Here is a 144,179-nt window from a genome sequence, read left to right as displayed (position 1 = left end):
CTTCATAATGTTTTGTAGTAAAATTTTTCATAGTATTTGTTCACCTTATTTAATCACCTCTTCACCTTATTGAATTTTATTGTGTCTGTACTGTTTTATCTCTTTTTATTTACATATTTTGAACGGCTTAATATTTATTGTGTTGTATTTAATACAAGCTGAAAATAGCTTATTCAAATAATGAATCAAGGAAATCAAAAAGATTAATCAGAGAGAGAAGACTTCAGGTAAGAGATAAAGACAGAAATATACAGATTCCACTTTTCCTTCTTCTCTATATGATATTCTTAGAATAAGTAAAAGGAATTAATAACCTTGACTCCCATCAGACAGTAGATAATAAACAAAAGCATTGGGCAGTAATTTAAAAGAGCTGCTATTTGAGAAATTTTAGATTTTCAGAAAGTATTCCAATTTCCTTACACACACACACATATATATATTTTTATAAAAAATGTTAGTAATTAAGAAGAGTGCTTTAGTTTAACTCAAGGTCTATAGATCTTAAAGAAAGAAGAAAATATTCACAATTATTTTATATAGCTATTATAATTTTGGGATCAAAATCTGAAAATATAACCTTTATTAGTCACCACTGTGAACAATTCCACCTTACTAATACAGGTTCAGAAATGTTACATAAAGGTTTTGAAAACGAATTCCATCTTTACCACAAAAACTTTTTCCCCCTAGATGTATATACTATTTAATATTAAGAAATCTACTAATGTGTTTTGTTATGGATATTAGTCATAAGAGAAAATAAAACATGTAACCATCTTAATATATGATTAAAAGGTATTTGGATTTTATTTCAACAGCCATTCTTTAGGTAAAGTATTTCCAACTTATCATAAAAGCTCAAAATATTGTCAATATTAAGTTTATTGATAAAAGAGACAGGGAAATCCCTGGTAAAGTGAATACAAGCCCAGAGGGCCTAGTATCAATACTATTATTTAACTGTGCTGGACAATAAATTCACAAAGGCAATAATCTGAGAGGTGGAAAGGCAATAGCAAGAGTATCATCAAATCCTAAATTATTTAACTGTCAAGCTACAAAACTCAGTAGAATCAACTCAGCAACTGCTGTTAATTAATAAAGACTGCATAGGTAGCTAAATAAAAAACACATATTTCGATCAATAGCTTTCCTTTTAGATTAATAGCCAGGTGGGTAATAGAATGAAAAATATGTTATGTATAATAGGAATAAAATATGTTAATTTGAATAATTTTAAGAAGTTATGTGATAAATCTACATACACAAAGTTTTCCCTGCACACACATCATGCTCACCAGTATAGAGGAACTTGAAAAGATAATTTGAGTAAATAGCAAATGATGACATGCCATATACATGTATTGGAAGACTCAGTTTTGTAAAGGTGGAAATTCTATCTATAGTTCTATATATTTAACACAGTTCTGAGAAACAACGTCCTTTTATGAAAAAAGGAACCATATAAATGTTATCCTAAAATTATACTACCACCCTAAATATATGAGATGAGCCATTAAATAGTTTAAAAAAATGAAGAAAAAAGGAATACATTTAACTAATCCAGTTGAAAATCATGTTTAAATCATTAACTGTAAAATATTATTGTAGTGATAAGAATAGACAGGCAAGTCAGTGGAAAATATTTTATATGCATAATAAATATGTGAGTATATATTTGTATATTTTATAACATACATGTGTATGTTTATACACACACATAAATTTTATACATAATTAAGTTAGTATTTTGATCTTTGGGACTAGATACATTGATTGTGTGTTAAGACAATTAACTATTCAAAGAAAAAATAGATGAAATTATTTCCCTTGATCACACTTAATTTCAAAATAAATTCTGGGAAGATTTCAGAATTGTCTAAAAGTGAATAAAAGCCTTAAGAAAATAATTAGTATTTATGTTAATTCTTACAATGATACCAACAGGAAACCAGAGATATTTAAACTTACAAATTTTAAAATTTCAGTTTATAAAAAATACAAGTCTCTGAAATTCAATTTGTTACTATTTAAAAAATAGCTTACTCTATTACTTAATCCAAAATTCCAAATCTAAGAATTTATAATAAGAAAATAAGCAGAGAGTTGTATAAGTATGTATGTGAAAGTATTTATTTGCAGCCTTATTAATAATGGTGGACAAATGGAGACAAATATGACAATATAAATAGGTAAGAAGAAAGCTATATCCACTTACAGCAAATAAAATGATGTGTATATTTATTTTAATGGAAACAGCTATTTTTAAATGAAAATACAGTTATAACAACATCATCCATTTTGTTTATAAGCTGATAGGAAACTTTTGTGAAAGATATATACAAAATATCAATGGTGGTTTTCCTTGATGGATAAAGTGATTTGTATTCATACAGTTTTTATTGAACTGCTATATTTCTTGTTTTCTACAAATAATTTTCACGACTGTTAATAGCAGAATAAAACTAATTATATGAGGGAAAAAAATCCTGCAAAAAAGAGCTATTTATTTAAATCCTGACCTTAAATATAGACCATTCAAGGTGAGGCTTAGAGCCACCTGGGGCCATATAAAGTTGCTGGAACTTCAGATGAACTAAAAAGGGGCATTAGGTAAAGCCATCCAAGGTAGCATTGCAAAATTTAAGTGCCAACATCAATGCAGAAGTAAATTTGTAGGTTTATAAATGGTTTGCTCTGCTATCCCCATTATTTTTGCTCATCTTTTACTGTTCAACATCACTGGCAAAGAAGAAAATTATTACTGACCACACTCTATCCATTATACAGTTTCCAATAAGTAACTACAATCCCTCAGCTTTGCTTTTTGTCATTTGTAGCATTTACCACAGTTTGCAATTTATTTATTAAAAAATTGAATGAAAAAAACAATTGAATGGATGTTAGTTGGAAAAAATGGATGAATACATGAATGAAGTCAAAATAGAGGGCAGTGGGAAGAATGGATAAAAAGGAAATAAAGAGAGAAATTTGTGTCTGAGACAAAGAGATATGAGAAACAGTTCAAGGTAAACTGTTCATTATTGAAAGTATAAAACAGTGAACATTGGGGCACTTTTCTTCTGTAGAATCCAGTGAATTTTACGTAAAAGTGTGGCAACTTAAAGGAATTCATGAAGCTGGAAAGAAAATCAAGCAACAGTATGTACTTCAAATTACTTGGTTAAATAGCAGGATAAGATCATGATAGAAATTGTTAGATGTATAAAAAGCTGTAATATAATTAATTGATATGTTTTTACTGATAACTATTGCCTCTGAAAGCTTAATATGTTTTTAAAAATGACCAAAGCTAAGACCAAGTATCTTCCAGAACACAAAGTAAATTTATTAGATTTACTAAGAAAGCAAAACTATTATTTCACTGTATGTTCGATGAAATATTTCTTTGTATTCCTAATTTGCTATATGATTCTTAAGAGTAGTATCACAAATTGTTGCTGAATATAATTGAAAGACTTAGCCATTTATTAGTTGATCATGATGTTTTTCTTCTTTAATTTAGTTTATATGTTGAATTGGCTAAGATGTAAATATGTAAATCTTACCTTGAATTCCTGGGATAACTCCAACTTTGTCTTTATGCTTGATCTTTTCTTTTTTTTTTTTTTTTGGTTGTTACTTCCTTTTAAAATGAGCTTAATTCTTAGTCTAATGTTATAAAACTGGTAGTATAAAACAACAAATTTAATATAACATATTACTTATAGAGACTTTCCTAGAAACTACCAATCATGTGTGAAGAACTACCCATCAATCAACTACTGATGAAAAAACAAGGAGTCGTGCAATTTTCATGAAGAACATCACAATCACTAAGCCAAATTTTGGAAGTGGCACTGACTACAAAAACTAGGTGATGTTTCATCATCCTACTGTTTTAAACAGAGAGTCAGATCCTCAAATACATAGCATATTGTAAATGGCTACTAATTTTTCAATTTTGTAAAACGTAGATGTGAAGTAACCTAAAAACTGGAAGGAAAAGGGTAAAAGAGATACTTATGCAACTCATACATAAGAAAATGACTGCCACCAGGAAAAACCCATTCATCATATTTTTGTATGAGTTTAAACAAAGTATATTAGGTTTTATATTTTAAGAAAATAACCCTTTAATGTGAGCATCAAAGACAAATTATTTTATTTGCTTGAAAATTTAACTTTTGTCCATTTGTAAAAAAGACAAAAATCTATGAATTTGTAGACACTAATATTTGTATAATTTTATAGGCATTCAATACTTTTCACTATTAAACTGTGAATTGATTTCAATAAAAATTAGTTAATGTATCAGCTCTGAAAATATATCCATTATTTGAAACATTCCTTTCCCCTAGTTCTTTCTTTTAAGTCTTAGGCCATTGGTATTGCCTTAGCTTAATTTAAAATCTGTGCTTGTTAGTCCTCTGAATATTGTACAACCAATTCCTAACCCCTTGGGTATTTTACCATTCTTCCCCCCAACCCTGAGCCTTCTATATTATTTTCTTCAGGAATGAATACATTGGTGGAAAGGCTTTCCTTTAATTATTGACCTTGAACTGTGGAATGCATTAGTAAATAAGAGAAAGGCTTATGCTTCTGAAATGTTGCACAGCTGTCAATTTCTTTAGCATAAATTAATGAACATTGCTGTTTAGACACCTGGGTTATAGTTCCTGCTCTGTAGCCAACTAGCTGAGTGACATTAATCCAAGCCCACATGGGATCCCTATGCCTTCATCTCTAACATTAAAGATTTGTACTAAATTACCTCTAAGATTTTAAGATTTTCAATGGTTTTAATTATCAACTTCATTCATTTTTTAAACTTCCTTCTTTTGTCTGCCTTGTGGATGTTGATACCTCCATTTCTGTATAAATATCTTACAGGATAATAAATAAAATTCAAATTTATAATTTTTGCTGCACAGGGAGCTATGGTAAATAGCACTGCATGTGGAGAATATTGAAATTAGTGGATAAAATAGCCTTTGTATTATTCGTGGGTTTCATTTATCAAAGCTAATTCCCTCTTGTAATGTCAGGTCTTGACTGTAAAATTATTTTACTATTTAGATACGTATAATGGCTCAGTTTATGATTAGCTCCATACCATAATAACTAAATTAGCAATACGATGACTGTGGTCTTTGTTTTTGATTTAGGTATTTATGAAAAAGAAAAATATAACCTTTATCTCACCTCCTCATGTAGGCATTGCCTTTGCATTTTGTGTACTTATATTTGCAATCACTACATTACATGGTAATTGTTCAATTCCTTCTTGTCTCCCTTGACTAAAATGAAATCCTTAATTGTAGGGACTATGTCTTATAAATCTTTGTTTCCTAAATGTCCAGGGGAAAGCCTAGCTGAAACTGGGAGCTTAAGAAATGCTTATTGTATGGATGAATGAAAATCAACTTCATAAAAATACTCAATTACACAACCTTAGTCTTGCTTCAAATATACATTGTGAAAATACAAGTGAATGCCAACTTGATTTATTTATGATTTGACATATTTGTGTAAATAAATACTCTTTACTAATAAATTAAATATTAATAATGATAGCATTAATCAAAATTAGAAAACGCTTACAAAGCCCTTAGTAGATACTAGGTTAGTAGGTACTAGTTACCTGACAATATAAGACAGTTATACTCCACATTCAATTTATTGCAATATGTTGGTTTTTTGAAGTATATGAAGAAAATCCAGCCAACACAAATATGCAATTGGAAAAGAGATGACTATTTCATAGTCTTTTTCAGATTATTGTGGGTACTCTTGTTTTGATGCTACACCAAAACTTGATGGTCACTTTTAAAGTTTAACTGAAATGTGGAATCTAAAGCCTCATCCATTAATTTTTTATTTATTTTGTTAAATTAAAATCAGTTGTTTATCTTGCATTTTGAATAGTTTTACCCATGCACGATTTTGTACCATCATGAACTGACCATTTTGCAAATATTGGTTCACTAAGATATATAAATTTTCCAAATGTTGACATATTTTGTTACACATTATCAGAATATCTCAACAGAGAAATATTTTAAGCATTCATTAGGAAGTATCAAGCTTATATGGTCATTACAAGTTTTCAGAAAACAATTTTTTTCTTGAAAAGTTGTTTGTTATCATTGCCAACAGAAAATATCAGTTTTCCTTGAAATGACAAACTCTCTTTTCATTAATTTTTGAGAAAATATCTGCTGTGAAAATATATGAGTATGAATAACCATAGTTTGTTGCTTGTCCTTTCAAGGAAAATAGTATTCTTTGAAAAAAAGCAGCTAGTTCAGCCCACAATGCAAACAGTTGTCCAAATAATTTTCCTCCAGCCAACCATGTACATTCAGGATGCAGAGGGCTTTAAACATACTTCCCCATTTCTTCACACAGAATGTTAGAACTATGTGTACTGATGTGTAGAGATTTAATCAAATCAGTAACTTTTCTGCTGCATCAATACTTAAGTGAAATATTATCGTTATTATTGTTATTATATAAGGATTATATAATTATATATTATAAGGAACTTTTTGGCCAACCCAATGTTATTAGTTCATCTGTAACAGTGGAAAATACAATGACTATTAGTTTAGATTTTGTTCTTCCATTTTGTTTTGTGATTAAGGTGCCAGAAGTTATACCCACCAATGTTTTTGCATGATTGGTGCAAATACCAATTCAATGAAATAGGGAAATAACACATAATATTGCTATGGAAGTGTTTTGATTTTGGACATATCTTGAGAAACTTCAGGGGTTTGAGAACTGCTCGTCAAGTGATTAATCAAAATCACATGCAGGGTAAAAATGCTGGTTAAGAATATAAACTTGGATTTAAATGCCAGCCCTATGTCTTAATAATTGTGTGAATGTGGGTAAATTTCCCTAAGATTCTGATTTGCAAATTAGATGAGTGTTAAAATCTATGTGTTATGGATGTAAATCATGTATTTGGCTTCTGACTTTTATTAATAGAGATATAATTGGCATATAACATTGCATTAGTTTCAGATATACAACATAATGATTGGCTATCTGAAGGCTGGAGGTATCCAGGAGCATATGGGTTTGTCTGATAGGTGGTGTGAGCCAGACTCCTTGCTGAGGAGTCTGGGATATAGGGGCACTCAGGCATGTCTCATTCCAGGACTCCCCTCCAGCATGTCGAGACCCCAAGATCCTGGGAGATCAGGCTTCCTCTGGGAAGAGTGGTTGGTGCACCACCCAGCACCTGGGACCTGATTCCGCTTTCCTCTGGGGCAACCTTGATGCTCACCACATCCCAGCCCATCCTCTCCTTGCCCTTCTCTCAGGACCCACACTAACTCCCCTCACACACACAAAATCACATAGTGCACCCTTGGGACCCCCAACTGGACTCTGTTTGCTTTTCTGCGGAACCCCACACTCCACCCACCTGGATCAGGCCTTAGCTCTATTCCCCAAGATTAAAAAAACAAAAACAAAAACAAAAACGACAACTGAAATCTTCACTTCTTCTTATGATGAAGAAATTCTCTGGTTATAGAAGTCTCTTTGGGGAGCAAAGACTGTCTTTCCATATAGTAGCTGGAAATGCTAGACTTTTGTTTTCCCACTCACTCAATCTCCTTTTCAGCTAGACCAGAGTCATCTAATTTATAATCTTCTGATCAATTTACCTATTCCAGATGTTGACTGTGCAGATAGTAGTGTGAAAGGGAATTGGAGAGCTCACTCTGGGATAGGACATGTGGTGCTGGTGAAACATAGGTAGAGTTCCTGGCACAGAAGGGAAGGACTTGTATGAAAATACGGGTAGCAGTTGCAAAAATACTGAAGTTGCTGATGTATAATTGTAGCTTCTAATGCTTGGCTACAACAGTTATTTCTTCATCAATGAGTTCTGCTTATGGTTTAGGCAACTATTCTTGAAAGCTTAGGCCCTTAGTCTGCTCTCCAGCTTTCCCAGTAATTCAGAAAACTGCTGGGTAACCTTAAATGGTGTCTGCAGCTATTGCTTGTAGTCAAAATCCTGGGGAATAAAGCGTCTCATAATGTTGTGAACTTAAATGAGATAAGCTATGTAACAAACTAGGGAAAATTCCTGATTCATAAATAAATGAATAAATAAATACATGTTAGATACCTAAAGATGGGCCCCATATTCCTTTGTTTCCCTATATATTTTTCCAATATACCACACTGCTTCTATCAAAGCAATTGGCAATGTGGGAAAAGATTGATGAATCCTTAATTCTGTCTGTATTTAGTGGCTATTACACAGAATAATTTCAAACAGTAGGCATTCATATAGTGGTGCTTAGACCCTTTTAACTTAAATTATCTGGAATAGGGATAAGACTAGAGGTTAAATATTACAGTAAATAATCTTGAAAATAATTAATGGCTCAAAAGCAGGAGAATAATTCCTTGTTCACTGATGGGAACATAAGTTCTCTTTTTTTGACCATGGATATAAATAAAAGTTTATCCATTGCTACTATAAAAACAAAGAAATGCAGGATAGTATAGCAAAGGTAGGAAAATATGGCCAAAAAATGAAAAAAAGATGAAAATAATGATTAAGGAAGAAAAGTGGAAAGAGCCAAAAAATGCAGAGATACTATTTCTCTGGTCTTAGTCCACCAGCCTATGTTTGAATCTTCTAGAGGTGCTGGCCATTGTCAGTGGGTATGTCTAGTTTCCCACATACAGGTGGCCCTTGAATTTTATACTTTTGACCTTCAAACGGCCTGAATGTTAAGATATTAAATATTGTCACTCAAACTGTTTTTAATATGCCTATTCAGACTATTTTGACTTATTCTTTGGGGACCTGCTCTAACAATTCATAGTTCCATTTAGGATTTCTGCCATCTTGGAATAGTGAGATTTCTGTAAGCCCATATTTCAATATTTCATTGCAGTAATTTCTTACAGGTTTCTCTGCAGCCTAGTGTTTCTGCAAAGTTCCTCAAAGACATCCAAGGGAGACACAGAGAGAAGATGACAGAGGTTCCATTTATATCCATAGTACATATTGTCTCTCCAGATCATGTCTGGATTGAAGAATGTATTCTACTAAAAAGTTGGAATATTGTTTTATCATATTCCCTTTATTATTTTATGAAAATCACAGAGTGATGAAACAATAAAAATTAAAAAGTGACTCACAAATTGATGTCTACTGAGAAAACTTAGGAATCATTTAACATGACAAAAACAGGGAGATTTTATTCTCAGCAAAATGATCGATAGATTTAAACTGCTGAACAGTTTTCAGTTGCTAAGGAAATATATCATATTAAAGAATATGTTCAAATACTGGAAATGTTTTGAAAATATTTGGACATAAATTTCAAGTGTGATTAGAGCCTTATAGTATTTTTACCTCTTTGAGAACCAAAATTATTTTTATAACTTTTTAGTATTTTTGGACTTTTAGACTTTGAAGTTAGTTCATATTTCCAGAAGAAGCCACGTAAGAAAATGGACAATACACCCTGACGAGTTTTCCTCCTGTGGTGTGTGCCATTGCCTACACCGCATAGTCTACTGTCCTGAGTTATAGGGGTAGTGCCTTTTTAATTTTTATATTCTATTTCAAAATCTAACAAATGCTTAGTCATAGATGGCATTCAATAAATATTCTTAAGGTGATATAAATTTAATGGTTAGATGGATCATCAGTATCATATATTAAATAAATAATTCAATAATGAAGTTGTCCCCAAAGTGTTAACCAAAAACTCTAAATAGGTGAGGTCACTGTGCTAGGACCTTTGGTGGGTGGTACAGAAGTTAGTGGGAAAAGTGCACACTTTGGAAGCAACAGGCTTGAAATGGGAGCACAGATTTTGAATTCAGATAGGACTGAGTGCAAGCCTCCCTGTTACCACTTAAACTTTGGACAATTTGCAGAAAATCGCTGAGCCTCTCTTTTTCAAATTGTAAAATGTGAATAACGAGAATATCTATATCGGAAATTGATATCATTCCTTCTCAAAGAAGCTTGTTTCAAATTTAGGTAGTTGTGCTCCTAAATTATTTCCATAATTTAATTTCATGATTACATTATCATTTAATTTATCACAGCAGTGCATTCACTATGTGAAAATATATTCAGCTGTACGATTAAAATTTGCATACTTTTTTGCATGTTATACTTCAAGAATATTGACAAAAGTAAAATACATTAAAAAAATAAAGTATACATATATTTGATGACAAAAGTAGTGGAAGAGGATACCAAATAAAAAATAAAACTCTCCTTTCCTTTGCTCAAGCTCAGTTCCAATCCCAGTCCTCAAGGGATTTCAATTTTAAACATTTCTGTCATATTTTTTTCTAGTGGTTCTCTTTCTAAGTGTAAATGATATGCTTATGTCTCTATTTCACGATTCATCAAGTTAACATATTTATTTTACTTCTTCTCTTGGTTAAATGATATACTTGATTCTTTATTTTCTTTATTCATTGACATTAGACTTTATATCATGACTTGCCCTTATGTGAGATGAAGTATTTGTGTGTCACCTCCTTTTCCCCTTCTTCAAACTCCTGTCTCCTGTACTATTACTTTTATATTGTTAAGCTTTAAAATACTCTCTCATACAGCTGTAGCCTTCTGTGGTTGTCAACTTATTGAATCAATGTATAGATTAAGCATAGAAGACAGATGTACGTTGGACACTTCCCACTGTACTTTTCATAGCATAAGAATTTTCATTTTGTAGCATGTCTTTTTCTCCATTAGATAATGAGCTTCCTGAGATCCGAAATCATCTACTTTTATTTTAATTAATATCCTGACTATTTGGCATAGTTACTGGTTTCTACAAAGCACTGAAACAAATCCCAGAGATAAACCCATGCACATATGGTCACCTTATCTTTGATAAAGGAGGCAAGAATATACAATGGAGAAAAGACAACCTCTTCAATAAGTGGTGCTGGGAAAACTGGACACCTACATGTAAAATAATGAAATTAGAACACTCCTTAACACCATACACAAAAATAAGCTCAAAATGGATTAAAGACCTAAATGTAAGGCCAAACATGATCAAATTCTTAGAGGAAAACATAGCAGAACAATCTATTACATAAATCACAGCAAGATCCTTTTGACCCACCTCCTAGAGAAATGGAAATAAAAACAAAAATAAACAAATGGGATCTAATGAAACTTAAAAGCTTTTGCACAGCAAAGGAAATCATAAACAAGATGAAATGACAGCCTTCAGAATGGGAGAAACTATTTGCAAATGAAGCAACTGACAAAAGATTAATCTCCAAAATTTACAAGCAGCTCATGCAGTTCAATATCAAAAAAACAAAAACCTAATCCAAAAATGGGCAGAAGACCTAAATAGACATTTCTCCAATGAAGATATATAGATTGCCAACAAACACATGAAAGAATGCTCAACATCATTAATCATTAGAGAAATGCAAATCAAAACTACAATGCAATATCATGTCACACAGGTCAGAATGGCCATCAACAAAAAATCTAGAAACAATAAATGCTGGAGAGGGTGTGGAGAAAAGGGAACCCCATACACTGTTGGTGGGAATGTAAATTGATACAGCCACTATGGAGAACAGTATGGAGGTTCCTTAAAAAACTAAAAATAGAACTATCATATGACCCAGCAATCCCACTACTGGGCATATACCCTGAGAAAACCATAATTCAAAAAGAGTCATGTACCACAATGTTCATTTCAGCTCTATTTACAATAGCCAGGACTTGGAAGAAACCTAAGTGTCCATCGACAGATGAATGGATAAAGAAGGTGTGGCACATATATACAATGGAATATTACTCAGCCGTAAAAGAAATGAAATTGAGTTCTTTGTAGTGAGGTGGATGGACCTAGAATCTGTCATACAGAGTGAAGTAAATCAAAAAGAGAAAAAGAAATACTGTATGCTAGCACATATATATGGAATCAAAAAAAAAAAAAAAGTCATGGAGAACCTAGGGGCAAGATGGGAATAAAGACACAGACCTACTAGAGAATGGACTTGAGGACACGGGGAGGGGGAAGGGTAAGCTGGGACAAAGTGAGAGAGTGGTAGTGTATATATGGACATATAAACACTACCAAATGTAAAATAGCTAGTGGGAAGCAGCCGCATAGCACAGGGAGTTCAGCTGGGTGCTTTGTGACCACTAGAGGGGTGGGATAGGGAGGGTGGGAGGGAGGGAAACGCAAGAGGGAGGAGATATGGGGACATATGTATATGTATAACTGATTCACTTTGTTATGAAGCAGAAACTAACACACCATTGTAAAGCAATTATACTCCAATAAAAATGTTAAAATATAAAATATATACTATAAAAGAAAATAAAAACAAATCGGGGAACTGGTCTTTAGAAAACGAGGTTATTCGGTAGCTTATTAAGTCAGAGAAATGTTAACAGGCAATAAGGCAGGGCCAAGTGATTGGAATTAGTGTGATGGATGGTTCAAAGTGGAAGTTTGTTGCAAGCTAGAGAGAGGATAGGATCCGCCATTGGATGCCAGGTTAGACCAGACACGGCAGCAATGTGGACAGATGCTAGGTCTCCTAATCCAGTTGATCCACTGCTCTCATCCTCCCTGCTCACAGGCAGGAATGACTGGAAGCTTAAGGTGGGCATGAAGTTCAAGCATCTCAGTTATCAGGAGTATAGGGTAAGCCATTGATGAGGTAGTGAGTTTTTTCTCTTTGAAATAGAAAAAACATTCTATTTCAGTGCTGATATTTTCCCACAACCTGCATACACAGCAAGGTTTCATTTAAAAATATTACTCTAATATGAAAATCGTTGCCATGCTAAAAGGCTTACTTATGTGAAATTTTAATTTTATTTTAAGAAGTTCTTGCTCTCTTTCTCTGAAACTTCAGTAAATTGCCACATAGATTAAAGTGATAACAGATTTAGAATTATTTTAATTCCATTTTTATTGTCTTTCATTTGGAAATGAGCAAAACTATCTTTCTACTATTCATCATTATATACCTGTTGTCATTATATTATGCATATCACAATATTGTGATTTAAGTTATAATTTTAATTATATTTGTAAAGTATTAGAAAATGAATTAAAACAGCATTTTCTTAGGTAAAATAAAGTTTAAAAATGTGTATAGGTATGTGTCTATGTGACAATAAATAAATACAACAAAATTTCTTCAATTAATTACCAAGAGAGATTGGAATATATCTTTTTGTGAGTGTCTAGTATACAATAATTTAAGCTTACAAGATTGTATACTTCATTGCAAGTATGAAAACAGGACTTCTTTATATTAGCCCCTGATGCACCCAGACATCAGAGTCCTCTGTTCCTGCCTGATCTTGCTCTACCCAGCTGTAGGAACAAAACCCAAAGGCTCAGAATGTTCATATTTAATTATTTCCTCATATATTCATTTTAAAAATCATTTATTACACGCATGCTGTATCACCAGATTCAGTTCCTCTTATTCCATTTTTTACCTCTGCTTTCTTCTCCAAATATTGGTGTCCCAAAGCTCGCAGCTCACATCTTTTCAGTTTGGCAAGCCCAGAGAGAAAAAAAATGCATCTCTCTGAAGGATTTCAACATGTCTGGTCATCGTGTCTCACTGCCTGGCTTAGGTCATGGGTCCACCCCTTAGTCTATTGCTGTGTGAGTGGCATAGGATATGGCAAAAAGAGGCACAGAAGAGGATATGCTGTCATCCATTCTATGGTCACAGGTCTATTTCTGTGTACAGAAGGTAGGCTTGACCTGCCTAAAGCACATGTGCTCAGGGTAAGGGGAAAGTTGTTCCCTAAAGGAAAGTCAAGATGCTGCTACCAGAAGGAAGTGGATGAATCTTGGACCACTACCCAAACTCACAGATGTCCACTGCACTGAATATGTAGCCTGAAGTTAGAATTTGGCTCTCAACCCTTTAATAATACTAACTTTAATAATATAGAATTGATGGTAATACAGATACCTTGTCTACGAAAGTACACATTAATAGCATAATTTCAGATTATGAATTTCAGAAACAATAATTTCAGATGAAGGTATATATTACTTAAATATTTACATTATTTTAAACATTCTTAAAGCAGATGATAAAAATGATTAGCCAGTCACAAATAAATTTATGCATCAATCTTATTTATTCATCGAACTGGATAAACTTAAACCACCTTTCTAGGCAATCCTTTGTACCTGAAATAAGTTATGATTAATATATGAAAATATAAAGCTGATAAAATTGATTAAGCAGTTTCTGTAATTTGGACTATTGGGTAAAGGCACAGACTATATCCAAATCCAGACTTTATCACCTACCAGCTGTGTGATCCTGGGCAAGTTACTTGACTTCTCTGTTCTTCACTTCTCTAGATCGTAAAATGAGGCTAATTTATAATTGTACCTGCTTCATAAAAATGTTGTGAGAATTATTATAATAATAGGTAACATATGTAAAGTGCTTAGAACAGTGTCTGGGACCCAGCAAGTGCTAGATTAGTATTAGTACTTCTTATGACTATTGCTTTGATAAAAATAAATGCTAAGCACATTTTCATTCTCAGGCTCTATAATATAAGCTTTCTAAATGTCATGATAAAAATTCTAAGAAATATACATCTTCTTTTTATCAATGTAGAAATTACTTAGCAAACTTAAGCAATTTGCCAGAAGTCAGACATCTTTTAAGTGGCAAAGCCAGAATTTAAAGCCAATATGATCCTATGCCAAACTTTGTCGTCTTACCAATTATAATACTCTGCCTCTGAGATAAATAATATAGTGCGACAATCTCTGTCAAGTACCCTGGAAGACAGCGATATATTCTAGCCATCTTAATATTACATTCCTCAATCTAATTTTTCACAAAACTATTTTTTTCTTGAAACAATAAAAATAATTCCAAATGAAAGGAGTGATATTTGAAAAAGCTCAGATATTTGATGACACAAAATCTAAAAACCCAGTGCATGATAAAGCATCATAACATTAAAAGCACATTGACATGTTACCAGTGTTCACCACTAGGAAGCTAGTGGGAAAGGAGTAAGGCCTGGAGGTGTGTGACAAGCCCTAGTGCTGGAATGCTGGCACACAAACCCAAGGCAAGACTTTCCCTTGGGAGTCAGTAAAAGTTCCCTACAAATTAGCCAGAGTCACAGACATGAGTCAAATTCTTAGGATCCCAGCAAATCACTTTAGAAAAGAAAAACTTTGCCCATTTAATGCAAAAGCATCCTTTGTAATTGTTGTCGGAAACTTTCTCCTTTTGGAGCTTCTAAATTCTCCCATGGTTACTTGAGGTGCTAGCTCACATACAGGAAATGTTTTAAATGCAAGAGTGCTATGAATTTCTATTGCCAGGATATATAAATCTCACACGCAAACACACACACACTCATTCACACACTCAACCGTGGGGTGGAGAGTGGACAGCTTGGCAGATCAGAACATCTTGTATGGGGGTGGCCTCACATTTCAAGTCAAGGCTGCTCAAGTGGTGAAGATGACAAATGGGGACAACAGATTGTGAAATCTAAGCTCAAGAGAGAAGAATTTTTCATAAGGGGAATAAAATCAAGTATGCAGCTTATGGTTTCTGGCTTGGAAAGAACATTAAATATTAAATATTCCAATACTTTCATTTCAAAAATTAGAGTAAAGGATGAAGTTAAATGACCTCTTCAAGGTTACACTGAAGAGAAAGGGCTAAACTTCAGGTCTCTAGCACTGAGAGTCTTCCCTCTACTAATGCATTTGGCTCCCACTAAGTTTAAATATGAAACAAGCACAACTTAGTTGAAAAGTGATGCTTATTTAGCTTAGTAGGTGGGATTAGATGGAAGAAGAATTTTACCATTTAAATTTTTTTTTAATAAAAGAGAGAATATTTAAATTCCTACATTCTTATCTGAAAGGATGTAGCATTTTAAAATTATGATGTCTATCATTTTTTAACTTTTGTCTATCCTGATGGCAATCAAGCATGTTGTAGTTATAAAGCAAGCATTCTAAAACCAAGAATCTTTTGTCTAATTTGGAATGGAAATCAGGAAACTTCCACTTGAACAAAAAAGATAATTTCTCCCTTTCAATTGTATAGATGCTACAATGTTAGCAAATATTGTAGTATTGGTAGATATTGTAGTGTTTGTTAGTAGATAGAATGATGGTCTTAGTAGTTATGGTGCTGTTAGTAATATTATAGTGTTAGTAGATACTGTAGTGTTAGCAGATACCATAGTGTTAGATACTGTAGTCTTGGTAGGTATTTTAGTGTTAGTAGTTACCGTAGTGTTGGTAGATACAGTATTATTAATAGATACAGTATTGTTAGCAGATACAGTAGTGTTAGTAGATATGGTAGTTTTAGTAGATACTGTAGTGATAGTAGATACAGTAGTTTTATTTTATTTTTCTATTTTTTTATTTTTTTGTGTGTGTTATGCGGGCTTCTCACTGTTGTGGCCTCTCCCGTTGCGGAGCACAGTCTCCAGATGCACAGGCTCAGCGGCCATGGCTCACGGGCCCAGCCGCTCAGCGGCATGTGGGATCTTCGCGACCAAGGGCACCAACCCATGTCCCCTGCATCGGCAGGCAGACTCTCAACCACTGCGCCACCAGGGAAGCCCGATAGAGTAGTTTTAGTAGATACTGTAGTGATAGTAGTACAGTAGTTTTAGTGGATACTGTAGTGATAGTAAGTAGTACAGTAGTCTGTGGATACTGTAGTGATAGTAGATACTATAGTGAGAGTAGATAGAGTAGTGATAGTAGATATAGTTTTAGTAGATACTGTAGTGATAGTAATACAGTAGTTTTAGTGGATACTGTAGTGATAGTAGATACTGTAGTGAGAGTAGATACTGTAGTGATAGTAGTGTAATATTTTTAGTAGATACTGTGGAGATAGTAGTATGGTATTGTTAATAGGTACTGTAGTGGTAGTAATGTTGTAGTGGTAGAAGATTCTGTAGTATTCTGCCTTATCAGACCCTGGTGACTCCCAGCTGACACCTTACTGGGAATTGCTAGCTGCTTCAGGAAATTACCTCCCAAGACTGGCTGAAGTGAGGACACAAAGACCCAGCCATGCTTTAAAGGGCCACTCCAGCTCCAGAACTTGCTCTAGGATCAACTGAGACCTCATTTACCCCCACACTGAGAAGCTCCTCCCTCCATATAGCTCCACCTTCCTGACAGATGTATCTCTTGAATGCAATCCCCAATAAAATCTCCTTCTCACAAGCTGTTTCCAGGGAAGCCCTTCTCAGACAGTTGATACCAGAAATGGTTCTAAGGAACCAACCATAAATTGGGATTTTACTGATGCAACACTCACTATCCAACCAGCAATGGGGATCTCATCACTGATAGCAGAGGGATACTGGAAAGTTGCACTACATGTTGTAATTATGCAATTGTTAAAGCTTTCACCAATAGAGAACTGGGATAGGATACTGATAGAAGGAGATGCTTTAGCTGGTGTAATATCTCTGGCACTGGAGAATAAGGAGGAAAAATGTAACTATAAGGACTATGGAATAGGGTAGCTGTTGCTGGATATCACCGAACCTTGAAAAGAAATGCAATAGGTAGACTTTCTAAAACGGTCTGCTAGAAATGTCCTGTCCTAATCCTAAGAACCTATGGATATAAACAGATATCACTCCCATGATTATGTTATATGACACAATTGAGTCTAAGACAGGAAGGTAATCTGAATGGACCTGATCTAATCACATGAGCCCTTAAAAGCAGCTTCTGATGACAGGGAGAGTTGAAGCTGGAGAAGGACTTGATGTGCCGTTGCTAGCTATGAAGATAGGGCAACAAGAGAAGGAATGGTGGCAGTCTTACAGAGTCTGCTAGCTGACAGCCAGCAAGGAAATAAGAATCTTAGTCCTACAATAGCGATGAGCTGACATTTGTCAAAAATTTGCGTGAGCTTGGAAGCAGATTTTTTTTCCCCAGAGCCTCCAGGGTATGAGCCCAGCCCAGCTCACACAGTGATTTTGGCCTTATAAGGCCCTAAGCTGAGAACCCAGTCAAGCCCACCCAGACATTGGACCTACAGAGCTGTGATAAATGTTGTAAGCTATGAAGTTTGTGATAATTTGCTACAGCAGTGGTAGAAAACTGATATGAGAGATAACAAGAAGCTCAGGGTGTTTAATCATCAATTCACTTTAAGCAAATGTGTTAGCTTTCTGCATATTTTTCATCAGTAATTCAGGCACACAAACTCACAGATTCCTTTGTGTCTCTAACTCATAAGTGATGTCCTCTGTTTGATATTACAGATATTTTTTCAAAAATAAAATTTCCATAAATGTGAAATCCTGCTTCCTCTATGGCTCCCCTTCCCACACACAGCTAGATCAGGCCAATAAGTATATTATAAATTGTACCTAAATGAAATCTTCCTGCATCAGGATTTTAGCTTTTTAGATCAAAATTCCACCTCTTTCTTTTCCAGAATGTGCTATGTGTTTCTTGGTAAGTATTACAATGAAAATAGAAACATTGTTCCCTAGAGTTGTGGATGTGTATTCCATTGCTTACATATTTGACAGAGCTGACCTTACCCAAACAATGATAAAACTCTGCTTTTAAGTTATTTGAGCATCAGGGACATATTCTGATAAGTGTCCAGGGTCAATTTGGAGTAGCAAGCTCCTTAAGCGTTCAAGAGACAGATGTCTGAAAATTTCCAAACCCTGTAACATAGCCTGAATCTTAATGACACATTTGAATGAGGAGACATATGTAAATTCTGCATCAGTTAAAGAAATATGACTTGAAAGTGAGTAAATGGTCTAACACAGCAAAAAGGATTAAGATCTCATTATGAAGTCTGCTAAACCTTATATATAGGAGGAAGTCTAGTTTTCTTTTTGTTTTCAAGGGATCAGACTACCTTTAAAAACTTCATTTTATAGGAATGTTATCAGTTAGACATTTCTAACACTTCTATAACTTTGTCTTTTGCTTATTTGTTCCATACATTAAAAAATCCTTTGTGACCTGTGCTCTAGAATGAACTGGTCATATTCAGGGCAATCAATTTACTTTGCTGTGACAGCATTGCTCTTCATCCTCAGTAGTATGCAGGACCACTCTGTTACAGCAGTTTTTGACAAGTTAAAAATAAGTGTTCAGAATTAAATGCAAAAACATTGCTTCTAATCATATGCAAATTGCTACTGGAGTGTCAGAGATGACTTCTTAACAATATGAGGGAATTCTAGTTAAGGTTATTAAAATAAGATCCACCACGATATATTTTTTTAACTGTTTGACTTACATTACAGAAGAACTATATATATTAATTGAGACATTTTAAACATTTTGTTAGGATGCAAAATCTATTTTCTGAGTAAATGTAGCATTTTTTTTCCCTCACCAAATTCCTGTGGGCCTAAAGCTTTATTTAAATATTCTGTCTCTATATAGTATACATATATTCTTCAGTATTTTTGTGATATGGTAGGTTATTATGAACAGTTTTTCAATAAATATTTGCTTTTTACAGACTTCTTTGATCTACAGTGATTTTTAAAAAAATAAAATTAGGAAAGGTACTTTTTTTCACTAAGATGGTTAAATTAAAAAATGTCTTCCTTTTTAGATTTTAATATTTTCCACTATATAAATTACTTCTGAGCTTATTCCCAGTAAGAGAAAATATCATATTTAATCCTTGTAGCTTGTTTTTTTTTTTTTTACTTTGAAATTTATACCATTGTTGCAACTTCACTTTCCTTTAGGCACAAATAGACTGTTATTACTTATGATATAAAATCTGTTTAATCAACATTAGAAATATCAGTTATACAGAAGACACCAAGCAAAAATCAGCTAACTCCTCTTTTATTTTTTCCATTATGCTCACACTAAATAAACAAATCATTTTGGAAAAATTATACTCTAATTTTATTAGCGTTTTTCTATGCCATTTAAGCATGATGACTTGAAGTGGATTGCCATATAAACTCAAATTTTCAACTTTTTGTTCCCCTTATTTAACCTGATGAATATATAGGGTCAATCTTTTTCATTCATATTACTCTAGTGATGTGTTCATTTTCACAGGGAGAACCTCTGTGATAGGTGGCATTGTAAGAAGGTCTCTAGGACTCCCATGCCCTGGTATATATGTCTTACAACTTCTCCCTTCCATTTGAGTGTGGACTGGTACTGTGAAAATGGTAGAAATCACTCCCATATCAGTAACATAATATGGCCAAGGTGATAAAACTTTTAAGGTGCAATTAAAGTCTCTAATCAGTAGATTTTAAAGTTAATCAAAGGGGAGATTATCCTGGGTCTAGGATCAGAGACATCCTTGTCCTCCTAGCCTTGAAGAAGCAATCCGCCATGAGTTCTACAGCTGTGCATGTGTGAATTTAGGAGAAGCCCCTGGGTCTCAGATGAGAAAGCTGCCCCAGGCAATACCTTGATGGCAGCTGCTTGAGACCCTGTACAGAGGACTCGACTAAGCTGTTCCTGAGCTCCTAACCCGTGAAAAATGTGAAATAATAAATAGGGTTCTTTTAAACTGTCAAACTTTTGGTAATTTCTTATGCAGTAACAGAAAACTAATACACTCTCTGCCCCTCCTCTTACTTTGGAAAACAAGATTCCACTTTCCAATATGGAAATCACTTTGTATGATTCAGTTGGAGCTGATTTTAAGTTGATCCCTAGAAACACACCCCATCCCTATGAGTATAATGATATGTTCAGAGATAAATGAACCAAGACTGACCAATCAGCATCCTTCACCTTTTCTGTCAGCCTTTGTAAGGAGAAATTTCTCTCCCTACCTAATCTAGTATGATGTGACTGTTAGCTGTAAATATCCATAGGGTCTATCTTCTATATTCTTATAGACTGTTGACATGCAGTGTTGGTTGGCTAATTGAACACCCCTTCTGAAGACCCTTTTCCTTTAAAAAGGCTAAGAAATATGTGCTTTTATGATGTCTCTTATCATTATGTAAGTGTATGTGATGTGTCCTAGCCAACCAGATGTTAATGTATAATTGCTGGGGGGCTTCTGGGAGAGTTTTTACGTTTTTATTAAACAGAAGTCATCATGTCACTGGACACTTTTTCCCTTCCATTCTTTATTCCTAAAATATAGATGTAAAATCTAGAGCTTGGCTCCCATCTTGGTGTCATGAGGAAAAGATCAATGGTCCTGACATTTCTGAGCTACCGAACCAATGCCAGTGGTTTCTTACCTTTGGCCTTCGTTTCACATGAGATGTCTTATGTTATGTGTTGACCTATTGAAGGACGAATATGCTTTTACTTGTATCTGAGAGTCTTTATGTATGATTGAAGGATTATATGAAATATAGAGTGAGACAGAGTGTTACTGACATCATCAAAACCCTGTATCTGACTGTGTACAAAATCAGCTTTATCCCTGGGCTTTTCAGTTTAATGAGGCCTCCAATTCCAATTTTGCTTAACTTAACTTGAATTAGGCTCCATTCATTCAATTGCAATTAAAGAATCCCAATGAACACAGAAATTGGTAGGTGGAAGCGTTTGGTTTCTTTTGTTTTTGTTATTTATGTTTGGTTTGTTTGCTTTTTTGTTTTGTTTTTGCCAGGGGTGGGCGATGGAAGGGGCATGCACTAATAATGATAGTCTAAAATGTATGGAATTTTCTGAGTCAAGTATAAGTGTGGGGTCCTAATAAATTTCCAATTTCTACCTAGGAAGTTATTAATTCCTGTTACTTAGTGCCAAAGTAATTGATTTAAATAAGTCCTGATTTAGGCCATGTTGTTTACCAAGACTAGAACTTTAAGGAACAAGGTAGAAAAGTTTCAGGATTTTGTATATTTTGCCTACTTCATTCTGCAGTTAGATCCTGCAGTAAAGGGACATGCTTCAATACAAGAAGGATGTCAAAGTAAATCACTCATAAATAGCTTTTTTGATGTGCTTCATATTCAGGAACACCAAGACTTACTTTTATTTACAATAATTCTAGTTTCAGGAAGATGAACAAGTAAATCGACTATCTTACAAAACGTAAATTGAAATTCGGGAAAGAGTGTAAATTTAAGAAAATATTGGTAAGCTAAGAGCTGAATGTTTTATATCATTTGATATTAATTTTAGATCATAATTTATATATTTAGTCTTGTTTATCAGCTTTGATTGGGTGTCACTAAGTTGAGGAGCTATGATTTTAGTACAAATAAACCAAAGGAAACAAACAAAGAATGTGTTCATTTCTTTCACCTCCTATCAGGCTGGGACAAACAGTATATTTCATCCTTCTTTCTTAAAAGGACAAATTGTAATTAGAGCCTTATATTTCCCTAGAACAAAGAGAGGCTTATAAGGGTCATTCTGAAAGCCATGGTGGCTTTTTTGCCTGCTGTTCGCATCCCAGAATGCATGAGATGGAAATAACTGTGCACTGAGCAGAGTGGGTGAAGCCAAATTCTCTATTTTACACTAAAGACTGTTTGAGCAGGGGATCAAATCCAGCTAGCCACCTAATTTTGTGAGTAAAGTTTTATTGGAACACATCCATGCCCATTCTTTCCATGTCATCCATGGCTGCTTTGGTGCTCTCATGGCAGACTTGAAAAGTTGTGACAGAGATCACATAGCCCTACATCCAAAAATATTTACTCTCTGGCCCTTTAAAGAACATCTGCCAACTTCTAAACTAGAGGAATGTCATGCCCTTCCTATCAAAACAGAGAAAATTGCCCACATGGTGAGAAATTAGGAGTCTGAAAGCAAGGAGCAGATTATCCTGCCCTATTTCCATGGCTCCTCAGAAACAGAATCCAAGAAGCAGATAAACTGTTAGGAGGATAGACAGAGCATTCACCATTCAGTTCAGAGACACAAATCTTAAGACTGGAATTCAAAGTCAAGAACCATGACTTGCAAGTTATCATTTCTATAATCTTCCTTACTGAAACATGAAGTCTAAAGTATGTAAAGTGATTGTCAACCCATTTAGGTTTAATTACAGAAGGGAAAACACCAAAAATAGGAAAAAGAGTAGCTGGTGATATTCCAACCCCCTGGGCAATTCTTAGGTCTCCAAACCACTCCAAAAGTAAGTGGGAATTTTTATCGGTGAAGAGTCTGGGAAGGAAGTCCTTGCCAAAATCACTTTGAGATGTGAAAATAGAGGTCAATTTTTTAAAAATGAAATTTCTCCCCCCCCCCCCAGTTCCTAGATCCCTTTACCTCTAGTTCCTGTCTGGGATGGGGAGGTGGGCTCTCACTCCACTGATAAAGATGTATAGATCAGTGGCCACAGAAAGAGTTTACCCCTTCTTTGTTTTACATAAATGTGAGTGTTTATTAAAGCGGTCTTCCATTAATATTTATATCCAGAAAATTGGAGGCGTTCACAATTTGGGATCATTAGCAGCCATAGTTCACTATATTTTTCAAACCTATTTAAAAACAATTTGCCCATGAATATTGAGGATGTCTGCTAACTGGATTTCTGGGCTTTTATTCATTTGTTCAGCAAACATTGGGCACTTATCTTGTGCCAGGCACTGTTCTAGGCACTTGGAATGTCAATGAACAAAACAAAAATCTCTCTGAGTGAAGCTTACTTACATTCTTTTGGGGGGTGGGATATAGACAGTAGACAACAAGCTTAATACATAATTAAAGGTTATATTATGCTAGACATTGAAAAGTACCAGAAAGAAAGAGAAAATAAATTGGAAAGATAAAGAGCATGATAAAGGCGATTGGAATGTTGTGCCGAGTACATTTTTAAATAGCATGGGTCAGTGTAGACCCCATTGAGCAGGTAACACTTGAGCAAACACTGAAAGGAATAGCCATGAAAGCAGGGCTGTGTGATCCACTGCCACTGCTGCAATCACATCTTAGTGGAGTTCTAGAGATGCTATTACAGCATTTCAATTTTGATTCTGAAGGGCTTCATAGGATTATCTCCCTTAAGGTTGTTTGAAATGCTGCTATTATATTGATATTTCCAGTGACACTTTAACAATGATGGGGAGAAATCCAATTTAGTCAGTGCTTTCACTTTTTTTTTTTTCTTTTTTTGGAAGGGGAATGCACAACATGTATGGGGAATCAGGGGAATGATTTCATTAATTTTGACATAAATGAGCTTTGAAGATTTTCCATTATTGAAAAATATATGTTTTTTCGTACTTCAAAGTGTAACTGAGATGTAGAAAACTGATCTTAAGAACCCCGCCCTTTCTTAATTAATAAAAAGAGAGACTGGAATCCATGTGCCTGGCTTTTGCATATTTTTTGAAGTTAATGCTACATAAGTATTAATTAACCTACTTATATACCAGACTTGAGTAAGTTTGACAGCTCACTGCAGTTGATGTTGGACTTCTTTTAATTATTTAATGGGGCAACTGTGATCGGCAGCCCAGTTCCAATATTCTGGCACTGAGGGAGTGATGCTTCTGATCTGATCATTAATGTATTTGAGGAAAAATAATCTGTTCCCACTATGGTTACCCAATGTTAATATGAAAGAATGTTTTCCATGAGCCATAGTTAGAAGCCATGGTTCACTATATTCTGAAGCCATATTTTAGTTGTTGACTGACAGCATCACACCTGGCAGTTGTTAGTATGGTGTTCCTCCTCTAAAGTTACGGGAGATATGCTAGAAGCCCTAGCGCATGGGGCATCCGATGTCTAGGAAGGGAGAGAACAGTGTGAATGATTCCCTCCAGATAAAGTCACATATATTTACCTTTCATTATCTATCCAATTCTTCCTACTATGCTAGGATTCTTTATTCCAAACAAAAGTCTTTTGTAATCAAGGCTTAATCCAGGGAGAGAACTGCTCCTTTTAAACTAATTTTTAAATGGCTTAAATCACATGCTTTTTATTTTAAAAATTGGTAGCTACTATTACTTTAGAAAAAGACTACGTTGAATTTTATGACTGATATCCAATATCAAATTTGTTAAATTTACAAATTTAAAATCTTAGCTCTTCCTTAAAATATAATGTTCAGTTTATAAATTGTATTATATTTATAAGTCCATGAATATGTAACTACTTTAAAGAAGTCTTAGCTTAATGATTCATCACACTTATAATGTCACTTTAAATAAACAATTCCCAACAGCTTAAATTGCTTTCAAATTCAAAATATTTTTTTTGTTTGTAAGAATTTTTTAATCACTTGATTTGATAAACATAATCCTTGTGAATCCTTAAACAGTCTTGAAAGCACAGTCAGTGACCATTTTGACTCTACAGCTAAAAGAAGCCCTCATGTGAGAGCACATATCAGCTGTGGACCAACACTTTCTCTCTCAACAGGGGGACTTTCTTTCCTTTATTAGGTCCTTAGGCTCCATTAACTATATTCTGAGTTCTCCACATTTGAGGAGGTTACCTAAGGTTCTAATTGCAATCTTATTCTTTTAAAGAATATCTCTTTGTACTTTAATAATGCAGACTAAGTTCTCTCTTTTCTCTTAAATATTTTTTTCCCTGTGATTTAAAATTTAAGGCTTGGCTAAGTCTTAACATCTTCACTGTGCACCTTAATGTACTTTTTCTCATTTTTACTAATCACTAATTAATTTTGGTATTTTCAGTGGACATCTTTAAGAGAAACAATCCTTTCATGCCTGTGAGCAATGGGTGAACTGGGGCTGGAGGATGTAAAGAAGCTATTTTTCAGTTGCTAATTTTCTGGGCTACTTATACTTTTTGGCTTTTCAAAAATTATTTTGAAATTTTCTAATAATTCTGCATCAACTATCAAAACATTCTTTTTCTTTTATCCTATATACTTTAAGCTATAACTTCTAAAATAGATATGATCAGTTCCTCCTGTTCTTCCTCGTCTAACTTTCATTATGGCTGAAATGTATTTGTGAATAGCTCTAGGTTTTCCCCTACATACATGTAACAAGCAAACTTTTAAGGTGGCCTCAATGTTCCTTGCCTCATAGTGTTAGACTCATATGATTCCTTCCCCTTGATCATAGGCAAGACCTGTGACTTGCTTCTAAGCAACAGAATATTTGGATTATGTGTATGCCATTATATTACACATATTGCATATTGCATTATATTATACAAGATTGCATCGCTGGTCTTCCTGGAGTCTCTCTCTCTTGCTGGCTAGAAGGAAGCAAGCAACTATGTTGGGAAACCCCACATAACAAGGAACTGTAGGTGGCCTCTGGGATCTGAGAGTGTGGCAATAGCCTGCAAAGTAGCTCTCAGTCCAACATTCAAGGAATCAATGCTACCAACAACGGTGCGAGTAGTGAAGCATTTGCAGCCTGATGGAATCAGAGACAGAATACAATCCTAGCCGACACCATGACTGCTGCCTCCTGAGACTCAAAAGCAGAGGATTCAGATAAGTCATGACAGGCTTCTAACTCACAGAAACTGTGGGATAATAAATGTGTGTTGTTTTAGGCCACTAGGTTTGTGGTAATAGTGTTATGTTATATAGCAAGGTATGATGAATAAAACATGACACAAAAATTCAGACTAAATTATTGTAACACATCTACAGTGCCTGACAAATTTTGGGGTATTGCAGCTCATTGAGGTATTTTATACTTTTTAGATGATAATTTATTTAGTTGATAATTTTTTTTAAATACCTCATCCTCACTGTGTGAAATATATTGAACTGACATTGTGGATCCACAAATTCACTCAACCCATATTCATTGAGTCCTTACTATATTCCAACACTCTCCCAAGTGTGGAAGATATAGGATTAAAAGAAATGCCTGCAGAGATTGGTTCAAGATGGCGGAGTAAAAGGACATACTCTCACTCCCTCTTCCAAGAACACCGGAATCACAACTAACTGCTGAACAATCACTGACAGGAAGACACTGTAACTCACCAAAAGAGATACCCCACATGCAAAGACAAAGGAGAAGCCACAATGAGATGGTAGGAGGGGCACTATCACAATAAAATCAAATCCCATAACTGCTGGGTGGGTAACTCACAAAAAAGAGAACACTTATACCACAGAAGTCCACCTTTTGGAATGAAGGTTCTGAGCCATACATCAGGCCTCCCAACCTGGGGGTCTGGCAATGGGAGGAGGAATTCCTAATGAATCAGACTTTGAAGGCTAGCAGGATTTGTTTGCAGGACTTCGGCAGGACAGGGGGAAAGAGAGACTCTACTCTTGGAGGGCACACACAAAATAGTGTGTGCATCAGGATCCAGGGGAAGGAGCAGTGACCCCATAGGAGACTGAACCAGACCTACCTGCAAGTGTTGGAGGGTCTCCTGCAGAGACGGGGGGTAGCTATGGTTCACCAAGGGACAAGGACACTGGCAGCAGAAGTTCTGGTAAGTACTCCTTGACGTGAGCTCTCCCAGAGGCCGCCATTAGCCCCACCAAAGAACAAGTGTAGGCTCCACTGTTGGGTCACCTCAGGCCAAACAACCAACAAGGCGGGAACCCAGCCCCACCCATCAGCAGACAAGCGGATTAAAGTTTTACTGAGCTCTGCCCACCAGAGCAACAGCCAGCTCTACCCACCGCCAGTCCCTCCTATCAGGAGACATCCACAAGCCTCTTAGATAGCCTCATCCAGCAGACAGCAGACAGCAGAAGCAAGAAGAACTATAATCCTGCAGCCTGTAGAACAAAAACCACATTCACAGAAAGACAGACAAGATGAAAAGGCAGAGAGCTATGTACCAGATGAAGAAACAAGATAAATTCCAGGAAAAAAAACTAAATGAAATGGAGATAGGCAGTCTTCCAGAAAAATAATTCAGAATAATGATAGTGAAGATGATCCAGGACCTCAGAAGAAGAATGGAGTCAAAGATCAAGAAGATGAAAGAAATGTTTAACAAAGATCTGGAAGAATTAAAGAACAAACAAACAGAGATGAAAAATACAAAAACTGAAATGAAAACTACACTAGAAGGAATCAATAGCAGAATAACTGAGGCAGAAGAACGGATAAATGACCTGGAAGACAGAATGGTGGAATTCACTGCTGTGGAACAGAATAAAGAAAAAAGAATGAAAAGAAAGGAAGACAGCCTAAGAGACCTCTAGGACAATATTAAATGCAACAATATTCACATTATAAGTGTTCCAGAAGGAGAAGAGAGAGTGAAAGGACACGAGAAAATATTTGAAGAGATTATAGTTGAAAACTATATATCCAAAAACATTCCATCCAAAAAAAAACAGATTACACTTTCTTCTCAAGTGTGCATGGAACATGCTCCAGGATAGATCACATCTTGGGTCACAAATCAAGATTCAGTGAATTTAAGAAAATTGAAATCATATCAAGCATCTTTTCTGACCACAATGCTATGAGATTAGAAATCAATTACAAGAAAAATTATGTAAAAAATAAAAACACATGGAGGCTAAACAATATGTTATAAAATAACCAAGAGATCACTAAAGATATCAAAGAGGAAATCAAAAAATACCTAGAGAAAAATGACAACGAAAACACGATGATCCAAAACGTATGGGATGCAGCAAAAGCAGTTCTAAGAGAGAAGTTTATAGCTCTACAAGGCTACCTCAAGAAACAAGAAAAGTCTCAAATAAACAATCTAACCTTACACCTAAGGAAGAAGAGAAAGAAGAACAAACAAAACCCAAAGTTAGCAGAAGGAAAGAAATTATATAGATCAGAGCAGAAGTAAATGAAATAGAATCAAAGAAAACAGTAGCAAAGATCAATAAAGCTAAAGCCTGGTTCTTTGAGAAAATAAACAAAATTGTAAACCATTAGCCAGACTCAGCAAGAAAAAGAGGGAAAGGACTCAAATCAATAAAATTAGAAATGAAAAAGGAGAAGTTACAATAGAAGCTGCAGAAATACAAAGCATCCTAAGAGAATACTACAAGCAGCTTTATGCCTATAAAATGGACACCCTGGAAGAAATGGACAAATTCTTAGAAAGGTATAACCTTCCAAACTGAACCAGGAAGAAATAGAAAATATGAACAGACCAATCACAAGTAATGAAATTGAAACTGTGATTTAAAATCTTCCAACAAACAAAAGTCCAGGACCAGATGGCTTCACAGGTGAATTCTATCAAACATTTAGAGAAGAGCCAACACCCATCTTTCTCAAACTCTCCCAAAAAATTGCAGAGGAAGGAACACTCCCAAACTCATTCTATGAGGCCACCATCAACCTGATACCAAAAGCAAACAAAGATACTACAAAAAAAGAAAATTGCAGACCAATATCACTGATGAATATAGATGCAAAAATCCTCAACAAAATACTAGCAAACAGAATCCAACAACACATTAAAAGAATCCTACACCATGATCAAGTGGGATTTATCCCAGGGATGCAAGGATTCTTCAATATACACATATCAATCGATGTGATACACCATATTAACAAACTGAAGAATAAAAACCATATGATCATCTCAACAGATGCAGGAAAAGCTTTTGACAAAATTCAACACCCATTTATGATAAAAATTCTCCAGAAAATGGGCATAGAGGGGAGCTACTTCAACATAATAAAGGCCATATACGACAAACCTACAGCAAAACATCATTCTCAATGGTTAAAAACTGAAAGCATTTCCTCTAAGATCAGGAGCAAGACAAGGTTGTCCACTCTCACCACTATTATTCAACATAGTTTTGGAAGTCCTGGTCACGGCAATCAGAGAAGAAAAAGAAATAAAAGGAATATAAGTTGGAAAAGAAGAAGTCACTGTTTTCAGATGACATGCTACTATACATAGAGAATCCTAAAGATGCGATCAGAAAACTACCAGAGCTAATCAATGAATTGGGTAAGGTTGCAGGATACAAAATTAATGCACAGAAATCTCTTGCATTCCTATACACTAATGATGAAAAATCTGAAATAGAAATTATGGAAAAAACTCCCATTTACCATTCCAATAAAAATAATAAAATACCTAGGAATAAACTTACCTAGGGATACAAAAGACCTGTATGCAGAAAACTATAAAACACTGATAAAAGAAATTAAAGATGATACCAACAGGTGGAGAGATATACAATGTTCTTGGATTGGAAGAATCAATATTGTGAAAATGACTATACTACCCGAAGCACTCTACAGATTCAATGCAATCCCTATCAAATTACCACTGGCATTTTTCACAGAACTAGATCAAAAAATCTGAAAATTTGTATGGAGACACAAAAGACCCCGAATAGCCAAAGCAGTCTTGAGGGAAAAAAAAACAGAGCTGGAGGAATCAGACTCCGTGACTTCTGACTTTACTACAAAACTACGTTAATCAAGACAATATGGTACTGGCACAAAAACAGAAATATAGATCAATGGAACAGGATAGAAAGCCCAGAGATAAACCCACACACCTATGGTCAACTAATCTATGACAAAGAAAGCAAGGATATACAATGGAGAAAAGACTTGGCTCTTCAATAAGTGGTGCTGGGAAAACCGGACAGCTGCCTGTAAAAGAATGAAATTAGAACACTACCTAACACCATACAGAAAAATAAACTCAAAATGGGTTAAAGACCTAAATGTAAGACCAGATACAATAAAACTCTTAGAGGAAAACATAGGGAGAACACTCTTTGACATAAATCACAGTAAGATCTGTTTTGGTCCACCTCTTAGAGTAATGGAAATAAAACCAAAAATAAACACATGGGACCTAATGAAACTTAAAGCTTTTGCACAGCAAATGTAACCATAAACAAGATGAAAAGACAACCCTCAGAATGGGAGAAAATATTTGCAAATGAATCATCGGACAAAGGATTAATCTCCAAAATATATAAACAGCTCATGCAGCTCAATATTTAGAAAACAAAAACCCAATCCAAAATTGGGCAGAAGACTTAACTAGACATTTCTCCAAAGAAGACATACAGATGGCCAAGAAGCACATGAAAAGCTGTTCAACATCACTAATTATTAGAGAAATGCAACTCAAAACTACAATGAGGTATCAGCTCACACCAGTTAGAATGGGCATCATCAGAAAATCTACAAACAACAAATGCTGGAGAGGGTGTGGAGAAAAGGGAACACTCTTGCACCATTGGTGGGAATGTAAATTGATACAGCCACTATGGAGAACAGTATGGAGGTTCCTTAAAGGACTAAAAATAGGGGCTTCCCTGGTGGCGCAGTGGTTGAGAGTCCGCCTGCCGATGCAAGGAACACGGGTTCGTGTCCTGGTCTGGGGGGATCCCACATGCCACAGAGAGTCTGGGCCCATGAGCCATGGCTGCTGAGCCTGCGTGTCTGGAGCCTGTGCTCTGCAGCAGGAGAGGCCACAGCAGTGAGAGGCCTGTGTACCACAAAAAAAAAAAAAAAAAAAAGAACTAAAAATAGAATTACTGCATGACCCAACAATCCTACTACTGGGCATATACCCTGAGAAAACCATAATTCAAAAAGACACATGCACCCCAATGTTCATTGCAGCACTATTTACAATAAGCAGGTCATGGAAGCAACCTCAATGCTCATCGACAGATGAATGGATAAAGAAGATGTGGTACATATATACAATGGAATATTACTCAGCCATAAAAAGGAATGAAATTCGGTCATTTGTAGAGATGTGGTTGCATCTAGAGACTGTCATATAGAGTGAAGTAAGTCAGAAAGAGAAAACAAATATTGTATATTAACGCATATATGTGTAACCTAGATAATGGTACAGATGAACCGGTTTGCAGAGCAGAAATTGAGACACAGAAGTAGAGAAAAAATGTAAGGACACCAAGGGGGGAAAGCAGCAAGGGGTGGGTGTTGTGATGTAATAAATTGGAAGATTGGGATTGACATGTATACACTGATGTGTATAAAATGGATGATTAATAAGAAAAAAAAAAAAAAAGAAATGCCTGCCCACATTGTTTACTTAACTTGTAATTGATTTAATCCAATTAGATTATTTTTGATAATTTTAATAAATATTTAATAATTATAGATAAGCCTATAGCCCTGTCCTACTCTGGATAAAATAATGAGACCCAGAATATGTATGTTTTTCCCATAAGTCAACTGATGAAATCCTATTTGTGGAAAATGGTGATAAAAGGATAATTGTAATAATGACAAGCTTGTTTAATGAAAAACAATGACCAGTATGTCAGAAAAAGAACTGGCTCATTAATCTTGTTCAGATTTGTTAGCCAGAAAATCATGTAACATTTTTCTTTTTTTAACCTCTCAGCTGCTGTGAAAGCCAGCTAACACTACCCATTCACACACCTCATCTTACACTACTATCTCCATCACCTATGGGGAGGAGCACATACTGTCCCTATAACTAATTCCTTCCTTTAGGAATTATTTTACATATTTAAAAATAAATCTGGGTTCTAAAGATATCAATAAATCCAGTCCACCCAAATGTTTTCCCATTGTATATGTTTATATTGCCATAAATTTACTCTGCCATATGCTTTCAAGGGTACTGATTAGGGCTCCAATGCTAAGAACTTATTTTCCCACCTGCTAGGCACACATATAATTCTTGTGATGGGAAATTAAAGAATCTATTCTTCAATTAGAAACTAAGTTTCAAATGCAGAGTTGATTGTTGAGGTTTCCAAAGATTCAACATTCTTTTTCTATTTTCTCTGTTTTTTAAGTTATCTGTTTCATTTCTTTCTCTAATTTGTATTATTTCTTTCTTCTGATTACTTTAAGTTTAGCTTGTTCTTATTTTTTCTAGTTTCATAGGGTGGAAATTTAGGTTATTGATTAAAGAATATATTTTTTTTAGTATAGGCATTTACTGATATAAATTTCCCCTTAAGTACTGCTTTATCTGAATTCCATAAATTTTGGCATGTTATGTTCATTTCATTCATCTCGAGTATTTTCAAAATTTTCTTTGTCTGACCCATTCATTATTTAGGAGTGAGTGTGTTGTTTAATTTCATCATATTAGTGAATTCCCCAAATTTCCTCTGTTATCTATTTCAAATTTATATTATGATTGAAGAGCACACTTTATATGATTTCAATCTTTTAAAATTTAATCTTCTACCTGGTTGTTCTATCATTATGAAAAATGAGGTATTGAAGAGTCCAAATATTGTTGTTGAATAGTCCATTTGTCCCTTCAATTTAGATAGTCATATCTATTTAGATAATTCTAAAATTCATTACAAACTCTTTTTGACCTATTTTCCTTGGAAGTTTAAATGTTTTCTTCAAAATTTGAAACTTGAAGCTCTTTGTATAGAATATACAGAATCTTTTAAATAAGGACATACAATTATCAACATCATGTAAGGAAATGATAATATTCTATATTCAACTGACATTTGGTACAAAAAATTTATAAGATGCAAACCAGAGATGGATCTATTGAAATAAATTTACATTCATGACCCATACAGCCCTATATCTCAGGTTCTAGGAAGGTATATACATAATCTACCTCATTATTTAATAAGGAGCTTTATCAGCTCACTAGCATTGGGTAGATATGACTAGGAATCAAAGATCTCCCTATACCAGGACAAACAGAAATGAGAGACTCATGAGGAATGAGAGCTGTTGATGATTTAGTTACACTCTATAGGAAACAAACGCACAGGAACAGAGTATTATTGATAAATTCTGCACTATATCCTCTATGGTTTATTGTTAGGTGTAAACTGCATATATTCATACTAACATAAATTATTTGCATCCTATGTTGTTTGGAAAAAAAGATAAATGCTTGTAAATATTTGATTGCTTCCTCCCCACCCCCCAAAATCTGGTGTATATAAAACATTTTTATCCATTAGGTGAAAAACCAATATCTATTTTCCATGTATATTGATTTAGTTTTACAGATTATCCAAGTTATTACTCACTTGATGGTAAAATTATTCATTTGCATAACAAGACAGAGATAGGTTATTAAGATGAAAACAAAGATAAATGGTATTTAAGACTGTTGTGGAAAGCTCAAGTATCTGAAACTTCCACAGACCTTGGTAAGATTTTGCTTTCACTGTTATAAACACAATAAATGTTTAAAACATAGATGGACAAGGTCACCATGTTACACAACTTGATGGTGCTGGGGAGCACCATAAAAATCATAGTAAATGTGAATGCATAATGGAATTGTGCAGTGTACAACATATATGTTATGATAAAATATGTTTCCAACGTATTATCATATTTGTGTCTAAGTTATCCTGGAGTTGTTCCAAATTTTTGCTCTTAATTTTAGTTGCGTTGGCTTGCATCATTGATTATAAATTAGAGAATTTTCATTTTAATTTTTGGCTATAGTCAAGAGTGTCTTTTTTTTTGATGGAAAAAACTATGGGCTTGTTATAATTTATATCCCTTCTATTTGTTTCAGAAGTATTAGTAAGAATTTGACACATGAATAAAAAGAAAATTAGAATGCCTTGGTTATAAAAAAAGAAAATATATAGCTTGGCTCTATTATCATTAACTTCCGGTCTACATGGACAGAAATTGGATAGTAAATAAATGAAAAGCAAGCTCAAAAGGTAAAACATGTTAAATGCAGTTAAGTATGTGTGTGCATAAAAATGTAATAGCATATATTATTTTAAGTGTAAATTGGTCCTTAGATGACAACAAAGAGAAAAAAAAATAAGTAGTTTTACCCACGTATAAGCGGTACTTAAATTAGAAATTCATGGAAAAGAAATTACTGTGGCTTCACCCCATCCCCCACCCCACCCCCCATATAACCTTGGACACACATTTGTGCATGTCCACTAAACACATGTGACAGATGGGGAGGTAAAAACTGATTAATGCTGGTAATAACAGAAATGGAAGGCAGTGCTGTCTTGGGTTCCCCTGGTTTCCCTTAGGAGTCCAGAATGAGTCATACTCACTGTGCCTGTTCGCATTCATAATCCCCTAGATAAAATGCTGTAGTTCTTAGTCTTTCTTGCTATGAAAAAATCATTCAATAGCTATGTGTATATGTATATATACCAATATATGCATTATATACGATATTTTGTTATATATGTAACATTCTTTTTAAAAATCTTATTGAAGTATGTTGATTTACAACGTTCTGTTAATTTCTTCTGTACAAAGGTGTGACTCAGTTATATATATATATATATATATATATATATATAAGTAACATTCTATTACACATAATATAATACATATTTATACTTTTTTTTTCACTTGCAAGAAAAGTCTGTTACATAAATTCTGTAGTTAGCCTTGGGATTTCACTCATAAAACCTAATTATTTCTTTCTGAATAATTCTTTCTTTCCATGCATATAGAGCACATTTGACCGTACTATCATGTTTATATAACCAGATGGCTCATAAATAAATCATTATGGGATTCAAGATTCTGGGTCCTTAAATATTAGGTTATTTCATTTGCCCTACATTTTTACTTCTTGGGTATGACTTGATAAGATAAACTCATGTAATATTAATGTAAGTTTAAAATTAAAAATCTTCCTCAAAGTAACACAATGTACTGGATAAATTACTGTGCACGTTACTCTTCAATAGAGATCTTATACATTGTAATTTGAAAGCAAAGACATTAAAATAATTCCATTCTTTTTGAAAATATGTGGATTATTATTTGAATCTATTTGTCATTTTTCTTTACATCTATTTTTCTTCCTATGAGTCTCTATCTTGTATATAATTGGAAACTTGTAAAAAGTGAAATATAGAAAGACTTTGAATAATTTTTAATCACTTTTACATTATAATGCATATTTTTCCAAACACCAAGGTATAGTTGATTTCTATACAGCCTTTTAGAAAGCAGCTTGTGTGCAGCAAGTAGAATAATATATTCAATAAAAGTCTCATGTTCTGTCAAGTTTAATTATAACTCCTTAATTTCATATATGATTTGTTCTGACTCTAAAGGGACTTTTTTCACATTGGTCGAGCAGGAATACCTTCAGTAAATTAAATATTCCCTTTAATTTATGCTTTTTCCTATGCAAAACCACAGTAATAAAACCTACAGCCTGTGTTGTTCTGAGTATTAAACAAGTACATATATAAAACTTATAGTACCTGTTGCATAATTATAAATATTAATTCCTTCCCTGCTGTCTCTATAAAGTAGGAGTATGGCATTTAATTTACAGAGTTGTTGCTTATAATAAATAAAATTATGTATAAAGGGAATTCAAACTGTGCTTTGAGCCAAACAAATGATACTCTCTCTTGCTCTTCCCTTTACATTTTCTGGGTAAAACCTCTCTCATTCTTTAAAATTCCATTGGGATGCTGTTTTCTCCTCCCTAGGTTAATACCCCTAGTTAAGGCAGAGTTACATATTCCTCTTTTTGTACTCACATAGAAAGGCACATGAGTATCTGTGAGAATATTAAGTATATTGTACTATATTTATCCATTTATACATTCATATATATATATATAGTTTAATCATAAAATTTTATATAACATTTTTACCCTATATCTAAATGTTCTCATAACTAGTCTTAATTCCTAGGATGGTTTTAAATCCATTTCTCTTTCTTATTTCAGAGATGGATATTATAATCGATTTTTTCTTCTAAGAAAGTACTATGAAATCTGTAAGTTCTTGATGTTCAATAAACATCTTTTCCTATAAGATATATCAAATTGCACAATAATGTAAAATTTCCTGTATTAGAAATATAGAAAGACTAGGTATAATCAACACTTTTGTGATAGTATTTCTTGAATTCATCCTAAATTCTGAGACATAATTAGACACCATGGAGTTTATATTCTGGTATATAAAATTTACTTATTCAAATAATCATATATCTGAAAGATAAATACCAAAAAGTAAAGGTCTGTGATATTGTATCATAAAAAAGGGAGACTTGATCTAATTAAAACAGTATAAGACAGCTTTAAAAGGAAGTGAGGATTTAACTAAGTTTGAAAAATTAGTAGTATTTTGTGAGATGAGATAGAAGAAAAGAGGTTTACAGGCAGATGTGATAGTTTGTACAAAATTCTGCAGTGGAGAAATGGATAACCAATAAGGGGTGATACAAATATCTTCTATTCTAGTGGGGTGTGCTTGTTCTTTCTTTACTGTCTTTCTCAGAATGTGGGAGAGAGTTTCAGAGGCTTCAGCTTAGTTTTCTCTAGTGAGAAACTCCTGTCCTACAGGCCAAACATCAACATAGGTATTCTGCCAACTCCCTAGTAAGCTCATTCCAAAAATTCATTGGCAGGGAGAAATATTACCACTGGGTCCATCCATGGTCCCAGTAGACCTCGCTGAATGGACTAGCATCAGGACTTTATTACTTGTCTTCCATATGTTCCCACTCTAATAGGGAATTGATGGTGAGTCTCTGAATCCCAGAGAATCTATGTCAACTTCTATGCATGTTCAATCGTCCTTAAAATATCTGGATGTTTTCTTTCCCTCTCTGTACTATAACTCAAGTTAGTCACCGTAGGTCCCTTTGGGAAAAGACTGGGGTATAATTATACATAGTTGCTCTAGTATTTCAGGGTCTTTTGCCTGGGGACATGACACTCCCTTACAAAATGTGTTTTAGGTCTAAAATTTGGTCCACATCCAGAAACTAGGCAAAGGGTCATAGCTTCTTACTAGGCAACTGTCATCAGCTTCCTGATCATCTTTTCAACCTCACCATTGCTATTGGGGTGCTCATTTCTATACAGAATCTCCTTCCATCAGACCTGCCTGTAGTTTCCCAGTGGTACACATGCCCCTATCACTAGTTCATCCTTAGTGCTTTAGATACCTGCTAGACTTCCTGATCTTGCATAGAATAAAAATTCTATCATGACCAAATCTCTAAACTTTTGACCCTTTCTTCTATTGTTGACCATGATAGTTCAGACATTTTTACTTCACTTAGTTTTGTTCACCATTTTCTTTAAGCTTCTTTAACCCATCCTAATAGCATATTTATTCCATCTCTCAGGGTTCTTGTCAGGCCCTTAGATCCCGTATCCCAGAAGAATATCAATTTGGTAAACTATTCCTTGTCCAACTTTACTTTCCACCACTTCTTGATCCAGCACCCTTAGGATCAAGTCCTATACAGACTAGCTGGTCTCCTCTGGTTCATCTTGCTTAAGTCCTGTAGCTCCTTCTGCATATACTCTCTTTTCTCCCTAGAAAGGTCTAGGTCTTCTCTAACCTTAGTATGTCATGACCACGTGAAGAAATGTGGAGACAGATATTGAGAGAACTCTTTATTTATTGCAAGGCAGGGTCTTCTGGATCATATTCAAAGAAAAGGGCACTTACTATTCCTCAGCAGTGTGGGTTTGGGGAATGCAAGGTTTTCAAGAGCATTAATACTGATGTCACCATACCCTGTACCAGGGTCCCATTCTTTTCTATCAAAGTCTTGACCTCAACAGAGCAGACCTGCCTAGTTTGAGAATTTATCCTTATTTGGAACTTTTATGTCTGAGTTCTATGTTTTGTCTTTAGCTTTCTTTACTTACCAGCTTCAGAGGATGAGATATGCTGAAAGGAGGGCCTCTGACTTCCACAACTGTTTTTATTAAATCATAATTATTCACCCTAAACAAGAACCATCCAATTCCATTGTGTTATAATCACTCTTTGCACTATGTTTGTCATTACATTCACCAGTGCCTTTCATTCTACAGATATACAATCCCAAATTGCCACTAAAAAAAGTTAAATAATTACACTTCAATCTGCCAGGGACTCTTATGCTCCACATACAACCAGTGATGAGGTCCTCATTGCCAACTGGGTAGTGGCAATCCACCTCCAATAACCCATTGTAACACCCACTTTCTTGGACCGAATCTAGTACAAACTACTGCAGGTCGGATTCCCTTGAGACGTAGATTATTGAGTGCAGGAAACTTACATGTAGTGTCTCAGCGTTAATATTTCTTGAGGAAAGGGAAGAAAACAGGGTGTGACAGAAGGAGGTTTAAGAGTTCAGTGCCATCACAATAAGGCCATACATCACCCACAGTAAGCTCTGAAACTAGAATCACTCTTTACAGGCCTCTGAAGTTTGGTAGAAGGGACAAGGTTTTATAGTCTCACTCTGGTCATTCATTCATGTGGGCTGTCCCCTGGAGGGAGAAATGAACTTGGGCCTGACAGCCCTTTTCAACAAAGGACAAGTCCTGGAGAAGATGGACAGCTGGGGACAGTCTGCAGCAGCATTCCAGATATCGGAAGAATAAGTCCTTCAGTCCTGAAGGGGATCTGCATGATACGGCTAAGAGGCAATCAACATAGGACACACCATAAGAGGATAATGAGAACAAATGATGAATTTAGCCTGTACCAGTGCAGAAGCAATTATATTAACTGTATTTGAAACAACATTTTTCACTAGATTAAAAGTAAAGAGTAGTTGGTATATATACGTTTTTCTCATAGCTAGATCTCATAATAACATATTCAACAAATCATTTTATTGATTTCACATTAAATCAAGTCATAATGTCCTCATAATATTGTATATATGTAATATATACAAAATATACTATACAATGCAAAATATAATATAAAACAAAACATATAATTCAAAACATTGCATGTGTGATTATGTGTGTGTTAATTGACCCTACCTGTTGCAGTAAATATTTTGCAACTCAAATTTGGCAAAGCAGATAAGCAACAAATTGAGGATTTTATAAGTCTGTTATTGCCTGATAATGTTGTATATTGAAAGAAAAACAAAACAAAATTACTAAATAATTACAGGAGAAGAGAAGCAAACTCTTTAAAAATCTCTTGTTAAAGTAAAAGAGAAACTAAAGAAAAAAACATTTCTCTTTCTTTAAGTTTCTTGCAGTGGGAATAAACAGCCTTTCCAGCTCTCTATAAGATATCACTTTCTTATAATCCAACCATTATAGAATATTCTGATAATATACATAGAGAATAGGTTTAATTAAGTTGTTAAACTGCATTTATTGCTTTGGATCATAGGAGATTGGAAAAAGAACTTGGATCTTAATGCTCTGTCATATTTCAACTATGACCTTCACAAAGAGAATGAAGGTGAAATGTGGTTCATATTCTTTCATCAAAATTGAAAAAGAAAATATGCCTCTTCTCTCTAGAGTAGCATGAAATTCTATAAAATAGATACAAGAAGTCAAGCAGAACAGGAACCTAGTATTTCATTACACTAACCAAAGCAAAGTAAAATTTTTCATAAGGATCAAAAGTAGAAGAAGACATGAACGGCTGCTGTATGTGGATGATTAGTTGCTGAAGGCATTGAGGGCTCTTTGAGACTGCTATGTGAACATGGCCATGAAGTGCTAGGAACATACATTTTACAATGGCTAGATATATGTCTGCTATGTTTTTTGTCAGAAACATGAAAAGCATTCTTTATATTTTTATCTTTACACACATACTTCTATTAGAGAAATATAATTAGGTAAGTTTTGGAATGGTGATGATTCAGTTTATTCTTTCACTAGAGAATATGTGTTGTTCAATTAGATTCTGCTATATAAACTACCAAAATACATTGGCAAACCATGGCAGAAACATGGCAAAAAGATGGAATGGGAGAATTGAGACCATTTGAAGCTTGAGCGTAGGTATCACCTCAAATGGAATTTCCTGTTGAATTTATCAATGGTTCATTGCTTCTGCCTGTATATTGTTTATGTGAAACTGGAGCTAAATAAACCAATCCATGACCTGATTTATCTGCCAAATGGATTGAACATTTATTCTCTCTGCCTCAAAGGCTTGTCATTTCAGTTTAGTCTTGCAGATGGTACATCCATTTCCCTGAAACAGAGCCACTTTACAGCAGCTTGCCAACATTTCCTGTTATTTAAAGTTCACCCTCAAAGTACACATAGCCATGCTTCACTTTCTCAGCCAATACTTCACAGCATCAATGTGACATCTATTTTTCTTTCAGGTCACCCTAGCAGAGTTGAATGCTTCATTATCAAACATTTCTCTTAAGCTTACTAGGAGAAAATTATAGTGTCAAGAAATTGACTTATATTTTTGAGAAAAAACTTTATACCAAAAACTTAGAGAATCTTTGTGAAAGTGTTTGACAGTAAGTATGGGATGAGAGTTTGTTGGCATCTTTCTAAAATAGTTCATGTGTTCAAATTCAACATGGAAAAGCAGCTTCTGCTTCACCCAGATGCTTTGAGATGGAATACTTCTATTATAAAACAGAATTATGTACCTTAAAATATAAGCAAACAAGACATAGTTTCATTGATGTCAAATACTTGAAAGAGCATCTTGGGCTTTGGTGATATTTTATTATATGTAGTATGAGAATATATTTTGTAAAGGGTAGAACAAGATTGCTTTATGAAGTGGAGGAAGAAATGTTTGTGATATCAGAGAACTAAATCTATTACACTTATATGGCTCTCATTTTCAAAACCTCCAACTCTTGAAATTTAAAAGGCAAATTTGTATTCCTCTGTTGAAATGAGTAATATTTCACATGGAAATATTAATAATCAAATACGTATTTCCACAATTTAAGAATGACTACCTTTCTCAAGCTGCTTAAATGAGAGTAAGTTGATACCAATGACCTAGAGATTGTCATACTGAGTGAAGTAAGTCAGACAAAGAAAGACATGTATCATATGATATCCCTTATATGTAGAATCTAAAAAAAGGGTACAAATGAACTTATTTACAAAACAGAAATAGAGTTATGGATGTAGAAAACAAACTTATAGTTACCAGGGGATGAGGGGGATAAATTGGGAGGTTGGGAGTGACATATAGACACTGCTATATATAAAACAGATAACTAATAAGAACCTACTGTACAGCACAGGGAACTCTACTCAATACTCTGTAATGGTCTATGTGGGAAAATAATCTATAAAAAGAGTGGATATATGTATATGTATAACCGATCCACTTTGCTCTATACCTGAAACTATCACAACATTGCAAATCAACTATACTCCAATAAAAATTAAAAATAAAATAAATTTATTTCAAGAGAATATTCTCTGAGGTGAACACTAGCTAAATTTTGAGTGCCTAAATGAGGTACTCAATTCAAGTTGAAGTAAACGGTCTTTATGAAACTTCCAAAAAACTATAAAACTAAAAATATAAAAAAAAATAGACTATAAAAGGTATTTACATGTGAGGTGCTTAATATCAGGGAGCTAGGTTGGGCCAGGGAGCCTGGATTACACAAGGAAAGGAAATAATTATTAAAAGGAAGGAAATAATTGTTAAAAGGATAGTCTCAGGCAACAAAATCACACCTCATAATTCAACCTAGACCAGGTGTAAAATCTAGAAGATGGCTATTGTTGCTATCATATCACCTCTGTTTTCTTGGACATTTTTGTGGTTATGAAATCTATACACTTTAATTAGAGTAATGATATTAGCTGTGCCTATGGATGTCATTGAAGGGAAGTTTTTTTAATAGAAAAGAAAGGAAAACTTTACCAAGAAATACATATGATGATTTTGGTATAGTGCTTAATGCAATAAAACTAAGTGTAATGCATACTGCTGTATTCTGTATCCCTAATAACGCTCATTGACCCAGTATTTAAATGCTTTGCATACATATTAGGTTACATTTCAGAACTTGTTGGCATTTTACTTGCTTAATTTACATACAAAAAGGTAATTTAAAAATATTCTCTGGTTATTTACTTTATTCCACAATAATAGAATTGATTTGTCCTTTTACATAAATTTTGCTGCCATTAATTCTTTTTATTGGAGTATTTAAAATTTTTTTAATGATGAAAAAAGTTTGCCATTTGTTGCTCCTAACTGACTGAATATTCAAATACTTTTTCACCACAAATTCATTAAACTTGGTTACCCTCTTTTGAAGATAACCAGTACATATTAACTTCAAATCATTAATTTCATATTTTATTTCTCACCGTAATGATCTAATTTCTCGAAGCTGATATTGGAAAATAGGCGTGAAACTGAAACCTACTTTAAAACAAAATGAATGTATCTGCAGGCAGTCTGTGATATATCTATTGATTTTTCATGCAAGTATATCAATGTGCCAAAAGTTCACATACAGATACAAATGATTCTGTTAACACAAGTTTAATATAATTCTAAACAGGTAGCAGGAAATTGTAATCTATCACTTCATCTGCTTGATTTCAGCTTTGTTCACTTAACATTTCAAAATAATATTAAAGGTATCTGTGTGAAACGTCATTTGTTCACATCTTTTCTATTAGTGTGAAGAGGAAGTAAAGTCTATTCTTAGCATGGTGCTGTAGAAGTCATTGTCAGAGGCTCTTCTGTGGGTCTCTTGCTTTGACTTCACAAAGGCTCCTTATGTAGCTAGCTGGCTGTGTGGCTTCTGAGTTCTCAGACTCTCCAGCTTCCGCATGGCTGATGCTGTCCACTCGGCCCAAAGCTTACTTGGTTTTGTCAGTTACAGAATGGGGATCCTGGGAATTAAATCTCATTGGTCTAAATATTACCTATTACTAGGCTGAACTGTTTTGATTTATTGCATATTTAGATTTTTATCTTTTATAGGAAATCTCAATTTAATGAGAGGCAGCATGCTATAGAATGTGAGGTAATAAATTTATTGTTTCCTGTGTACAAGTGAAGGGCATTTCCATATTTAGGGCAGACACTGGCTTACAATTCAGTACTTTCTCTGAGAGCATATATTGTTGTTTTCTTTCCCCTCCTCAAGACTGGTCTATTTGGAAATTTACATTTACTGTGAGAAGGGAAAATAAAATGCTCTAGTATTTTATTAATTTCTGTTCAAAGCCACAATCTATCATGGGTATTCTTTTTGACTCAAGAATATTTTAGAGACTATACATGTTAAAATCATGTTTAAAAAATTGTTCATAAGATGAATCATGTTAAAAAGAATTGTTCATAAGATGTAGAAAGCAGCAAGAGAACACTCTCATTCAAACAAAGAGAAAATTGCAGATAAATTACTAAATCATATTTTTTCTCTAATCTATCAAAGAAACTAATCAACAAAGTAAACAGAAGAAAGAAACTAATCAACAAAGTAAACAGAATTTTAATCTATCAAAGAAACTAATCAACAAAGTAAACAGAATTTCAAAGAGTGACAAGCCCCTCTAAGGAGAGACAGGATACCTTAGCAGAGTACAAGGGAAAGAAGTGACCACCACTCAGCATGTAAGAAGAAATCGGCTAACATATTTGTGAGCTTCTAAAGGCCAGGTATGGCCTTTAGAACTACAACAGTAGTTTCACTGTTGTAACAAATTATCACAAACTGAGTGGCTTAAAACAACCAAAATTTATCCTCTCTCAGTTCTGGAGGCCAGAAGTCAAATTAAGATGATAGCAGGGGTGGTTCCTTATGGAGGTTATGAGGGAGACTCATGTCTGGACCTCTCTCTTAGCTTCTGGAAGGTGCCAGCAATGTTTGACATTTCTTGGCTTATAGCTTCCTCACTTCAGTCTCTATCTCTGTCTTCAATCACCTTCTCCTCTTTGTATCTATGTCTTCTCTTCCATCTGTCTCAACATCCTTCTGTATTCCTCATATAAGGGTACCTGCCCTTTTACCTAGGGCCTACCCAGATAATCCAGGATGATTTCTTTATCTCAATATTCTTAACTTATTTGTATTTGCAAAGACTCATGTTCCATATAATGTAACATTCACAGGTTCTGGAAATTAGGATGTGGATATATATTTTCAGTCACCACTATTCAAACCAATACAGCAAACGTATCAGTTTAGAATGACTGAGAGTCCAGACATTAAGGGACATTGAAACTTCTTGCAAGTTCTTTTAAACAGGCTGCCATAAGATGCTCATAAGAAAGATTGGGAACAATGAGTGAGTGAATGAGGCAAACAGGTGGTGACTGGCTGCCACTGCAGAACAGTCAGGAAACTCTGTTCCTCCAATTTAAGGAATTGAGATGTTCTTCCAAATGAAACAAAAGCCTTAAGCCACTGGGAAAGGGACAGCAAACTTTCTTATCCACAGGGACTGGGCAAAGATCCACTGATTTGGAGGGAGAGGGAAAAGCAAATTTCATCTGAGGCTTGAGCTCAAGATTCTGTACCAACATAAAGGACTAGATAGTGGCAGCTTTACTGCTAGAAGTGTTAAAGCTTATGGTTCACTTATTTGGATTTCCTTCTCATTTAGGTCACCACAGAGCATTGAGTAGAGTTCCCTGTGCTATACAGTAGGTTCTCATTAGTTATCTATTTTTTACATAGTACCAATAAAAAGAAGTGAAATTGGGTCATTTGTAGAGATGTGGGTGGACCTAGAGTCTGCCATACAGAGTGAAGTGAGTCAGAAAGAGGAAAACAAATATCATATATTAACATACATGTGGAAACTAGAAAAATGGTACAGATGAACCTATTTGCAGGATAGGAATAGAAAGGCAGATATGGAGAATGGACATGTGGACACAAGAGGGGAAGGGGAGGGTGGGATGAATTGGGAGATTAGGTTTAACATAAATACACTACCATGTGTAAAATAGATAGCTAGTGGGAACCTGCTGTATAGAACAGGGAGCTCAGCTCAGTGCTCTGTGATGACCTAGTTGGGTGGGATGGGGAGGGGGGAAATCCAAGAGGAGGGGATGTGTGTATGCATATGGCTGATTCACTTCACTGTGTGGCAGAAACTAACACAACATTGTAAAGCAATTATGCTCCAATTTAAAAAAATAGTGTATATATGTCAATATATGTATATGTATAGCTCAATCACTTTGCTGTACAGTAGAAACTAACACAACACTGTAAAGCAACTATACTCCAATAAAAATTAAAAACAAAGATCAGATCAGAAATGTCAGGTGATAAAATTAGTAAAGACATTAAAATATGCACATAACTATAATTCACATATTCAAGAAGGTAGAGGTAAAGTTGAGCATTTTTAAGTAAACAATAAAGATTTTAAAAGACCCAAACTGAACTTCTGAAATAAAAACTTCAATGTCTGACTTGTGGTTGCCAAAGGGGAGAGGGTTGGGGGAGGGATGGAGTGGGAAGTTGGAGTTAGCAGATGTAAACTATTATATATAGAATGGATAAGCAATAGGGTCCTACTGTATGGCACAGAGAACTATATTTGATATCTTATGATAAACCATAATGGAAAAGAATATTAAAAAAAAGAATGTATTTATATGTATAACTGAATCACTTTGCTGTACAGCAGAGATTAATACACTGTAAATCAACTATACTTCAATAAAAATAAAGATAAAAAATAAAACAATTAAAAATAGCTTATGGTTCACTGAGGTAATGATAGGATCAAGAAAACGAAATCCACTTCAACTACTGAGTAGATTTAATAAACCCCAAAGTTATCAGATTGACAGAAGAATGGTGCTCCTTTCTAAATATATATATACTTAACACTCATCTGTTCATGATGACTAGTATTCAGCCAAAATTTATGAGACACACAGAAAAGCAGAACAAATGACTCTTTTTCAAGAGATATAGGAAATGACATAGCCAGATTCAGAAAAGATACAGATGTTGAAGCTATTAGGGGGATTTTAAAATAATGATCTTAGATATGTTAAAATATCTAGTGGAAATGGTAGATGGCATGTATAAATAAATGGTGAACTTCAGCAGAGAGATAAAAACATGACAGGAAATGCTAGAAATTCTAGAATTAAGAGATATGATATCAGAGATGAAAGATTCCTTTAAAAGACTTTAAAAAATGCTGAACTTGATAATAGTTCAATAGAACTTATCCAAAATTAAGTGTTGAGGACAAACATGAAAAAAAAAAGTAGAACATCTAATATATATGGGACAGTATCAAAATTTCTAACATGGGAGTAATTGAAGTCCAAGAAAAATAAGGGAGAGAGAATGCATAACAAGGGGGGATTTGAAGAGATAATGGTACAGATTTTTCACAGTTAATGAAGGACAACAACTAAAGGTCAAAGAAATTAAGCAAACCCCAAGAAACATTAAAAACTGCTTATAGAGCCTCATCCACCAGAGGGCAGACAGCAGAAGCAAGAACTACAATTCTGCAGCCTGTGGAACAAAAACCACATTCACAGAATGATAGACAAGATGGAAAGGCAGAAGGCTATGTACCAGAAGGAGGAACAAGATAAAACCCCAGGAAGGGCTTCACTGGTGGCACAGTGATTGAGAATCTGCCTGCTAATGCAGGGACACGAGTTTGAGCCCTGGTCTGAGAAGATCCCACATGACGCAGAGCAACTAGGCCCATGAGCCACAACTAGTGAGCCTGCACGTCTGGATCCTGTGCTCTGCAACAAGAGAGGCCGCGATAATGAGAGGCACATGCACCACAATGAAGAGTGGCCCCCACTTGCTGCAACTAGAGAAAGCCCTCACACAGAAATGAAGACCCAACACAGCCAAAACTAACTAACTAACTAAATAAATAAATAATAAAAAACACAGGAGAACAACTAAATCAAGTGGAGATAGGCAAACTTCCAGAAAAAGAATTCAGAATAATGATAGTGAAGATGATCCAGACCTCAGAAGAAAAATGGAGGCAAAGATCAAGAAGATGAAAGAAATGTTTAACAAAGACCTAGAAGAATTAAACAACAAACAAACAGAGATGAACAATACAATAACTGAAATGAAAACTACACTAGAAGGAATCAATAGCAGAATAACTGAGGCAGAAGAACGGATAAGTGACCTGGAAGACAGAATGGTGGAATTCACTGTGGCAGAACAGAATAAAGAAAAATGAATGAAAAGAAAGGAAGACAGCCTAAGAGACCTCTGGGACAATGGTAAATGCACCAACATTCTCCTTATAGGGGTCCCAGAAGGAAAAGAGAGAGAGAATGGATCCAAAAAAATATTTGAAGAGATTATAGTCGAAAACTCCCCTAACACAGGAAAGGAAATAGCCACCCAAGGCCAGGAAGCACAGAGACCCATACAGGATAAACCCAAGGAGAAACACGCTGAAACACATAGTAATCAAATTGGCAAAAATTAAAGACAAAGAAAAATTATTGAAAGCAGCAAGGGAAAAATGACAAATAACATACAAGGGAACTCCCATAAGGTTAAGAGCTGATTTCTCATCAGAAACTCTACAAGCTAGAAGGAAGTGGCATGATATACTTAAAGTGATGAAAGGGAAGAATCTACAACAAAGATTACTGTACCCGGCAAGGATCTCATTCAGATTTGATGGAAAAATCAAAAGCTTTACAGACAAGCAAAAGCTAAGAGAATTCAGAACCATCAAACCAGCTCTACAACAAATTCTAAAGGAACTTCTCTAACTGGGAAGCACAAGAGGAGAAAAGGACCTACAAAAGCAAACCCAAAACAATTAAGAAAATGGTCATAGGAACATACGTATTGATAATTACCTTAAACGTGAATGTATTAAATGCTCCAACCAAAAGACACAGGCTCACTGAATGGATACAAAAATAAGACCCATATATATGCTGTCTACAAGAGACCCACTTCAGACCTAGGGATACATACAGACTGAAAGTGAGGGGATGGAAAAAGATATTCTATGCAAATGGAAATCAAAGGAAAGCTGGAGTAGCAATACTCATATCAGATAAAATAGACTTTAAAATAAAGAATGTTACAAGGGACAAGGAAGGACACTACATAATGATCAAGGGATCATTCCAAGAAGAAGATATAACAATTATAAATATATATGCACCCAACATAAGAGCACCTCAATACATAAGGCAAACTGCTAACAGCTCTAAAAGAGGAAATCAACAGTAACACAATAAGAATGGGGGACTTTAACACCTCATTTACACCAATAGACAGATCATCCAAAATGAAAATAAATAAGGAAACAGGAGCTTTAAATGACACAATAGACCAGATGGAATTAATTGATATTTATAGGACATTCTATCCAAAAACTTCAGATTACACTTTCTTCTCAAGTGTGCACGGAACATTCTCCAGGATAGATCACATCTTGGGTCACAAATCAAACCTCAGTAAATTTAAGAAAATTGAAGTCACATCAAGCATCTTTTCTGACCACAACACTATGAGATTAGAAATGAATTACAGGGAAAAAAACGTAAAAAGCACAAACACATGGAGGCTAAACAATACGTTACTAAATAACTAAGAGATCACTGAAGAAATCAAAGGGGAAATAAAAAAAAATACCTAGAGACAAATGACAATGAAAACACGACGATCCAAAACCTGTGGGATGCAGCAAAAGAAGTTCTAAGAGGAAGTTTATAGCTATATAAGCCTACCTCAAGAAACAAGAAAATTCTCAAATAAACAATCGACTCTTACACCTAAAGGAACTAGAGAAAGAAGAACAAATAAAACCCAAAGTTAGCAGAAGGATAGAAATCATAAAGATCAGAGCAGAAATAAATGAAATAGAAACAAAGAAAAAATAGCAAAGATCAATAAAACTAAAAGCTGGTTCTCTGAGAAGATCAACAAAATTGATAAGCCATTAGCCAGACTCATCAAGATAAAGAGGGAGAGGACTCAAATCAATAAAATTAGAAATGAAAAAGGAGAAGTTACAACAGACACCACAGAAATACAAAGCTTCCCAAGAGACTACTACAAGCAACTCTATGCGAATAAAATGGACAACTTGGGAAAAATGAACAAATTCTTAGAAAGGTATAACCTTCCAAGACTGAACCAGTAAGAAATAGAAAATATGATCAGACCAATAACAAGTATTGCAATTCAATCTGTGATTAAAAATCTTCCAACAGGGCTTCCCTGGTGGTGCAGTAGTTGAGAGTCTGCCTGCCAATGCAGGGGACACGGGTTCGTGCCCCGGTCCGGGAAGATCTCACATGCCGTGGAGCTACTGGGCCCGTGAGCCGTGGCCGATGAGCCTGCGTGTCCAGAGCCTGTGCTCCGCGACGGGAGAGGCCACAACAGTGAGAGGCCCGTGTACCGCAAAAAAAAAAAAAAAAAATCTTCCAACAAACAAAGGTCCAGGACCAGATGGCTTCACAGGTGAATTCTATCAAACATTTAGAGAAGAGCTAACACCCATCCTTGTCAAACTCTTCCAAAAAATTGCAGAGGAAGGAACACTCCCAAACACATTCTATGAGGCCATGATCACCCTGATACCAAAACCAGAAAAGATACTACAAAAAAAGAAAATTACAGACTAATATCATTGATGAATATACATGCAAAAATCCTCAACAAAATACTAGCAAACAGAATCCAACAACACATTAAAAGGATCATACACCATGATCAAGGGGGATTTATCCCAGGAATGCAAGGATTCTTCAATATATGCAAATCAATCAATGTGATACACCATATTAAGAAATTGAAGAAGAAAAACCATATAATCATTTCAATAGATTCAGAAAAAGCTTTTGACAAAATTCAACATCCATTTATGATAAAACCTTTCCAGAAAGTTGGCATAGACCTCAACATAATAAAGGCCATATATGACAAACTTACAGCAAAACATCATTCTCAATGTGAAAAACTGAAAGCATTTCCTCTAAGATCAGGAAAAAGACAAGGATGTCCACTCTCACCACTATTATTCAACATAGTTTTGGAAGTCCTAGCCACAGCAATCAGAGAAGAAAAAGAAATAAATGGAATACAAATCGGAAAAGAAGAAGTAAAACTGTCACTGTTTGCAGATGTCATGATGCTATACATAGAAAATCCTAAAAATGCAACTAGAAAACTACCAGAGCTAATCAATGAATTTAGTACAGTAGCAGGATACAAAATTAATGCACAGAAATCTCTTGCATTCTTATACAATAACGATGAAAAATCTGAAAGAGAAATTAAGGAAATACTCCCATTTACCACTGCAACGAAAAGAATAAAATACCTAGGAATAAACCTACCTAGGGAGACAAAATACCTATATGCAGAAAACTCTAAGAAACTGATGAAAGAAATTAAAGACGATACAAACAGATGGAGAGATATACCATGTTCTTGGATTGGAAGAATCAATATTGTGAAAATGACTATACTACCCAAAGCAACCTACAGATTCAATGCAATCCCTATCAAATTACCAACGGCATTTTTTACGGGACTAGAACAAAAAAATCTTAAAATTTGAATGGAGACAAAAAGACCCCGAATAGCCAAAGCAGCCTTGAGAGAAAAAAAACAGAGCAGGAGGAATCAGACTCCCTGACTTCAGACCATACTACAAAGCTACAGTAATCAAGATAATATTCTACTGGCACAAAAACAGAAACTTAGACCAATGGAACAAGATAGAAAGCCCAGGGGTAAACCCACACACCTATGGTCAACTAATCTATGACAAAGGAGGCAAGGATATACTGTGGAGAAAAGAAAGTCTCCTCAATAAATAGTGCTGGGAAAACTGGACAGCTACATGTAAAAGAATGAAACTAGAAAACTCCCTAACACCATACACAAAACTAAACTCAAAATGGATTTGAGGCCTAAATTTAAGACCGGAAACTATAAAACTCTTAGAGGAAAACACAGGAAGAACCCTCTTTGACATAAATCACAGCAAGATCTTTTTTGATCCACCTCCTAGTGTAATGGAAATAAAAAATAAATAAATAAACAAGTGGGACCTAATGAAACTTAAAAGTTTTTGCATAGCAAAGGAAACCATAAACAAGATGAAAAGACAACCCTCAGAATGGGAGAAATACTTGCAAATGAATCAATGGACAAAAGATTAATCTCCAAAATATATAAAAAGCTCATGCAGCTTAATATTAAAGAAACAAGCAGCTCAATCCAAAAATGGGCAGAAGACCTAACTAGATATTTCTTCAAAGAAGACATACAGATGGCCAAAAAGCATATGAAAAGCTGCTCCACATCACTAATTATTAGAGAAATGCAACTCAAAACTACAATGATGTATCAGCTCACACCAGTTAGAATGGGCATCATCAGAAAATCTACAAACAACAAATGCTGGAGAGGGTCTGGAGAAAAGGGAACCCTCTTGCACAGTTGGTGGGAATGTAAATTGATACAGCCACTATGGAGAACAGTATGGAGGTTCCTTAAAAACTAAAAATAGAATTACGATATGATCCAGCAATCCCACTACTGGACATATACCCAGGGAAAACCATAATTTAAAAAGATACATGCACCCCAATGTTCATTGCAGCACTATTTAAAATAGCCAGGTCATGGAAGCAACCTAAATGCCCATCGACAGACAAATGGATAAAGAAGATGTGGTACATATATATGATGGAATATTACTCAGCCATAAAAAGGAACGAAATTGGGTCATTTGTTGAGACATGGATGGATCTAGAGACTGTCATAGTGAGTGAAGTAAGTCAGAAAGAGAAAAACAAATATCATATATTAACACATGTATGTGGAACCTAGAAAAATGGTACAGATGAACCATTTTGCAGGGCAGAAGTTGAGACACAGATGTAGAGAACAAACGTATGGACACCACTGGGGTAAAGCCGCGGGGGGTCGTGCTGGTGGTGGGATGAACTGGGAGATTGGAATTGACATGTATACATTAATGTGTATAAAGTTGATGACTAATAAGAACCTGCTGTATAAAAAAAATAAATAAAATTAAATTCAAAAATTAAAAAAAAAAACTAATACTAAAATTTCTTTGAGTTATTTGTGTGGAAATATGTTAATATAAATGTTTCAGACGTTATATGAAATTCCTAAAAATCTTATATGTTCTGGTATAATGTTATAAGTCATAATTCTGGTTATAAAAAAAAAACTGCATATATGTGCAAAAAATGAAACAATTCAATTTACATCTTATACCAAAAAAGAAACCCCTCAGAATACATTGTAGTTCTAAATGTACAGTTTGAAACTATGAAACTTATAAAAGGAAATACAGGAGAAAATCTTTGTGATCTTTGATTAGACAAAACTTTTGTAGGTATGTGACTAAAAGCATGGAACATAAAAGGAACAATGCTAAATTGTATTTCATCAAAATTAAAATTTTTCATGTTTTCAAAAGAAGTGTTAAGGAAATGAAAAATAGTAGTTATTTACTGGGGGAAATATTTGAAATATCTAATATTGGAGACTTGTTTCTAAGATAGAAATGAAATTTTTACAACTAAATATTAATAAGAAAAGTGACTCATTTTTAAAAAATGGAAAAGGAATTTGAGTACACCCTTTTCCTAAGATATGGGTGAAAAGTAAACACACAAAAAATGGTGCACAGCATTATTAGTCATTAGGAAAATGTAAACATTATTAGATACCATATACATATATGAAAATCACTACAATTAAGAAATCAGATAACAAAAGGGCTGGTAAGAATGTAGAGCAACTGCAAATCTTTAGATTTTAAAATGTAAAATAATGCAGCTGCTTTGGAAAATAGTTTGGCCGTTTCTTATGAATTTAAGCATTACTTACCATATGACCTAAAAAATACTACTTCTAGCTATTTATTCAAAAGAAATAAAAATAAATGTCCACACAGAAGTCTGCATGCAAATGTGTTTAGGAACTTTATTCCTATGGGATATGGGAACCCAAAAGTGAGGACAACTTTAGTGACCATCAACTGTTGAATGGATAAACACATTGTAGTACCTGTGTGCACTGGAATACTTAGCAATTAAAAAAAAAAAAGGAACTACAGGGAGATATATGCAGCAAGATAGATGGTTCTCAAAAGATTTATGCTAAGTAAAAGAAGTCAAAGTATACACACTGTATGATTCCATTTATACAACATTAAGGAAAAGACAAAACTGTAGAAACAGAAATAAGATAACTGTTTTCCAGCAGCTAAGGTTGAGAGTAAGGGAGTGTCTGCAAAGAGGCACCAGGAACCTTTCTGTGGTGATGGAAATGGTCTGTATCTTAATGGTGGTGACAGTTACATAATTCTATGTATTTGTCAAAACTTGTCAAACTCTACATTTAAAAGGAGTGAACTAAATGTAGTCTATCTCCAATGTAGTTACATTGAACTTTATTTGTAAGAAAGTAAAACTGATAATATATATCACTTACACAATAATAGCTATTTCTAGAGGAGGAGGTAAGGGGTCTAAAGAAGAAACTCTAGAGCATTTAAATTTATCCATAGCATTTTGTTTATTAAGAAAACATATGAGGGATTCCCTGGTGGCGCAGTGGTTGAGAGTCTGCCTGACGATGCAGGGAACACGGGTTCGTGCCCCGGTCCGGGAAGATCCCACATGCCGCGGAGCGGCTGGGCCCGTGAGCCGTGGCTGCTGAGCCTGCGCGTCCAGAGCCTGTGCTCTGCAACGGGAGAGGCCGCAACAGTGAGAGCCCCTGAGAAAACATCTGAGAAAAATATAATACATTTGTTATTTTTTTGACCATAGAAGACATATTAGTTGATTGATTACTCTTCTTTCTACAGTTTTTTTTTTTCAAGAAATGAAATGGGATTTAGTCTGATCTTGTGAGCAGAAAGGTTCTAACAATATTATCTTTTTTTCTGATAAAATGGACACAAAATAAAAATAAAACAAAACAACGAAGGATATTTTTTGTTCTTATTCTCAGATGTGTTTCATTTTAGCTTACCTTTAATTTTTTTTAAAAAAAGGGGGAACTAAGTATGATACACATTGACTACTGCTCACAAACCTGTTTCTTTTGCTGCCTAGCTATACACTGATGCTATAAGTTCCAGTCTCCATAGGCATGGGTGTATCCTTGTCATTATGTTCTGGAACAGCAGGGGTTCACACTAGTTGTAGGTCTACTCCATGTAGAAATCTCTGAGGTCTCATCCTCCATTCTATCTACCCTCTTCTGTATTAATTTAGAGAAGCCCTGTGCCCTTCTGTACTGAATTGAATAACATACCTCAAAATTTATGTCTATCCTCAACATGTTAACATGACCTTATTTGGAAATAAGGGCTTTGCAGATGTAATCACGTTAAGATGAGGTCCTTGTGGACATGGGTGGTCCATTAATCTAGTAGAACTTGTGTCTTTATATAAGGACTATGATCCTTATAAGAAGAGAAGAATTTGGACACAGAGATATACAGGCAGAATACCATGTAATGAAAGAGGCAGAGATTGGAGTCATATACTTACAGACAAAGAACACCTAAGATTGCTAGTAACCACCTAAAGCTAGGAAGAAACAAGGAAGGATCCTTCCTTAGAATTTTCAGAGAAAAAGCATAGCCTTGCCAACACCTTGATTTCAGACTTCTGGCTCCCAGAACTGTGAGGGAATAAATTCATTCTGTCTTAAAGCCATCCAGTGTGTGGTAATCTGTTATGGCAGCCTTAGGAAACAAATGTATTTTGGAAACTATGTGTTGAAGACAGCAGCCCCCAAATATGCAAGGAACTGAGTATTTAAATCATCACTTCCAAGAGATTAGCTCCCAGTAAGAAATAAAATTTTAGATTTTACATACATGAGAAATAAAATTTATTGTTAAGCTACTGAAATTTGTGGTTTTGTTTGTTGGAGAAGCTAGGGAAAGTCAAAATAATAGGTTTAAGCTCAGGAAAAGACAGTGCTATGAAAATCAACATCGTTCTCTGTGAGAATGTGTTCCCTCCCTACCTCAATTATCCTAACAGGAAGGCAAACTGAGGGCATGGGTATTTCCTGGCACCAAACATTCCCTAATTCCTATTTAAAAGTCAACAAAATACACATTAAAAAAAAATCTGATCTAAGCCTCCATATGCTAAAAGCTTGGAATAGTTTTGCTAAATATGTCTGTGAGACTTGGATTGAAGGAAATAGTTGATCTGTGCCGTTGAGAAAGAGAGAGAGAGAGAGAGAGAGAGAGGGAGAGAGAGTGAGAGAGGGGGGGAGAGAGAGAGAGAGAGAGAGATTCAAACGATGCGTAGTGATTCTAGTAGATTTCATATGACACAGCCGTCTCTTAATCACACCTTCCCCAAAGCCTCTAACTCAGAAAAACAAGGGCTGCTCTGGGTTTTGGAGCTGGGGGCTGGGAGTAGCAGCTAATGAAAGACTGAAAAGCCCACCACTTAGAACACTGCAAGGGTTTGTAAATCATTGGCATAGGTAATGCATCCACAGTTTTGACAGAGCCATACATTTTCTTCTAATGCACAAAATGAGAAATATCATCTCCCATCTTCTTTCAGTCTGAAAGGAAATAAACTTATGAAAAATCTCGATAGAAAATGATACATTTTCGAACATTACCAAATGAACCCCAAATTAAAAAGTGTTTGGCACTGAGAATAATTGCACTCAGTATCTAAGACATAGAAAAACAACAACAAAGAAAAACAACAAAAACACAACATGGGGTGTATGATGCTGTTCAATCAAAACTAGTAGGAAATGTTATCAGGTTTGAATTAGGTAATATCAAAGCAACCCTTTAATGTGTATGTTTTGTGTTTTGCCATCTCCTCGTCTCCTAAATAATTGTATGTGTATGTATGTGTGCTGTAAATGTATAACTTATATTTGGAAAATAAACATGGAGAATGAAGTTTAAAATCACCTGAAAGCATATCATATCAAGAAGTGATTTTAATTCCTGTAGACCCTTCTGCAATTTTAAGATTAATAGGCAAATATCACTCAAATTTTCATCAAAGTCATTCAGGCAATACATCATCAGTGTATTAATGTCATTAAATATTGCAATAGTCATTCAAAACTATTAGGCTGAAATCACTGATAATTATATGCTATTCATTAGGCTGTCTCTGAGACGTGGCTTCAAATCATGCCTTCAAACAACTCTTGATAATGGACAATGAATCTTCCAATAGCTAAATATAAGTATTTAGTCATCTTTGCATTATTCTTCACTCCTTACCTAAATCTTTTTAGCAATTACATATATACTTTTCTACTTTCAATATGTTTTTGTTTTGCTTTGATTTGTTTTGTTTGCAATCACTTTCTTCCCACCAGCTCTACATATAATACCCTGTAGGCTTCCTCACATAGAGCTAGGCTTACTGAAATCATGGCCACCAGCTAAGTTCATGTTTACTATCATTTCAGCTAAATTTATCCTATGGATTATAGTGTTGTAAGATCAATCGTCCTCAAGCAAAGTTCTAAACATTTCCATTGCTTATTTCATTAGATCCATATTCCATAGTCTTAATTTTTCAAAATCCTACATGTATTGGCACCATACACCTTTCCAGAATTATAGATGACTGAACTTTAATAACATTTATGCAATCTATACAAACTGGAGTAAAAGTATTTCACTAGTAGTTACTCAAATTTTCTATCCTCTGAATTTTTGCTTGGGTAAATACATTTCTTTTTTTCTATCTGAAAAGGTTTTCTTTCTTCACATATTTACCTATCAACTCTATTCATTCTTTAAAAAGTAATTCAAGTATTACTTCCTTCATGATATACATGGGTTCTTACAATGCACTTTGAATTATAACTTTATCAATATATTTTTCCATCAACCTAAGAGTTTATATTCCCTCTAAGCCTTTAATAAAAACTGTTTATATTTATGTGTATCTTCTAGAGAAATCAGCACAAAGTTAAGGACATGAAACTTTCCAAACAACAATTATTTATTTGAATGTAATTTACATAACTTCCCATTTGAAACTCAAAACTTTTCATGCTGAAAAAAACTCTTTGACAAATAGAAAATATGGATTACATTTATTTTGTAACACTATCTCCAACCCATTAGTGTACAGAAATATATCACTAGAAGCATAATAAGAAACAACTGAGAATTAATTATGAAATATTCTTATCTCCTAAAAGTAGTTGGCAGGAAAAAAATTGTCTTCAGGAAATAGCCATAATTGGAAACACTAAAACCCCTTCCACTGAATGGAAGTAACCTTATCCTGTACTCTTCTGAAAATCTCATTGCCAATTTCCTTACATATTTCTAAAGGTAACCATTAGAAGACTTAGGAAACCACTGTAATTCATGATAGGATAAAAGCTAGCTGTGCTTCTCCTAATAGTATTGCTGTATTCTTGAGATAAAGAGAAACGTTAGATGTTAAATAAAGACATCTAATCTATTATCTTAAATGATGCAGATTTTCTTCATGTTATACTAATTTTTAGTTTTAATTTCATCAAGACAATTATATTTGTGTTGTTTGCAAACACACATGTCCCCTAATCAAAGCTTGATGTTTACGTTTAAGGTTAGACCAGAGAACCTAATCAGCTGTTGGCAACAGACTGATGGACTGAAGGAACTGTGGCTAGAACCAAGCAACTGACTGAGACAGCTTTTATATCTTCATTAGTCTTATATTCATGTAAGTATATTTGGTAAACCATCAACATCAACTTCGTTTCTGAATATTCCTTTCCAAAATTCATAATTTCCTTCTCTTTGGATATTTCCCTGCTACATATGAATATTTAAAACTTTCTCTATTCTTCACTCTATCTTTCTTCCTCCCATCAATCTCAGCCAAAATATCCTCAGAACCTACCACACAATCTTGGTACTAGCCAGGAAACTTACTTTCTTATAAAATAATAAGGAAAGTTCTGATACCCATGGCATTACCCATTGGTCCTATAATGTATCTCATTAAGTAGAGTAGACCCACTATACAAAACAGTGGGATGGCTCAAGATGATTCAGGTGCAGAGCTAGCTGGATGGTTAAACCTAGACTGGGATGCTATCAAATTGGGTGCAATGTGTGCTTGGAATCAGTGAACACTATTTCTCACTATTAGATCTATTGTCCCATTAGAAAAATTTTTCTCTGCTCAATCCCTTGGGATCTTCATAAGTGAAAGGAAAAAAGTTTTACTTGGTAAATAATAGTGATTTTATTGAATTGAGAGTTAGCATTGCAACCTGGTCAATTTAAGCTCCTAATTCTCCTAAACAAAACAAACAAACAAAAAAAGGTGGGTTATGGTGAAGATTTGAGTGAACAATTCTGCCTATCAAAGGGAAATAGTGTAGCTGCTGCAAAACAGAGTTCGTGTATCCATGTGTTTGTAGGACTTACATATGATTAGAATCCTCAGAAATGGAAGTGAGGACACAGGCAATGCAACCAAGCTACCACAATAAGCAGCAAGATTCAAGTAGCTATGTTTCTTACAAAAAGTTCATGGGGTGGGTGATACAGGACCAAAGGCACACATACTGTTTACAGCCCTCATACTAGCTGAAGCTACACATTCCAAATATATAAATGGAATATAAATTTAACTTTTTAAATTAGCTCAGAGATGACAGAAAATAGGATTTAATGAGTTCAAGGAAACAGATTAATAAATCAAAATTTTAGATTTGGAAGTGAATTCAGTAACTGGTGAGATTCGGGTTGTCTCTTCCAAGAGAAGTGATATGATTTTGGTAATGTAAAGGACACAGCTGGATTATGATAGGCAGGACATTTCTTTGAGAAGTAGAAATATGAGAAGTAGTAGGTGTATGTATGTGAGATAATCAAAGGCTATCCTCAAAGTAGGCCTCTGAGGTAAATTTCATTTGAGTATATACTATACCAACTTTCTATATTTGGGGACCATAACATTGTTTGAGTTTTCATAAGAATTGGTCCTCATTTCTTCTTAGGGAATCTAAAGATGCTAGACTGCTGTTTAGCATAAGCAAGGTAGTATAGCATTATAGCATAGTCACTTACCTGAAAGACACCATCTGGGATATTTAATCTAATTTGAGTGATACAGAGAAGCAAAATTTGGTTGATAATTCATTACCATAGCAACAGCATTCTGTGTCCCCAGTAGTGGTTCCAGCAGTTTCTTCTAGGACTCAATGGGGCAATACCACCATGATTGGGTGATTCAAATATCATATATAGTATATATAATATATTTAGTTTTTATATATAGTTATATATTAAACATAGTTATATATATATTATATATATATTCACTAACATGAATTTAAAAATACATTTAAAAAGTGTGGTAGATCACGTCAAGGACTATTAGTAACAGGTTAGGAAAGTTGAAACCCATTCATACATTATACTGTTAAAGTTGGACAGATCAATTAACTCATCTGTTTTCTTATCTGTAAAATAAAATTCTGTCTCAAGAGAATTCTGGAAATTATTCCCTATTCCAGGCACTATTTGATTAAAAAGTTGTGTTTGAAGTAGTTTTCCATTAATGTTGATCCTTAGCTGAAAATGGAATGTGATTAAAAACTCTTTTTTTTTTTAAACATCTTTATTGGAATATAATTGCTTTACAATATATGTATCACATCTTCTTTACCCATTCATCTGTTGATGGACACTTAGGTTGCTTCCATGTCCTGGTTATTGTAAATAGAGCTGCAATGAACATTTTGGTACATGAATCTTTTTGAATTATGGTTTTCTCAGGGTATATGCCCAGTAGTGGGATTGCTGGGTCATTTTGATAGAAGAATTTATTAGCTTTAAAGTTACTAAAATTTCTGATGTGATGGTTACTTTCTATCTGATTAGTTTATTTTCTTAAACTGAGTATTAGATTGACAGTAGTTAATGGTATTTATTCAGGGGAAAAGAGTCTTTACCCACAACTCTGAGAAACTAACTTCCTTGAAATGCACCTGGAAATCTTCCCAGACTTTTGAAACCATCTATCATCCAACAAGACTCTAGAAGAAGTGCTTTGTTCATGCTGTTCTTGCTATAAATTTGAAACAAAATAAATGTGCATCATCTGCTATGTTAAAAAAGCAGCTAATGTATATATATATATATAAAATATCATATATTAAGGTAAGATATTGGGGAGCAGTGTTTTATTGTAGAAAACAGTGGCATAAAATGAGAAAAAGTGTATGAGGATGTTATCCAGTTATGTTATGTTTAAAGATAAACTTTACTCTGATATGTTTGTTAAAGAGATTAAGTTTTCTAAGCAGCATGACTGACAGGGTAGGCTGAGGTTGGTAACTTTTGTGTCAGAGGTAAGCTGTCTCCAGGTAAGATAAATGATTCATTTGAAAGCAAAATATAAACGCTGGACATGACTTGCTTTGGGCAGCAGAAAAGGTCAACTTATCAGAGATAACACTTATTTAAGTAAGATTTCTCAAGGAGCTTGAGTTGTACCTGTCTTATCATTTCTAAAATACCTAGAGACAGATGTATTCATTTTGGTATGCTTAGTGATATAATTAGGTTCTGGAGTTGAGCCATAGGTTGTTTTAAACACTGTAAAAGTCTGTATATTTAATAGAAATAAAAATATATTGAGGCACACAAGCCCTCAGAAAGTACATTATCTAGGTACTACCTTTTCTGAAAATCAAATTAAGGATGTGCTTTTACCACAAAATGAAAATGCAAAGATGGAGAACACAAAATACAAGAAAAGTTGGTAAACTAAGATGCTTTCAGATTATGGTAAGTCTAAATGAGTCTTCATAATGTGAAGATTTATTACATTTTATATTAAATGGTTTCAATATAGAGGACATATATTACATTTCAAAGAAAGTGACATTCTGGACATTTGTGGATAATTTTATCTGAAGTTTTGTTTTGGGGATAGAGGATTAAGAAATAATAATCTCAATTTATGTTTGAATCTCACTTTTTCTCACTTTTGCCAGAAACTTTTACTACCAATTTTTATTTCTAACTCCTTTGTAGTTACCCTCTGTACTATATTTGTAGCTATTCCTTGCTCTTTGGATACCTTCAAATATTTCCATTAAAAACAAGAATATGGCCAACTAAATAAGTAAGTCTTTTCAATCACACATGCTATTTAACTACTTTTTAAATTTCTTCTTCTTCATAAACTTCTTAAAGAGTTAATTATAGTTACTGTCTCTAAGAACCTAATAGAAAATGGGCCAAAACATTAACAAATAATTTTCAGAAAAAGATAAATTAAAGCAGTTAATACAAATACAAAATTATTCAAATCTCATTAAAGATTAGGAAATATACATTGAAACATTAATTAGAAAATAGTTTTGTCTTTTAGATTTTTAAAGGAAAATATTTAATAGCACATGAGATTTGTAAGAGTAGTGGGATAGCATATACACTTTTGATGGGAATGTAAATTTAATTGACCTTTCAAATGGTAGTTTGAACTTATAAATGAACACACTTTTGAATAACAATTTTTTTTCTGAAAATTTATCCTGCACTAGTGCTAGCATCAATGAAGATTTATGTGCAGTGATGTCCTTTAACATTTGTAACAGCAAAAACCAAACCAAATCAAACCAAACCTGGAAATATCACAAATATGCATAAATAAATAAATTTAATATGTCTGAGTATTTGCACAAAATGGAGTGATTAGCAAAAGTAAAATAAGCCTCCATGCTTTCACTTAGATTTTTTAAAAACTATTGTTTATTTATAAAAGCTGGGTGCAGAACAATATGTAGAATGTGATCCTTTGCATCGGAAAAAAATTGTGTGTGTGTATGTGTGTGTATGAGATAGATAGATAGATAGAGAGAGAGAGAGAGAGAGAGAGAGAGAGAGAATAAAAGTTAAGAAAGATATCTTATGCCAATGAGCACAAAAAGTACCTGGGAATATATAATCATCCTAAAAAATTTAATATCTTCTGAATTGGATAGGAGTGAAATATAAAGATATAATTATACTAATTATATATTGTTTAGATTTGTTAAAATTTGCTGTATTACTTTTCTAATAAACATAAGACTATTTTGAAAATAAATATATTTAGGTGCACAAATAATATAAAGGTACTTTAACAAAATCTATAATTTTATATATATATGCTATATAGTATCATTTGAAATACACTGAAATACTGTGCAAATTCCATTGCCTTAAAAAGAAAGTATAAACATCAAGATACTTTTGGGAAAAAACAAAAAAGAACACTTTTGAACCAGAGTAAACAAAAAGGGAAATGTATTGAAAGGATTCCTGGACTGCTCACAATGTTGAAGGAACGATCCAACAGCTATGCTTTAGGATTGGTTCTGAAAAAATCTGGAACTGGAAGCAGAGATGCTTTTCTTCTCTTCCCTCTGTGTGTCTGCCTCATTCTCTCAGCCTTCCCCCCATGATGATGTTATACATGACTAGTAATGGCTTTTAGTAAGGACCCATTAAAAAATAACATCCTCGTCTCTAGTAATAAAATAAAGAAAAAAACAAACAATAAAAAACACTCCCCAGGGATGTTCTCTGATTGGCTCTGATGCATTATAAGGAGACAGGTGCAACCAGTCTATATCACATGTTTAAATAATATACACACTGATTTTCTTTTTCTTCCTGATCCCCAAATGCCCCACCTCTCATTGTGCAACTTAATTATACAGTCACCAACATACTTACCAATGATCACTAGATCAGCTTGTGATCAGGCTCAGAGCTCTATCACTAGCCACAGGCAAAAAAAGCATCTCTTACTGAAATCATGTGATAGAAGCTGTAATGATGACACATCATTACCCCCACTAGGGGAGAGGCATGGGAGAGATCCTCAGAAGGAACTGACACCTTGATTTCAGACTTTTATCCTCTAGGACTGTGAGATAAAAAACCTCTGTTGTTTAAGTCACTCAGTTTGTGGTACTTTGTTATGGCAGCCTTAGCAAAAGAATACATCCCTCACTCTATTTTCCCTGTAAAACTTTATGACCTCTGCCCCCCAGCTTGTTGAGTTCCCCCGGGGGGCCACATTCCTGAACATCTGAGCACCTCTGCTCCCAGCAGCTGAGGTATGCAATTAAGAGCCTGTTGCTTTTGCTTCCCCAGCCTGTTTTTGTCAGTTCATTTACTACCACCATAAATAATTAATTTCTATATGTACACCAAATTAGATACATGAGTGTAAAAAGAAATGAGGTTTGTTATTTCTGTGAAAACTAAATAAAATGCTTGGGAAAGTTTGATAAAACTAGTCACACACAAAAAAAATACCCTTGAATTGTGTGTATATAAATTAACTAAAATAGTAAAGTAAAAATTATAAATATCTAAAAGCCATCTGAATGCAGATTAATAGCATATTTAAATCTATATTCCACTTTAAAGAAACTAGAAATTTTAAATGATACATATTGGATTTGGTAGATGTAAAAAAAAAATTGATGCAGAAATCTTATCAATCGACTTGTGCTCAAAACTGTACATTCAGTTTAAAACAAAATATTGAAGACACATATATGTATCATTTTCTAAGTAATCTCTTTATCCAGTTTCTTAGTTGACTATGGGTTTCATCAGGTTGAATTGCAGTCCCTGATTTTTCTTGGGATGGACAGGCTTGGGCTCAAGTATGTTTTACTTTAGCAGCACTTTAATTAAGAAGTAACCAACACATAGCTGATATATTTTTGCAGAGTCACCTAAATGGCTTTTTGTGTATGTGTGAATACATGCCTGGAGTTTCAAGGACCAGAATGTTATAGTTTGATGATATTGCTTTTGCATGGTCCAAATAGCTCTTTCACGAATCCTGAATGTCTGATACCTCAGCACCTACTCTTACACCCCCATTTTGTCACGTGTAATGTACCAGTTCTCTTGACAGTTTCTCTATCACTCAGGGTTAGATTTTTAAAGATACACAACTCAATCTAAGCCAAAAATATATATATATATAAAAAGAGAGAGAGAAATTAACTGGAAATATACTAGTGCTTTTCACTGAAAGGAAAGTGTAGAAAGTACACTCAAGTGTAGAAAAGATGGGGGCAAAAAACGTAGCAACTGCAGGCACTGTAAACAGTGGTGTGAGCCTGGTCAGGGCTCACCATCTCTCATCTTTGCCTCTTTTTTTTTTTTTTATGGTACGCGGGCCTCTCACTGTTGTGGCCTCTCCCGTTGTGGAGCACAGGCTCTGGACGCACAGGCTCAGCGGCCACGGCTCACGGGCCCAGCTGCTCCACAGCATGTGGGATCTTCCCGGACCGGGGCACGAACCCGTGTCCCCTGCATCGGCAGGCGGACTCTCAACCACTGCACCACCAGGGAAGCCCTCATCTTTGCCTCTCTTTGATATCAATTTTATTCTCTGCAAAAGAAAGGTGTTACTTTTTATGCAAATTTATCAGTTCCACAGAAATATTAGAATAGGTAAACAAATGGTTTGTATGGCTTCAAAGACAAGGTGCAGAAATGAAGCTTTGTACAGCATCTTTAGCCCTTCATTTCTCTGAGTAAATACTGGCCAGAGGACTTGGAAGAGCTCCAAGGACCCCTGGCTGGCCAGTAAGTTCACTGACCCTGAGGAGACCTGGTCAGCTCAGAAAATCTGAGAAATCACTCATAGGCTTCCTCCTATACAGCAGGTCCCTGTATACAAAGCATCGAAAGGGAACATCAGATTGGTAGGTCCTATCTTTACCCATTGTGTTATAGGGTTCATTCGACATGACAAAACACACATTCACAAAGGCTTACAATGTATTTATACCTCAGGAGAACTTATGATCAAGTTCCTCCTTATGAAGGGAACCTTGTTGCACCGACCACTACAATATCAAATCTGCTTTCTCCGAAGTGTCAGAACAATAGTTGTCAGAATCTTGGGATTTTCCAGTTTCCAACATCTCCTTTGGGAAAATAGTTTTCTTTGTGTCAAAAATTCCAAGAAAGGATGATGATGGGCTCGTTTGGTTTGCCTGCTTACACTTAGATGATTTATTCTTTCCAGATAGGTCAGTGTCATGCATGAAGATAACAATTTTTTTTCAAGACTGTAAGTAAAATGAGTAATGGGAACGGAATAGCTCTCTAAAAGTAAAGGAGCAGATTACTCAATAGAAGGAAAGGAGTCTAGGCAAAAAACCCAAGACCAGCTACAGAAGATAGGCTGAAAAGAAACATGGACAGCTCAAAACACATAGAAAAGTGTAATAAAATAATAGCTATGGACTGAAATTTTACTTATATATGAAAATACCCATTTAGGTTTATATAATCACAACACTTTTACTTAGGGTCATTCAAAGTCATGTGTATTTTCCATGGACATCTCTATAAATGACTGTTTAATTTCATCCTTTTTTCCCCTAATTGGCTTAAAACAGACTATCCATGAAACTATTATTTATTAACTACAGGAGAATATTTTTACAAATTCTATTGCTTTCATTCATCAAGGTGAAAAAAATTCCTTTGTATTCATTTTACTGTGCATTGGGGTGAAAATAATTTTTAATTTATCTACTGAAATAATGTATGCATGAGTTCATTTTCCCAATTGTTTTTTGCATTTCTACATGAATATTTACAGTAAAAGAAATAATTCCTTTTTTAGGGTTGACCCATATACATCAAATGCTAACCTCGCTTAGAAATCAAGAATGGTAGCAATTTTATTTAGGAGAGATTCTGGGACACTTTCACAAAATCTTATACTTATGCCCATAAATCTTTATAATCATCAGGCATCTCTTTAGGAGAAACACTCATAAATTAACAAAACAAAATTTAAAATAAAAGGAGAAGTGTTTTTAAATGTATTTGACACAGTTTTGAAAACTAAAGGCATTTTTTTATTATGCCTGGAAATTTATTTATTTATTACATCTTTATTGGATTATAATTGCTTTACAATGTTGTGCTAGTTCCTGCTGGACAACAAAGTGAATCAGCTATATATATATATACCTATATCCCCTCCCTCTTGAGCCTCCCACCCACCCTCCCTATCCCACCCCTCTAGGTTATCACAAAGCACCGAGCAGATCTCCCTGTGCTATACAGTATCTTCCCACTAGCTATCTATTTTACACATGGTAGTGTATATATGTCAGTGCTACACTCTCAATTCATCCCACCCTCCCTTTGCTCTGCTGTGTCCAAAGTCCATTCTCTACAACTGTGTCTCTATTCCTGCCCTGCCACTGGGTTCATCAGTACCATTTTTCTAGATTCCATATATATATTCATTAATATACGGTATTTGGAAAACTAGTAGCTCTTAATTTTGAAACTCATAGCTATTGATTTTTTCCTCAAACTGGTGGTTAAAGCCTCTTGCCTAGGGCAAGGAGAGCAGCGAAATAAATTCTTCAAAGTACCGTCTTAGGCTGGTTTTGAAACACCAATGACAGTTTGGCATTGCTTGTGGACTTGAAGTTCACAGTTACTCTGTCCCTACTAAATTGATAAAGGATAGGAGAAAATATGTGAAAAGGAATGAGTAGAAGTGTAAAAGCATCTTATTTAGGTCATTTAAAAATGTTAACTTGCTTGTCTGTCAGCTTCAATTTTTAACCTACTTTTGTCTACATTTTTTGACAAAAATGTGGGAAATCATATAAAGACAACTAAAGTCATCTGAACCTATAGCCTCACTTGTATTTTAGAGGCTGACAAAACCATTGCTTGCCCCTCATCATCTCTCCCTCTCACAAGGGAACAACTGAAGAGAAGAGTTAAGAAATGCCAATGATAAAATATTATATTCTTTGATTTTCTGGAGGCAGGATCTAAACTCCAACTTAATTGGAATTTTTCATGAAATTCTTTCAAGACTAGTATACGATTAATCCATTTTGATTTATAGTCTGACCAAATTTCCTAAGTCCTGACTTCAAGTGATTCCAAAATTTCTGTCAGAGTTGATTACATGAAAGTGGAGAAGAAAAAGAAAAATATTTTGAGTGTGTGTGTGTGTGTGTGTGTGTGTGTGTGTGTGTATGAGGAAAGAAAATGGCTCAGCAATAAAATCAGAAATGAATGTAAATGTTGCAGAAAAGGGAGTGGACAGTCAGGGTATGTGAGTGATATGGTATGGGTAGAACTCAGGGCAGCAGCAGGACAGCTTATCAGGTTTCCAGCATGTTGGGTTTGAGCCTTTTCAGCAGGACATCCAGGCAGAAACTTTTGCCTTGTCTTCTGGGCTGATAGAGTACCTTGGATAATTGTGAGTCATAATATTTATTCCACTGAGTTGGAATCATAGGTTTATTTATTTTTTCTTTGATTATACTGTGAGCTGATTAAATCCAGGAACTATGTCTTCTATTTCTTTTTTTTTAAATCCCATGGACATAATAGGTGCCCCCTGTCATTTTTGTTTGTTTGTTTGTTTTGTTTGTTTTCATTTGTCAATGAGAATAACAAGACCAAGGAATGGTGAGGATTAATGAGTCAAAGTCTAAGAAGTGTTTAGAAGAAGGTCTGAGTCATAGACTTAATAAATGTTAGCAATTACCCTTATGCAAATTGCTCATTCCTCATCATATAGTTTTTACTTTTATGAGAGATGAAAAATTGCCAAAATAACTTTCTTGGTTCCAAAATGATGTTGAGTGCCATGGTAGTTCATTTATGAAGCTGTATTGTTGTGAAACAAAGATAACTAAAGTATTACTTGTCCATTTTATACTTTTTCTATTTTAATCCTTGTAAGGAAATGATATTTAAATAAAAATTGTAAATCTCACAAATATTTACTTATATAATCTTATAACTATACAAAATAAGTTAATCATGTTTCAGATGCTCCAACAGGATTTTCATGATTAGAAATCTTACTTGTGAGATTAGTATGTCTCCTCCTACCCCTACACTTCTCAGTAGTCTTCTGATATTATCTTCAGATCCTTTAGGGACTACATAAACAGTTCTAGTTTTTAAATTGCTTAATTCACCTCCTCATAATTATTCTCTACATGTATGAAATGTAATTCATACTCAAAAGATAGAGAAAACTATGTAATCACAACGTTTTCTGCTATCGCCATGCTTTTAGTGTTAATGCCATGGCCCAATAAATAGATAAAAAAGTAGCTGGCCTAAATTATCCTAAAAATTTGGCAAAATACTTTAATTCATTCCGTTTCCCACATTTTGACTTATTGTTAAGCATCATTTATTTACTCCATAATGTAAATTAATTCCTATGAGGTGAAATCCACTAAGCTTAATACATTTATGAACATAAAGTACACAATCGTTAACTACCTATAAGGATTTTACACAAGAGAATGGAGGAAATGAGGATGTAGGAAAATAAGGCAAGAATGTATAAAATGTTAAGCAATATGAGAAGTAACCAAGCCAAAAGGTAATTAAATAAATGAATGAATGAAATGGTACAGGTCAAAAGTGAAATAGTGTAGGTAAAATGTACTATTAATTCATAAAAACTGGGCTTTCTTAAGTCTATTTTTGTGGAAGAAATATAGATGACATAAATTAATTGGAAATTATATAACTGTAACATGTTTAAGGGCATCCTAGTCATTTTTTTTTACCTGATAATTTGTTAAGAAATTTTTATACCAATTTATTTAATAGTTGACAGTTATGACTTTTTTCTGAGAACTTTCTTCTGATAAAGTTACTGAAGTTTAAGATACGTGACTTGTTTAAGATCACAAATCTTTGAAGGTTGTGAAGGTAGCATACAAATACAGGGTCCTAATATTTCAAAGTCTATGTCCAGCTTTTACCACCCTGATACCTTCTCACCTGGGTTGTGAAGAAGTAGCAAAATTTGAAAAGGTAGAATAAAGAAAATAGAGTATTCTGAGAAAAGCAGAATAAGGACTTGAGCAAAGTACAGAATTGGAAAATACACACACACACAATACATATTATGCTAGGACTTGAGATGCAAAGAGGCAGACCAAACTTCAAGGAGTAGTTGAGGAAAAATACTTAATAAAAATTATGAAATTGAGGTCTACAGTCAAGAGACCTAAAGGCAACCTTTAGGAATCACAACCCAAAGTGACAAAGAAGACTCTATGCATCTACATAATCAAGAAAATAATAAAATAAAGTAAAATCAAGATCAGACCAGGGTGATCAGAGTCACCAAGCGAGGCTTGTCCTCTGTAAGTCAAGTGATTACATGGAGGTAATCAGAAGATAGGAAGAAAAGACAAGGTCTGGCCAAGAATTCAGCATTAGGGCAAGTGACTGAGTAATAGTATCAAAGCACTGGCATCAAAAATAAAACAGGAAATTATTTACAAGCTGTGTGGATAATTTCCATTTCCCTAGGCTCCTGGAAATATGAAGGACTTTTATTACAAAAACACTCCTGGCTTCTCATCACACCCTTCTCACTTTCTTCACCATGGAAAGAAGAAAACTGTCTTATCTGATCAATGACTTAACCTAATTCAGAAAAAATACCTGAGCATGTTCTGCCCAAACCCTCCCATTTCAGAATCAGTGGAAATTCTGGAGGATTTTTTTTCTCTGTATCTAATGATCTACAATTTCATGTGGTGCAGTGGTAAAGTATTAGTGAACTCGTTTGTCTACAGAAGTAAAGCTACATTCTTTGATGAATGTATGATTAATAGAGCTAGCATTTTGATCTCTATCAGATCCTGTTTATTTCTCAAAGGTTTTGAACTTTGGGGAGAGGAGTATAATTTATTGTCTCCATAAAACTCCAACCAAGGAATTCATAGAACAATGAGTATATGCCCAGAGCAAGGACTATGTTGTAACTAGAAGTGATAATTGCCTGGAAAATGTTGATATTTGACATGTTACATAATTCTTTACAAAAATCTATACCTATACATTTATTTTATATGTTTTACATTGCTTTCAAAACAATCAAAAGGCAAGCTGGGTAGGGACAGAAATTCCCTAAGATAACATTTTGACAAGCCTCGATATTTAAAAAAAAAACTATTTCCTCTAGGCAATATATGACCATTCCTACTCCACTGTGGGGTTATTTGAGAGATGAAATAGCAGAGGCAAATAGAGATAAAATTTATAATTTATTTAGATAAACTTGACTGGGAAAAATATTCTGGATCTATATCGACAAGCAATTGGTTGCTGGTACTTCTCCTCTGAATTAGACAGATTTATCCGCCCAATTATTAGCAAACTAGACAGACTGAAAGTTTCCCTAGGGAGACAGCATCACACACTCTTAAAAAGACACATTCTTGCTGGAGACAGGTCAACTGGAAAAGATAGAATCTGGAAGAAACATGCTCAAGGCTTTCTCCCCAAATCCAATCAGATATCACTTTTCCCATACAAAGGAGAGGGTATGGGACTGAGAAAAACTGGGAAGGTTCTTCCTACACATTTTTTGTCCTTTTTTAGTTTTCTCCTGTGGTCCAGAGTGGAAGTTCTCTATCACATCCAGACATGTGAATACAGGTAATGTGTTCCTTACCAACAGTCAATAAGTCAGTGGGTGACTTCAAGTCTCATTCACCTAATTTTTGTTAAATTCTGCACCCTTCACATGTTAGAAAGCTAACTATTTCCACCATCAAATTACATTGAACAATCTCTTTACCTTGTAGTCATATTTACAGTCTTATTCAGTCATTTTAGTGCTTTTGCCCTCACGTTCATGACTCCACATAATTTCAGGAAAACTTATGACTAGAAAATGTTCTAGTCTGCAAGGCCAACTCATCAGTCTAAAATTTTAGTCCAGAATAAAAGTGTAAAAATATTTCTGAAATTTAAATGTGATCAAAGCCTGCATCTCATTGCAGATGAACTTAATTTGCAACTTTAACCATTAATCATATTGTGAATTATAGGAATAGGTAAAAGAGAATGGGAAGAGTTCCTTGCCTCTAAAATCATTTATAATGAATTAGTTTATAGGAGCTTTCTGTGTAAGTGAAAGTGTATGCAAAGCATGGATTCAGAATCTAATTTTTAAATGAGTTATATGGCCTAAAATCCAGCCAGAGCCTAAAAGGCCATTTGAAAATGTGACAAGTGAATATACTGATCTCAAAACAAAAGTTATGGCTAATAAATGCTATACAACTTATCAATTTGTTACAATGTCAAGGTTCATGATGACATTTTCTTTTTCTGATCAGAAAAAGGCTTAACTACATTCCGAAGTGAGGAGAAAAAAATATAGTAGTCATAATTATGTAGCTTGCTATATCTTTAATGTAGAATGAAATACATCATTTGACAACTCTATACCAGATGGAATGCATATTTTTTAGAAAAGAAAAAAAACTTAAAATGCTAATCTATAAAGTCTTGAAAGAAAGGCTGATATTTTGGTTTGAGACTAACGTGCTGGGAGATTGCCAAAAGAAATAATTGAATCGTTACCCTTCAGCATATCAACTCCATATATATCCATTTCAATTCATTTCAAATTCAATTTTGGCAGAGCAAATAATTGAAATTGACTAAGTTGAGGAAGTCTATATTAATTTAGCATTGTTAAACACAAAGTCAGGTTTCAACCATAGTTTCTCACTCAAACCCTGTTGTTCCTTCCAGAAATCCATACCGGTGAATAAAAGCAGATACCAACTCTGCAAGTATAACAAGTTGACTAAAGATGAAACAGAAAGCTATACTTCAGAAAATGTACCAATGTCAGACTATTTTTAGGTAGTTTTCTTGGAGATAATTTTTTTTTTTTAAATCACCATTAGGGGTAGAAGTAGGTTGTGATCCTTCAAGGAATTGGTCAATTTTTTTCTCAGGCTTCCTTAAAAAGCTTGATTCCGGAGCAAGATGTGAGGACTAGAGAAGGAGAATCTACATGAGGATAGCACCATAATTATATATTGCTCCCTTCCCCTATCTCTTCTAGTTCCCCCCTACTCCCCCATACCACACTGTCTTTTTGACTAGAAGAAAAGGTAATGTGATTAAAAATTCACAGACCCTTAGATTACCTGTGCTGGACATAACTGTGCCAGTAGGAGACGTGATAGGCAGAGAGCAGGAGCATGGTCCACTGAGGACACAGGGCCTGCAAACACCATTAGTTGACCACCTGTACCCTTTTGCATAAGGTCTCCTTCTGTGCCCTATTGAAACAACTCCCAGACACTTATTTGGATCTTACATCAAGACAGAACTATTCAAATTCACTCTGCTTCAAGTAATTATTTGCTTCACTTTCATATGTTTTTTTTTTTCCATGTATGAGATCTTGTGGAGGATTCTTTTAATTGATACAGTTGGATTGGGTGACTGCCATTTTAATCTTTGCCAGACCCTCTGCTCTCCTTGGTTACCTCCAACTGTGCACTCACTTAAATCTTGCTTTTGTAGGAAATTTTTTTTTAAACCCACAAAACAAAAAACTAAAAAAAAATCTACAGCTCTTTCCTCTTTTCTTGCCTGTTTCTCTTTTTTTCATAAATTTATTTATTTATTTATTTTTGGCGGCATTGGGTCTTCGTTGTTGCACGTGAGCTTTCTATAGTTGCGATGAGTGAGTGGGGGCTACTCTTCATTGTGGTGCATGGGCTTCTCATTCCAATGGCTTCTCCTGTTGCGGAGCACGGGCTCTAGGCGTGCGGGCTTCAGTAGTTATGGCACACGGGCTTAGTTGTTCCGCGGCATGTGGGATCCTCCCAGACCAGGGCTCAAACCCGTGTCCCCTGCATTGGCAGATGGATTCTTAACCACTATGCCACCAGGGAAGTCCTTGCCTGTTTCTTTCAATGTCGGACTGAAAGGCACATGGAATAAGTTCCTTGAATTCACTAACTTCACACATCTTAATCCTGTACTTAAGCATAAAACATAGAGCTATATTTATAAATAATTTTAAAAAGCTTATTTCTTTTTTATTGTTAAAATCCTCTCCCTTCCAAATATCCCTTTATCAGAGTCCAAGAAGAGTTAGACTAGACTTAATCTGAAGTGTGAAAATGAGAAAGTCGTTCGTGGAGATGAGCCTGCAGCAAAATAAGACACAGGGATAACCTCATAGAAATCTTAGTCCAGGGTTGTCTACATAAAGCATCCTTCTGTGATGCATACTTTACCCCCAATCCATGATACTTTAGTGGAATAGAGTTAGAAGTACTACTTCATTTCAGTTGGATTATAGTCATTTTTAAAATGAGGGATGACTTGCTTGGAGATAACTGAGAGAGAGAACCATCTTTCTTCACCGATGTCGTACACCTTAGTGAGGCAAGAGCTGACGCTGGAAGTCGGATGCAGAGAAAAGCTGTGCTCAGCAAAACGGGGTCTTGGGAATGGCAGCAGCACCATGAGTATGGATGTTTTGGCAAGGTAGCAGGTGGAAGAAGCTGAGATAACTGTCTCAAAGTATTTGAGAAACAGCTCCCTAGGGAATGCTTATGTTTTTGGGGAATAATTTAAGGAAGGAGATGGCCAATTTATAAAAATCAAAGTGGTAAGACCTCCTACTAATTGTGACAGAAAGAGAAATTGGGACTATGTTTTTTGTCAGAAGCTGTTGAGACCTGGGACCTAGAATTAATGTACGATTTGATTTGGAAAGCAACTTACTTAGCATTAACCCATATGAAAGATTAGTATAAGAGGAGTTAGAAGTATATGGGGGGCTAGCATTTGGAGCCCCTTAAAAGCCAGATAGTGAGCTTGGCTGCCATTATGGAGGTAGCATGAAAAAAAAGAAAGGTTTTTAAGGCAGAGCAGTGAAGCTGTAAGATTGATCTAATTAACCATTTATGTGGAAACTAGGTAGATAGATATGCATGGAAACAGGTAGGAAGATGGACCAATGCTGGCACTTCCAAGATGCTGACATGGTAGCTCAAGCTATAAAATGTATGCTAAATATTCATTAGACATTTACTTACTCTTAACTATTAACCACACATCATCTGAATGCCAGATGATCTGGAAAGATGCAAAAAGAAACAATCATCTACTTAATACAATGAATAATTGACTTTAGAAGGCAAGCATGTAGCTAGGTGCCACTGTTTTGTTATAAGCATTATTCTCTCACTACTTATTCAGGAAATACTAAATGTCTAGTGTTATTCAGGCACTTTGCTAGTTAATTGTGATAGGTGTGGAATGAAACAGATGACTTATGTCATGAATTGTACATATAGAAGCAAACTTACCTGAAAATTTGTTGTGATGTTCTCAGTAACAAGCCAGACAGAATTGTTATTTGCAAAATGCTCATGCGAAAATGTATAGCTGGACATACACACACACAGAAGGTAAAAATTCTTAGGCAGTTCTATAACCGAGCAAAAGGCTCATGTGCCTGCAGTACAGAAAGCCAAACTCTGACAGTGGGAGTTTGCAAAAGTAAGAATACATTTCAGGGCATCCAGCAAAGGGCTGGGAAACAAGTCTCAGATCCACTCTAACTTGGTCTTTGAGTTAGAGGTATCTGAAAGGGGAAGAACAAAGAAGCTAGGGTTAATCATCATCTTGTGACATTTCTGTGACATGTCTTCAACTTAGTTTTGGGAGTCAGGATGTCTCTGGTTTACAATTCTCTGGCCAGGTGGTCCATGGCTTGGGTTAGCTCATCTTGCCCTGGAGAAACAACCTGAGTTTGTAAGTTAATGATGATATTGATAACAGCAATTATAGTACATCAGCAGTGTTATCAACAACAGCAATTTTAGTCATCTGACTCTGGTTAATTAGTGTTCAGTTAGCACAAAGTTGAAGTCAGAGGGGGCAAGAAAGACAGTAAAGTTTTAGATAGAGAGAATAATTATAGACTCGGTAAGGGAACTTGATTTTAGGGGGACTCAGTTTCAGTTCACTCTGTAAAGTTATGTGATTGCACCCAAGGTGGCAGAACAAGAGCTAAAGACTTCTGTTTATGAGACAATCAAGTAGATATATTTTTCCCTATTCCCCCAAGTATAAGTAAATCCTGTAGACATTATATAACAAATGTAAGAAGGTTGAAAACCCTGGACAGAAAAAAGCAGGCTGATAAGGACTTTGGGGCTGAGAAAGGACCTGATGGAGAGTTTCTTGAGATTTCCTTTTCCTTATATAATCCTAAAGAAGCTGTAACCTAGCAGGACCCTATGGAGCCATCCAAAGACAGACTCCCTCCTCCTGTCTATTGTTTGCAGAAAGACTTTAGCCTGTGAGGCTGATTTTTCACAAAGGCAGAAGCAATTAAATGGAGGAAAGAAAAGCTTTTCAACAAACGGTACTGGAGGAATCAAAATAAGCAGAAAAATGAAACATGACTTAAATTTTAAACATTATACAAAAATAAACTTGAAATGGATCACACAACAAAATGTAAAACATAAAACTTAACAACTTTTAGAAAGAAAATAAAAAGATACTATCTTCAGGATCTAGGGCTAGGAAAAGAGTTCTTATACCAAAAGCATGACCCATGAAAGAAAACAATTTGCTCATAGGAAAAATGCACCAAAAAATAAAAAGAAGAAAAGAAAAACCTGTGACATGCTGCCAGGTATGGGTACAGGATGAAACTTTATACACCTAAAAGAATGCCAAACTGAGGTTGTAACAAAAACAAACAGAAAAACAAAGTGGTCCAGGCTGTGTCAAATTACGGGAGCATCAGCTGAAGCAAGCATAGAATTTTATAAGGGTGGGTAGTCAAAGGACAATTCCTAAGGAGTTGTAAGCTGAACAATTCCCAAGAGTCTCAAACTGCTGGATATGTTTCATTCTGAACAGACAGGGTTAGAGAGACCTCAGAAACACATGGTGGTGCTCATGAAAGGCACCAGAATAGGTATGCTTTAGTGGTAGGGTTAAAACAGTTCTAGGTTACTTTAGGCCCTCCAAACAAGAACAACCTGAAAAAAATCTTAGAAAAGATCATGCTGATCTGCAAGTAATTTAACTGTTAAAATAAATGCAATAGCGTTTAAAAGATAAAAGCCAAACATTCAAATGATAACATCCACAATGTTCAGCATTTAGTAAAAAGAGACAAAAGACAAGTTCAAATTTGCTTGGGCATAAAATGAATCTCATCTCAAGCAATTTCAAGAGGCAGGGATGTCCAAGAATTCAACTCAGAAGGGGACCCTTCTTCCTTTCCTTCTGGAATCTATTTCCGTGACAGAAGTTATAGCTATTTGTAAGCCCAGGATAAGAAGCTTGGAAGTTTTTTCACCAGAAAAGAGTAACAACACCTCTTCTAATCCAGGTTGAAATAATGCTGAGAAAAGAAGGCCGTCGATATTCTTGGTTTAGGATATGACATAACCACTTGGATTAAATCATTGTGGCTATGGATGTAAGGTGTTATGACTGAATGAACAGGAGTAGAAAAGTATTGTGCTATGTTAATTACAATGCAGAAAAAAACAGAAGCTTATATAACTTCATTAAAGAATAACTTCCTTATTTTCTTTCTTAATGTATATGTTTAGAAAATTTTGTCTTGTTAAGATGCCTTTAATCGAGATAATATACCCACAACAACTAATTAAAACATATTCTTAAGTACCCAAAAAGGAACTGGAAGTCTTCTAGACTGTAAAAAAATAGGTCAGTTTCTAAATGTAAGAAGGAAGAGTTGGTGGTTTTTTTTTTTTTTTGAAGGAACATGAATATTATTAGAGAGAAAATGTATTGGACTTGAAAATGATCCCTTTAATCTCTCCCTTGAGTATGTTTATCATGCATGCTGGAAAAATAATTTAGGACTTAAAAATTAAATTGTAAAGTGTATTATATTATGTGAAAATAAGTACATCTGTTAGAATCTTTAAATTTGAATATCTTGCTTGTGTGCATTAAGACTTTGGAAAGATTTGATTATGATGGCTGTTAGGAAGTCTTAGATATTGGAAGGGACAACTTCAAATCTTATAAGTAACAGAATTCAAAAAAAAAAAAAGAAAAAGAAAAACAGAGGCAGACACAAAGCCTTTCCATTATGATTGTTGGTATATGGTTGTGATTAATCCGTACCCTCAATATCCCATGAAATACTCAGAAAATACAAGCCAGATGCAAAAGTCACATTAATGTAATACAACAAGGAAAAGAAAGGATACATGGTAGAGGGTTGCCTGCTTGGTGATTGTAGGAAGTAAGACAAAATACAAGACAAGCAAAGCAATGAAAATGTGGGTTCTAGTATTTTAGGACACTCATTTGTGACTTCTGGCAAGGGAAGAAGTGTGACTGACTCCAGCTTATCATGGAAAATGGATTCTGTGTAGTCAGACAACCAGGAATTGAGAACATATATGAGAGAGACCAGAAACTGGGCTTGAGGCTGTTCACAACTATGGACCCCTGTCTATTAACTGAGAAGAGCAACTGTTTTTCCTCAAATTACTTTCTCTTTTCATGTACATATAGTCAGAATCAAGATTTGAAAAAAAGTAAGGGTAATCCTCTTTAGTTAAAGAAAAAACAGAGCATTCTGTAAGATATGAAGTGAAACTAAATGCTCATGGTAAAATATCAGAGTCTAACAAATCTGTAAGAAACTCCTGAAATGCTAAATCTTTTGCTTTCACAGTGATAGAAGAAACTTATCTACGTTCTTTGCTATAAAATCAAAGACCTCGCCTCTCAGGAAATAGAACAGGTAATGGAAAGTTCCTGTGTCCTGGGAATACAACCTTCTCATCATCCCCCACCCAACAAAGTCATTTGAAAGTCATTTGAGGGAACTCTGTGCCTTTCTGAGTCTGGAACCCACCAGAGGGGAGCTCATCCATCTGCATCTCAGTTAACTTGTTTACTCAATGTGGAAAATCCATCTCTCCTCCAAACTGCAAGTCATTTTTTCTCTTCAAAATTTTACTCAAACTCTGCCCATCATCTCTGTAGTAGTTCTCAAAAGCCTCTTGTCTAGCAGGCTGCAGTTCTTCCTAATGAGTCCAATTTTACATCAATTTATTCCTCGTGGCAAATGGGGAAAATATGCTCTTGGTGCCAAAATCTCTTGGCTAAAAATATTTTGCAAACATTGCAACTGGAGGAAATTCACTCATAGTACTTTCCTATGCTGCTTTTTACCATACAATTTTACAAAGAGTAAATAGAATAATTAATATGCTTAGGCAAATGTTTCCTGTCAGATTCATAAGAAACAGTTTTGAAAATGACATTTAATTCCAAGCTTTAAGAGATCTGATTATCTTTAAGATTGTGATAAGGGCTTCCCTGGTGGCGCAGTGGTTGAGAGTCCACCTGCCGATGCAGGGGACACGGGTTCGTGCCCCTGTCCGGAAAGATTCCACATACCGCGGAGCGGCTAGGCCCGTGAGCCATGGCCGCTGAGCCTGCGCGCCCGGAGCCTGTGCTCCGCAACGGGAGAGGCCACAACAGTGAGAGGCACGCGTCCCGCAAAAAATAAGAAGAAGAAGAAAAAAAATAAAAGATTGTGATAAGATTTATAAACTGGGTCAATATTAGCTTCACCGAAAATTCTTTTCATCTTTTGAATGTATATTTCACATTATCATACAATCTGTTCATAAACAAAGGTTTATTGATATAATCAGAAATAAACAGAAGCAGTGTCTCTAATGTTCCATATGACTGATGCATACATTTAAATGCTATAGAGATTAACAGGAGAGAATAATTCTGACTAATATGATATAAACCAATGTGAAAATACTGAAGATGTAGTACATTTCAAATATTCCTTAGAGGAAAAATATAGTATATTTCTCTAAACTACCACTTAAAATTTTCAATAATAGAAAAACTGCTTTTATAAGATTATTTCCCTGTTTACATACCTTTATCAATCACTCAAGTAAATCTTCGAAGTTTTAGTGAGGGTTTGCTGGTGGTTTATAGAACTGAGTGTTCTACTCATGGAACCACGAATGGCAAGTGGTAAATGAATGGATCAAGAATCTATATAAGATGATTAGCTAACTAGGTGACATTTCATAAATGAGGAGACTGAGACTGAAGGAATGAACTTTCCAAAGTCAAGGTCAGTCTGAGGTTATAAATCTTCTCTAGGGTGGCCTAATTCTCAGGGTTTTTTTTTTTTTTACTTAAATAAGAATGATGTACAGTCAAATATCCTCTAGGTATGAGATTATATGTCTTAAGTTCCCTTTACACTATCTGATTTTTACTGAAGTGAATTACAAGGGTAGAAGTATGCAGCTGTTCTTGGGCACTGCCCAAGAGCTTGGGTGCAACAACAAATACATGTATTTTGACAATTTATATGGCAGTTTTTAGAGAAAAATATATTTGTTTTTGTTTTATCCAGGAACATTGAAAGATAGCCAATAATGTATCAAGATTAGATGTAGCAAACTATTCCAAACCTTACATTTTGTAAAACCTACTTTTCTTTCTGCTTTGGAATAAGTGAATCCTTTTCTTTACATACTTTTGAATAATTTTTTCTATCATTTGATAGAAAATGATTCTATCAAAAAATGTACGTATTGTTCATATAAACATTCTCTATCCTTCAGTCACTGCAGTCTTCAATTCTCATGACAACAGTGAGTAAATAGCTTTATCTTATAACCTTCTAAACTATACACCTCAGAATATTTTTATCATAATTTCCTAATGAGGCCCTATTGCAATTAAAATTTGAAAACAATGATATATAAATTCAAAAGGCATAAATAAGATATTTAGAAAAAAAAGGAAAGGAGAGCAGTCTAAGGAAGCATTAAAACCATTTTCACAAATTGGATTCTTCAGAAAGGAAAATCACTAAAATTGTAGAAAACTGAGACAACAAATAAAAATTTCAGTTACATGTGTAGTGATGACTATGTACCAGAAACTGTGCTAAACATTTAATCACATTTAAATCTTCAAAAACACCACAGGAAGCCTTTATTATTACCCTGATTTTATAAACGAGAAAAATGAGGCTCAAAGCTGTTTATTCCTCATTCATTCATTTATTCAACAAATAGTCACTGAATGCTTGCTATGTTTCAGTAAGCAAAGATATGCATATCCCCTAAGGTCAAGGAGTTTACAATCTAGCAGGGAAAATAGGCACTAAAAACAGGCATATTTCTAGGTCTCAATAAGGATTAAGAGGAAAATGTAGGCAGAATATGGAATGGTGGGTAATAACGTAAAAGTTGGTGTCACTCTTTTAAACAGGTGATTTGTTTGACAGCTCTAATATGCTAGTATCTGAGTAGATATCTGAGTCAAGTGAGGCAAAGAATCATGGTGATGATTAAGTAAGAACATTTCAGATAGTAAAAATACCAAGGACAAAGCCCCTGTTGGCAGATTACCAAAAGTGACTCCACTGGTAAATAATGGGGCCAAGGCTTGAATCCTTTCCTCACCTGTGTTCTTATCAGCTACACAATAGCACCTTCTGGAATTTTAGTGCCTTCTCAGAGACATGAACTAAAGCATGGCATGTTATGAAGACATATTATAATAAAATGTATGATTTGCTTTAATATAGTGTAATATAATCTATATTTAGCTATATTCTTATTTTATTATAAATCTATTGATAAATTTCTACTAATGAGCATTCTATGTTTGAAAATGGTTTAAAATGGTAATTTCCTGTTCCTATGCATTTATATACTATGGCTACATTCTACTCTAAGAAATTTCAGTATTTGATTATTGAAATTAAAAAAAACACATCTTTTTATCTTAAAAGATTGCTTAAATTATAATTTTCAGAAAATATTCATTCCCTTAGTGCATTTATCTTTATTTTTGGTCACTAATGGAGCTCCTGGACCCAATTTCAAAGTGTGTGTGTGGGGTTTGCTCACACCTCCAAGAATTCACACATCAGCTGGGTGTCCTATAATTCATCTCAATTCTGGCACTATCTACCCAGATATAGCATCAGATTCTACAGGTTAAGGGTTCAGTCCTACAAGACTGCCACCCTCCCCACTTCAGACACCAATCGCAGTTTCAGGTTGTCATCTCTACTTCTGACCAACTGGCTGTAGATTGAGGGTTCCAACAATACCCTCCTTGGACTTCAGATGTAATCAAAGTTCAGCTTGTTAGATCATAGGTTTCAGCCACCCTTTCCCTGGGTTTCTTTAATTTGGTAGGGAGGCTCACAGAACTCTGAGAAGCTTTGTTCCCAGTGAATCTGAGGTTCTTGATGTCTCATCGCAGAAAGAATTCAGTGAGAGACAAAGTGATTGGTAAGAAGTGGATATATTTAGAGGGAAACATACTCCACAGAGTGTGGGCCATTTCAGGTGAGAAAGCTTTAGGAGAAGCACACTGACAGGCAGAGTGTGGGCCATCTCGGAAGGCAAGAGGCCTCAAAATATGGCATGGTTACTTTTTATGGGCTGGATAATTTCATAGGCTAATGAGTGGGAAGATTATTCTAATTATTTCGGGCAAGGCACAGGGATTTCCAGGAATTGGGCCAACTCCCACTTTTTGACTTTTTTTTTTTTTTTTTTTTTGCAGTACGCGGGCCTCTCACTGTTGTGTCCTCTCCCGTTGCGGAGCACAGGCTTCGGATGCGCAGGCTCAGCAGCCATGACTCACGGGCCCAGCCGCTCCGCGGCATGTGGGATCTTCCCTGACCGGGGCACGAACCCGTGTCCCCTGCATCGGCAGGCGGACTCTCAACCACTGCGCCAACAGGGAAGCCCACTTTTTGACCTTTTATGGTTGGCCTCAGAACTGTCATGATGCTGGTGGTTGTGTCATTTAGCATGCTAATGTATTATAATGAGTGCATAATGAGGCTCAAGGTCTACTGGAAGTTGAATCTTCCGCCATCATTGGTTGGACCTCATTGGTTCTAACCAGTTTCCGTCATGTCCTGTGGCTATGTCATTCTTTTAAAGGTTGTGCCTTGCCCCATTCCTTCCTGTTTCAATTTTACTTACTAGGTCACTGGTTTATTATAAAAAATATATATAACTCAGGAATAGTCAGATGAAAATATGAATAAGACAAGGCAGGTGAGAAGGGCCTCAGAGCTGCCCTGTCCTCTCCAGGGTGCCACTCTCCCCACATCTTTATGTGTTCATCAATGTGGAAGCTCTCTGAACCTTACCCTTTATGGGTTTTATGGAGGCCTTATTATGTAGGTATGATTGATTAAATCATTGACCATTAGTGATAGAACTCAATTTTCAGCTCTCTCTCCTCCCAGGAGGTCAGGGGGTGAGACTGAAAGCTCCAACCCCCAAATCCCAATTGGATACTCAGGCAACCAGCCCCCAATCTTAGGTGCTTTCTTAAAGTCACCTCATTAAAATAACAAAAGACATAATTATTTTTCTCAACATTTAGGCAATTCCAAGGATTTTGGGAGCTGTAAGCCAGGAACCATGGATGAAGACCAAATATATATATATAATATTTTGGTCATCTGAATAACCAAATATATATTTTTCTTATAAATCACAATTTCACAGTCAGCATGCTATTATGTTTTCAGTGTAAAATATGCAGGGTGTAAGAGGTAAAAAAAATTCTTCCTCCTGGTTGCTTGTCACAAATCTCACTCTGGAAGAAGTGTTCATTTTAACAGGTCAAATACCTGATAGAAGATGTTGATAAATGGTGGATTCTAAATTGGTCTCTAAAAAGTACTATTTTAGACTCCTTTCTGCAGTGGAATTTCTCTGGTTTCCCATTACTTCATCAACATTGGATTACTTCAGGCGTTTTAAGTTTTAACAATTAAAAAGCAAAAATAATAGCTTCTGTTCTTTTCCCTTTGCAATTCATTATTAGTGAGGTTGAACTTTTTTTTTTAATAAATATGTCAGTCATTTGTATTTCTTTTTCTGTAATTGCATATTAATTTTTTTTTATTTCTCTACTGGCTTGTTCACTTCTTTAAACGTAGATGTATGTGCACACACACACGTGTATAATACATATTATATATTATATTATATATAATATTAATACTTCAGATTATTACTAGTATTAAAATATATTTATCAATATTTTATTTATCATTTAACTTTTTAATGGGATTTTGTACAGATATTCCAAATTTATTAATGGATAAATATTTCAAATTTCCAAGGTTTAATATGGACAATTACAAATTATGACCAAATACTGATTTTCCTACAATGTTCCAAACTAAAATTTTCACCATTATCTGTCATCTTCTGTTTCTTCTATCCATGAAAATAACTTTTAAGGTCTTCACTCTCAGTTGGACAATTGCTGTAGAGCCCAGTCAACATTTTGAATTAATCTTTTCTTTGTAAAACATTTTATACATTGTTATTTAGATGGATTTTCACATGGTCATATCATTTATGTACCAATGTTCATGGAATATCTTATCATTTTCTTCAGTAGCTTCTCCCCACATGCTTTTATTTATTTTTCAAAAATGCTAGGGAAACATCTCACAAAAAACTAAGTGAAAAATTAAATGAGTTTTATGGTCAAATAGGTTGAGGAATTATTGTATAATATATCTGTTCTCTGCTCTTATTCTGATCATTCCCTGAGACAGTCACAAGTCATATTAAAAGCTCTGAGAAGGCTTGCAGTAGAAAAATGAGTTTACCAAGCATTTCTCAAATTTATGTAGCTATAATATTTTTTCTCATTACAGTCATAGACACCTAATACAAAACCTTTGGAAAGATTAGTCTGAAGAGAAAACTTATTAACATAATGGTAAATGTGCTCTACATTTGACCTCAAAATACCTCGCCATTTATACCACCTTCTATGTTGCCAATACATTAACATCTAATCATGAAACACCTACCTTTCTTTGCTTTGAGTCCTTTCTTTATATGATACTGGTTTACCTGGTGCTTCATTTCTCCGTGTCTCCTTGTTGGATGAATCTGACCTTCAGTAGAGGCTCCATGTAAGCAACAATCCTACATGAAGACATTGTTTCCTCAGTTGAAAAGTAATCTTGCTTTCAACATGTGTAACATTTTTAGAACACTTGTGGTATCTAATACGAAGTGGATATTTATTGGTAAACCATCTTGCCTACAAGTTCATTTTTTGCAATATGTAGGTCATGGTACTTATCACAGCTCATGGTAGATGTTCAGTTGGATTTAGAACTAACACATTGTATGGTGGAAGGAAGGTAGGTAATACAACTGCCTTGACTTCTCTCTCTGTGTATTAACTCTTCCTTTCTCAGTTACTTATTCTTTTTCTGATTAAATCTTCTTATGTGAGAAGTATTTATTAGTTCTAGTTGCTTCCTTGGGGAACCTTCCAAAAGAGGAAGGTAGTCAATAATTAGTAAATTTAGGTCATGATTAAATTGGCATGAGTTATTCATTCATGTCTTAAAAATCAATGATTTTAATGGTGCCATTGAAATGAGTTGGACAGCCTTTACTAAGGTGAATTTGTTACTACATTTTGGATATAGTTATGGATAACACAGATTATGATACAGAGCAGGATTCTGTGAGGCTCCTGGGCACAAAAGCCTTCCTGTGTCCCCCATTTCTTTGATTACAGGAAATAGGCTTCATTCAGCCTCCATGACCTACCCTGAGTTCCAAAAGGCAGGTTCAAACAGGGGAAGGGAGGGGACAAGGGAGGAACAGTCAAGAGAAACAATAGTGCAGCCTTGGGGCAAGGTCCTGGTTCCCTATCAAGGGATACCACAACAATACCTTCCAGCTGTTTTGCAGATACTGGAGAAGTTAACGGTTATAACAGTTAACAAAGGTATGCTGCACACAAGCTCAAGGACGCCAGACTACTTGGAACCAGAAGGTTGATGATGCTGACCCCCACTTACCTCACCACAAACCAATCAGAAGAATGTCCACGCGCTGATCACACCCTTTTTGAACCATTACTATAACACTTCTCACTACTCCCTCCAGGTTGGGACACACAGTTCTGAGGGAATTAGCCTGCTGTGGCCCCCTTTGCTTTGCACACAATAAAGCTATTCTTTTCTACTTCACCCGAAACTCTGTCTCCAAGATTTAATTCAGTGTCGGGGTACAGAGGCCAGATTTGGCTTCGGTTAACTTCAGAGTCCTCTTCTAATTGAGAAGCTATAAATATTAATGATAAATTTTTCAGATAAAAAGGGGTTTATTTCTAATATAAGACAGTTTTTATATTCTGTGGCTTCTGCTCTCTTTGCCTCTTCCTATATCCCACTGACTTCATGTTGTTAAAAAGAAAACCACAGGCCCAAAGTGGAGTCATTTCTGCTAGGCCACATCAACAGACCTGGGCTTAGGGCTTGATGCTTAACCTAATTACAACTTCAACCTTTCCCAGAAATGTAGTCTTAACCTGTCAGTCAAGAATTTTCTGGTCAGCACTAATAAAGTAATCTGTCACATGGGCCTCCTTCATCCCCCAAAGATGAGATAATCTGCCACATAGACCCCTTCCTTCCCCCATAAGTAGGTTATCTAAACCTGAAATAACCTTTTTTTGTTCTTTACTTCCTTGGTCTTACTGTAAACAACTTTCCCTTTCTGTAGCTCTTTGGATCTCCCCTCTACATGCTATATGGGAAACTGTCCAATTCAATAAAACCAATTAGATTTTTTAAATTTACTCAGTTGAATTTTTTTTAACAATATTTTTTTTTGCATTTTGGCAGAAAGATCTAAACATGGGATGGTAATAAAATGTTATGAGATTGTATGCTTTACTAATAATTTTATTATTTAAAGGAAATGCCAATAATTAAATAAAAGCTGTGTTTATATATAAGTAAAATAAAGAATTGGAAAAGGCAATATCTAAGTTTCCTACCATACTGGTAATTCTATAAATTATAAAGCTTTCCAAAAACTTTTAAAAGAAAACAATGGATTTGGCAAGAATTAGTACAATGATTAAGAGCATGAGCTATGTAATGGAACATCTAATGTTGTTTTACATCTTTACCTCTTACAAGCTTACCTCTTACAAACAGCAAGGGATCTGTGCATTTAATTTATTGGCATAAAATTGTTCATAATAGATCTTTATCTGATGAAATAAAATTCATATTTTAAGGCAAGACAAGAAAAATTTAAACAAAAATGTTCTCTGTCCATTTGAGCCTCCTCCCTCCCCTCTAATGTGCATTGAACATCTGCATTATGCATTAACCAGACATCCCCAATGGCAGAAATACCTGCTCAATCATAAAGATCAATTTTTCGTCTTCTGGCACCAGCCATGTTACTCCTTAAGAGATAACATACTTTTCTCAATCCTGTAAGGTGTCACAATGACCCACCACTTGCCTTGTACATGCAGACATCTTTGGGGAACTTTATGTACAATGCCAATATATCATTTCCCTTAAAGACAGTGATTGGTACAGAACAGACTGGGTTAGATGACCTGGGGGGGACACTGGGCTGCATCTAATGGAAATTCTTATCTTAAATACTTACTTATGACCTTATTAATGTTACTAGCTATATTACTTGTATTCTGCCTATTTTACAAGACTATTGTTTCTTACATTATCAAATGTGTGACCAAGCCTCCAATAAAAAAAATGATGACTAGGTGACTTGAAACGATAGGTGGAATATATAGTTCTATAAGATCAAATGATCATAATAGTGTAACTCTAGTTATGAGAATAAGCAATGAGCATTTTCCTCTACCATTATTGGCTAATAAGACAGGCAGTCCAGAGGCTTTTGATTACTGTTAACCAGGCCTAATCCAGTAACAGCACATTGAGTGGCTTATCAACAAAATCCTTGCCCAACCTAGTAATGAGCATTCCTAGTGCCCTGGGACAAATTGGTCACAAAGTGCCTCCCAAATCTTGATCAAAATTACGACCAAAATGGAGGGGATTGTAAAATAAAGAATGCAGCCCACCGTCCAGTTTACAAGAATCAAGTCATTAGCTATTGTAGTTGCTGACCTACAATACACCCTGAAAGGATTGCAGGACAAAGATCAGTATGAGATATTTTGTGCTCTGGGAAAACTGTCAAAACTGTTCTCGGATAGTTAGGTATTTTCTGGAGAAAATGTTGAGAACCCAGTTTCTTACATCTTCCCATACTTAGAAAAACACTAAAATATTTGTTCCTTGGAAATAGCAGTAACCTACCACGATGTATGCTAGATTTCATGTACTGCTCTGCCAAAATGACATATGTACGGGCCTCCTCCCTTACCTATTCGAAACAATCCTCAGAGCTTTATGAAGACTGTCTCCCAGGTTTTAGTTCTCAGATTACCTCAATGAAAGTTTTCCATTTCTTTCTTAGATTAACTATTGACTAATTTTTTATCAACAAATCCATTTAGTGTCTATTAGCATATTCCCTCTATCATTTCTGATATCAGTAATGTATATTTCTCTCTTTTTATCTTGATCAATATGTAGATATTTATTGATTTTCTTATTCATTTCAAAGAAACAGCTTTTGGTTTCATTACCTTTTCTATTCTTTCTTTTTTTTTACTTTAATCTTATTTTTATTAATTTTTTCTTCCCATCTACTTACATTGGACATAATTTGGTCTTCTATTTCTAATTTCTTAGGATGGCAACTTAGACGATTGAACTTCTAACATAAACTTAAATTTGTTGCAAAGTATTGCAACCCATAATTTTTAATAAGTTGCGTTTTAATTTTTATTTGATTCAAAATATTTTAAAATTTCCCATGCCATTTCTTTTTCTTTCTAATTTATTTAAAATTATTATTTACTTTTGCTCAGTTTTGAGGTATAATTGACAAACAAGCATTGAATAAGATTTAGGTGTACAGCTAATGACACAGGAGTGTTATTTAATATCCAAATACTCATTGATTTTCAAATATCTTTATTTAATTAATTTTTTTTTAACATCTTTATTGGAGTATAATTGCTTTACAATGGTATGTTAGTTTCAGCTTCACAACAAAATGAATCAGTTATATATATACATACATTCTCATATCTCTTCCCGCTTGCGTCTCCCTCCCTCCCACCCTCCCTATCCCACCCCTCTATCATTATTTTCAGAGAAGATGTTCTGTGTAATAACTTTAATTTAATTGAGACATTTTTTGATGTTGATTATTATCTATCTTGGTGAACATACTATCTGCACTTGAAAAAAAGTATATATTCTGCAGTTGTTGAGTGGAGTGTTCTATAAATATTCACCAACTCAAGTTGGTTGACAGTGCTAAGTCTTCCACATGCTTGCTGTCTATCTCATTTATTGAGAAATGTTGAAATCTCCACCAAAAATTGTGAATTTGTTTGTTGTATTTTCTGAACTGCTATTTTTTTACTTTATGTACTTTGGAACTCTGTTATTAAGTTTATAAATAAACATTTTGGATTGTTATATCTTCTTGATTAATAATTAATCCCTTATTATTGAGAAATTCCTCTCCATACTTATAATAATATTATGATTTGAGTCTGTTTTTTCTGATATTTATATAGCTATCCAGATTTATTATGATTAATTTTTACTGTCACATCATTTTTCTTTTTACTCTAACCTATCTTGGCCTTTAATTAAAATGGGATTCTTTTAGACAGCATGTAGTTGGAGTTTGCTTTTTAATCCAGTTTGAAAACGTCTGTCTTCTAGTTGGAGAGCTTAGTCCATTTACACTTAATATAAGTATCATATGGTTAGATTGCAATATACTATTTGGTTATTTAGTTTTTTACCTGATTGAGTTTTCTTTATTCCTCTCTTTACTCATCTTCTTTAGATTTATAACTGGGTGTATTTTTTTTTTAACATCTTTATTGGGGTATAATTGCTTTACAATGGTGTGTTAGTTTCTGCTTTATAACAAAGTGAATCAGTTATACATATACATATGTTCCCATATCTCTTCCCTCTTGCGTCTCCCTCCCTCCCACCCTCCCTATCCCACCCTTCCAGGCTGTCACAAAGCACCGAGCCAATATCCCTGTGCCATGCGGCTGCTTCCCACTAGCTATCTACCTTACTACGTTTGTTAGTGTGTATATGTCCATGACTCTCTCTCGCCCTGTCACAGCTCACCCTTCCCCCTCCCCATAACCTCAAGTCCGTTCTCTAGGAGGTCTGCGTCTTTATTCCTGCCTTACCCCTAGGTTCTTCATGACTAACTGGGTGTATTTTAATAGTGTATTTTATCTCCAATATTACATAATAAAAGCCCCTCTTTGTTTTAAATTTTAGTGGTTGCTCTCAGATTCATAATATGTATTTTATCATATCATAATCTACCTTCAAATAATAACATAGCTTTTCACATATAATGTAAGTACCATACAACTTTATACATTCATTTATCTCCTCCCATCCTTGTGTAATTTTTATCTTACATTTTAGTTCTACTTTTAGTTCTACACATTGCACATAAGTACAATAATACATTGTTATTATTTTGCTTTAAACTGCCATTTGAGTTTTAAATAAATTTTAAAATTAAAAAAAAATTCTTCTTGTTCCTCCCCCACAAACTTGCTATTTTGGAGCTATTTTTTTCTAGGACTCCATCTGGTGTTATTTTTCTCTTCATGAAGAACTTCCTTTAACATTTTCCATAATGTAGATTTGTCGGCACTAAATTTTCTTATAGTCTCACCAAAACTGTTTGGATTGGCTAAGGTTGTTCTTTAGTAGTCTCCTCCCCTAAAAAACCTTGCATGTTCAAAACTATTCAACTATTGCATTTGTTTTTGAGGACTATTAAGCTTGTCCTTGGTTCACACATTATTTTTAAAAAGATCTTATAACTATCACAACATTGTCGTCTGTTCTTGAATTTTGCTATGGAGGTGCCAGGGCCTAATTTTCTCCCCCTTTAAATGTGCCTTAATATTTTTGCCTTATTGCCAACAGGATTCTTTAATTTTGAAGCTTAGTAATTTAAGTAATGTATATCTTAGTGTTCACAAGTGTGGGTCAATTTTTTTATGACATAATGGATGCTTTTTGGTGGAGTTTCTAGGCATCTTGTATTTTAGAAAATGTTTCTGAATTATAAATACACATTTTATTTTAATAGTTGAATTTAATTTCAGGGATTCCAATTTTACATATATTGAATCAATTTTGTGTTTTATACTTATAATTTCATTTCAAATTAAAAAAAAATTCCAACACATTTTGTTTAATTTTCTTATTTCTAGCTTCTATATCTTATTGTGCTTTCCTAATGCCTTTTCATCCATGCTTGCTTAAATTTTATTGTATTTCTTTGAAATAAATCATACTTTTTCTCATACATCTTTCTTGAGTTCTGCTACCTCAAATTGAACTACTTTTTCTGTCTTTCAACAATTCCTTGAATCCTTGCATTTCTACTTTATGTTCTTACTTTTTAGAGATGATTGATTAAATTTCACACACAAAAATGTAATTTCAAATGTCCTTTTCTACATGGCAACATTTATCTTGCAAGTATTTATCTGTTACTAAGTCATAGTCTTCTATTTCCCTTATTTATAAAATTTTTTATAGACATTTTATCAACTCCTTTTAATATTCACTATTGAAGAGGCTGGGTTTCCTCTCCACTTACAACTATGTGTCTTCTATAGAGGCTCAGTTGGCTTTTGTCTTCCTGCAATTAATTTGGAATCTATCTATAGTCTTGCCAACATTTTTTTAAATATTTATTTATTTATTTGGTTGTGCCAGGTCTTAGTTGCAGCCAGTGGGCTCCTTAGTTGTGGCATGCAAACTCTTATTTGTGGCATGAATGTGGGATCTAGTTCCCTGACCAGGTATTGAACCTGGGCCCCCTGCATTAGGAGCACAGATTCTTTTTTTTTTTTTTTTTTTTTGCAGTATGCGGGCCTCTCACTTCTGTGGCCTCTTCCATTGTGGAGCACAGGCTCTGGATGTGCAGGATCAGCAGCCATGGCTCACGGGCCCAGCTGCTCCGCAGCATGTGGGATCTTCCCAGACCAGGGCACAAACCCGTGTTCCATACATCGGCAGGCAGACTCTCAACTACTACGCCACCAGGGAAGCCCAGGAGCACAGATTCTTAACCTCTGCACCACCGGGGAAGTCCTGCCAACATTTAAATTTGCATATTTTTTTGTTTTTCCTAAATTTCCAAAAGGATGAGGGGGAAATGTTGACTGAACATTCATGTGCATATTAGAATTATCTCTTTTAAAATGTTTATCAACATGTGAGTTTATTTATTTTGTTATATTACAAAATAAACAACCTGATAAAATTTATACATTTTTAGGTACTGCAGACACATGGGTTCTGCATTCACATATTCAACCAGCTGAGAATCTGATGAACATCCATGGACCTAATGAACATTTGCAGATTTGAGTATCCATGGATTTTGATATCCACAGGGGCATCCTGGAACTGATCCCCCAAGGATACAGAGGGATGACTGTAATCTCAAAAGTACTTGGAACTCCTCATTGTATTTTCACTGGCTTTTTCACCTTTTGACTTCTCATCATATGATTTTGGAAAAAGTTTCCAATCACTGAATTAAGTGGCAATAAAATCCCAGCAATTTACAGAACTGAGTTTACTACTATATCTGAAGTCCAAAATCCAAAGCCCTTCTACCTCAATTATAAAGATTGCACATTGTCTTCTTGTATTGCACTATTTTACTCAGGCTTATTTAAGGATTGACTATAGACTGTTACTGTAAAGTTATGGCAGTTTTTCCTTTTGTTTTTAAAGTCCCCACCATACATATACATCCGTTTGAGAGAGTACTGAATCTTAACCACTAGACCACCAGGGAGCATCCATATACATCCATTTGTGTTGTCATGTTCCAGAACAGCTACTGAATGCCAATTGTTTTGGAAGACTTGTTTTCTGTTTCAGAAATATTTGAAGATGGGGGCTGTGGGAGACATAATGAGGTAGAAAGCCTGTAGGCATCACTTCATAAAGCAGACCATTAAGAGAAATATATCTGAGAGTCCCTGCTTCAAAGCCCCTATGTGGGAATAATTGATGGGCTAATATAAATTCTAATTGCCATAAACAAAATCAGCATAATTTGAAGATATTTAAAAATATATGCACTAACATGCTTTACGTCTTTTAATAACTTTTAACTTTTTCTTCTTTCCATATTTGCATATTCACATATTCCCTCTGAAACATATATCCCATTGAAGATATATTTCAAACTTAAATTTGTTTTTATTCATGGGATTTGAAAGATATAGCAATGACTGGGTCATAACTTTTGCCTGGTGATTGGATTCATCTTATTTCCATGGTGATTAACATGGAGCCCATTTGCCAGCCTATTAAATATAACTTAAGTTCAACTACTGGAACTGGAGCCAGATTTTTGGTTAACTGTAGTTCTGTTGAAAAGAATTTAAATGTGGTAGTCCCTAATAAAGCTTGGCTTGTTGAGACACTTAATTACAGTACTTTTTCTTACTTTTCTAATGTCTACCCCACCACTTCCTCACTGCACACATCAACCTCTTCAGTTAGGATAATTGATATGCAGCAAGGCTCAAAGGTTGATAACCAAGATAAATGATTGGCCATGACCTTCATTTCCCTGCTCACCTCCCTTAGATTACTGGTCCACCAGCTTTTCTCTGTTTTCTTAGTGGCAAAACATTGAGGTAGTTGTGTTTCTATTTGTGAGTTACTACTTGTAAGTTACTATTTGCATTCATAAGAAATGGTTAAATGTCCACTTGGACCAGGATTTTTTTTTCTGTACATGGAGAAAAATCAGGCAAAAGGGAGCTTAAAAATTTTGCATGGTGCATTCCAGTTTATCAGAATAAGAATATAATTTCTGTGTGTATTTAGTGAAGCCTGAGGGGGAGCTTTGAAATAATCTGGGTAAGTGAGAACTTTATCTCCAAAAGACATCAATTCCTTAAGAAACCAGCTTTGCTTTGGAGGGAAAAAATAATTTTCGAGTTTGATGAAAGGAAGGCAGGGGTAAGGCAGGAAGGTAATAAGAATTTCTTAACTGAGTGAAATCACACCATGCTGAAGACATTTGTTTATCTAACTAGACCCTCAAGATTGAAACTGCGTACTTCAAAACTTTACAGCTCCAACTTCCACATATTCCCCAATATAGCTCAGATATTTATATATATATATATATATATATATATATACACACATACACACACACATGTATATATGGTTTAATGACATCAGTGTATAGCATTTTATAGGTAAATGTCATAACATTGCATAATAACTGTAAAAAATCTTTTTTTCTGTTATGTAACTAAGCTCAAAGATGTATAGATAAATGGGTAGTTCTAGACTTTGCATCTTAAACTCTGATCTTGTGACCAAATACCCAACCCCTTGTTATTACACCTTACTACTTTACCTAATCTTCTGTTAACCATGCTCCCCCATCTGCTTAACTCCCATACAGACACTAGAAGTCATCTATCCCAAACATTGTTTATGTTACAAATGATAAAATTGAGCTCCACTATGGTACTTACTGGACTAAGGGTACAGAGCCAATTAGTCATAGAGTTGAGGAAAACACAGGAGTCACCAGATTTCTTGTTCACAAAGGTGTGTGTGTGTGTGTGTGTGTGTGTGTGTGTGTGTGTGTGTGTGTTTTAATCCTGGGTAGTGGGGAAACAGGTGGGAAGAGAATGAAATGAAATAGTATTTACTTAATTGTGGGAATGTTCTGTAGAAGATATAAAAAACATTTCTTGAAATGTAAAGGCAAGGAATAGTTTCTCCTCCATTCTCAACTTTCTGCTTTTCCCATTCAATCTCTTGTTCTTTATGTTTTGAAAAAGAATCTTACTTTTTCCTATCAGAAGTAGTCAAATTTGTTAGAAGTTTCAGTAGTTTTGCAGGCTTCACTCGAATAAAAAAGTAACAGATCCTGAAGGTAATAGCTTTCAGACATAGAATGTCTTTTGCCTCCATTTTTTAAGAATTTCCCATGAACAGTTCAAAATAGGAAACAATTTTGGGGAGCAGCCCATAAAACACGGAGAATTTCATGCCCAGAATAGCGTGTATATTTTATATTTCTCTCTGTTTGCTTTTCTACTCTACAATTGATCGTGTGATTTAGTGATTTATGTGGCATATAAATTCGGGCTGATGGTAGTGGTGAGCCCTGGGTGTAGGTAAGAAGGCAATGACAGAATGCAGAGAATGTAAACAGTAATGAAACTGATTATAATCGGTCTGATTTTAATTAACACCATTAACTGGCAATTTGGAACAATTACAATGATGAAATACACCTCTGTGCCAGGGTGGACAGCTCCCACCATCTGCACACCCGTCAATGCACCACTGGCTGAGAAATAATTGATATCACTTCAATCACTTTGGCTATTTGGAGCTTAAAATAGATTCATTAGGAAAGCTCCTGGGAATAATATTCTCTGAGTTCTTCCACTTTCAAACATGTTTGTTTGTTTTCACATACTTCATAACTAAAGATAAGATTGACTAGATGCAGAGCCTTTAGTCACATTTTATTTCCTATACCAAATTAGATGTGTCAATTCACTGCTTTCTGGAATAGAGAGGTACTCTTAGAGCCTGACACCAATCTGGACTTAGTCATTATTGCTTGGATAGCCAATTGATTTTTATTTTTGGAAAGTGGGTAATCTTTATATTTTTCAATTAGAAGATTATTTTTGAGCAGTTTTAGGTTTATAAGAAAATTGAAAGGAAAGAACAATTTCCATCTCCCCACTCACTCTTCCCCTTCTCCTGTTTTCCACGATTATTAACATCTTGCACTAGTGTGTGCCATTTACTATAATTGGTGAGTGAATATTGATGGATTATTATTATGTTAATGTCCATAGCTTACATGAGGCTTACTTTTTGTATGGTACATTCTCTGGGTATTGACATATGTATAACAGGTATCCATCATTATGGTATCACACAGAATAGTTTTACTGCCCTAAAACTTCTCTTTTATTGTGTCTGTTCAATATTCCCTTCTCTCCCACTACTGATGTTTTTACTGTCTCCATAGTTTCGCCTGTATGTAGTTGTTTTGGAATGGCTTCTTTCACTTAGTAATATGTCTTTAATATTCCCCTATGTATTTGCATGGCTTGATAACTCACATATCTTTTTACCACTGAATAATATTCCATTGTCTGAATGTACCACAGTTTATCAATTCACCGATCCAAGGACATCTTGGTTGCTTCCAAATTTTTGGCAATTATGAATAAAGCTACTATAAACATTCGTGTGCAGGTGTATGCATGGATATAAATTTTCAACTCTTTTGGGTAAATACCAAGAAGTGAGATTACTGGATCACATGATATGAGGATGTTTTGTTTTGTAAGAAAGCACCAAACTGTCTTCCAAAGTGGCTGTGACATTTTGCATTCCCACCAACAATGAATCAGAGTTCCTGTTGCCCCACATCCTTGTTAGCATTTGGTGTTGTTAGTGTTTTGGATTTTAGCCATGCTAATAGTTGTGTAGTGGTATCACACTGTTGTTTTAATTTTCACTTCCCTAATGACACATGATATTGAATACCTTTAAATAGGCTTGTTTTCCATCTGTATGTCTTCTTTGAAAAAGTATCTGTTTAGATCTTTTGCCCATTTTTAAATTTTTTAATTGGGCTGTTTGTTTTCTTATTGTTAACTTTTTAAGAGTTACTTGTATACTTGGATACAAGTCCTTTAACAGATATGTGTTCTGCAAAGATTTTCTCTGAGTCTGTGGGTTGTTTTTTCATTCTCTTAGCAGTGTCTTTTGCAGAGCAGGAGTTTTTGCTTTTAAAGAAATTTAATCTTTCATTTTTTTTTCTTTTTGTGCTTTTTGCTTTATGTATTGAAAAGTCATCCTCAAATCCAAGCTCATCTAGATTTTCTCCTACAGCATCTCCCAGGAGTTTTATATGTTTGCATTTCATATTTAGGTCTGTGATCTATTTTGAGTTTTTTGAGTTCATTTTTGTGAAAGGTGTAAAGTCTATGCCCAGATTTTTTTTTTTTTTTTTGCATGTGCATGTCTAGTTATCCAGCACCACTTGTTGAAAAGGCACTGTTTTTTCCATTGAACTGCCTTTGCTCCTTCATCAAGGATCAGTTGACTATATTTGTGTGGGTCTATTTTTGGACACTATTCTGTTCCATAGATCCACTTGTCTATTGTTTCACCAATACCACAGTGTCTTGACTACTATAGCTTTATAATATCAGTCCTCCGATTTTATTCTTCTCCCTGAATATTGAATTAACTATTGTGGGTCTTTTGCCTCTCCATGTAAACTTTAAAAGCACTTTGTTGACATTCACAAAATAACTTGCTGGGATTTTATTTGGAATTGTGTTAAATTTGTAGACTAATTTGGGAAAAACTGACATCTTGACAATATTGAGTCTTCCTATACATGTAAATGGAATGTGTTTCCATTTATTTGTATCTAAAATTGATTTTTCTAAAAAAAATCTAATAGTTTTACTAAAATACATTTCAGAATTATCTTAGGCATATGATCTGTCTTTTAACTATTTAGTTATTTTTATTATTTTATGAATATTGTATTGAATAATAGTTTTTAGTATGAGGTCATTCCATTGTTTTGTTTTATCTTTTTGGACTGTTAGTTAATGTATGTTGGCCCTTTTTTCTACCTTCTATATTTATTACTTTGTCTCGGATTCACTTGTATTTTTCCCTTCATTTATTTTTAAATTTCAAAAATGATTATTTCTATCTTATATAACTACAATATCCATTATATTTTCTCTTGTGCTTTTTCTAATTTTTGCCTTGATTTCTCAATTTTTTTTCTTTTTAATGTTTTTCTGAGTTTTGTATCCCCTCTTCTCAACTCATTCTTTAGATCAACTTCCTCATTTTGAGTTTTTAAAAATATCTGATTTACATTATTCTTTTGTAGTTTCTATTTTTAATGCATTTAACTCATTTTGAAATTTAGGTCATAATTTTATTTTGTGGTTTCATCTTTTTAAAGTGTTTCATTCTCTATATATACTTTATTTTGCTTAATATCTGTATATAGAATTTGACTGCAGTCACTTTTGTTATGGGTTTTAATGAAATAAATTTTTCTGTACCATTAGAAGGGAGGACAGGGGCAAGATAACTTTTCCATTTCTAGTGCTCTAGAGCTCTCTTGTATTGTTTTCATTAAGTGATCAAAAAAGGGGAAAAAATACTTGTTACTTTCTGAGATCTGCCTTATCTGCTTCTTCCCTCACTTTTATCTGTATCTTCTGTTCTTTTTGTCCTGGATATTTTACATATCATTTTTCCTTTAAATTAGGCTTTATTCTGGAAGAAAGATTACTAGTTTCTAAAAATACCTGGAACTCAGACTGCTTTCAGAATTTACTAGGATTCCCTTGCATTTTATTTGCCAACTGGGTTCTCCAGAAACCCCTCTTATTTTCAGCTCCTGTTCTCAGAGATGTCTGCTCACTAGAAGAGGGCTTCTCTTCTCTTGTCCATCAGATATGTCTTTGCATTTTCCTGCTTCCTAGTACACGTAGACTCACAACACATGGGTCTTTTAGCTGCCTTGCTTTGCTCTTACCTACCCATATGTTGCCACCAAATTTTATTTTAGACATCATCTTTGGGTTTTTAATATTGATATCCTACTTGCTTTGCTTATTTTTATTGGAGGATTAAGGGGTTTCAGAAACTATGCCACTCTTGCCACCATTTCCCCAGAATTCATTCATAGACTATGGAATATTCTCTTAATGCTATGTGGCTCAAACTGTATCACTCCCTCACTACATTGCACTCTTTTCTCAGTATATGGCATTTATTCATTCACTGTTTCAACAAATATTTATTGGGTACCAGGCATTTTGGGGACACAGGAGATTTAGTAGAGAGCAAAACTCATAAATCTTACATTGTAATTGTGGGAGATAAAAAAACAAGAAAATAAACAAACCTCTGCATAATATGTCAGAGAACAATAAGTGTTATGAAGAAAAAGAAATAAAATTGGATATGCAGAATTAAAAGCACAGGGAGAAAGAAAACTCTTTATTTTAAGTAGGGAGGCAGAACAGATCTCCAGGAGAGTTTTACATTTAAACAGAGACTTGAAAAACGTGAGAGAATGAGATTTGTTGTTCCCCGGATGCACAGTAAATGAAAATTTCAAACAGAGGAAATAGTAATCCAAAATTCCCTGAGGCTAGTGCATTCCTGAAGAACAGTAAAACAGTGAAATATCCAGTATGCATGAAGAGGAGTATGTGAGGGTTGAGTGTAGGAAAAAAGTCATAGATGTCAACGTGCAAATCCCACAGAGTCTCACAGGCCCTTACAAGGATTTTGGATTCTATTTTGAGTGATATGGGAAGCTATTATAGAGTTTTGTGCAGATTAATACCATGATTTGGTTGATATATTTAAAAAAAAAAGGATTATCAGTTTTAGGGAGAATACACTTAGGAAAGCAAAGGCAGAAGCAATGTAAAGCAGAGACTAGTTATAAATCCATAGCAATATTCTAGGAGAGGGGTTATAAAGCTTGACTGAGGGTGGAATGGGAACTAGAAAAGATGGTAACAAGTGATGAGAATCTAGATATATTTGAAGGTAACAAGTTTAAGATGGTGACCTTGATCTGAGAAACCATCGCTGAGTGTTGTGTCTTTATATGCAAATCCCATGTGGAAATCTTCAAGCGGTCCATATGAATGCCAGACACATAATTCCCAGTCCTTGTTTTGATGTCCATTTGAAGTACTCCAAAATAAGAAAGAATAATAATTGTTACCTTTACCTTTCATTGTTCAGAATAAGTTTAAAAGATAAATGAATAACTATCCCAGAAACTCTTCTCATATTCTTTTTTTTCTTTTTTCTCAAATGTTATCATATCTACAATGCTCAGAAGCCTCTCATTTTCCAACTCTCAAAAAGTTTTTTCTCCATTCCCAACTCAAGCAGGTTCTCTCTTTTTCTTTTACATCTCCCCTGTCAACTCTTTGTTACAAAATAGATATAGCTTCTTTCTTCAAGTGCTTTCCCTTTCTCTCTAGTCTTTTTCCCTTATGGACTTCTCTATCTGCTGATTTTGCTTTTCTGCAGCAGAAAAGAGAATGCACACTCAGGCAGCATTCACATTTGGAGGTAGGGGAGAGGGGAAGAGGTGCACAGAGGAAAATGATAGGAAGCAAATGATCAAAACCCTGCTTTTCTTTATCTGGTGGCTGGAGATACAGTAGGAGCATTACATATTAATCATATCCCTTTTTCCTTTCCTTTTTCATGTATTCCATCATAGTCTTTCTATGTGGCATGATGGAATGATTTGTGGCAGTCTAACAACTTAAGAAATCAAAAGCCACTTTTGTTCCCTCAAAACCACCCCATATATGGACTTCTGGGGAAAAAATGACATTCTGAAATGCTAGACCAAAGACACTGTATGAAATGCGAGTTTAAAAACATTAGGGAATATATGTAACTCTAATGTAATGACATCCTTGTTGTCCTGTCATTCTGCTCCTACCAGCCTTATATTAAATGTCTTTTCAACAAGCTCCAAGATGGGGGGACAAATAGTTTTAGCATAAGAACAAGAGGGAGTAGGGTTGCATCTTTGCCCTGTAGACCCTCTCAGGACAAATTTTAGGGAGGACAAATATTTTAAGAAACATGAGATGACTGTTTTTGAAAGCAGGGGTCTTCAATAGAGGATTTTACTTTTCTCTGGCAAAATTTTGAAAGCATGGAGCAATGTGAAGTATTTCATAATAAGACCTGAGAAAAATGTAGCAGTGTTTTCCTACAGAGGAGATGGTGGGAACAGCTTTATGAACAGTCTGCAGAAAGGGAAGAAGAAGCCAGTGTCCCAACAAGAGGCCTGGTGGAGGAGAAAAGTGAAATTCACTATGAAGGGGATGTGGCTTGTATTGTGGATTGATGTCAATTTAGAACTTCTCTGAAAGTAGATGGCCCAGGAATCACACATGTCACTTTCGCTCCTGAAGCCAAAGCTTATTCCAATGCCTGTCTACCTTTATGCAATCTCAGCTACAAAGAGGCTATGAAATGAAATTTCTAGATGGACAGTTGACATACCAAGTAAACTCCTGAGTCCTATTTCTTAAGGGATAAGAGGACAGTAGATACTAATGGGAATTTTAGCCACGTTCCCCCATAGACAGGATTAGGCAGAGAGAACCTGGTATATCTGGACTGCACTTATTTATATGGTTTAACTCAGATCAAGTTGTTAACTCAGAATCACAAGTTATGTTTAGTTTAAGAAGAAATTAAATAACTTTTTTTTTTTTTTTTTGCAGTACGCGGGGCTCTCACTGTTGTGGCCTCTCCCTTTGCGGGGCACAGGCTCCAGACGCGCAGGCTCAGCGGCCATGGCTCACGGGCCCAGCCGCTCCGCGGCATGTGAGATCTTCCCGGACCGGGGAACGAACCCGTGTCCCCTGCATCGGCAGGCGGACTCTCAACCACTGCGCCACCAGGGAAGCCCTAAAAAACATTTTTGCACACCTAGGTAATATTTGTGAGATACAGTCCTAGATACTGCTTTAAGAGGATATATAATCTTGTCCAGGGGTGTGACAGGTTAACACTGGTGCATCTCTGAAGTTTCTCTTTCGGGGAGGGAAAGATAAATTTCTTTTATTTTTATAGAATTCCTGAGGTCACCTAAACAGGTATCCAGCTACAGTTCTTACAGAGTCATAGAAGGCCACTGGAAAGAATCTGAACGTGTCCACAAATGAGGTCCAAAAATATAATGGCATTGCCAATGGACTGGGGAAGGGGAAGGGGTTAAGTGGAATAGAAGAAGAGAAGCCTTGGAGCCTTCCAAGGATAATATCAGTACTAGTCTTGTAGCTTAGCTAGGCAAAGCCATACCCTCTGAGTGTTGAAAAGGACGATTGTTTCAAATGTAGAGTCTGTACTTGAACCTGATCAAACCCAAGTCCTGGAGCTCCATGAAAAAAAAAAAAAAAAAAAAAACCTCTACTACCCAACAGCTCAGGATGCTCTGTTTAATTTTCATTGCTCCTTTTCAGACTGAAAAATCCTCTGTGAAAGGGTTGGATCCTTACAGAGGAATATCTGTTCTTCCTAGTCAGAGAGAGAGGTGAGTATAGGGTGTAAAGAGACAGATCATATGAGAGGTTCCCACGACTGGTAGTAGAAAGCAAATGTCCTGGACCATCAGAAAGCAAAGGTGAGTCACTTGTTTTATGTGAGAATTACTGACTGCATTATAAGCCCAGTGGTACAGAGCTGTCTGTAGAAACAAAGGCAAGAGAAGAAGCTGGACCCTCCAAACTATCATCCACTTTAGATTGGATTAATGTCTTATGACTTGATAGAGGTTTCTTTAAAAAGATCTGAGCTGGGGAATTTAGTCCTCATGTAATTACTCTGCCTCTAAATTTGCCAGGGTTTCAAGTTCTGTCCAGAATGCCTATCATGCTGCCATCTCTGGAGGGTTGTGTCCAGTTACACAGTCAAGTCCACATTCATCTCACAGGAATCAGGGAGGAGCTATGAGCATACGCAGCTACATTTTTTTGATTGTGGAAAATGAGGGAAGGATATGCAGGCACAACTAGAAATCTCCTCTGTAAACGTAAATATCCAGCAATAAAAAAGAGAAAAATAAATTAACATCCATTCAGTAGAATAAAATAGTCTGTACCCATCTATAAAAGAATAATACCATGACAAAAATTTAAATTTTATGGTTAATGTAATAAATATAAGATAAAATAGCATTATTCAAAATAAAAACTCAACTAGAATGCTGGAGAGAGAGGGGAGGGGAAGGCAGAGAAAGAAAGAGAGAGAGGGAGAGAGAGAAAGAGAAATGTAATTGGTTGTTAAAACTGGATAGTGGATTTCTAGATGTACATAATGCTAAATCCTTCTTTTTTGTGTGAGAATAAAAATGTTTCTTTTATACTGAAGATGATCAATGAATGTTTCTTTAAATCTTCTGCCCTCTGCCTTTCCTCCATATATTTGTTCAACAGATAACGTTTTTAAATGGAAATGCAAGCTTATTTTAGCATGTCTTTATCATCCTATTTTTTCATTCTTTGCCTCAGAAGTAGTAAAACGTGAATAATACATGTCAATTTTAGGGGCAATTTTTACATATAGAATAGCTTCCCTGCCTGATAACTTGACATCTATAATTTTGGACATTATAGCAATTATATGACACTTTAAAAAATCTCACTAAAATGTACATATCCTATGTGCTGGCCAAAAATAAATAAATAAAATGAGAAAGGGAAATGGGAGAGATGCATGAAGATCAAAGTGAAATAAATATATCTAAATTAGAGAGACCTTAATTCAATTTTTACAGCTCTGACTACATTGGCAGAAACTGAATGATTTATATGTTCAGGATACATTGATATATTTGCAGACTTCAAATGCTATTTGTTTTGAACTCACACACATAGTGACCTTACACTATTTTTTCCCCTCTGATTAGGAAGGACATGGTTATCTCACTAATAGAAATATGGTCTGTGAGAGTACCCCAAGTAATAGATAATTCCCATGCTGCCTAAGTGCTTAAGTGAATTTGAAGCATGTGTTCATCTTGAAAGCCATTTGGATAGAGCAACCAACCACACACAATTGCTAGGAAATTACACAAGGGAAAATGCAGAAAATGAAATTGTTGGCAAAGATAATTACCATGAGTGCAGAGTCTGAGAGCAGAAGGTGTTATGGAATACCACACTGTCTATTGTGAGCCAGTAAAGAAAAGATGGTTTACATTTGGAACAAAGTGACAATAGTATAAGACCTCTTAGTGTATTGGGTAATAAAAGTGTAAAGGCTTTTTTTTTATTATTAAGGTCACCAAAAAGTTATAACCTGAGAGAACTGGCTCAGTGGGCAGAGTTGTAAGTGTTTTAAGGGTGATAATCCTGTGGTTTAGAATGGCATCTTTGGGTCTGGATAATACTATTGTGCCTTCTCTGGATGTTCCCTTCGTTAGTGTGAGAAAGGAGCAGTGGAGAAGATAAAATAGAAGCATCACGAATATCGAACACCAATAAAAATATAGATGAGATTATAAATTTGAAAACAGTACCAGAATTATCACTATGTTGGAAGATGAAGAAGTAAAATACGGAATGCTGAAAGTAGAGGTAGTTATGAGTATTATATTCAGAATGTATCCACTCTGAGAATTCCAGTTAAAAATAATCTAGCAGGAACATTCAAAAACAAAGTCCAAAGACTTGAAAACATGATTTTTGGAAATTTTTATTGATAAAAGATATTTGGCTTTTACCAAAAATAATTTAAAACTCTACATCCAGTTCACGTCAACTTTCTGAAGTAAAACACTAGTAGTTTGGTCGACAGTGGAAAGCAATGAGATAGAGAGACCACAATATCCCAGCATTAAGAAAAAGAGAGGAATATTAAAGGGTAGCATTGGGTTAGCATGATTCATAAGGAAATAATCTGATAAATAACTTAGTTTGAAAAGATAAAAGTAAGACATTAACCCCTCACTCTATTTTGAAATTCTATAATCCACAATTAATTGTAAAATGGACTTTTTTAAATCTCATGTAAATTGATTTACATGTTGAAAAGTGGAACAGAATCATCATATGACTTTCTGGCATGATAGGGGATGTTGTGATGTGATATTATTTTTTTACTTCCCTTAAGGCCCTAGTATTGAGCTACAATGGTGTAAGCTAATGTTCATTTTCCATTTGACATATAGTCCAATCCTCTAGTCAAAAACCAAGAGCATGTCTATCATAATTCTCATATCCATCAGTAGATTTGTTTTTTTTCCCCCATCATTATCTTTGATTGATTTCCCATTAAAGTAGAGGCATTTGAGTGTAAATTTTAGAAATGGATTTTGGATTCAGGTTCAGAAAAGCTGATGAGTATATCTTTCTTCACTACCAAAATCCAATTAAGATGAAAGAACTATAAGAATAAGAGATAATCCATAACTACTAGGAAACATCTATGGCTATCATTAATGGACATGAAACAAGAAGATGTCTAAAATATAGAAAAAATAAATTTGATTGCTGACAAATATATGTGTATGTATACAGGAAAACCCTTAAGTCAGATACAGCATGACCTAGGATAAAGTATCCCATGGGCCAGGTAGAGGGATTGTGACACAAGATTTCAGAATGGCTATTCCAGAGTCCAATTTCAAGAATCCAAGCACCAGTGTCTGTCCTAAGTAAAGCCATAAACAGGTTTATAATTGATGCACATCACCTGCTACTTACAACATAGAAATTGAGTCCAGACGGAGAAATAGAAGGCACCAGGTAATTTCCTGCCAGAGTAAGCAAGGAGCATCTTTGCACTGAGAGCCAGATCCCTGCCAACTCTCAGATTAATCATCATGAAGGTGGAGTAAAGTGATTTGCCTAGAAATCAATTTTAAAAAAGGGAAAGCAAGCAAATTCAAAAAGAAAACACATAAGAAAAAAGGGAGAGTGAGAGGACAAGAGAGAGGGAGAGAGGCTAGAGGATGTATCCAGAAGTTGCAATATTTGTTTAAAATTAATTCCAGAAAGGGAGAACAAAGAGGGAAGACAGAAAACAATAATCAAATAACTATATAAAAATTCTCTAGTGTAAAAGTGACTCATGCTTCAGATTGAAAGTACTTACAAAATGTCTTCCAAGCATCTTAAGCTTTCCCAGAAAGATTTTTCAGTGTCTGGAGAATTTGTGATGGATTATCTAGTTTTGTCCTGGGGGACCTCTTGCTGCCTGAGTTGGGATATGGACCTGAGCTGGAGCAGATGTTACACAGGCAACATTTTCACTCCCCACTTCTTGCTCACTCCCAGTCTGGAGAGTCTTTGATGCTGGTTCACCATCAAGGAAAAGCTTCTTCCTCTTTCGTGTTTTCCAGCATCTGTGCCCAACTTGTTACCTAACCAAATTCGGGTCCCCTGGCCCATGTTCAGTAAAGCCAATCTACTGACTTTGGGTTGTGATGAAGGAAAGTGCAACGTTTATTGCAGGTGCCAAACAAGGAGTCCAGGCAGTTATTGCTCAGAAGACCTGAACTTCCTGATGGCTTTCAGGGAAAAGTTTTTAAAAACAGGGTGAGAGAGGGGGGTTGTTGGGTGTGTGATCAGCTTGTGGACTTTATTCTGATTGGTTGGTGGTGAGGTAGGTAATCAGGAGTCAACATCATCAACCTTCTGGTTCCAACTGGTCTAGGTACTACTTGCTTGTGAGCCACATACAGTTAACTTCTTCCACCTGGTAGGGGTTTCAGCATCTGTAAAACAGTTCAAAGGATTTGGCTCAGAATATCATCTATAGACCTTGAGGAGGAACTAAAGGTCCTTGATTATTATTTTGTCTTGCTTGACTCTTTTCCTTTGCTTCTGCATTTTCTCACTCCTCTGATTAAATGTATTCTTTGGAACTCAGGGAGGGTCTAGGAGGCTACAGTTTTTCTACAAATAAGAGTCAGGCATAGGATGTGTGGGTCTGTCCTGGGAAGTCCCCATAGGGTTCTGCTTTGTTGCAAACTGAATATAGTTGGTCCTGCAGTACCACCTGAACTGCTCTCTGTCACCTGCTGCTGTCTTCTGTCATTCTGACTATGCTCCTCTATTTATGCCCTTTGATGTTTCTACTGTGTTTATTCTATTGCCTTTCTGGAAGGAGAGAAAAACACCAAATTGTGGTGCATTCTATGTGTAAGACTAAGCCTACTTGATAAAGCCAAATCATGACAATTTACAATTTACTGTTAGAAACTGAAGGTAGTGAATCTGAGGTCACTGTGTCTATTTCTCAACAACTCAGCAGTTACAGGATATGTTTGGAAAAATACAAACTTTGGGGAAAATCTCCTCAATTATATCTGAAAAAAATCCCTCAAATAAACAATTACAAATTATATAACCCTGATGATTGTGTTCCCAATCAGATTTACAAAGATGGAAAGGAGAGAAATTATATAGAAGTAAAGAAATAAAGAACTTCTGCAGTATACCCTGTCATCATGTACTACATTAACAGGAAATATATTAGAAGTGTATGAACTGTGTTATTGTTTGATTTACATTCTCCATTTTAGCTCTTTTTCCAAAAGCATAGCTAACAATTTCAAAGATAGCTTATGTGCTGGAATATAAAATACATTTGAGAATCTAGCTTCATTTACTGAGACTTATACTGACAATGTAATTAATAAAACATTAAATAAAGTAGTTGATAAAAGGGTTGAATAAAACAGGACAAAAATTCGTTTCTAAATCTCTGAGTTATGACAACTGTAAATTGCCCACATGTATTGAATAACTGTGTAATTTGTCCAACTTGCATTTTCATTGTACTTCCAATAATATTATAGAATTTCTTATTGAATGCTTTGATGAACTTAAAGGCAGCATGCTGAGCTGAAATGAAATATGGAATCAGACAAATTTGTGCTACAGCACTTACTATCAATATGAATTTTAGTACAATATTATTTTTTCCAAAAAATACATTTCTTGTCTAAAAATGGGAATTGAGTCTGAACCGGGCTTGTGACTTGCTGTAGCCAATAGAAATGGGTAGAAGGGACTCTGGGCTAGATCTGATCTTAGCCTTCAGAAGACCTGGTATCTTCTATTTCACAGTGAGAGTATCTGATTTTCCAACTGTAACATCTTGCATTTCTCTTTAGCCCCCTAGTCTTGGGTGTAAACCCTTTTTGATCAGACCAAAAAATACTTTAAACAGTTCTATCCTGATCTTTATAGGAAACACTGTCCACTTTCCCAAGAGGTTCTCTCTCTGATGTTACATATCAAATCTGGAATATCAAATCCTGTTCCATGAAACACACAAACCTTTAGCCACATGTTCCCTATAACCCTTTCCAGAAAAAAGAAAGCTCTATCTATATCTCTAGCCATCTGATTTATGAGAATAATAATCTTGAAAAATATATAATATCCCTCACCCCAAATCATTGAGGAGAATAAAACATATTTATTAATATTTCTCTTCCTGACTCATATCAAAATTCTTATGATGTCTTGTGCACATGCTGCAGAACCTTCCCATTACTCATGTCAAGCCACCTTAATCTTGTCACCATGCTCCTCAGCAGTTATTATTAAACCCTCCTCTCAAAAGCACAGGGGTAGGGAGGTGGCAAAAAGAGGTGGATTTGCTCTCTCTAGGCACATTTTCCAAAACTGGTAGCTTTACAATAAACATTGAAGGTATTTTCTGGACAAAAAGAATTGTTGAGAGTGTGACAAAACATTCAAGGAAGACTTCTGAAAGAAATGCCTATTCATTAAGTGAAGGAAACATTACCAGTCAAACCTTGAGATTCATAAAAATGTCAGAGGTGCCTCTTTTTCCTTGTAAACTTTCCTGCTGGTGCACACTCATGCCATACACTCCCACCTCGATGTGAGAGCCTGCCTCTAATTCCTCTTGTTGTTTGGGTTTCTTTGGATTGTTTTGTTTTATTATGTTTTGTTGAGTATAGATTTTTTACTGGAATGTCCTCGTCCAAGTATGCATCCCCATCTAGACTATGTTCTTACTAACAGTCGTACCTCTACATAAAACTTACTGTCCTGGGAAAATCTTTGTGCAATTTGTACGGTTTCCAATGTGTGCAGATTCTGTTCTTTTTTTTTTTTTTAAACTCTTTATTGGAATATAATTGCTGTACAATGGTGTATTAGTTTCTACTTTATAACAAAGTGAATCAGTTATACATATACATATGTCCCCATATCTCTTCCCTCTTGCATCTCCCTCCCTCCCACCCTCCCTAACCCACCCCTCTAGGTGGTCACAAAGCACTGAGCTGATCTCCCTGTGCTATGCAGCTGCTTCCCACTAGCTATCTATTTTACGTTTGGTAGTGTATATATGTCCATGCCACTCTCTCACTTTGTCCCAGCTTACCCTCCCCCCTCCCCGTATCCTCAAGTCCATTCTCTAGTAGGTCTGTGTCATTATTCCCATCTTGCCCCTAGGTTCTTCATTACCAATTTTTTTGTTTTTTTAGATTCCACATATATGTGTTATCATATGGTATTTGTTTTTCTCTTTCTGACTTACTTCACTCTGTATGACAGACTCTAGGTCTATCCACCTCACTACAAATAACTCAGTTTCATTTCTTTTTATGGCTGAGTAATATTCCATTGTATATGTGCCACATCTTCTTTATCCGTCTGTCTGTTGATGGACACCTAGGTTGCTTCCATGACCTGGCTATTGTAAATAGAGCTGCAATGAACATTTTGGTGCATGACTCTTTTTGAATTATGGTTTTCTCAGGGTATATGCCCAGTAGTGGGATTGCTGGGTCATATGGTAGTTCTATTTGTAGTTTTTTAAGGAACCATCATACTGTTCTCCATAGTGGCTGTATCAATTTACATTCCCACCAACAGTGCAAGAGTGTTCCCTTTTCTCCACACCTTCTCCAGTAGATTCTGTTCTTTTGACTTTATTTCTTTTCTGTCCTTTCCTTGTAAACAACATCTCAAACTACTTTTGACTACCTATACCTCCAAAGGATTTGTTCTTTTTCCCCCCTCTCTCTTAGGCACTGTAGAGCTGAAAGGAAACCTAGAAATCATCCAAACTTTCTCATTTTAAAGAAACTGAAGAGTAGGAAGGTTAAATGAATTGCCAAAAGTAACCCAGGGGGTTAGTAGAAATTGAATGAGAGCCCACATGTGATGTTGACTCAGGGCTCAGCATTCTTTAACTATTAAATAATGCTTTATGGATTATTTTACCAAAACACTCTACAAACATTTTACTTTCTAATTCACAGAGAATAAAGAAGTGATTGTAAAAGCTTCTCATCTTAGAGTGGCTCAAAATTACTGGCTAGTTTGGAAAACAAAATGACAACAACAAATGATAATAATCTCATGGACAGAAGAAAATTTGCTCATAGTATATTTCTTCAACCTAGAGAAAAACTGTAATAACTGTAGACTTCCTCCTAAACCACTAATGTGGAACATTACGTGGGCCTGTACCTGCTCAACGGACCCTTTTGAACCCCCCTTGGGGGGGTGTTCTTGGAGAACCTGCTTACAATCATTGTCTCTCTCTCTGTGTTCATCTCTATTCATTTTCTAAGAGCATCAGTAATTACCAATAATTAGTACCTACCTGGTAGCACTTTCAGCCTCCTTCAGCAAATATTACAACTTCTGAGTCAAATGTTCAAATAACTCACTCTTTCCTTTCACAGTTGGCAACTTGCTTCCAGTCTCTGCACTCAGTTTGGGAGAAATCCATTGCTTCTCAATGGCAATTGTATCCCTTGCCTTCTACTCTTCTATTTGTCATGGATTTATCCCTTCTGGGGAAATTTGTATGATTTTCATGTAGTATAGGGTCATGGGGCAGTGGTTTGCAGAAACTTCCCTATTTTCATGGCAAACATTTTGTTCATTCATTCACTCAGCACATAGTTGTTGAGTACATATTGCCATGGCCTATCAACGATGCTGGTGAAAAGAAAAATATTCAGCAAGATTGACAATACCCCTGACTTTCGGTAGCTTTCAATATCTCACAGAGATAAATGTTCTAGAGTTCCATAATAATATAATAGGAGAAATAAAAAGTAATAAAAGGAAATAGAGTGGTGGCAATTTCCCATGTTCCAGAAAAGTCTACCTGGGTGGTGTAGCTTCTAAGCCAAGACTTAGGATGGAGCTAGCCAACAGAAGCAGCTATATAATTTGTGAGTCCCAGTGTAAAATGAAAATGTGGATCCCCTTATTCAAAAATCATTGTGGATTTCAAGAAAGCAACAGCAGAGCATTGAACCAATTACGTGGTCATGTGTGACTCATGAACCTGGCCCTACTAGCCAGAGAAGACTAGGGTTAGAAAGACTATCAGGAGGAGAGAACTTCACCAGGCCATGTGTGAAAGCCTGGTGGTCAGAGAGAGGATACTGGATGTGAAGAACAAAGGCTGCATGGTTGTAGAAAGAAATTTATAGGTGAGGCAATATAAGTACCTTGATGTCTTCCCTCCACCAATCTTAGTAAATTTCTAGTTCACTGTGTCCCAGGTACTGTTCTAATTGTTTCCTGTGAACTGAACCATGTAATTGTCACAATGACTCTATAAGAGAGACCCTCCCATTGCTCCCATTTTACAGATGAAGACCCTGAAGCAGAGAAGTTGAGTTACATTGGCAAATTCATGTTATAGAACTAAGGGCTGGTGTTGGGCTTCAAACCAAGATAATGCAGTTACCAGTCTAGATATACTTAGTAAATATACTCCTTCCCTGCAGTCACACTGCAGGGAAGGAGTATATTTATAAACTGTATAAATCTGCTTTCAGTTCTTATAATATGCTGACTTCCCCTTTACCTACATGAACACTTCTCTATAAAATCTTAGAATGTTTTTTCTCCTATAGATTAATCTCCTCTGAACTCTGATTCCTCTCTCATGGGACTTGTCTTTCTTTTCTTTTTATTACTTATTTTTTTATGTCTTGCCCCCTCCATCTTCTCCCTCTGCCTCTCAGAGGCTCACTCTGGAGGTCGCCACCTTTCCTTTTCTTTGTTTTTACATTGTATCCTGCCTTCCCGCATACTTTCTGAAGGTGAGGGCCTTGCATACAATCTCCCCCTGCACTGCTCAAGGTGACCCCATCTCAACCATTTTCCCCAGTCCCAAGGTTTGGCTCACTCCCTCCAGACCTCAGGGAAAACCCATGGGAAAAAGTTGGTGGGTGGGTGCCCTTGCTTTGTAGCTTGGTACTTTGGAATTCTGACCTGACACACTAGCTATTCATTGTTCTGTAAACATTTGTCTAGTTTCCCCTAGTCTCCATCTGGGAAAGATTCCTCCTCCTCCTTCAATCCTGCCTGGGATGAAAGCAGTGGTGGTAAGTGTCTCCTTCTTTCCTGGAGTTTGCTTCATTTTGATTTCTTTGGGTTCTCCGATCTCTGTTAAGTTTAAAAATCTATGATTTGTCACTTATCTGGATTGTTTTGGTTGTTTGGGTGGAAGTAATTGGCTCTTGCAACTTTCTACCTATGAACCAGCAGAGGAAAGCCACAGGTTTATATCCTAAAGAAATGTTTTAAAGTGCCTAGAGGCAGCTCATATAGGAAAAAAAAAAAAAGAATTTGGAGTTTTGACCTAGATTTACATTTTATCTATACCATTTGGCAGCTACAAAGGTCAATGGATTAATCTTTATGAATTTTATTTTCTTCCTATGTGAAAAGGTTGCAAAAACATTTATGTTATAGGCTTGTTATAACAACTAAACTAGGGTATTTCACATGTGGTATACATTCAAATAACTCTAATCCCTGTCTTAGTCTGCTCAGGCTGCTATAAAAAAATGCCATAGCCTGGGTGGCTTAAACAACAGACATTTAGTCATCATAGTTCTGAAGGCTGGGAATTCCAAGATCAAGGTGCCAAACAACTTGGTTCCCAGTAAGGGCTCTCTTCTTGGCTTGCAGATGGTGATCTTCTTGCTACATCCACACATTTGAGGGGCTGGCAGGCAGAGAGACAGAGAAAGAGACAGAGAGAAGTAGAAGACATATCACTCTTTGTGATCTAGTCTCCAAAGTCATAAAGCATCATTTCACCTCACACTATCAGTCAAGGCACTTGCAAAGGTCAACGGGAGGCAACATAAATCTTACTCTTTGGTGGAGGAGGGAATACGTCCCATTTTAAGGAGAGCCAGTGGGATGAGATATCCATTTGTGAGGCCATCTGTGAAAGAAATACTAATTGTGTTCTCTACAAAATAACCTGGCTGTCAAATGATCTAGTTGATCTTTATCACTTTTTAAAATTTCCATGTATGCTGTGATCTGAACAGAGTAGAACTCAGCCATTACCTCTTAGGTTTTATTCTTAATGGGTACAGAATAATATCTTTTTTTTTCCTAGCCACTTCACAGCTTGGAGGGTAATCATACAGTAAATGCAGAAGGCAGTTCATCATAGGCTGATACTAGGCCATCTCTCACCATCTCTATTCCTACATGAAAGCAATTGATTTCTAGAATCAAGAGCATTGCTTGAATCTTGTCTTTGGTCATTAAATTTATTCCATTTCTTTAGATCCTGAAGTTCCATTCAATCTTATTCTTATACGTAAAAATAATGCTACATAACTCAAATATGAGAAACATTTTTTAAAATCTTCTTTTACAAAAACATTAAGGAAACAAAGGTCAAAGCTCTCACTTGACACAAAGCCTTGGAAGAGATCTCTCTGGAGGTTACTTTAATCTCTTCATTGATCAAAGAGTAAAACATTAAACCAGCAGTGACTAATCCACCTAATTTTCTTTAAAAATAACCCATTTTCTTAATTTTAACCAGGGTATTATGAAAAACCATTTTAAATACTTTTCTGTCATCTGTGTAGACTGTGCTTACAGTGTGTTCATTGCTTACTAACATCGCAATCACATAAACCAAGAAACCATTTTATGTTTTCTTATTAAGTTTATAATGAGTCTGATGAAAACCAATTAGTTATATTTTTCAGCAAACAGACCATATATAAAATTGTTTTCCCTAGTATTTTGCTGGGTTAACTTCATCATTTGTGTAATCACTGTTTTTGCCTATATGGGTGAGAAATGGCATCGGTCAACTATAAACCTCCAGAACATCACCTATCTCCAAACACTGCTGACCAAAAGAGGTCTGAAATTTTCACTTTAGTTCACTGTTGCAACTTATTTACAGAACTAAACTTGGATTAAGTTTTAATAGCCATATTTTCTTTTACAAGTTCATTCACCAATTTCCATTGTATTCATTCAACAAATATTTATGATTATTCCATTTTCCTCACTAATGGATGGTCTCTTGAGCATCTTAGCAGCCCGGCTGGAATGAGAAAGCTATGGGCTAGAAAAATCCCAGAGATTTTTTTTTTCCTTTTAATTTCCCCCATTGGCACACTGCTGATGTGTGTGTGTGTATGTGTGTGTGTGTAACGAATTAGTTGCCAACTTTTAAAATTTGAGAAAATTGGATCCACATAGGAAAATGCTACAACTAGCTGGAACAGAGTCAACTGAATTATATGGTATTCTAAATATCTACTTAACACTTAAAGAAGCCAAGATTCAGAAAAGTCAAGAAACTTATGTGTGGTTAAAGAGGAAGAAACAAACAAACAAACAAAAGTCCTTACTGCTGGAGTCAGTATTCCAATTGAGATATTTGACCTCAACTTCTGTGTTCTTTCCAATAGATCCTGCAAATCGTGCAACCATAGTTTAGAGATGATGCTACTAAGGTTTTCAGAAAATCTATAATTTGCCTAACAAAACACAGCTACTAAGTAACAACACTAGAAACAACTACACAGAAAAGTGCTTTTTCAACTAAAACTCAAACCCCCATTATTTCCGGGTGTACTTTTTCCTTAGCTAAGGGTCCAATCTTCCTGTTTATTGAGCTGTGGTCCAGCCCACTCTATCCTCCTGATGGATATTAATTCTATAGTCAACCACCACCTCCCAGCTCCTCCTTCCAGTTCTGATGTTCTCTGGTGCTTATTAAATTCCATAAGCATTTTCGTCTCATGCCAGAATCATGTCTAGGAGAAAAAGATACTTCCTAATTAACTTCCTCTATACTGTTAAAACAAGGAGCCAGTAAGGATCAGGATGTTTCTATTAATATTTACATCCAACCATTATTTCTCGAATAACTAAATCTAGTGTACAGGAGAAACTGTTCCAGGAATTGGATGAATGGTGATGAACAGACAGACAGCATTTCTGCTCTAAAGGGGCTGACTTTATAGTAGGGGAAGGGGAAGGATAGGGAAACAATAAGAAGATCTTTGAAAGAAAATATGTTCTTGAAGTAGTCAGGTGAGAGACAAGAGCACAATGGCAGGAGTGATGGCAATGGGAAGGGGATACATATGGGTCCTCAGAGAAGGTCTCATTAATGTTGCCCTTTTTGACTTGAGACCTGAATATAAAAGAAGTTGCTATCTGTAGTTTCCGGTCCAACTGCTATGCTTCTCTCCTTCCACGCCCTACTTGTGTTTATGTGCCAGGAGATCACATGCCACAGGGGTCCATCCCATCACCAGGGGATACATATTATTTAGTTTAAGCAACTCCTGACAATTTAGGCATTCTTACATACCATATTTAACCTTAGACAAAGATGTGAAGGGGCATCTCCTGAGGGTTTTTTCAGAAAATTTTCATTACCAGAAGTGGCCATGTCTGGAGAAGCTACATCTGTCTGTGACCATGAGAGGGGTTGCTTCCAGACTGGATGGAACAGTGGACAAAGATAAAAACACCAGTCTTGAACATCATTAGGCACTGAATCAATCCAAGAAGAGTCTTTGTCTGAACTTTCTGCTATAGAAGAAACAACCTACTTCTTGCTCAAAACTGTGTGGTCTGAAGCACCCTAACTGATACAGAAGTGATGCAATGAGATGTGAGTGTGTGTGTGCATTTTTATGAGCACGTGGAGAGTGGTGTCCCTCATGCGGGCCATTACTCTATTATCTATTGAGTGTAAACATTTCTTAGGATAGATAGACAACATGGTATGAGAGACAGTCAGAATTAGAGGAATATTAAAGAGGGATTAGAACATTTAAATGATGCGGAGTGACAGAAGCTACATGACTAAGGAAAACATTAGTAGTTGAGGACAGGTAAAATTAGGTGATCTGGCTTATAGTTTCTTATGTAAGAAACTGTTGTGAATCTGGACAACTTCTTTGGGCCAAACAGGGATTCTATCCCCATATCAGCTAGATTACTTAATTAATGGTTATTTGCAAACTTCAGTAATTAATTTCCATGAGTTTACTGGGACTATGTTGTATTCATAATTCTATTTCTTTAAAATATATGTGCATTTAAAAATAATTAATTTTGTTTAAGATATATGCTAGAGGAACACCAGTAACTCTTAATTCCATTCCGATAAAATCTCTGAAGTCACCAATTACAAACAGATCAGGACAGTCATTTCTGTTTACAAAAGGTTTTTTTTTTTTCTTTTAACATCTTTATTGGAGTATAATTGCTTTACAATGTTGTGTTAGTTTCTGCTTTATAACACAGTGAATCAGCTATACATATTCATATATCCCCATATCTCCTCCCTCTTACGTCTCCCTCCCACCCCCCCATCCCAGCCCTCTAGGTGGTCACAAAGCACCGAGCTGATCTCCCTGTGCTATGTGGCTGCTTCCCACTAGCTATCTATTTTACATTTGGTAGTGTATATACGTCCATGCCTTTTTTCCAAATCAAGAGGTATATCAGTCTTTTCCTCGTGATCTGAGAACATTCCCCCTACCTCCTCCTTCTGTCTGGAGAGCTACAGCATCCTTCTCATGATTACTAATGATAGCCAACACCTGGAAAATAGGAGTATTTATGCCATCTACTGGAAATTTTAGGAAAATGCATTTTCAAATACCCAGATGTCTTTTAAAATTTCCTAAATGTAGGCTATTTTGATTTGTATTCACAGAACTGAGACATCCTTCAAGTTCTCTGAAAATTTGAGAAATGACACCTTGATATTAATTTTGGGTGTACAGCTCTGCTTTGTCTTTGTGCAGTGGAACTAGATATTATGGGATGGCATAGACCCATCATCCTATCATTTGCAAAAGTAGGTATATACCTGAATTAATGTTAAATTATTATTTGTTATTTGGTTCTTGTCCATGTTAAAACAGTTACCCATGAAGTCATGTATCTTTTAATTTCCATTGCTTTTTGTTACAAAGAGGTCAACATGTTTATTATGATTAAACAAAATCTGCTTGTAACTCATATACATGATTTTAATGGCTATATAAGCATCAGTTATATTCTTGCAGTTTGCAGATTTCCAGTCTAATATCTATCTTTTCGTCTATTTTCTACAAAAAAAAAGCTCCTGGGGCTTCCCTGGTGGCGCAGTGGTTGAGAGTTCGCCTGTCGATGCAGGGGACACGGGTTCGTGCCCCGGTCCGGGAAGATCCCACATGCCGCGGAGCGGCTGGGCCCGTGAGCCATGGCCGCTGAGCCTGCGCGTCCAGAGCCTGTGCATCTCAGCGGGAGAGGCCACAACAGTGAGAGGCCCGCGTACTGCAAAAACAAACAAACAAAAAGCTCCTTTCCACCAACTCAATAATAACAATAATAATAATCTTTTTCTGGGTCTTTATTCACTGAAGTTTAGTAAAAAGAAATTTAGACCAGGTATTCTAAACCTCATGTAATGTTGTTTTAGATAACGGCAATATGGATACGGAGACATATATATTATATGTCTTTGCTATGTGAAAGACATTGTTAAAAGAATGAAAAGATAATCCATAGACTGAGGTTTTCAAATCATCTTTCTCTCAAATTACTTGTATCTAGAATAGAGAACAACAAAACTTAACAGTGAGAAAGCAATCACCCTAAGTAAAAAGAGTAAATAAACTATCTAAATAGACACTTCATCAAAGAAGGCCTAGGGATGGCAAAAAACATGTGGAAGTTGTTCAAAATAATTAGTCATTGGGTAAATGCAAGTTAAAACCATAATGATATTCCAGTAAACACTTAGTAGAATGTTTAAGTAGAAAAAAATTCTGGCAATAACAAAGTGATGATGAGGCTATGGGCCGCCTTCACTTTTGTCGTATATAGAGGCTGTGAATACCAAATGGCACAGCTGTTTTGTGGAAAACAGTATGGTAATTTATCACATAGTTAAACATACATTTTCATATGGCCTAGCAATCTCACTTATCGGTTATTTTCCCAGGAGAAATGAAAACTGGTGTTCACACAAAAACTATATGCACGTTTTTATAACAACACTATTCATAATCAAAAAATCCTGAATAAAACCCATATCGTTTTCATTTTGTGTATAAATAAAATTTAATACATCCATACAACAAAATATTATTCATCAATAAAAAGGAATGAATTATCAATTCATCAAATAATTAATCTAAAATTATTTTGCTATGTGAAAGAAGCAGACTCAAGAACTAAAGATTGTTTGATTCCATTTATATAACCTTCTGGAAGAAGCAAAGCTATGGGAACAGAAAAAAGATCAGTGCTTGCCCGGGATGGAGGGAGGGCTTGATTAAATATGAACGGCAGAAGGTAATACTTGGGTGGTAAAACTTTTCTGTGGCAAAACTATGGTGGATAAAATTCTATACATTTGTAAAAACTAACTGAACTCCACAAAGAGTGATTTATACTATATGTAAATTCTAAAATATCAACCAGGATATACGAAGAATGCAAAATGGAATGCAATACATGACATATTTATAAAAGCATATTGAGGGTGGGAAAGAAGTAACCTAAGTAACTTTGGAAACCAGTATTTTGATGAGATAATAATCTAAGACTGAAGAAAATAAAAAGCACTGTACATCAAATCTATATTTGTGTTAATAATTTTTTTTTTTCCAGGAGTATTGGTATAGGAATCCTGAAAATGTGTTTTGCATATACTAGGATCTAACAAGTAAGTAAATATTTTGTAGGTAATGAGAGCCAGATTTCTTACTGATAGATAAGACAGATAGAAATAAGGAAAGGAGAAAGGCTAGCATTAACCCTATGTAGGAATGGAATAAGAAGTATTCAAAGCCTATGTTGTTAATACTAGATAGATAGATAGATAGATAGATAGATAGATAGATAGATAGATAGATAATGTCTGTGTGTGCATCGGTTGATATAGATACATACATGTCCTTGCTCTATCTTCTGAGGTCTAGATTCAGTGACACTCTAGTAGCTACGAGTGTATCTGGAGCCCAGGTCTTTGTTTCTAAATATTATTCTCCAATTAAGGGCAGGATGGCTTGGAAAAATTTGTTGATTCCAGGTCCGGGACAGGGTAAATACAAGATGAACCTGGAGTAAGATGTAGTCCTGGAAAGTAAAGAATTACTCAAAATAATAAGGTGTTAACTATGTGAGGTGATGGTTGTGTTAATTGTCTTGATCTTGGTAATCATATCACTCTACATATGTATATCAAATCATCATTCTATATACTTAAAAAAATACAATTATATTTGTCAATTATCATTAATAAAGTAAGGGAAAAAAAAAAGAGGAAAGGGGAATATTGAAAGGGTATAGGAGCCAACCTGAAAAAGCTCCTAATAACCAAAGCTGGAATGATTTAAGCAATAAAATAAATAATGATAATATTGAGTAAAATCCACAGAAAAAAGTATGTATAAGTTCATACTGATAAAAGTAAATATTTAAATAATTAAATGAGGGAGAAGGGACAGCCCTCCCTCACAGAATAACTTCAGTTAATAAGTGTAGAAAAAAATAAAGGAAATAAAAAAATCACCAATAACACAACATAGAATTGTAATCAAGTTCTACAAATGAGTGCTAAAATCGACGGGCAAGATGGTGAGAAAAATCAGGTTCTTTATTAATTACAAAAGGAGAAATAATAATTACCAGGGGAGAAACCCAGCAGACACCACATTAAGTGATCAAGGTCACGCCATCGATATCAGAATCAGAAACTCCTGGATTGAAGCACTCAGAAGGATGAATCATTTCTGTGGTATTCTTGCTCCAAATGCATAATCACAGTCTAAGCATTAGAAAAATAAGATTAACCCAAACTGAGGGGCATTCTATAAAATAATGTACTTGAACTCTTCAAAAGTGTCAAGGTCATGAAAAACAAGGTAAGACAGAGCACTTTCATAACTTGGAGGAGACTGAGCAAACATACAACTAAAGGCAGTGTTAAGATCCTGGAGCTGAAAGAAAAAAGTGGAAATACCGTAAGTGAAAATTTCCAAAAAAGGGGAAATCCAAGTAAGTCTTCAGGTAAGTTTATAATATTATATCCATGTGGATGATTTCATTGTAATAAAATTATTATATTATGCAAGATGCTAATATTAGGAGAAACTGAATGAAAGGCATATGGGAACTTACTGTATTAGTTTTATAATTTTTCTTTAAATCTAAATTATTTCAAAATAAATTTTTAAAATATTGTAAACTACTTTTTTTAAGGTAACTATCTTAATATTTATCTTTCAAGGTTTGTGTGTGTGTGGTGTTTATTTCAAGTTTAGAAATGAGATTTTTTTGGACATTTCATCTCAATTTTTTTTACTTTTGCATGTTGCCATATTTGGTTTTCTCTTTTACTTAAAATATTTTTGTCATTGTACTTTATTTTTCATTCAAATGTTACTTTTTAAACTTCTCTCAACTTTTCTTTATTATTTGCAAAGGTCAATCTGTCATATCAGCTTTTTGGAACAAACTTTCCATTTTGTTCGTGAATTAGTTTTGTTTTCCATCTCCTTAATATATTTTTACATATTTATTGGATGTGCTATATACCACTAACTTTAGGTTTTCCTTTTTTTTTTTCTCTATCCTCTTAAATTTGTCAACCTAATTAAAGAGGTAAACCAAGGTAAGCTCAAATTACCAGAAACTGAGTTTATTTGGGAACAACAGAAGAACTGCAATTTGTGAAACGCATGCTATAACCAGCTACAGGCAAGTCGGTTGAGCATTTGGAGCTGGCTGGACTTGTGGGCACAGAGCTGAAAGAGGAAGAAGTCCAGAGTCTGAGCTGTAAGTTCATTGGCTTGAGGATGGGAAGAGATTCTTGGGATATTCCTTGGTCAGGAGATAAATCTGTCTACTGTAAATCAGGCTTTTACCCGAAATCTGTCTCACAGTTCTTAGTTTCTGTTCTTCTTTGGGTGCCTGCATGAGATTTTCCATGTCATTTCCTCTGGTTCCATTTTAGATTGAAATCCTTTCACAAATTAAACAATAAATATTCCTATAAATCATTTCTTTTTGCCAGTGTTTGATGTAGTGTCTATACTGTTCTGTTCTAGATAGTTTGTAATTTCCATTTTTAGCTAATCTTTAAATCAGATATAATTTAGGAGTATATTTTTGAAATTCCCAAGTATTTGGCCTTTTCGTTATTATTTTTATAAATACTGTTTTGATTCCTAAATTTATGGTACTGTGGTTAGTGAACATGGGTTAAATGTATCATTTTGAGAGATATACTAAGATTTTCTTTTCACCAATTACATGGGCACTTTTCTTTTGTATTTCTTTTGTATTGTTAATACACATATAATGCTTTTTAGATGTGTTTATTACATTCTTTATAGTTTTGTACCTGAATTTTCTTCTCTAAGAGCTATATTTAAAGACATTCACAATTCTTACTAATTCATCAGCTTCCACTTCTAGTTTTATTAGTTTCTGACTTTCATCTTTTGAGGCTATGTTATGTCTTAGATGTACAAGCCTGTGACTCTTAGAGTTTCTTGATGGTTTTGCTTTGTTTGTTTTCCAGACATGAGTTGACAAAAATTGTCTGGGTATAGAATTCTGGATAAGATTTTCAAGCCACATTCAGTCCTCAAGTTTTTGTATGTATTATGCTATAGTCTTTTTCCACACAATGTTGCTGATAAGAAGTCATGTAAATCTGGTGTTTGTTTCACTCTAGGAACTTTAAAAAAATTGTTTTCTTCCTTAGAAGCTCCTAGATTTTGTTTTCCTCCCTTATCCTTTATTCTTTCTTTTTTTAAACATCTTTATTGGAGTATAGTTGCTTTACAGTGGTGTGTTAGTTTCTGCCGTATAACAAAGTGAATCAGCTATACGTATACATATATCCCCATATCCCCTCCCTCTTGAGTCTCCCTCCCACCCTCCCTATCCCATCACGCTAGGTGGACACAAAGCACCGAACTGATATCCCTGTGCTAAGCTTCTTGAGAATCTGGTATTTGTCAAGGTGCTGGTTGTTTTTATTTTTATATTTTTCTTGGCCTTCAGTGGACCCTTTCAATCTAAATACTCAAGTATTAGTTCTTCAGAATTTTTGCTGATGATTCTTTTTTAAAAATACCTATCTCTCTTCATTTCTTTTCTCTAATTCTATAATTAGGCAGATGCTAGGACTTCTGAGCATGCTTTATCTGACTCAATTCTTCTTTTTGCCTTTCCTTCTCTATCATTTTTTTTTTTTGGCGGTACGCGGGCCTCTCACTGTTGTGGCCTCTCCCGCTCCGGACGCGCAGGCTCAGCAGCCACGGACCACGGGCCCAGCCGCTCCGCGGCATGTAGGATCTTCCCAGACCGGGGCATGAACCCGTGTCCCCTGCATCGGCAGGCGGACTCTCAACCACTTCACCACCAGGGAAGTTCTCTCTATCATTTTTGAATTGCATTCTGGGAAAATTACTCAGCTTAATCTTCTAGCTGATAATTTTTTTTATTCTTATCCACTTATTCAGACCATCTATTAAACTTTAAAAGTTATCAGCAAAGCAAGTGTATATACAGATACTGCTATACAATACCTACAATATTTTTAGTTGGGAGATTTATCTTGTTTCTTGAATGTGACATCCTTAATAGTCTTCCTGAATATATTAATTATTCTCAACCTAATGTCATATTTTGTTGGTTCTATTGATTTTTTTACAGGTACAGTTTCTCCTGCTTATTGGGCTTCTTATCCTTATTTGCCATTTTTGGCTTTGTCTAAATATCTGTTGATTCTTGACCATGCCCTTATGTTAGTAGTGACATTTTCTCTGCCATCTCTTGTGTACAGCCTGTGGAAATGTTTGGGAGCCACTGTTATTTTTAACATCCCCACCTGGGGTGTGATGGTTTGAGAGCATACCAAGAATTACATACCTCAGTAGCTATTTTTCTGCATGTGAGTGCTCTAGTTATTTCCATGGTTCACCTCATATCAGGGACAATGTCCTATCTTTCTGGCATGTTTTTTTTTCCCTTTGCTCCTGTTGCACGCAGATCACTTGCTCCTTCTTCCTGGACCAAGGGCAGAAGCTATCAATCACACTGTTGCCTGACCCTGGGGATTCTCTGGTTTTCTGCATCCATCTCTTCTACAAATTGAATACCTTTGCTGCTGTGCCCACTCTTAGTGGCTGTACTCAGCCGTCAATTTTCCTCTCCTGTATTCTCTCTCACATGCCAAATTTGACTTCTTGTTTGCTAGTCTGGCTCTCCATGAACATATCCATGAGAGGTTGTATAGAGGTGGTTTTCTAATTTACTGTCTTTGCCACAGATTTTCTAGGAATGGTAAAGTTGAGGAATATGTTTGACATCATTTTTAAGCAAATCATAGTGTTTTTTTGAGTAGAGCCATACTTTTATATACCATTTTTTTTTAGAGCTTGCCATGTTGTAGGTCAAAAATAAATGAATGGGAGCGATTTCATACGGTGCTAGGCAAAAATTTGTTAATCACACCCTATTTATAACATAGATTTTGTGTATGGTAGGAATGCCTTACTTCAGGCATTTTTATGTAGTGAAAAGGAGTGCTGTCATTGAGTATTACCCACTGTTTTATTTTCTGAAGTGGTTATTTGATCTTTTAGCAGAATAAGTTCTCAAAAAAGCACAGCAAAGAAACTCAATATCAATTCCTTCCAGGTGTCTTAAAAAATGTGGCTCAGTTAGATCTTGACATTTGGAATATTGTTTCTCCAAAATGAGAGCAAATTACATAGGGGTGGGATTACTGCTTGCACCTGGGTGTGGTATCTGACTGGGAGGTTATACATGTTTCAATCCAGGACATCTTCAGCAATATATCTGCTTCAGTTTACCAAATTTCTTGGGGCTATATATATTAAGGAATCCGATTTTTCATGGGATGTTCTGTGGCTGCATTAATTACGCACTAAGGCAGGAAAGTCGCCACTATCTCAACTTGCAAAAATTCTGGGTTGTCCCAACCAAAGATAATTCCTCTGTCACTTCCTATCAGGTTTGTTGTCTTGCATGTACAAGGATCTTAGAGGCTCTTGGCCTCTTCCTCCTATAGCCTTGGACTCCAGGCTCATATGTCTTCCCATTTGAGAAGCTCAATTTGGGGAAATTTTCCCAGCACATACCCCCGCCCTCGGAAGAGTCCCACCTCACACATACCTGGCACTCCATTCCCACATACAGGGAACTTGAGACAAGAGGGTACATATTTTTCACTGAGTCTTGGCTCACTCACTTCTGCTTTCTGACAATATCCTTCCATTTCTCTGTATCTAGTGAAAGACATGAAACACTGGAGCCTGGGAAGATCAAGCCTAGTAGTGCTTATTCCTCCCTCAGCTCAGAAGATGCAGAGGCTCTGGCTTCAAGACTGGACTGTTAAATAACTGAAAATAGTATAGTCACATTATTGGGTACAACTTGTAGCCTTGAAGAGTACATTTCTGATAACATTTTCTTGGGGTTATTGCTAGCATTTTCTTTTATTTCAGTTGGCACCTGTTGAACAGTAAATAAAATCATTCGAGAAATGGAGAAATTAATTATTTAACAGAACATTTTAATTTGTAATTTTTAATTGCCTCATAAAAGTCACTTATTTTTCCAGTAGAAAATGGTTTTGAGACTCAGAGCTCCAGGCTTACAGTTTTCATTGTCAGAAGTGGATTTTCTGATTATAAAATAACAATAACAATACTACTACTAATACAATGAAGGTAGATTCAGAAACTGTGGAAGCTTGAAGCTTATACAATATTAGGGGTTTTCCTCAAGGAAAATAAAGAAAATGACAACCACAAAGTTAGATTAAAAATGAGAATATTTATTTACAATGAGAAAAGGAATAAGAATTACAGTTGTCAAAAACTGACAGACAAAAAAATCACTAAATCCAGAAAATTATTTCAATATTTTTATTAATCAAAATTTTATTAGTCAGTATTTATTTTCTGAATTTTATTTTATTTTATTTTTAATACAGCAGCTTCTTATCAGTCATCCACTTCATACATATTAGTGTATACATGTCAATCCCAATCTCCCAGTTCATCCCACCACCACCAACACCCCACCCCCACTTTCCCCACATGGTGTCTATACATTTGTTCTCTAATCTGTGTCTCCACCCCTGCGCTGCAAACCAGTTCATCTGTACCATCTTTCTAGACTCCACCCATATGCGCTAACATATGATATTTGTCCTTCTGTTTCTGACTCACCCCACTCCTCATGACAGTCTCTAGGTCCATCCGCATCTCTACAAATGACCCAGTTTTGTTTCTTTTTATGGCTGACTAATATTCCATTGTATATATGTACCACATCGTCCCTGTCCATTTGTCCATCGATGGGCATCTAGGTTGCCTCCATGACCTGCCACTGCAGATAGTGCTGCAATGAACCTAGGGTGCGCATGTCTTTTTGAATTATGGTTTTCTCTGGGTATATGCCCAGTAGTGGGATTGCTGGGTCATATGGTAATTCTATTTTTAGTTTTATAAGGAACCTCCATACTGTTCTCCATTGTGGCTGTATCAACCTACATTCCCACCAACAGCACAAGAGGGTTCCCTTTTTCCACCCTCTCCAGACTTTGTTGTTGAAAATCATAGATTTTCTGATGATACCCATTCTAACCGGTGTAAGGTGATACCTCATTGTAGTTTTGATTTGCATTTCTCTAATAATAAGTGATGTTGAGAAGCTTTTCATGTGCACTTGGCCATCTGTATGTCTTTTTTGGAGAAATGTCTATTTGGGTCTTCTGCTCATTTTTTGATGGGTTGTTTGTTTTTTTTAATATTGAGCTGCATGAGCTGTTTATATATTTTGGAGATTAATCCTCTGTCCATTCATTCACTTGCAAATATTTCTCCCATTTTCTCCAACAGGATGAGGTTGTCCCTTCATCCTGTTCATAGTTTGCTTTGCTGTGCAAAAGCTCCCACGTTTCATTAGGTCTCATTTGTTTACCTTTGTTTTCACTTCCATCACTCTAGGAGGTGGGTCAAAAAAGAACTTGCTGTGATTTTTTTTAAAGAGTGTTCTTCCTATGTTTTCCTCTAAGAGCTTTATAGTGTCCAGTCTTACAGTTAGGTCTAATCCATTTTGAGTTTATTTTTATGTATGGTGCTAGGGAGTGCTCTAATTTCATTCTTTTACATGTAGCTGTCCAGTTTTTCCAGCACTACTTATTGAAGAGACTGTCTTCTCTCCACTGCATATCCTTGCCTCCTTTGCCATAGATTAGTTGACCATAGGTGTGCTGGTTTACCTCTGGGCTTTCTATCCTGTTCCATTGATCTACATTTCTGTTTTTGTGCCAGTACCATAATGTCTTGATTACTGTAGCCTTGTAGTATAGTCTGAAGTCAGGGAGTCTGATTCCTCCAGCTGCTTTTTTCCCTCAAGATTGTTTTGACTATTTCGGGTCTTTTTTGTCTCCATACAAATTTTAAGATTTTTTTGTTCTAGTTCTGTAAAACATGCCATTGGTAATTTTTTGTTTGTTTGTTTGTTTTTGTGGTACGTGGGCCTCTCACTGTTGTGGCCTCTCCCGTTGCAGAGCACAGTCTCCTGACGCGCAGGCTCAGCGGCCATGGCTCACGGGCACAGCCGCTCCACGGCATGTGGGATCTTCCCGGGCCGGGGCACGAACCCATGTCCCCTGCATCGGCAGGCGGACTCTCAACCACTGCGCCACCAGGGAAGCCCTGCCATTGGTAATTGATAGGAATTGCAGTGAATCTGTAGATTGCTTTGGGTAGTATAGTCATTTTCACAATATTGATTTTTCCAATCCAAGAACATGGTATATCTCTCCATCTGTTTGTTTCACGTCATCTGTGATTTCTTTCATCAGTGTCTTATAGTTTTATGAGTACAGGTATTTTATCTCCTTAGGTAGGTTTATTCCTAGGTATTTTATTCTTTTTGTTGCAATGGTGAATGGGATTTTTTCCTTAATTTCTCTTTCTGATATTTTGCTGTTAGTGTATAGGAATGCAAGAGATTTCTGTCTATTAATTTTGTATCCTGCAACAATACCAAATACATTGATTAGCCCTAGTAGTTTTCTGGTGTCATCTTTAGGATTATCTATGTATAGTATCATGTCATCTGCAAACAGGGACAGTTTTACTTCTTTTCCAATTTGTATTACCCTTATTTCCTTTTCCTTTCTGATTGCTGTGCCTAGGACTTCCAAAACCATGCTGAACAATAGTGGTGAGAGTGGACAACCTTGTCTTATTCCCAATCCTAGAGGAAATGCCTCAGTTCTTTACCACTGAGAATGATGTTTGCTGTCTAAATGTTTGTTGTATATGACCTTTATTATGTTGAGGTAGGTTCCCTCTGTACCCACCCTCTGGAGACTTTTCATTATAAATGGGTGCTGAATTTTGTCAAAAGCTTTTTTTGCATCTATTGAGATGATCATATGGTTTTTATTCTTCAATTTGTTAATATGGTGTATCACATTGATTGATTTGCTTATATTGAAGAATCCTTGCATCCCTGGAATAAATCCCACTTGATCATGGTGTATGATCCATTTAATGTGTTCTTTTATTCTGATTGCTAGTATTATGTTGAGGAGTTTTAAATCTATATTCATCAGTGATATGGTCTGTAATTTTCTTTTTTTGTAGTATCTTTTTCTGATTTTGGCATCAGGGTGATAGTGGCCTCATAGAATGTGTTTGGGAGTGTTTCTTCCTCTGCAATTCTTTGGAAGAATTTGACAAGGATGGGTGTTAACTTTTCTCTAAATGTTTGACAGAATTCACCTGTGAAACCATTTGGTCCTGGACCTTTGTTGGGAGACTTTTAATCACAGTTTCAACTTCATTACTTGTGATTGGTCTGCTCATATTTTCCATCTCTTCCCAGTTCAGTCTTTGAAGGCTATTCCTTTCTAAGAATTTGTCCATTTCTTCCAGGTTGTCCATTTTATTGGCATAGAGTTGCTTGTAGTAGTCTCTTAGGATGCTTTGTATTTCTGTGGTGTCCACTGTAACTTCTCCTTTCTCATTTCCAATTTTATTGATTTGAGTCCTCACTCTTTTTCTTGATGAGTCTGGCTAATGGTTTATCAGTTTTGTTTATCTTTTCAAAGAAAGAGCTTTTAATTTTATTGATCTTTGCTACTGTTTTCTTTGTTTTTATTTCATTTATTTCTGCTCTGATCTTTATGATTTCTTTCTCTACTAACTTTGGGTATTGTTTGTTCCTTTCTCTACTTCCTTCTACTCTAGATTGTTTATTTCAGATTTTTCTTGTTTCTTGAGATAGGATTGTATTGCTATAAACCTCCTGCTTAGAACTAACCCTGCTGCATCCCACAGGTACTGGATCATCATATCCCCATTGGCATTTGTCTCCAGGCATCCCTTGATTTCCTCTTTGATTTCTTCAGTGATCTCTTGGTTATTTAGTAAGGTATTGTTTAGGCTCCATGTGTTTGTGTTTTTTACGTTTTTTTCCCTGTAATTCATTTCTAATCTCATAGCGTTGTGGTCAGAAAAGATGCTTGATATGATTTCAATTTTCTTAAATTTACTGAGGCTTGATTTGTGACCCAAGATGTGATCTATCCTGGAGAATGTTCTGTGCGCACTTGAGAAGAAAGTGTAATCTGCTGTTTTTGGATAGAATGTCCTATAAATATCAATTAAATCTATCTGGTCTATTGTGTCATTTAAAGCTCCTGTTTCCTTATTTATTTTCATTTTGGATGATCTGTCCATTGGTGTAAGTGAGGTGTTAAAGTCCCCCTCTCTTATTGTGTTACTGTTGATTTCCTCTTTTAGAGCTGTTAGCAGTTGCCTTATGTATTGTGGTGCTCCTATGTTGGGTGCATATATATTTATAATTGTTATATCTTCTCTTGGATTGATCCCTTGATCATTATGTAGTGTCCTTCCTTGTCCCTTGTAATATTCTTTATTTTAAAGTCTATTTTATCTGATATGAGTATTGCTACTCCAGCTTTCTTTTGATTTCCATTTGCATGGAATAGCTTTATCCACCCCCTCACTTTCAGTCTGTATGTGTCCGTAGGTCTGAAGTGGGTCTATTGTAGACAGCATATATATGGATCTTGTTTCTGTATCCATTCAGTGAGTCTGTGTCTTTTGCTTGGAGCATTTAATCCATTCACGTTTAAGGTAATTATCGATACGTATGTTCCTATGACCATTTTCTTAATTGTTTTGGGTTTGTTTTTGTAGGTCCTTTTCTTCTCTTGTGTTTCCCACTTAGAGAAGTTCCTTTAGTATTTGTTGTGGAGCTGGTTTGGTGGTGCTGAATTCTCTTAGCTTTTGCTTGTCTGTAAAGCTTTCAATTTCTCCATCGAATCTGAATGAGATCCTTGCCGGGTAGAGTAATCTTGGTTGTAGGTTCTTCCCTTTCCTCACTTTAGGTATATCATGCCACTCCCTTCTGGCGTGTAGAGTTTCTGCTGAGAAATCAGCTCTTAACCTTATGGGAGTTCCCTTGTATGTTATTTGTCATTTTTCCCTTGTTGCTTTCAATAATTTTTCTTTGTATTTAATTTTTGCCAATTTGATTACTATGTGTTTCAGCGTGTTTCTCCTTGGGTTTGTCCTGTATGAGACTCTCTGTGCTTTCTGGACTTGGGTGGCTATTTACTTTCCCATGTTAGAAAAGTTTTCGACTATAATCTCTTCAAATATTTTTTCGGGTCCTTTCTCTCTCTCTTCTCCTTCTGGGACACCTATAATGTGAATGTTGTTGCATTTAATGTTGTCACAGAGTTCCCTTAGGCTGTCTTTATTTCTTTTCATTCTTTTTTCTGTTCTGCAGCAGTGAATTCCACCATTCTGTCTTCCAGGTCACTTATCTGTTCTTCTGCCTCAGTTATTCTGCTATTGATTCCTCCTAGTGTAGTATTCATTTCAGTATTGTATTGTTCATCTCTGTTTGTTTGCTCTTTAATTTTTTATAGGTCTTTGTTAAACATTTATTGAATCTTCTTGATCTTTGCCTCCATTCTTTTTCCGAGGTCCTGTATCATCTTCACTATCATTATTCTGAATTCTCTTTCTGGAAGGCTGCCTATCACCACTTCATTTAGTTGTTTATCTGGGGTTTTATCTTGTTCCTTCATCTGGTACATAACCTTCTGCCTTTTTATCCTGTCTGTCTTTCTGTGAATGTGGTTTTTGTTCCACAGGCAGCAGGATTGTAGTTCTTCTTGCTTCTGCTCTAAGCGAGCTGTTTTGATGTTGGTGGTAAGTTATGCAATTCCTTCCAGGAATTCCAATTAATTGTATTGTGCAATATTTCCAACAAAAAGGACTTTTTTTCAAAAGTCTAGCACATTCTTTTATATATCTTATTTTAAAATATATTTCTAAGACAAGAATTTCCATTTTGAATAAGTTTCTTGGATAAATGAATCCACCATTATATATATATTTTTTAACATCTTTATTGGGGTATAATTGCTTTACAATGGTGTGTTAGTTTCTGCTTTATAACAAAGTGAATCAGTCATACATAAACATATGTTCCCATATGTCTTCCCTGTTGCGTCTCCCTCCCTCCCACCCTCCCCATCCCACCCCTCCAGGCTGTCACAAAGCACCGAGCCAATATCCCTGTGCCATGCGGCTGCTTCCCACTAGCTATCTACCTTACTGCGTTTGTTAGTGTGTATATGCCCATGACTCTCTCTCGCCCTGTCACAGCTCACCCTTCCCCCTCCCCATAACCTCAAGTCCGTTCTCTAAGAGGTCTGCGTCTTTATTCCTGCTTTACCCCTAGGTTCTTCATGACATTTTTTTCTTAAATTCCATATATATGTGTTAGCATACGGTATTTGTCTTTTTCTTTCTGACTTACTTCACTCTGTATGACAGACTCTAGGTCTATCCACCTCATTACAAATAGCTCAATTTCGTTTCTTTTTATGGCTGAGTAATATTCCATTGTATATATGTGCCACATCTTCTTTATCCATTCATCCGATGACGGGCACTTAGGTTGTTTCCATCTCCGGGCTATTGTAAATAGAGCTGCAATGAACATTTTGGTACATGACTCTTTTTGAATTTTGGTTTTCTCAGGGTATATGCCCAGTAGTGGGATTGCTGGGTCATATGGTAGTTCTATTTGTAGTTTTTTAAGGAACCTCCATACTGTTCTCCATAGTGGCTGAACCAATTCACATTCCCACCAGCAGTGCAAGAGTGTTCCTTTTCTCCACACCCTCTCCAGCATTTATTGTTTCTAGATTTTTTGATGATGGCCATTCTGACTGGTGTGAGATGATATCTCATTGTAGTTTTGATTTGCATTTCTCTAATGATTAATGATGTTGAGCATTCTTTCATGTGTTTGTTGGCAGTCTGTATATCTTCTTTGGAGAAATGTCTATTTAGGTCTTCTGCCCATTTTTGGATTGGGTTGTTTGTTTTCTTGTTATTGAGCTGCATGAGCTGCTTGTAAATTTTGGAGATTAATCCTTTGTCGGTTGCTTCATTTGCAAATATTTTCTCCCATTCTGAGGGTTGTCTTTTGGTCTTCTTTATGGTTTCCTTTGCTGTGCAAAAGCTTTGAAGTTTCATTAGGTCCCATTTGTTTATTTTTGTTTTTATTTCCATTACTCTAGGAGGTGGGTCGGAAAGGATCTTGCTTTGATTTATGTCATAGAGTGTTCTGCCTATGTTTTCCTCTAAGAGTTTGATAGTTTCTGGCCTTACATTTAGGTCTTTAATCCATTTTGAGCTTATTTTTGTGTATGGTGTTAGGGAGTGATCTAATCTCATACTTTTACATGTACCTGTCCAGTTTTCCCAGCACCACTTATTGAAGAGGCTGTCCTTTCTCCATTGTACATTACTGCCACCTTTATCAAAGATAAGGTGTCCATATGTGCATGGGTTTATCTCTGGGCTTTCTATCCTGTTCCATTGATCTATATTTCTGTTTTTGTGCCAGTACCATACCGTCTTGATGACTGTAGCTTTGTAGTACAGTCTGAAGTCAGGGAGCCTGATTCCTCCAGTTCCTTCTTTCGTTCTCAAGATTGCTTTGGCTATTCGGGGTCTTTTGTGTTTCCATACAAATTGTGACATTTTTTGTTCTAGTTCTGTGAAAAATGCCAGTGGTAGTTTGATAGGGATTGCATTGAATCTATAGATTGCTTTGGGTAGTAGAGTCATTTTCACAATGTTGATTCTTCCAATCCAAGAACATGGTATATCTCTCCATCTATTTATATCATCTTTAATTTCTTTCATCAGTGTCTTATAATTTTCTGCATACAGGTTTTTTGTCTCCTTAGGTAGGTTTATTCCTAGATATTTTATTCTTTTTGTTGCAATGGTAAATGGGAGTGTTTTCTTGATTTCACTTTCAGATTTTTCATCATTAGTATATAGGAATGCCAGAGATTTCTGTGCATTAATTTTGTATCCTGCCACTTTACCAAATTCATTGATTAGCTCTAGTAGTTTTCTGGTAGCATCTTTAGGGTTCTCTATGTATAGGATCATGTCATCTGCAAACAGTGACAGCTTTACTTCTTCTTTTCCAATTTGGATTCCTTTTATTTCCTTTTCTTCTCTGATTGCTGTGGCTAAAACTTCCAAAACAATGTTGAATAATAGTGGTGAGAGTGGGCAACCTTGTCTTGTTCCTGATCTTAGTGGAAATGCTTTCAGTTTTTCACCATTGAGGATGATGTTTGCTGTGGGCTTGTCATATATGGCCTTTATTATGTTGAGGAAAGTTCCCTCTATGCCTACTTTCTGCAGGGTTTTTATCATAAATGGGTGTTGAATTTTGTCAAAAGCTTTCTCTGCATCTATTGAGATGATCATATGGTTTTTCTCCTTCAATTTGTTAATATGGTTTATCACATTGATAGATTTGCGTATATTGAAGAATCCTTGCATTCCTGGAATAAACCCCACTTGATCATGGTGTATGATCCTTTTAATGTGCTGTTGGATTCTGTTTGCTAGTATTTTGTTGAGGATTTTTGCATCTATGTTCATCAGTGATATTGGCCTGTAGTTTTCTTTCTTTGTGACATCCTTGTCTGGTTTTGGTATCAAGGTGATGGTGGCCTCGTAGAAGGAGTTAGGGAGTGGTCCTCCCTCTGCTATATTTTGGAAGAGTTTGAGAAGGATAGGTGTTAGCTCTTCTCTAAATGTTTGATAGAATTCGCCTGTGAAGCCATCTGGTCCTGGGCTTTTCTTTGTTGGAAGATTTTTAATCACAGTTTCAATTTCAGTGCTTGTGATTGGTCTGTTCATATTTTCTATTTCTTCCTGATTCAGTCTTGGCAGGTTGTGCATTTCTAAGAATTTGTCCATTTCTTCCAGATTGTCCATTTTATTGGCATAGAGTTGCTTGTAGTAATCTCTCATGATCTCTTTTATCTCTGCAGTGTCAGTTGTTACCTCTCCTTTTTCATTTCTAATTCTATTGATTTGAGTCTTCTCCCTTTTTTTCTTGATGAGTCTGGCTAGTGGTTTATCTATTTTGTTTATCTTCTCAAAGAACCAGCTTTTAGTTTTATTGATCTTTGCTATTGTTTCCTTCATTTCTTTTTCATTTATTTCTGATCTGATTTTTATGATTTCTTTCCTTCTGCTAGCTTTGGGGTTTTTTTGTTCTTCTTTCTCTAATTGCTTGAGGTGCAAGGTTAGGTTGTTTATTCGAGATGTTTCCTGCTTCTTAAGGTGGGCTTGTATTGCTATAAACTTCCCCCTTAGAACTGCTTTTGCTGCATCCCACAGGTTTTGGGTCGTTGTGTCTCCATTGTCATTTGTTTCTAGGTATTTTTTGATTTCCTCTTTGATTTCTTCAGTGATCTCTTCATTATTAAGTAGTGTATTGTTTAGCCTCCATGTGTTTGTATTTTTTACCGATCTTTTCCTGTAATTGATATCTAGTCTCATGGTGTTGTGGTCAGAAAAGATACTTGATACAATTTCAATTTTCTTAAATTTACCAAGGCTTGATTTGTGACCTAAGATATGATCTATCCTGGAGAATGTTCCATGAGCACTTGAGAAAAATGTGTATTCTGTTGTTTTTGGATGGAGTGTCCTATAAATATCAATTAAGTCCATCTTGTTTAATGTATCATTTAAAGCTTGTGTTTCCTTATTTATTTTCATTTTGGATGATCTGTCCATGGGTGAAAGTGGGGTGTTTAAGTCCCCTACTATGAATGTGTTACTGTCGATTTCCCCTTTTATGGCTGTTAGTATTTGCCTTATGTATTGAGGTGCTCCTATGTTGGGTGCATAAATATTTACAATTGTTATATCTTCTTCTTGGATCGATCCCTTGATCATTATGTAGTGTCCTTCTTTGTCTCTTTTAATAGTCCTTATTTTAAAGTCTATTTTGTCTGATATGAGAATTGCTACTCCAGCTTTCTTTTGGCTTCCATTTGCATGGAATATCTTTTTCCATCCCCTTACTTTCAGTCTGTATGTGTCTCTAGGTCTGAAGTGGGTCTCTTGTAGACAGCATATATAAGGGTCTTGTTTTTGTATCCATTCAGCTAATCTGTGTCTTTTGGTGGGAGCATTTAGTCCATTTACATTTAAGGTAATTATCGATATGTATGTTCCTATTCCCATTTTCTAAATTGTTTTGGGTTCGTTATTATAGGTCTTTTCCTTCTCTTGTGTTTCTTGCCTAGAGAAGATCCTTTAGCATTTGTTGTAAAGCTGGTTTGGTGGTGCTGAACTCTCTCAGCTTTTGCTTGTCTGTAAAGGTTTTAATTTCTCCATCAAATCTGAATGAGATCCTTGCTGGGTAGAGTAGTCTTGGCTGCATGTTTTTCTCCTTCATCACTTTCAGTATGTCCTGCCACTCCCTTCTGGCTTGTAGGGTTTCTGCTGAGAGATCAGCTGTTAACCTTATGGGGATTCCCTTATGTGTTATTTGTTGTTTTTCCCTTGCTGCTTTTAATATGCTTTCTTTGTATTTAATTTTTGACAGTTTGATTAATATGTGTCTTGGCGTATTTCTCCTTGTATTTATCTTGTATGGGACTCTCTGTGCTTCCTGGACTTGATCAACTATTTCCTTTCCCATATTAGGGAAGTTTTCAACTATAATCTCTTCAAATATTTTCTCAGTCCCTTTCTTTTTCTCTTCTTCTTCTGGAACCCCTATAATTCGAATGTTGGTGCGTTTAATGTTGTCCCAGAGGTCTCTGAGACTGTCCTCAGTTCTTTTCATTCTTTTTTCTTTATTCTGCTCTGCAGTAGTTATTTCCACTATTTTATCTTCCAGGTCACTTATCCGTTCTTCTGCCTCAGTTATTCTGCTATTGATCCCATCTAGAGTACTTTTAATTTCATTTATTGTGTTGTTCATCATTGCTTGTTTCATCTTTAGTTCTTCTAGGTCCTTGTTAACTGATTCTTGCATTTTGTCCAATCTATTGTCCATTCTATCTCCAAGATTTCGGATCAACCTTACTATCATTATTCTGAATTCTCTTTCAGGTAGACTGCCTATTTCCTCTTCATTTGTTAGGTCTGGTGCATTTTTATCTTGCTCCTTTATCTGCTGTGTGTTTTTCTGTCTTCTCATTTTGCTTATCTTACTGTGTTTGGGGTCTCCTTTTTGCAGGCTGCAGGTTTGTAGTTCCTCCTGTTTTTGATGTCTGTCTCCAGTGGCTAAGGTTGGTTCAGTGGGTTGTGTAGGCTTCCTGGTGGAGGGGGCTAGTGCCTGTGTTGTGGTGGATGAGGCTGGATCTTGTCTCTCTAGTGGGCAGGTTCACGTCTGGTGGTGTGTTTGGGGGTGTCTGTGGCCTTATTATGATTTTAGGCAGCCTCTCTGCTAATGGGTGGGGTTGTGTTCCTGTTTTGCTAGTTGTTTGGCATAGGTTTTCCAGCACTGTGGCTTGCTGGTCGTTGAGTGAAGCTGGGTGCTGGTGTTAAGATGGAGGTCTCTGGGAGATTTTCGCCGTTTGATATTATGTGGAGCTGGGAGGTCTCTTGTTGATCAGTGTCCTGAAGTTGGCTGTCCTACCTCAGAGGCAGAGCCCTGCCTCCTGGCTGGAGCACCAAAAGCTTTTCATCCACAGGCTCAGGATAAAAGGGAGAAAAAGTAGAGGGAATTAGTAGAAGTATGAGGAAAGAAAGAAGGAAAGGAGGGTAGGAAGGAAGGAAGACAGAAAGAAGCAAAGAAGGAAAGAAGGCAAGAAGGAAAGAAAGGAGGGAGGGAGGGAGGGAGGAAGGAAGGAAGGAGGGAAAGAAGGAAAAAAGACAGAAAGAAGATACAGTAAAAATAAAATAAAGTATAATAAAGTTATTGAATTAAAAACTTCTTATTTAGGAAAAAAAAAAAAGGGATGGAAAGAACCTTAGGACAAATTTTGGAAGCAAAGCTATACAGACAAAATCTTACACAGAAGCATACACATACACCCTCACTAAAAGAGGTAAATGGGGAAAAATCCTAAATCTTGCTGTCAGAGACCACCTCCTCAATTTGGGATGATTCGTTGTCTAAAGGAGGGAAGGAAGGACGGAAAGAAAGAAAGAAAGAACGAAGGTAAAGTATAATAAGGTTATTAAAATTAATTATTAAGAAAAAAAATTAAAAAAAAACATGGACGGATAGAACCCTAGGACAAATGGTGGAAGCAAGACTATACAGACAAGATCTCACACAGAAGCATACACATACACATTCACAAAAAGAGGAAAGGGGAAAAAATCATAGATCTTGCTCCTAAAGTCCACTTCCTTAATTTGGGATGATTGGTTGTCTATTCAGGTATTCCACAGATGCAGGGTACATCAAGTTGATTGTGGAGCTTTAATCCGCTGCTTCTGAGGCTGCTGGGAGAGATTTCCCTTTCTCTTCTTTGTTCTCACAGCTCCCAGGGCTAAGCTTTGGATTTGGCCCTGCCACTGCGTGTAGATCACTGGAGGGCGTCTGTTTTTTGCTCAGACAGGATGGGGTTAAAAGAGCCGCTGATTGGGGGCTCTGGCGCACTCAGGCCGGCGGGGACGGAGGGGCACAGAGTGCGGGGCGGGCCTGCGGTGGCATAGGCCGGCGTGACTTTGCACCAGCCTGAGGAGCGTTGTGCGCTCTCCCGGGGAAGTTGTCCCTGGATCCCGGGAACCCGGCAGTGGCGGGCTGCACAGGCTCCGCGGAAGAGGGGTGTGGAGAGTGACCTGTGCTCGCACACAGGCCCCTCGGTGGCGGCAGCGGCAGCCTTAACGTCTCCCGCCCGCCTCTGGGGTCCGCGCTTTTAGCCGCGGCTTGCGCCCGCCTCTGGGGTCCGCGCTTTTAGCCGCGGCTCGCGCCCGTCTCTGGATTCCGCGCTTTCAGCCGCGGCTCGCGCCCGTCTCTGGAGTTCCTTTAAGCAGCGTTCTTAAACCCCTCTCCTCACGCCCCAGGAAACAAAGAGGGAAGGAAAAGTCTCCTGCCTCTTCTGCAGGTGCAGGCTTTTCCCCGGACTCCCTCCCGGCTAGCTGTGGTGCACTAACCCCTTCAGGCTATGTTCAAGCCGCCAACCCCAGTCCTCTCCCTGCGCTCGGGCCTCAGCTCGCAGCCCCGCCCGCCCCGGCGGGTGAGCAGACAAGCCTCTCGGGCTGGTGAGTGCCGGTCGGCACCGATCCTCTGTGCGGGAATCTCCCCGCTTTGCCCTCCGCACCCGTTGCTGTGCACTCCTCCGCAGCTTCGAAGCTCCCCCCTCCGCCTCCCGCAGTCTCTGCCCGCGAAGGGGCTTCCTAGAGTGTGGAAACTTTTCCTCCTTCACAGCTCCCTCCCACTGGTGCAGGTGCCGTCCCTATTCTTTTGTCTCTGTTTTTTCTTTTGCCCTACCCAGGTACGTGGGGAGTTTCTTGCCTTTTGGGAGGTCTGAGGTCTTCTGCCAGCCTTCAGTAGGTGTTCTGTAGGAGTTGTTCCACGTGTAGCTGTATTTCTGGTGTATCTGTGGGGAGGAAGGTGATCTCCGCGTCTTACTCTTCCGCCATCTTCCGCCTTCTCCCACCATTATATTTTTCCATTGCTGACAACTGGAAAAATTTTCTTCAGGCTGCCTCTGGCTCCATTCATTCCAAGTCTTGTTGCTCCCTCACTGCCCTCACACACCTGGTGCCAGGGGCTGCAGGGCACGTCTCACTTCCCAGAGCATCCTCCAGGCCAGGGCTTGCTTTCCCGTATGCACAGTGAGTTGGCACAGGGAGTATAAGCATGTCCATGGCAGCCCTTACATGCTGGAGCCAAGCAATAAATTCACTCTGCTCAGAGTGAATGTGAACTTTGTAAATACACCCCACTAAACCCAAACTACGTATACCCCCAAGTCAGCCTTTCCTTTGTTGCATTTCAGTTATACTCATGGTCATTCATCAGCAGTGGACAAGAGAAGAAGCAAGAAAGCAAGTGGGGATAGTTAAATGGCAGGAGACAGCAGACTTAGTAAGTCTAGTTAAAAAAAATTGTACCTTTACAAGTTTACAAAAAGCTTATGGTGATATCATAGCATACACTGCTGGGGTCTCTCCTTGGTGTTGAAAGAAATCTATACAAATAAGGATTCTGACATGTACACACTGCTATATTTAAAATAGGTAACCAACAAGGACCTACTGTATAGCACAGGGAATGCTGCTCAATATTCTGTAATAACCTAAATGGGAAAAGAATTTGAAAAAGAATAGATACATGTATATGTATAAGTTAATCACTTTGGTGTACACCTGAAAGTACTAACACAACATTGTTAATCAACTATACTCCAATATAAAATAAAAATTAAAAAAATAAAGTTCTGAAGCTTGCTGGGCTCAGTGACTTCATGGCAATGCACTTGAGTTAAAGCAAAGTTACTTGGATTTAAAAGTCATACTAAGACTTTATTTTCGTCTTGTTTCTTTGTGCTGTGCCTCCCCATTCTCACCTTCATTTATTTTGCCTCTAGAAAGAGTGTTTTAGTAAGAGTTAATCACACAGACTATAAAAATTCAGCCAAAGGGAATGTAATGTGAGTTATTTTTGTAGGCATCAATTAATATGCCCCAAGCAACTCTCTTCATGTTCTGGAATTCTTATATTATACTGGCAGCCCCATAGTAAGGTAGGTAGGGTGTTGTTACTATTGGCTAGCGCTATGGCAGATTTGGAAAGCTCCCCATTAAGGTTGTGCCATTAATAGATTATGGAAGGTTTGAAAGAACACCTGAGGAAGTTGGGAAAGCTCACAGGGGTAACATTGTGCTGTCTCTTTGAATTAATGCTCTGGTGTGACATTTGGGATTATTATTGTCAAGATAAACAAAGAATATTCACTCTAATGATGACTATGTTGCTATTATAAATGGCCAACATTATTCCAACTATGGGTTCACTTTCAGTTTGTGCAGTTATACTCTGTTTGACTACCATTATCATATAGAGGTAGCTTAACAAAGCACATTTCTAGTAGGCTGTTCTAAACCTTTGAATAGCATGGTGGGTTTATAAACAGCTTGGTGTGAGGTGATTCCTGATAGCCTGTGGCAACGTGAAATGTTTGAAAAGAATGTGGAAAACATATATATCTAATTTCAGAACTGAAGTTTAAGATCATGCTGGTATTACAATAATTTTTTTTTTCCCTGGATTGCATATGATCCTTGCAGATACCTTAAGCCTCTGGAATCTGTTATTCTCTTCTAACAGGATCTACATTTTTGCAAAAGCTGCTTATTCAAGGCTATCACCAAAGAAGTATTTTCTATTTGTGACATAAAGGGAATTGGATTATATCCTCAAATAACAAACATTTATTTTGCTTAGAGCTCTGTTCTGTATGACAGAAAATTAGATTATCGTTCTTTTTTTTTTTTTTTTCTGTACGCAGGCCTCTCTCACTGTTGTGGCCCCTCCCGTTGCGGAGCACAGGCTCCGGATGCGCAGGCTCAGCGGCCATGGCTCACGGGCCGAGCCTCTCTGCGGCATGTGGGATCCTCCCGGACCGGGGCATGAACCCGTGTCCCCTGCATCGGTAGGCAGACTCTCAACCACTGAGCCACCAGGGAAGCCCTAGATTATCACTCTTAACTCTTAGAATCTTCTAACTAATGGAAGATACACAATGGCACAAAGGAGTGCCTGCTTCTTCAACAGGTGTTTATGGAGTTAAAAAGTAAAAAGAAAAGAAGAGGAAAAAAGAAAATGCATTTAATAATATTCAACATGAGCCCTTTTTCTCTCATTTTCTACACAATTTCTCTCTCTCTCTCTCTCTCTCTCACACACACACACACACACACACATACATACACCTACATGCATTCACATATAAAATCAGGATGAATAAAACAATGCTCACTAGCATCACTATTATTTAATATTTACTGGAAGAAGAAGTCAATGCAAGGCGGCTAAAGTAAAATCAGAAGTTAAATATTAGGGAAAAAAGGAGTCAAATTATTTGACTGCATCTGATTTTACTTTATACCTGAAAACTCCTAAAAAAAATAGCACTGCTGAGAAGCAGGAGAGTACCAGAACAATAAAATATCATTAAAACCGATAAGAAAAGCCAGCAAGACAAATGGATACAGATAAATATAAATATCAATTTTACTATTTCTAGAAATACCAAACAAAAAATATAATGGAATCAAAATTTTATCTGTAATAAAGAGAAAAATATATAAATGAGAATAAGTCTAACAAGATATGGGCAAAACCTATATGAAACCTAAAGCAGATTTGAATACTTAATGAAATAAATAGGAAATAACTTGTTTTTAGGTAATGAAATTAATGATTGCATTATCAATTCTCCTCAGTTAATCTCTATCTTCCATGTGACTCTAAAGTTCATTTGTAGACATTAAATACTAAAAAATCACACAATCCTGAGAAAGAGTAGTAAAATATTATATTAGTAGTAGAAAATATTAAATGAGAAATTTTTGTGGTTAAACATCTTGGTCACTAAAACATAAATAGACACACAGCTTAATGGTCATTTAGAAGCTAGGAAGAAATTAACATAGGAGATTTAGTTTGTGAAATGTTGTGGTGTCTTATCAGTGGGAAAATATAGGTTAAATTTCTACCTGCCTCTTAATACAAAATAAATACTTAAAAATAAATTCATAAAGATACTTTAAGAAAAAAAAATGGATGATTAGGTGCGTGGAAAGCTTTTTTAGAAGAATTGTAAGTCTAGAAACCACACACACACACACACACACACACACACACACACACACACACACACTTTGGTGATTTTGCAACCTAAACATTTGTATGTAGCAAAAAATACTACAAGAAAGTTAAAGCTTTTTTGGAGCAAAGCTGTGACTTCAACAGTTTATCAATAATTAGAGCAATTATTCTCATTGTTGTGTGAACTTTAGAAATAAAAATAACTTCAAAAAATGTGCAGAAGTTATTTGTAAGGCATGTGATAAACACACCGAAAAAAAAAAAAGCTTTTATTTCTGAAATTCAACTTGACTAGATCTAGATTGTCATCAGGGAAAATAGCAATCTGATGTTAAATTCAAATTCTGTTCAGGGAACCTTGGGAGATTCCCTCTATCAATGGTGAAAAAGAGTAATTGTCCAAAATGACACACACATTACATCTACTGTTTAATATTCCCTTCTCATCAAGGATGACTTCTTTGAATTCCTACATTTCCAGTGCTGTTCCTTTCCTCTGTCTCTTTAGGTATTCAAAACATTGAAGAAAAAAAAGAGACTAAAAAAAGGGTAGCTGTGTATTCTTAGAGAATGAAAAATACTACTTATTCTTGTACAGCATACTTTCTTAGCTCAAATGCTGTTAGGGAGCAAAATATCCTATAATTTCAAAAATCACCAAAACCACATGGGCAATGTTGAGAAGGGCTTTTTTGGTCCCTGAACCCTTAATGTTATAGTGGTGTCTTCATGATGGTCAGTACTTTCTCTTACCATATCAAAGGACACTCATAATAACTGAGGACATTCTGACATTTTTCCAAAAACTTTGCAATTTTCCTGAATTCTTTGGCCAGGTTACCTCATAACTAACTCTTCAACTGAATTTCAATTCTGGCCAAAACTTGTAACCTTCCTGGTAAAAGTCCATTTACTGCATCCATGAGACCCTCAACTCACAAGAAGACACAATTGTGTCTCTATTTAGGGGAAGTAATGCCTCTGTTGTTACAACACTCTCCACAAAGATAAATGAGCCAATCAGCTGCTAGCTCCCAATCTGTAAGCCATCATTTACATTCCTAATCATTCTTCCTTCCTGTTGGGTGTGACACAGTTTCTACACATTTGGAGCAGGTCAAATTGATACATAGTTGATCTAGAAGAGGGAAAAGTATATTCAGACAATTGGGAAGATGAAACAAAACCTTGTAGATTTCTCCTGCAAACTGTAGTCATGTCACAGTTTCAAGAGTTTATTGAGAACTTTGAAACACAATGCTCCTTTTTGGAAGCACATTAAAAACACCTGGTGAGATAATTTACCTATTGAATCCCAGGTTCCATCCAAGACTAGATGAATCAGAATCTTTAGTACTAGGGCTCATATATGGATTTCATTCATTCAAAGTAAATTTAATGTGTAGTCATGACTGAGAGTCAGGAAATTAGGTAGTCGTTTCATAGCTTTTTTCTCAATTAAGATAGTTATCGCTGAAGAATATAAATTATACCTGCTCTGTACTTTCCATATCCTACTTTAATGCCATCATTCTCTCCTTCTTGATAAACACATTGTCATTAGCAACATCACACTCATGTCTGTATCCCCAACAGAAGGGAAGGGCATGATGAAATTAAGGGGTTCCAGTTCCCTTTTAGGCAGTTCTAAGTGGTAATAAATTTGTAGGCATATTTTTCTGAAGCCCCCATTTCACACATCCCACCTTCAACTTGAAAGAAAGTTGCCATCACTTGATATCACTTACATGGGTGGCGCTGAGTCCTTAAAGGATCCCCCTGTCTCTCAGCAAGGTCCCTTTAAGACTAAGCGTGTAGTTGGCAAAGCAGCTAAAAGGAAACTCTGGCCTTTATCATCTTTGTAACTTATTTAGTTTCAGTTTCAAAAGAGTTTACATCTGAGCATCCGTTTACAAATTTCAATGTGTATCATTTACTTTGACTCTGGATTTTCTTATAAAAATCTCTGTGTCCTTATGAATATGTATCCCCAAATCAATATCTTAAGCACCAGTTGAAAGCTCTTGTGTCTGCCCAGGTGTAGCCTGGTTATACCCAGTCTTAATTTGATCAGGTTGGTTGGCTTTTGGGGAAGTGTATTTCTTAACTCATAAAATACTTTGTATTGCTTGTATTGAAGGAAGGGAAGATCTGTTGACCTCAGGTGTGAAACTTTAAATTAATCTTCACGTTCAGAGATGACAATTTTTCTTTTATTTCTGTTTTTCATTTGTTGAAGATTTGAAATTATTGCTCTTGGAGTTATTGCAATATATTCCTTCTTGAAAGTGATGACATATTGGATAGAATGTTGACCCAAATTAAGGTAAACCAATACTGCTTTATTAAAATATAAATGGGACAGTTTCTCAATGGTTTAAAATAGTCAACAGCTCACAGAAGGGGGATTTACAGGATAGAATGGAAATTTCCTTAAAAGAAGTTACATTTTTCCTGTTAAAATATGTTTCACTGTCATTTACAAGTATATATATATGTTTTTTTTGCGGTACGCGGGCCTCTCACTGTTGTGGCCTCTCCCGTTGCGGAGCACAGGCTCCGGACGCGCAGGCTCAGCGGCCATGACTCACGGGCCCAGCCGCTCCGCGGCATGTGGGATCTTCCCGGACCGGGACACGAACCCGTGTCCCCTGCATCGACAGGCGGACTCTCAACCACTGCGCCACCAGGGAAGCCCAACAGGTATATTTTTGAATGTTGCTCATTCCTGCTTTGGATAGCTATAGCAGACTTTTTCTTTTTGTCATATCTTTAGAAGAACTCTGACATAAAAAAAAAATTACAACTTAATGTTGTAATGTTGAGATTCCTAAAAGGGAGATATTGGAGTAAGTATAAAAATTTTGAATTATACCTGTTCGTATTTTCTCTTATTTTATGATGTCTTATAGGCTGGGCATTTGGACTAGACTTTTATTTTTGTGTCTTGTTATAAACATATGACGTAGTTTGAGGTTGAAGCATATACTACTTTATGTTTATAGCTTTCATTTCTAACTATTACATTATTGAAAATAGTGAAGTAACAACTACAATAAAGAATTTTATCATTGTTCTAACATTGATCTCCTTGAAATGATTTGAAATGATTTGAAGCTTTGAAGTATATTTCCATCCATAAAACAATAAAGTAGGCATGGAGTGAAATTGGGAATTTTTTGAATAATCATCTTGATTCAAATATTAAGGTTACTGAAAAATATTTATTTGAGAATCACATGTGGTATTGCCCTTTGAATAAAATGGTTATTTTGTTGGTAAAATAGTTTGTGCATATTAGTTTTTATGGCTTTATTATAAAATTGTAAATCTGTTTTAAATTTCTGGCCTCTTCCTGAAGCATTATAGATTAATACTTAACTAGAATTTCATAAATGAAGTATTTGATTTATGTTTAATATGACTGTTGTCAGTTAACATAAGAAATTCTAATCCCTTTCCCACTTACATTTTCAAAAACAGATTGTGTTTTAGAGCTGGTGCTATCAATAAAGCACATAACCATGTATATATAAAGTAGTATCTACAGTTACGGTAAGTTACGTTTATAATGCAGGATGTTCAGATACAATTTG

Source organism: Orcinus orca, chromosome 3, assembly GCF_937001465.1.
Source record: "Orcinus orca chromosome 3, mOrcOrc1.1, whole genome shotgun sequence".
Classification (NCBI taxonomy): Eukaryota; Metazoa; Chordata; class Mammalia; order Artiodactyla; family Delphinidae; genus Orcinus; species Orcinus orca.
This window is presented reverse-complemented; position numbering follows the sequence as displayed.